The sequence below is a fragment of the Sipha flava genome, unplaced genomic scaffold, assembly GCF_003268045.1.
Source record: "Sipha flava isolate LNK unplaced genomic scaffold, YSA_version1 66_pilon_pilon, whole genome shotgun sequence".
NCBI classification, from domain to species: Eukaryota; Metazoa; Arthropoda; class Insecta; order Hemiptera; family Aphididae; genus Sipha; species Sipha flava.
Window position 1 is genome coordinate 668,508 of NW_020273606.1, and position 141,995 is coordinate 810,502.

Sequence of the window (141,995 nt, forward strand, 5' to 3'; positions counted from 1 at the left end):
GGACTAAAAAAATAAGAGTAGCCAAATTTTGCTGGTTTAATGCCTATTGGTTAAATATGATGAAAGATGAATGTAATGTATCAAATTTAAAACCTAAATATGAGCCCAGTAATGAAATTAATTTGTATAGTTATGTGCATCAAGCAATATTGATGCCTGAAGATGGTAAAAGTTTTAAATATATTTTAATCTTGATTTTATATTTATTTTTATTGTTATTTGTTTTATAGATTTTATGTTTGATAAAGATGATGATATTGAAATTTTATCAACAAAACCTCATATGACTAGTCCACCAGAAAGCAGAAATCTTGAAGATAGGTTTGTTTACATTCATTTTTTATACTTAATGAATTTCATTAATTTAATAAAAATCAATTAATTTTAATAGATTTGATCATGAACTGGATCCATACAATGAAGATCAATATAACATTGATAATTTTGATGAAGACATAACAAATATAGGAGGACAATTAATGCAAAAATTTACAAATAATATCATTCATTTTACAGATTAATATTTATTTTTTTCCTAATTTCTTTTTTTACATTCACATATTTACAATATAGTATAAACTCAGTGAACATCAACATATTTTAATATGATAAAAATAATTTCTTAAATATTTTTTCATTACTGTCTGTCATACAGTAGAAATTATTATTTTTCATAAAATATTATTTATAATAAATAAAATATATACTAAGTACTATGATAACAAGCCACAGTACATTACGGGGTATAATTTGAGACCATAATTTATACTTCAATGATTTATAAATTGTATAATTCATACATAATTCATAATTCATCTGGTCATACCAAACTGAATTAAAAAAATTTTTATTTTAATTTTCAAAAAACTTAAAAAGTATGGATATGACAAACATTATTATAATGGTAATTTTAAAAAGGAAGCTAATTCGTTTGGCAAACATTAATATTTTAATAAAAATTCTTAAAATAAAATTCTCTTTTTATTTTCTAAGTACAAATTCTATATTTGTCCTTTTAATTTATATTTTTATACAATTAATAAATATGCTTAATTATTATTCAAATACTAATTTGATCTGATAAAATATCACATGGTTGTGATTTAATTAACAAAATAGTTAATTCTTTAAATATTTTTGTAATTTATAATTTAAAATAATAAATATATTTCAATAAATATTATTCAAGATTTTACTATCAATTTGTGCTAATTTTTATTCAGTTGGTTAGTAAAATACACATTTTGTGTCACATTCTATTATTATTCTTTATTATTTCTTCAATATTGTGTCTCAAATAATATTTTATTAGTGAAATCCATTTTATCATTATGTTATCTTTATTATTTTTACATTTTTAAATGTATATTTTATATTTTTTAAATGTATAATTTCATGAGTCACAATTTAACATTATTTTAAGATTTTTTTCCGTTTTACTAATTCTATTATACTTACAATAATGACAAAAATTGCAAAAATAGTTTGATATGTTTTAAGATATTTTTTTATCAGATTTATTTTAGATTTTTTTATAAAATAAATTATTTTAAACTATATTTTATGTTCCAATTTAGAATATCAGTTAAGTATAATGTAAATGTTATGGTCTAAACTTAAATGATCTCTTTTTTTTTCTTTTTTTTTTTTTTTTTTGTAATAATTAACTATTTAAAATAATTGTCAGTATTTTGTAATATTCCAAAAAAGTTATTAAATTAGTAGTTTTTAAACAAAAAGTGATAGAACTAATTTTTATTTGTTATTTTTTTATGTTACCATTTTTCTCTAAGTGTTTTATTTAATTATTTAATTTTAAATACAACCTATGATTTTATTCCCAATTTATAAGTAATTTCAAAAAACCAAAGAAATTTTTTTTTTATTTATTATTATTTGTTTATGATTTATATTATATGTTTATGATTAAAGGTCGACTAATTTAAATATAAGTATTATTATTTTTTAATCATACTAGTTTTAAAATTAAAATGTTAACAGTATTATTTAAAATAATTAATATTATATATTTTATACTATTCACATTGTACAATTTTTCTTCTTATTTATTAATGTGTATAATTGTTGGAAATAATTTGTAACAAAATTTAATTTCAGAATTATTTTCTGTTCTTATAAATATTTGAAAAATAATTTTTTATTTAATATGAAATCTATATATGAGTATATCAAAAGGAATGACCATATATTTTTTTATTTTATTTAAAATATTTTTATCTAACTATTTTCAACCAAATTATTTTGTATTTCGGTTTAATCTATTTTCTTAATTATAAACCCATTAATGTTTATCATAACCTCATGAATTTATACAATTCAATAATGAGTTCAGTTTGATTAAATTATTTTTTATGTGAATCATTCCACAACTGACAATAATCCAGAGTGTTTGAATGATTAGGTAATTTATTAATTAGAAGTGTGATTTACACCGGTCTTAATTCTTATAATATTATAAATTTATTCTATGTTAAAGCTTTTGTTTACATTTATCTTTATTTTGATAGAAAATTACCTTTGAATTTCTGTGCACCAAAAATTAATATTCATAAAAAAAAAAAACTGTTAACACATATATTAAATTTTTAATTGAAGATTGTAAAAACTGACATTTTTTGAATATTTTATGAACTTATTGAACCATTCACAAAAAGAACACTTAATAGTTATTATACATTTAAAATATTCGATTAAATGATTTGAATGACGTAGGTGTTGTTTGAGTTCATGTAATTTAACGCTCCCAATGGCTGTAATTTGATAGTTAATAGATAATAATAATTTATGAACTTTTATTTTATCTTATGGTAATATTATTTATTTAAATATGGTTCAGTATTACTATTAATAAACTACATACATATATAAATATTAATACTATTAATCATTGTTATTATTGAATTTTTACAATTATGTATTAGTAATATAGTTAAAAATATTATAGTTATTATAGATGGTTTTTAATATATAAAAATATCACTCCTAACTAGGATATATCTTGCAATCTTTTATTAATCTTCGTTAATTATATTTTCCATAAATAAATAAAATGAATTATCTTTAAATATTCTCATAACAATAATTGTCACCCGAGTAAGGTTATTTATTGTTATTATTGACGAAAATCAAGACTACCAAAGACCATAAAGTGAATAAAATTATACGAAAATAAAGTAAATAAAATAAATGTATGTGTTACTCTGCAACAGAGTCGTATTTAGTAATTTTGCGCCTCGGCGCAAAAAAAAAAAAAAAAAATTGGCGTCCCTCTAAGGAGCCTATCCATGAAAAATATAGGAGATAGATCCTCATGAACCTTATAGATATTCTAAAATCAATGCTATATTTGTGTAGGAGGCACGCCACCGCACGCCGCATTTCCGACCACAAAATTTTGGTACCCTCAAAAAACTTGTGCTCAGGGCAGTTGTAGCCATTGCCACACCCCTTAAATGCGGCCCTACCCTGCAAAATTCTGTACCGGACTCTAAAATCCATCGTGACGGTATTGAATTTTTCGTTAACATAAATTGGCGTATTTAGGAATTTTAGGATAAGGGCAACACATATTTTGCCCCCCCCCCCCTCCCCCAAGTAAAAAAAAACTAAAGAACTTTTGTCGTTATTTTTTAATAAAATTTCAATAGAAACTGTTAAGTATACATTATAAATAAAAAGTATCAAAACTTTTTCTTCCTAGCTTCGGAAGTAGCAAAATCATTAATTATTTTTTCAAAATCTAATGAATTTGTTATTTCAGCTTCAATTGCTAATACCGTTAAAGCTGAGCTGTCTTGTGCCATTGTAGACCGTAAATAGTTTTTTATTCTTTTTAGTGTAGAAAAAGAACGATCTGCACTACAATTTGTAGATGGTGTACACAATAAAATACATAAAGCAACTTCAACATACGGATAAACACTAGTAATATCATGTTCTCTGATAAACTGTAACATCTGTATTGTTGAAAGCTTAACTTCAATGTTTTTATATGGCCTTGAAATTGTACACACTCATTTATAAAACTTATTGCTAAATCATTTGGGTAAGTTTTCTGCAATATTTTAGCATCTTCTCTTACTTTTTCTGGAGTAATTTCATGTAACTTAAAAAAAGAAAAGAAATTTTTTCACTTATTCATCTTCTTACTGGTTTTATTTACATGCTCTAAAATGTTTGTCTAAAAAATTGTCATAAATACTGTTTCAAGGCTGTTGATTTTTTTAAGTAAGCCAACAGCTTCCGACCTTGTTGAAGGTTTTTTATTAATATTATTTGAAATTTTATGTAGTGTTTGTACTATATTATTCCAATTTTTGGATAAAGAATGACAAGCATCATCACGACCTGACCAACGGGTTGCTGAAAGACTTTTCACGGTTCCTTCTAATTCAGACCATCTATGTATGGAAGCTGTAAAAAAGTTATATATATTTTGAATAATGTCAAAAAAATCGCAAGCTTAACGACATGCACTGGCTGCACATGTTCCAACTAAATTCAAGGAATGAGCAGCACAAGGAACAAAATTGGTTAATGAATTTATTTCTTTAATTCTAACTTGTAAGCCACAATATGCACCAGCCATATTACTTGCATTATCATAAGATTGTGCACGTAAAAATGCTGAATCAAGATCAAAAATTGATAACGTAGTTAAAATTTCATCAGTAAGTTCTTCCGATTTATGTCCACTATTAAGCAAAAAATACATAAACCGTTCAATAGGTGTTCCGTCATTTTTAACATACCGCACCACAAATGATAGTTGATCAACATGCGGTATGTCTGGCGTTAAATTCATTATTATTGAAAAGTATTTTGCTTTTTAAATTTCTTCCACTATAACTATAAGAACCTGATCAGTCATTACAGTTATAAACTGTTCAAATATATTAAATGATAAATAGGATGTAAAGCCTTTTCCTTTATTGCCAAATTGTTCTATATGTGTAGCTAGATATGGATCAAATAAGGCAATTAGCTCCAAGGACATTAAAATATTACCATTTTGATTACAACCAAATTTATTAGTTTTGCCTCTTAATGGTAATCCTCTAGAGGAAAGTTTCTTAACTACAGCAACAACTCTCCTTAACAAATTTATCCAGTAGTTATTTTCTCCTTCTATTTGTGATATTAAAATACTATTTCTTTACAATACAATTCTTTGAGCTATTTTTCCTCTGTCTTTCATAGTTAAGACATTAGTTTTTGTGAGTTTGAGAATTCTCATGTGAAGTAATTCTTTTCTCCGCATGCTTCCAATTAGAAAACCCAACTGTTAAAAACACTGATGTCGAACCAAATAATTTACACGGAGCATAGAATACTGACCCACTACTTTCAGAGTACACCAAGTAATTTTTCCTAACTTTTTCACCATTAAGAAGGACCATATAAAATAATTTTAATGAACAATATCGGTAATGTACTTTAAGAACTCCATGAATAACATTTTTACTTGTTCTTTTTGATTTAATAAAGTTAATAGTTTCAATATTTTGAGATATTCTATTAACTGATATATAATTTCTTGTTGCATCATCAACACACCAGTATACCAGGTCATCAAAAATGTATAATTTAAATAATTTAAATCAATTATAATGATAGAAATATTCAGTTAAAATATATATATATATATAGTATAACTATCTGGATGATATCAAATTGCTAGTGATATTGTCAACATGACTGTTATTGAAATCAACAAAACCAACAGAGCAATGTTTTTTCATTCAAACTAACAGTAACCATATCGTTAGTTTCAATAATTTTATTTCTTTCATTCAAATCAATAGAATCGACAAAGCAATGTTTTTCATTTAAATCAACAGTATCCATATCATTAGTTTCAATAATTTTATTTTTTTCATTCAATTCAACAGAGCAATGTTTTCCATTTAAATTTTAATTTGGTTTTAATTATGTTATAATTATAACAGATTATGTAATTTAAAATTTAAATAAAAGTAATGTTTGTGCCTAATATATTAATTATAAAAAATTTAAATTTATAGTTTCTAATAACACGTATTTATATATAAGAATTATATAGATTTAATGTATTTGATATTAATAGAATATATTAATATGATTATATTAAAACATTGTTTTATAATGTTTGTGCATCCTGAATAACTTTTGCAACTCCTGATTTATTTTCCGATTTACGCCACTGGTACTAATATTAGATAAATAATAATTCATTTAGATATTTGGATAGCCTAAAAACATTTTATTTTTTTAATATATATTCATATATAAAAGGGTAACTTTTGAAAATTAATACATTAATGTGTTGCATACTTGCATGCAAGAATATTAGACAAACAAAATTTCAAATTAATCAAAAATATTTGGCAGCCAATTTGGTATTAAAAAATATTTATAGTTATTAGTTACTAGTTTTACGAAAGTACTAAGTAGTAAGTTGTAGGTACTAACCTATGATAGTATTGGTTTGCGTCTTCTGCGAAGCTTGTAAAAAAAAAAGTATTAATTTTGGATGTTTTTCCATTAAAGAAGCATACTTTATAGCCTTTGCTGCGGCCTTCTTTTTGTATCCTGATCCGCTAAGTTTTGATCTAAAACCCATGACTAAAATATAAATTTTATATCTAATAATTAGTAGGAAATAGCCAATAGGTATATGATCTCAGATCTATAAAGGTAAAAAGCACTCGGAGACACTAGTCACGACTTATGAGACAATCCAGTACAGCTCTCAGTTGTCACCTGTCGGTAACAGTTAATAGCTAGAATGCTTGATATTATTAATAACTTCGCGATTAGCAACTATCGTTGTGTGCGTGATATGCCGATGTAGTATACGTATACACGTCTATTTTAATCGGTTTAATGCCTTATTGGGTTAATAATGGTTAATAATGCCTTATTATTATGAATATCTATTTTTAATATTTATAGTCGTATGTAATAATGAATGGGTTATCGGTGGGCGGCGACGCCGAGCAATGGAGAAACTGTTAATACTATAGAACACCATGTTATATAAATACTATAGTGTTCTATGCCTCTATTACCATAGAGGTTAGGTTAACCATATATGGTACACATTAACTGTGAAAAATATTAATGATTGACGTCAGTAATCAGTATGTGAGGTACGAAATAAAAATTTGCCGCCCCTCTAAATTTTTAAAAAATTGCCGCCCTGGACAACCATAGCCCCTACTTAAATACGCCCTTGCATAAATTATAAATCAAGATTTATTATTGTTACACTATAGTAAACAGAATGCTAATAAAAACTCTTTTAACATTATCAGAATAGAGTTGAAACTTCATACTTATGTACAAACAATTACACATTAAGCCAACATGCATGGATAGTGTCGACATTAGCCAAACGTTAAGTCGTAGAGCAGACATTATAGTGTATTTCACTGCGAAACGATATCGAGAATCTTCGTGACGGGCAGAGGTGATGCGCGTCGTATGCAAACATACGTTCTATAACGTCCTATTAAGTTAAACAAGAAAAATGAAGTAGAAAATATTCCAAACGTTTCTGCTTGCATTACATACACATGTACAGATTCACAAACTCGTTGGAATTATACGGGGGGGGGGGGGGGAGTAAAAGTATTCAATAATATCTATGAAAATAAAAATTATTTGTTGCGCTCGCATAGTACAAATTAAGTAATATAAATAAATTGATGTCGGTAGGTATGCTTATTGTTATGTCTGACAAATTGACCATCGAGTATCGATCAACTGTCCAAATTAAGAGTGGCAATTGCCCCTGCTGCTCCCTTAGATTTGCGCCTCCGCGTATGTACAACTAGTTTAACACTGACCTCGATGTCAAAAAGGTGTCTAAGGAAGCTGTAGCAATCCTCCCCTCTCCCATTCGCTCAAATAAAAACTCTGAAGAAGTACATTACCTCATATCATCCAGAAATATAAATATAAATATTACATTTTTCATTTTTGTTTAACTCGGAGCCATTAAATGTTGAATATTTTTGTTGCGTGGGTGTGAAGCGATTTTTTTGTTTTCGCGTAGTACACCATCACGTCTGGTGGAAATGTGTTTACGGATTGTTTTTTTCCTAACGGACATAAGCGTGCAGCGAATGCTGTTTTCGCTGCACCTGACAATTTGAATTGATTGAGTTGGTTTAATTTAAAAGGCATACCTACATAGAATAAATAGGCTTTAAAAATATTGAATTTAAATTTAAAATCAAGTATAAATATTCAACATTAATCAAATGAAAAATGATACTACTGTTTAAAGTGTTTTAAAATAGACGGGTTTTATATTGACGGATAAATTTAACGTACTAACTTGACATACGGATACAGAGTCATTACAGACCTTAGAGTTTATAAAATATTACAGACAGACACGGCACACACACACAACCGCTCAACTATTGATCAGGGCAACGATACGATTCCTATAACTCTTAGTTTAATATTATTATATGAATACGAGTATATGACAATATATTATACATAAATATGATTATATTTTATTTATCATATTTCCTTAACTCATAAAGAGGGAAATAAGTGGGCTATTTATAAATTATGTATTGTGTTTGGATTTATTATGTATTTATTATTCAGTGTATCATATATTTACTATCTCGTGCCGGGATGGACAATAATTCGTATTGAGGGCAAACGACCCTTTTTTTTCACGAATTTCAGAAGTATAATTATCATTGGGGCGAGTTGAAATCGCCGGATTAACACGGGTAAACGATTGTAACCAATTATTATTAACCAATCGTTTGGTCAGGAGAACGCGATTGCGTTGTATTGTAAAATAGCCATTAAACACTCGTGGAATTTATTCGTCGGGAACTGGGGAGTGTTATAAATAGGGCACCCAGGAACTTAATTCATTTCCGTATTTCTTTGGATATTACGTATTCTAAATCCGAATCGTCATGAATTCGTTTCATATTACATCCGATAAAAATAAATGTACTTCGCAATTTCACATATTTTTGCAAGTTTAATACAACTTATTATTGTTGTTGACAATGAAAAATTGTAAAACAACATCGAAATTACAATCGTTAAAAACATTTATATTAAACTATGATTATATCTCATTGTTGGTAAAAAAAAAATCCATAACTAGGTTTTAAAGACTTGTGGTTTTAATATTCAATATGCGAGTATTAAAATGTTTTTTAACAAAAAATATTTTAACCTACGAACATAGCTAAAATATACATTAAATAGGTATATATATTATGTATATTCTATTATTATATAGTATGTAAATTAATTGGAAAGTCAGTAGTTATTACTCCTAGTATAATGCAGATATGGAAGTTCTGTTATTTTTAACATAATATGTGACTTATAACCCATCTTTTACCACGGTTAAAAAAAAGCCAAAGTTCAAAACCGCTAAAAATTTCGAAAATAGCCACTTTGTAGAATTACTTATAAGTAACTCAGAGAAAAAAAAAATTGAATTTATTTTTAAACTTTTAAATAGATAATTAATAATATAATATTAGGTTATGAAATACACACAACTCATTAATATTTTTTGTAATATTTTTGTGTTTTGCTAATTGTATCTGAGCTCTCATTCATTTAAAATTCAACCAATTTAAATTTTTTTTTCTCTGAGTAACTTATAAGTAATTCTAAAAAGTGGCTATTTTTGAAATTCTTTAAAAAAAATTTTTTGGTGGTTTTGAATTTTAGATTTTTTTTAACTGTGGTAAAAGATGGACTATAAGTCACATATTATGTTAAAAATACGAAACTTCAATATCTATATTATATTAGGAACAATAACGAGTGACTTTCCAATTAATTTACATATTGTGTAATAAATAAAACCATGTAGATTTAACCTAGTTGAAGATTATAACTAATTGATTATTTTAAATCTTAATTTGCCAATTTTACTGATTAATTAAATGTAATAATATTATTTAATCACTAAAAAAATATATTTTTAACTATTATAGTATCTACTAATATAAAAAACAAACATATATTTTCCATAGCTACTTATTAGTCTATGTATTAAAACTGGGTTAAGCGCTTGAACGAAAATGGTCAAAAAAATAAATGTTAAATCAATCAGTTTGTGTCGGATTATAAGATCAAATATTTAATTTGAATATTGAATTTAAAAAAAAACCTTTTTCCATTTCGACGTATTTTTACACACCAGCTACGATTCATACAGTGAAGGGATTAATAACGGCCTATGAACTACAATAATTCGGTTTAGTCTATATCATTTTTATGGAAAGTTCAAAACAATAACAACAATTAGCTCTTATTTTTAAAAAAAATATATCTACGGCTAAACAGATTTGATGGAAAAAGTTTTAAATCATTTTCAAAAACCCAATCGCTTAAATACATTGGCTTAGGCCGATCGTACTATACGTGTAAATAGAATTATTAAAATAGCTAAGACAACTAAAATGAGTTGATAAGCAATTAGTTCTTAGTTAAAAAATATAATAACTTGTAAGTACTAGGTATACGTTCCTTACTATATATTTTCATGTTATTTCCAGTATATTAAAATTATTTGGATTAATTTTAGGAAATTAATTTTTTTAATTTTGAAAATCTGAAAAATAATTAAAAGCTTTTTTTTTGTGAGATATTAAAGTATTTGATTCAATGAAATTATTCTTCATAGACAATGACGATAATTTTAAGGCCAAAGTTTATATGTAATAGTTATTTTGGAGTAACGATGATTTTAAGTTTTAAAAAATATTATATATATATATATATATTTTCAGTGGTGTGAAATGGAGGAGAGCCCCAAGAAGTAGTATACTATAAGACCCTAATAATTAGTAAGCAAAAAAAGGTCATTAGAAAATAATAGATCTTAGGTACTAATAAGCTGCTAATGAGAAATTATTCTAGTATAATGTTGAAGTTGTGAAAATAATATGTATAATATATTTAATTGATAATGATATTAAAATAAAATGTTACACTTCTGGTTATATAAATATAAAAATAATTATACTCGAGTATGCATGTTATAATATTATATTGTATTACATTATATTATGTACAAAATAAAAATAAATTAATCTGATTTAAAGTTAAATTTTCTGATTTTAGATGATAACAAGTTTAAAACATTTTCAAGTGTAACTTTAATTTCCTGATGTATATAAGTGCCAGACCATTTAATATATTCTCCGATGTTATTTTCCTAAGATACATTTTTAAACGCTTTAATATAAAAAACGATATTGTCCCCGATGCTGTAATTACAAGAAGAGTAATGTATTTTATTAATTTATAAACAGTCAGAAAAATATTTTTATCGCACTGAAGAAATGTTTCAATTGCATTTTCAATTTTAAGTATTGTACAATATTTTCTCCATAGTTTCATGTTTCCTATAGCTCTAAGTTCAGTAGTTTCAGTATCAACAATATATGTTCTAACTAAGTTTATTATATCTTTTTCTCCATCATTTAAAACCGATAAACTTAGTTTCTGTAGTAGAAGACAACTAAAGTTTTTGTGTTGTAAGAATTTATCATTAAGTTGTGTTAAAAAACTATTTGAGAAAGGTATAAAAACTGTCAATCCACCCTAACTTTCTACGTCTATGTAATCTACCCATTGTCTTGGTTGAATCAGTTACCTATTATTCTTTTTGGATATCAGCAACTAGTAAACTACACTGTCATACTGCCATACTGATACAGACATACAATACGTTGACAGTAGTGTTGTGGCCAGAGCGGGAATGCAATTTAATAAATAATAACTATTTTGAATGAATGAATGAATGAAATTTTGAACATTAACAATATATAATATCAAATTATTAATGGTACTATAAATATAATAAAATTTTCTTAGTTTGATTGAGGAGGTTTTAACCTTTATTCTCCTCCCTATCTGGACACACCACTGTATATTTTATAGATACCATACCAAATAAAACATTGAAAATAAAAAAATATTATTTTCCTATACTGTTATTAAATGTATGATTTAGGTACGGAAAGATGATATATGGTACCTCTTTTTCATTTTTATTTTAAATCGGTGATAGACTTGCAACTTGGAAATACCGTGAGTTCTAGATGGTACTTATTCTCCAACTTCATTTAATTTCATAATCAAGTTAAGCGACTAAAATATTTTGCATCTAAATTATTATAAATTCATCTCAGATTGACACCCGTGACAATTTTGATATTGTAACGAATTACATTCGCACCGCTGTAATAGATTTAGACATTCAGGTAAAATATTTGTACTTCATTTAACAGTCATTATTTTCATATTTATGTATAGTTTTAACCAATTTAAGCTATACAAATAGGTTAATGTACCCACCAACTCTAATCACTCAGTATTCTTTGACATCTCACAAAATGTAAGTAACTTACCGAAAGTGAATACATACTGCATTACAGATTGTAATTTATAAATTGTATACATACATCAAAATAAATACTTAAAAACAATGAACAATTTACTATTACTAGTATTATTTTTTGAGTTCAGTGAATTCTTAAATCTTAAATATCAATTACTAAATATTAATTTTTTTTTTAATATATAATATAATAATATTTATTTTATATAATTAAAATTATTCCGTTCTATGATTGAAAATAATAGATTTTGGAAAAGTAGATTTTTCACCAGTCTTGCTTGACAAAAATATAACTGTCAAGGGCGTATTTTTGGAGGTGAGCGACGAGGAAATCGCACCCCCTAGGCCTCTATTTTAATTTCTATACTTGATTTTGAGTGAAATTAGAAATTTATTGATTTTAATATGAATGAATGTTTTTTTTTTTGTGCTGGTTTTAGATACCCTCTTAATATACATAATAATTAGGGCTCGGATTTCAATGCATTTCCACCTTTTTTTTTGAATATCTTACACGATGCTTTCCAAGCTATAAATGTGTTTCAAGTACTCCATGATGTAACTACAATTTTTTTTTTTGGTCATTCTTAACGTTTTTAATGCATTTTTTTTATTTTTAAGACATTTTTGATATATTTCTGAAAATATGACTAAAAAAATTGATTTCATTTAAATATAAATATAGTATTAACATTAATTAATTATGTAGTATTAACAGAGTCTATAAGTTTTGTAGATACGATTTGTCGAATTAAAATTTTTACAATTTTTTTTATATATTTACATATAATTTTATATACATTTTTATAATTTCACATGTTAAACAAACATTTTTTTTTTTTTGAATGTTTAAAATAATTAATACAAAAATAAAATGATTTAAGGCAAATTAATGTTTAAATTAATTTTTTGAAAGGGAATTTTATTAATATTTTTAAGGCATTTTTAGACTTTTTAGGTCGTAAATGTATTTTTTGATACGGTATTTATTTATTTTTTTAATCCGAGCCCTAATAATAATATTTTAGGTGTGAGTAGGTGCATTTTCCGGTAATTGAGTCAGCAAGTTATTAACTAAAAACAAAAACGGTTCATAACTAGTATATACTACCCGGTAGGTTAATTAAATATATATATCACAACAAATCGGAAAAGCGCTAGAATCTGACCCCTCAATCAACCACCAACGTCATACTATTCATAAAAGAATTTTAACCATACAACTTAATTTAAGCCATACAATAACATTAGATAAAGTTTTGTAAACTAATTTTAAGTTAATGTTAAACTAATGGTCCTAGAAGCTGATGTTTTATAAAAAGATCAATAAATAAAAAAAAGTTAAATATTTGATATGAATATTTACTCATGAATATTTTAGTTTTGACGCCACTGCTATGAAACATTACTAACCAGTGTCTGTTATTATCTTATTAATATCTGTGGTTCGTGCGGGGAAAGGCAAATTCAGTAATGACGAAATGCAGGCTTCACCTGTGGATTGCGCTGTACCCGTCACCAGCAACTGCTGTAAATAATTACTCGCTTCTCGCCATTGCCCCGCAACACACTATTATTATTCGTTAATCGGTGCATAATATACTCGTAAGGTAATGAATAAGAAGTCAATGAAATACTATTCACGCTCTATACACTTATGCATTTGCACAACGATTCGGTTGACGATGACAAGTGATATCCGACGTGACGTTTCGGACATAATTTTAGCGAATGATAAGAAATATCCATGTCAATAATATAAAACAGTTGTTTATCTATTTGAATATAAAGTTCTTTCATTTAACCTTTCTGAACATTTTTCCGGCCATTTTTGTTCGTTTCGTATATCATGAGTTCTCTATCACGTCTCCCTCCACAATACAGCCGTCTTTATTAAAACATCGCAAATAAATATACATTTTTTTTTTAAAGAGAACTTTTATCTCAAAGCAGTGGCGTAGCCAGAATTTTTAAATGAGGGGGGCTAACCACTTTTTTTGGATAAGTAAGGTAAGAGAGAATATGAGAATTCACCCTTGACCCCCCTCCCCTCACCATCTACCACCAAGTTTCTAAACGTAATTCAAGCATTTTAATATAGTTTTAAAAATATTTATTAATATATAATTTATAATAATAATAATAATTTTGGTTTCAGTGTTCAGCCACTTGTTCCACTCTGACAGCTGCATCCTCTTAGGCGAATTTCTGACAAATTCAGTTATTATTTCACTTTCATCGAATTGCTATTTTTTATTTATATTAGCCATAGCTAACCCATTCAGTCTGTTTTCCGACAGGGTGCTTCTTAAAAAAAATTTTAAGCGATTAAGTGCTGAAAACGTTCTTTCCGGAGTGAAATAGGTAACTGGTAACGTGGCGAATAATTGTAAAAATATTTTAATGTTAGATCGAAGATTGGTACGATGAGAGAGTGAATCAAGAGCAGAATTCGGGTTTGGAATAGTATTTTGACTCCATTGTTGCCTCCATATGAACAGGTCAGCTCTGATTGTAGATGAGGTATCATCATGGAGATCTTGGATATCTTATATATTGTATATATATCTTGTATATTTTAGCAGCTTTTATAATATTTTTATCGTCATACATATTTAAATTGACCGGAATAAGTCCTTCAAGTGGCATAACATCAATAAGCCTTTGATTAAAACGAGCATTGATTCTATTAAATAGCCAAGATACATTATACATATAAACACGGCCCATGGGGGAGGCTATAACCCCCTTAGCCCCTCCCTTTGGCTACGCCACTGTCTCAAAGTTTACTAACTCTACCCCAAATACAAGTAAACTGTATTGTTACATTTTTATTAATTGATAACACAACTCAAATCACAATACATTTCGGCTAGTATCAGCGGAACGAATAAAAATTAAAATCGTCGTATTAACGAACGACGATGAGGTGTTCAGTGGCAAAGCTCAGGTCAGAGTGTAATCTTGATACATCGTGATTACGATATAGCTCGATTATTGAACATAGTCTACATAAGTATATGGTATTATATATATGTATAGTATATGGTGTACTATGCAACGTTGGACCATTCAGTCGGTAATTTATTTTCTTGAGGTGGTCTTGGTGTCGTTAAACTACCGTTAACCAGTTTCGAACCAGTGTCTGCTACCTTATCCCGTTCGATTCCGACACTCCTTGTTAATATATATATATATGTAAATATAATTTATAAAATACAATAATAAAACGTAAATTATTTGATTATAGACGCTTTGGAGCTATAAGTATGAATTACAAAAGCCATTGATTGCATTTTATAGAAAAATGTATTTTTAGTTGGACAAAGTATACTTCTTGATCGATGGAAATTTAGCTCAGTTTACCGAAACTGCTATGAAACGAACTAATTCTGTTCTACTTAAAGTATATGTTAAGGTGTATGTCCGCAGTAGGCGAATGTTGACAGTCACCGGTGTATGTTGACATTTACCAAAAATCTTAGTGAATGTTGACAAATTGGTCTTAACGCGTTCATACACCGGTGATTGTTGACGTTTACAATCAATGTTTGGTAAATGTTGACCACACTTGAAGCACGATGTATGTAAAAGGTATTTTTGTATTATTTTGTAGGATCGATAATATTTTCGATTAGATTTGACGTTATCGCCCAGTTATGATTGTTGGCTGTTGTAATGGAAGTTGATAATGACTTCTACAAATTAGGAACAAAATAAGCGATTATCAGCTGTACACTCGAAATCAATTTGCAGTGTGCAAAGAAAAATTGATATCATTAAACAACGTTTTATCCGATAAGACAATGTCTTTGAGGCAGATATCGACAGTTGCTTCCAAAAGTGGCAGCCAAGGTACTATATACGATGCGATTGTAAAAAAAAAAATGTAATACTAAAAAATGTAATTGTAAGAATGGGGGAATACTTTGTAGCAGTAAATGCCACGATAGTTAACCGTGTTGTAATAAATAAAACTATATATTAAAAAATTAATTTGTTAAACTATATTTATTTATGAATTTGATATCTATTTGATTATATATATATATTGTTAGACATGTCAACATTCACTAAATAACTATTACGTATGTCAACAAATACTGGTAAATGTCCGCATTGTGAGATATTTGAAATAATTGATAACATTCACCAAAATGATCGGTAAACGTCAACATACACCGGTGACTGTCAACATTCACTGCCATGCGGTCATACACCTTAATATATATATATATATATATTTACCCTGTAATGTTACGTGATAATCAATAGTAATATTAATAATTGATATTATATACGAATCACAGTCTTGGACGATTGTTAAACAGAGAATACTACATTTATACAAAAAGATCGAAGTACTGTAAAATATTTGAATTCGTGCGAAGTGATTTTCAAGGAATTCTACTCGAAGTATATTGGACATTTGAAATTATCAATTAAAAATGTTTTCAATACTCTGTCGGTGTTCCAAACATTTTCTTACTACTCTTTCGATAAATCTCTTATAACGGAAATACTTTTCACGTGTTTAAATCAGATTGTCATAAGCAGCATAAATTATTTAACTAACAACAATACAGTGGTTTATTAGGAACAATCAAAACAATTAATGATTAAAAAACTTATCGAATGCATTTCACAAAAAAAACTATATATTCAATTACTACAATACAATGCAGAACATATTAATCATAAAAGATTGTGAGCCCTTTGAAGTATTTTTTGTCATTTCGTTTGATCACGTTACATTATTTTTCGATCTGTTCAAAAAAGTATGTTTTTATGTAAAATTAACTTAAATATACAGTTAATTACATAATTATTTATTTGAATTACCCATATAGTGTATAATTTAATATATTTTTATACTTTTATCATTTCTGATTATCTTAGTACATTTAACAATACATTATTGTTTTTAGATGAAAAATATGATAGAAACCTTTGAGTATTATGAACAAATAAAACTTCAACTATTCCTATGATACTCAAGTACGATGTAGAAAAGATATGTTAAAAGTTAAAAGATGTTAAAAGATATGTTCTTGACGTTTACAAAAAAAAAAGATGTTTTTAAAATAACTGATGATGAAATGTTTGAACGGAACAGTAGTACATTTGACACTGGAGTCAAGGATGGGAAAATCGTTTAAAAATTCATATTAAAACCGTAACAGATTATTTACCTGATTTCGAAAATAAAATTGATATCTTAAAGAAATGAGTTACTGAATTTGAATAATTTGGAATTGGATCCGGTGTGTGCTAAGATATTGATAGATGTAATCATAAATAAATTCAATTTTTATTAATAATTTTATATTAGACACGTAACATTTCACACTTTTCTACGTTTTTATTTTAGATTATAAAAATGTATATGTTAAAAATAAAAATAAAATACCAGTGTCGAATAATATGCCTTTGGTTTCCAATCAAACTATGTGGATATCAATTATAAAAGAAAATATTGAAACTCTTATAAAATACTTTTTGGTAAAATAAAAAAATATATAAGTACATTTTTTTTAAACATGAAATATAATAGACTTACTTATAACTTATGCAATAGATAATTTACAATGTAATCGATGTCAATTGTATACTTATACTTTTATACTTACTATGTATGAAGATAAAATACTACCACTCAATTTTTTCGTTTAATCAGTATAATTGATATCTGTAAGAACATACAAACATTAATATTTATATTATTTATGTATAAGTAATTACATTTAATTTTTGTTCCTTCAGATCTTATTTATACAAATGGTATAGTATAAAAATATGTACTTAAATGTATTTTATAGAGTAAGAACCCAAACGTATGGGGAATGGATTTAAGTACGTACGATTCATTACGAACCAAACTTAGAAGTCACGAACTATCATTAAATGCTAAGTGGCGCCAATGTATGGCCCAAATGGTAAGTAACTGTTTTTGTTTAAAGTATTGTTTTTTCATAATAAAATCAAACAGAAAAAAACTCAAAAGGCGCATTACTGTTAAGAGATCCAACTACAAGGATGTACAAAGAAGTAATTTTACAAAATTTATCGATTGATAACATTCAGTTTGTGATCTTTAAACGCCTTCCTTTACTTCGTAGAATGCAGGTTAAATTACAGCGTAAAGAAATTATATACGAACGTTATATGTACGTGGAATCAATTTTGAAACGATATAATCGAATATGGTATATACAAGATATAATAATTAATAAACGTTAATACAAATTTAATTGGGTCGTATTAACAGAAAAATTGTACCAAACGTATATGTTGAATTGACAAATATTGAAAAGATGAAAGTGGACAAATTAATGATTCCAATTTTAAACACCATAAAATGGTCATCAACTGGGGCCATGGAGACAATGAAATTAACAACGAAAGCTCTTGATTATTCTGAAAGATTTTTCTAAAATAGTATGATCAATACCAATATCTTTCATAATCATCAAACTTTTTGAATAAAACTCCTTAAATTAATTCGTTTTGCTTACACTGCATACATTTTTTAAATAACTGATGTGGATAGAAAAATACGAAAAGAAATAGAAATCATTAATCAATCTTTACTGATCAAATTACCGGAAATAGCCATAAGCCCTCAAGAATTTTTAGAACTAAATACAACACATATAAATTATAAGATGAAACAAATTACGGAAACTTCAATTCACATAGAAAAAGTGTTTCATTTTGTAATTAAGTTGATTCTTTATAGAATATACGATAAGTACCCATTAAAAAATAATAATCAAAAATTTGATTTCTTCGACGTGGTATTAGCTTTAGAAGTTATTAAAGATTCAGATGGCATGATTAAATGTAACAGTGAGTTGTACCAATTTTAGTGTACTTATTATTCAATTCAAATATTACGCCAATGTACTATTATATTTGTTACATGTAAAGATGAACTCATCTCCACTGTCAATAATCCTACAAGTAAACAAGTCGATGAACAATGTATGGTCGTATTTCGGTTTTATAATTTGTTTTACATGGATGCATTGATAAATATGATATGCAATACGTTAAATGTATTTTCAATGAACATGAGTTCTCAGGAGTGAGTACAAATGTTTTTCTTTTGTATGGTGTATTTTATAATTATATTTTATAATACACACGTCATGTACAAACACATTTTCCACAAATCATCGAAATCCGATTAGTTGTGAAAAACTTAAATATATCAATAGAACCGTTATGGAAAAAAATTAGCACAGCCATAAAGAGCATATCGAAATGCATATTAAATGTGTCAACAAATTTAACCCTTTGGGGTTTCCATCACATGAAAGTATTAAAAACAGTTTTGCATTACGTTAAACGATAGTAACTATGTTTTAACATTCTTTTTTTAATATACAGGACGATGATTATTTTTATATGAGGAGTTTAAATAGATCTAAAAGCATAAATTCAGCACTTTCAGAATTACATTATTCATCTAAGCCGATTAAAATGGAAATTACCAACATTTATCCGTAAATATTTGTTCTATATTTGTTTATTTCTGTAAGTAAAATGTATATTTAATGGAATATGATTTTTTAGCATTACAAATCTAAGTATCAAAACTTATTAATCGATGATTCTTACAAAATTGTAAGAATACAAGAACGATTAGGAAAACAATTTGATCTTGCTGATATTCAAAATTACTTTGATGGAATGAAATCAAGAGATAAAGACGTTTTCAACGTTTTCACTTTTATAGATTGGATTTCTTGAAATCCTTAGTTAAAAATAGGTTTAAACAGTGTGACATAATATATGAATTTGATTTTTCTTTCATAAGATGAACTCAAGGGATCATTATTCAATGAAATAAATCAATGGCGAACTATATTTGCCAACACTCTGTTAGAATTGTCTAAGCTTAAAAATCTTTATAGTTACATATCAGACAGATACAATTAACTTGCACTACCAATTAATTATTTGGTTGATGCTAAGAGAGTAATATTTTGTTCAGAAGATGTTGAAAATAGTCTGACAGAGTTGGATAATGATGTAGAAATTACTATAAAATTATATGATATATTAAATGAATATAAAACATAAATTCCACCTGATAGTGGGAGGCACCTGAATCTACTCACAGATACTTTTAAAAAGCTTAAAATAAAAGTAGGTAATACTTATAAAATAAAAATAAAAATCAACATAATAATTATTAATAATTATATGATATTGTACACTTTAGACATGTGAAGTGCCTCAAAGATTATTTATTATTTACAATTCACCAAGATTAGAATTAAATAATGGAGTACAACATCTTAAATACGATATTATGGTGTATGATAAATTGTTCTGAGAAAAAGGTCCTATGGTCGAAGGGTTATTGCCTTCTGAAGCTGCTGAAAGATATTAACTGAAGATTATATGATATTATTCATTTAGTTTGTATTTATTTTTTGTTTTGCTAAGGATTTTATTATTTCAAGATTATTTTGACGAATTAGTTTCCTTGATGGATCGTTTTCAAGATGGTGAACGTTTATTCAATACACCAGTGACCACATACTCTTCATTAACTAAAGATAAACGAATTTTCAGTTTATTGAAAAAACTATACGATTTAATACTATCTTAACTAAAGTTAGCTGATGAAATAAATCATTTTAAAATTTAAATTAAGCAATGTATTTTTTTACCGAAAATAATGATTTGAAGAAATGTTTAATCATATGTAAGTATTTTAATATAATAACAAGGACATTAATATGTTTGTATTGATTTATTTTCTAAAAGATTTCGTCGGCAAATATTTGTTACTCCAAAATTATTCCTCCTGTTTGTAAATGGTTATAAAGTTTTATACACAAAAAACAATGCAACAATTGAAGAAATGAAAATGCAACGCATATTAGGGCTAGAAAAACTTGCTGATGCCTCAGTACAAGTAAGAAAGTTAAAAGAATTAATAGAAAAAGAAAAATAATTAGTTGTTGCAACAGCAGATAGCACAGAAGTAGAGTTCCTAATTTATTTTTTATTTAAATAATTTTAAATTTGGATTTTAGGTTACGACCAAAGTAAATATAGTGGTAGAAGGTGCAGAAAAGAGTGGAGCCGAGGTTGCAGTTGGGAAAGATCGAGCTTTGGAAATATTGAAAATAATTTCAAAAGAAAAAAAAGTAGCTGAAATTAAACTTGTTAAGGCTCAACCTGTCTTAGATGCCGCTGAAACAGTTCTATTGGTACGTCTTATTATCATACTTAATTTGCGAAGCACAATTGTTTAAATTTAATGAAGCTATTTTATTTTGAATAGAAAAATCTGTTAATTTTTGTTGGTACATTCATAGAAAACAAACAATACAATATTATTTTTTACTGACATCTCTCATAGAGTATTCGCTGATATCATAATTTTCCTCTATACTTGACGGTTTTAGATTATTTCCTTCCATTCTTACACTCCTATTGTTAAGATTTCCCTCTTCTACATTTTATTGTTTTTTCAATAGTTTTTGCCTTAAGATCTCTTCCTTTTCAGTTTAAGTTATAAATCATGATATCATTTCCACGTTATCTCATTATATGCCCACTATATGACCACTATATCCTTATATCATTTTTTTATAACTAGTAACTGGTACGAATTTTTCCTTGCAATTTTTATTGAAGATTCTTCTGTATTAATTTGTTCTAGTATTACAAGTTAGTCCCCCTCCCATATTTTCACCTATATTTTGTAGACAATGGTTTATAGTCTTTTTTTAATTACTTTTGTCTTTGTCCATAGTCTACATCTGTACGTGATAATATACCTCATTTTATTGTAAATGTTCTTGATTTAGTTTTCTCAGAGATTTGAAGGAACTTTGGTAGTGCAAATATTCCACTTTTGCTATCATTACAATATTAAATATTATTCATCGACATTCTAAAATAATTTAATTTTTATTAATTCTGAAAAAAACGATCTTTTACATTTTTAGACTATTAATGCAGCTGATATAGGAACAATAAGAAAATTAGGTAATCTATCTTACCTGATTACATTGATTATGGATTGTCCAATCATATTTTTTCGACATAAAGTTGATAAAGTTATACCAGACTTCGATAAATAATTTTTAGAACCTAATTGGAAAGAATCGCTAAAAGTATACATCTCTAAAAAAATAACATGTTGTTCTATTTATTTATTATTTTAATTATATTCTAGTTGATGTCTGATTTAAAATTTTTCACCTATCATAAACATTTCTAAAAAGATAAGATTAATGGAGAAACAGTGGACTTATTAAAACCCTATTTCAATTATAAAGACTATAATTTTGACATAACTAAAAGTGCTTGCGAAAATTTTGCTCTTCTTCTTAGTTGGACATTAGTCATGATTGATTTCTTAATTTAAACTAAGAAGTACTCCCATTGAAGCTAATTTAGCTAAACAAAAAAAAAAATTCAGTAAGGCAAAAAATGAATTGACAAATGCAGAAGCAATCGCTTATGAAAAGAATAAGAAGCTATTTGAAGGGAAACAAAAGTTGAATACAGCTCTCAATTCACAAAAAACAATTCAAGACGAAGGTAATAAATGTAAATATAAAATTAAGTCAGCTACAACACTTATTGAGGGTTTAGAAGGAAAAAGAAAGAGATGGACGCAGCAACTAGCTGGATTTAATATGGAAATTAAAAACTCATTGGGAAACATTGTTCTCCTTACATGCTTTTTATCGTATTCTGGGCCATTTAACCAGGAATATAGAACATATTTAATGCAATCGTAGAATCAAAAGTTAATTGAGAAGAATTCCAAAATCCCCTAATTTAAACGTGACCGATAAACGTGCCCCTACGATAAGTGACTCCAGGGGCTGCCAAATTACGAACTATCAACTCAAAACGGTATAATTGTTACAAAATCGTCAACATTTTCTATTATGATTGATCCACAAAGCCAAGGGATATCTTGGATTAAAAATAAATAAGCAATAAACGATATAAAAATTACTTCTTTCAATGAAAAATACTTTGATGATAAATACCAAATAAATTTGGTATTCTAAAAATATTATATGTCTTGTACAATAATCATTGTTAAAACGATATAATAGGTACATGATAACCGAAGTAAATTTGGCGGCCATATAATCGATGACTATTGACTGACGATCATTAAACAATTTTACCGAACTTTGGTTTACTGATAGTATTTTTGACGGAGCATTTTGTTTCTATAAAGAATACAACATTGAATTACGAAGTATTGTTAAAATATTTATCAGCAATCGAAGAAATGCCATTTAAAGATCCACCTCAGTTGTGTGGACTTCATCCAAATACCGACATAATCAGGAGCGGCTGCAGGGGGGGGGGTCCTAGGGGCCGCCCCCAAGCCCGTATCGTATTTATAAAAAAAAGAATATTATTAACAAAAAATGCATATTATAATATGTTTTATCATACGACACGCACATATACTCGTATGTAGATAGAGCCATAGAGGTATGACGGCTAAAATGAGTTTTTCCACACTTTGGAAATTAAAAACCTGGCTTCGTTTAAGGATGACTGAAGATAGACTATCAGCATTATGTCTAATTAATGTATATCATAAAATAAATATTCTAAATCAAATAGATCATATTATTGATATGTTTGCTAATTTTAAAAATATTCGACTTGAATTTGTATTTTAAAAATTGTTGTTTTATTCTTGTTATAAGATTTTGTATAATTATAAATTTCCCCCTCCCCCCTAATTAAGACTCTGGAGTCGCCCCTGATCATTATAATAATATAATAGTTTTATTATTAATGATAAGGTTTATTGGGATTATAATTGAATACATTTACATTTATTACATATATATCAAACTAATATTGCTCAAGAAATGTTTGATATTATAACATTGATTCAACCAAAGGAATCTAATGGTGGAAGTGAAGTGACAAGGGAAGAAATGGTCAACAACATGTCTAAAGAATTGTTAGATAAACTTTCGCTTGTTTTTAATATGTTTGAAATCAAAGAAAAGTAATATTCATAATAATATTTTATATCTTTGGATCAAAGGTTGTATATTTGAATAAATTTTAGATTGAATATGATAGGTCCTACGCAACCCATGAACATATTCTTAGGCCAAGAAATCGACCGTATTCAAAAAGTCATTGAAATAGTTAAAAGTACCTTGGAAGACCTTTTATTGGCAATCGACGGAATAATCATAATGAATGAAGTTATCATTAAAATTAATTTATATTTATTTTAAATAATTAATAGTTATTTATTAATTACTTCAATAGTTTTTGTATTATTACTATAAAACAATCTCCGAATATCATATTTCAACCAGTGTAACTGAAAAGTTTAATACATAAGTTGCACATGTAACATAAAATACATATACATTTTACTGTACATTATTTATTATTATTATTATTATTATTATTATTTATTATTATTATTTGGTTTGAACCTGTTAATTTTAATATTTATTTATAATATAAATAAATACTTATGTATAAATTTTATATATAAGTAGAATTTAATTGTAACTTATGGTTGTGACTTGGGGTGGATACTCGAAACCAATAGCACACACAGGATTTTTTTCCGGGGAGAGGTGGTCAAGGTAAAAATATAACACATTTTACAATTAACAAAATTATGCAAATCCTTTATATATTTTGACTTAAATAATAACATTGATAATAGAATAGACTATTCTATAATCAATGATACTAGGTATTCAATACTAGCTCTTCGTATTGCAAACATGTAAAATTTGTAAATTTTAACCTAGACATCGGAGAAAATTTCGGGAGGGGGTTTACAACCCCTTAACCCTCTCCCCTTGCGTGCACCACTGCTCGATACACGTAACTGCTTCATTGAAAAATAAATTTCAAGCCGCCACTGATTTCAACCAACCAGATACATGATTAACGTGTTTTTAGGTTTTTACCGAGATGTTGGATTATTTATACGACGGCTGTATTCCAGAACATTGGTTAAAGGTATCTTGGACGTCGTCGACGATAGGTTTTTGATATATGGAGTTGCTAAACTGACACAGTCAAATATCTTTGTGGGGATTCAAAGAAAAGCCACGTTTATTTTGGATAACAGGTTTTTTCAACCCTCAAAGGTTTTTTAACTGCGATGAAACAAGAAATATCTAGAGCTCATAAAGGTTGGACTTTAGATAACATAGCACTCAAAAACAAAGTAATGGTTTATAATAAAACCAACATCAACAACCCCCTTTGGTAAGCAATTGTTTTTTTGTAATATTATATAACGTTTCCGAAAATATATTGTACATTGATCTAGAAAAAAATGACTTCATTGATTATAGTAATAATTAATGTTTTACTAAACGCATGACGTATACATAAGTATTATTATAATGTAGTGCCTATAATACGCTAAGAAGTTATTTATACAAGTAACCTATTAACCCTGTTATTGTAATACATATATTTATATGTGTATAACGTGATTTACCTATTTACAGAAAAACAACAATGTTTTTATTGTACAATATGACGTTACTTTTATACAATAATAAATTATATTCAACATACCTATTACTTTTTATGAGTAAACAATGTTAACAATCACTCATATTTTTTTTTACATCTATTACAGGAAAGCGTTTATGTACATGGAATGTTTTTGGACGGAGCGGGATGGAACCGAAAATATAGAGTACTTCAAGAATCACTGCACAAGATCATGTTTTCGGAAATGTGCCCATCGTGCACATGTATACGATAAATTTGCTCCAAAGCAAGCGGTCAGTAGGTTATCCGTGTTAAGTTTATAAAAAACCGAAAAGAACCGGATTGACATATGTATGTGAACTACGCTTGAGGACTCCACCAAACGCACCACCACCTGAATATCAAGAGGAATAGCTCTTCTTTGTGATATAAAATAATTTTAAAGGAATAAAAATCTTTATGGTTGGATATGCAGTGTGATCAAGACACAAGGTAACATTAAATATCTCAGGTAGATGTTCTTGTATTGAAGTGAATATTTTAGAGGGTCTAGAGGGTACTTAAATACACATTTATTTATGATTTTCAAATTTTTAACACTTATGGTGTGCACATGCGCAACACAACTTACATTTTTTTAAATAGGAACACAAATTTTTTTTTTACATAGTCTGATTATTTTTATTTAAAATACTTATAAGATAAAAATTGTTTAATAAATAATAATCTATAAATATATACCTATATAACATAAAATATTATGCGTTTGATCAAAATAAAAATTTTCAATATTTATTAACCATTCACTTTTACATATTTGACATTTAAAATCAATTTTAAGTTAGTTAATAATTCACATTGATAAAATTTTTAAATAATTTTTGTGAATAGCATTTAAAATTATTTATTTATTTGTAACAGATATTTATTAAATATAGTATAAAATGTTTATAAGTTAAACAGTAACATTTTGTAAATAAAAGTTACGTATAATCATAAAAAAAATAGTTATATGTATTTACTATCATAGATATATTATGGCATTTATACTATACATGTTATAAAATCTTGGAATGTTTACTCTTATATGGGCATTAAAAATTTGACAAATTACACAACCACTTTAGTAAACTGAGCTTTTGCAGTTTCAGAATAGTACGCCAATGATTTCCATTTCTTTTGAAATATATAATATATAATGATAGTTTGTATGCGGAGGTGAGCGTAGCGAGAGGTGTAATTCCCTTTAAATCTCTACATTCGCTGTCGGAATTTTTTTTTCATATTATTCATACAAAGAGGGAAAAATACAAATAAATAAAACACAGCAAATAAATTAGAACCAATTAATTTAATGAAATATCGTATGTCCCACATTCACCAAGCACATAAACACAAATTAATCTGAAAATACTTATAAATACTACTTACAGGACACTACACTATTAAATATTTTATTTTCAGAAAAATATTTTGTAATAAGTTGACCAATATTATAATAGTACTATATTAAAATAAACAGATTATGTACACAATTATTTTTATTGGTATACTATAATAAATTATTGATACCGCACCGATAAAAGTAATAAAAATGCGGTTTGGGTTTATATATTGTATCGAACGCTTTTTATTAGACAACTATTTTAAAAGTTACAACAATTTAAATTCCCTTTCCATAAATTAAAAACTAAATTAGTGTGCGTCAATTGATAGGCATTACTAGTTTTTTTTTTTTTTTTTTTTTTTTTTTTTTTTAATACCGGCTAGCTAACTTTTAATTGTTCATACAGAATAAATATGATATTAGACTTCGTTTTAAAATTGAAACATTTTAATGAAATAATAAAAATTATTTTTTTCAATAATAACGAATAAACATTGTTTTAATGTTCGTGAATGTAATTTGCACGCGTTTTCAAAATAATAAACTCTTTCAAATAATAAGTATCTTAATAATGAATTAAATAAATATCTAAAAAAACATTGCCAAAAGTTCAATAAAAAAATATGCTATTATAGAGGTACTCATTTTTTAATAAAAATTAATTTTTTATGTACAATTATACAAAAGAGTATCGAAAAATCACGAAGAAAATTATAAAATAATTATTTAACCGTTGTTCTTTTTTTTTAAACATAACAAGTAGGTACTTATTGAAAACTGTTATAAATAATATATTAGTGATTAGTATAATATTTTTTTTAATAATTTAAGAAAAATATATAAAATGAAAAAATTGTAATTCAAAGTTGTTATTAGTGCTGATAAATACAGTGTTATATATTTTAAAACATAATGTAATGGTACAGAAGGTAACTTTAACTAATGTAGTTTTGTTAGTGAAGATAATTTAAAGTTGTTTTGAAACTTTTAATGATTAAATTTTAAAAATAACTTTAAAATGTTTATGCAACAATATTTTTTAAAGAACTCCAAACGGTTCAAATGTGATGATGTGAAATGTTAATGAATATATTTATTAGTTATGATAATTATGAATTTAAATTTGAATACATGCTCTGTTAAACCGTAGCTTCGAACAGATGTTTTTTCTTTAATCTTTAATAATTAAGTTTATGAGTACTTAGAACAATGTCAAAAATATCTCGAAACTCTTAACTGCAATAATTTTTTTCATCAGCACTTAGCTTTTTTATGTAACATTTAATAATCTTAGCTTTAATCGTAATCGTTTTTAAAACTCGATGCTTTATCATTGTTTTCAAATTGAAAAACACTCACAGGCCCGTTCAACCATCCAGCTGTTATTCACTCAAAATCTTCACCCGTCGAGTTCTATATAAATATCGTTCGATAATTTTTGAAAATATAATTACAGTTTGTCGAGAAAAAAGTGTTTGATTTCAATTTAATGTACACAAAATGAAAAACACGGATCATCTATATTCTCCATCATCGTTAAACAATAACATTAATATAATTAGTTTCTAGATCACTAAGTATCCAATTAATAGAAGCATTTTCCAGCATTTTCCAATTAATAAAATTGCATTGTTGATTGCTAACTGCAAACTACATGTATACATTATAATATAATCATTTGTACAGGGTTTGGTACTCTAGACTGCAAATGTGTGATAACTATTGAATTATAATAGCTATTTAAACATTTTTGTCTATTTATATTTATACCTATATCTAAATTAAATTTGATCATTTTTCTTGTTTCTTCTTTGGAATTTACTATCGATAAATATCTAGCAAACACACATATGGTTTCTTTACAAACTCTATTCAAAATGAATAAACTATACCATTATGTAATCGTTAAAATATGCGGAAAACTATAATTAATTGTCGAAACACATTTACATCGATCTCGACAATCTTCATTCTTCACGACTGCTTTATAAAAATTATGCAGACTTTTAAACACGCGTTCTTCAAACACACAATAAATTAAACGAGATAAAATTTAACTGGTATAACTTCGTTCGAGAGATACAATTGTTATTTTTCTTTTTCAAACTAATATTGCTGTATTTTGATAAAAAAAAAATAAATACAATCAAAAAATAATATAAAATACATAAGCATTTTTATCACTATGGTAAGTTTCTTAATAAAGTATAGATAAATATATATGTTTAATAAATGTATACATGTTTATACAATAATAATGAGACTTTTGATCGAGCGACGGGTCTGGATTCCGAGGAAAATATTCCATTTATTCATATGGCTTATATGGTAATAATATGACACTGAGGTATTTATTGTTTAATATAATTTTTCGAATGAATAATCGTTGTGTGTATACTTGCCTAGCGAGCACACACTTTGAATGGTTGATTTCACGTTATTACTTACGATCTTATCTTTGTGGCATTTGAAAATGCTCATCTAAGTAAACTAGATAGCGGTAGGAAGTCGAATCATTGTGAAAATGACACAGAAAAACTACTGCGTTGTTGCCAAAACGTGCAATGCAGTGTTAAAACAGACGATTTTGTATTTTTGCGTGACGACTAAAGTTATACATATATGTAATATATTTTTCCATGACAATACCATATCATAGTATGTGAAACTCTACACACTGTAGAATAAAAATAAAATTATGAAATAAAACCACAATCTACTAATTATATTTTTCTTACTAATCTGAAAAAATTGTTTATACTTTATAATTAATAAACACTGTATTCATCCATCGCGATAAAAATTATAGCTGATTAATAGTTGATTAATTAGCTGATAAATTAAAACAAACATAAACTTTGAAAAATATAAAAATTATAGACGTGGAAATAAAACAAAAGTCTTTTACAAAAAAAATCTGCTTAACTTTATCTTATTTTTTGTTTGAACCTCAATAACAGGTACTTGTTATATTTTCATAAAACTTGTAATGTCACTTATCATAAAAATGTTTGCAATTTTTTCGCACACAGTAAATATTTTTTATTATTTTATCAAATCGTACGCATTTAAGGCCTCAAAATTATTTGAAACTATAACTATAATGAGAGTAGCTTTTTTTTATGGACCAAAATTAAAAAAATATATAGATAAGTAATTTAATATTCAAACCAAATTGTGGAAAATCGAGTCGAGTTTCAACGCTCCATTTTAATTTCTTTTATAGTTTGGTATTAAGTAGGTATTGAAATATATTTTATAAGTGGTGACTGCTAGAGTGGTTAGCAACTTGAAATTCTTATTTGTGTGTGTCATTTTTGAAAGAATTATGATTGATGTACATTTCCGTTTTTTTAGGAACGCCCTATACTAAGTATATCGTGTATATATATATATATATAAGTATGATAATAAGTTTGTATTAATTTTATCACTTAACTACACGAATTCAGATAGTAAAAAAATGTAATTACGCACCACATTTTCGAATAAATAAAAAAAAAAGAGTTAAAATTAAAATCATCAATATTAATGATTAAAAATGATTTATTATCTTGCTAAAATGTTATTACTAATTTATAATTTTAAATATATTTTTAAACATTGTTCAATTAATTTTGACACATCGTTTTATTAAACGGAATTCTAATTAGAACGTTTTACGGCCATTTTCTTTGAGTAAGACTTTAGGGAAATAAACAGTTGGATAAAAAGATTGTGTGAAACATGTATAATAGGTAAGTAAAAAATATTTCTATCGAAAACCAGTGCATAGAGTACCTAGTTACAACCGCGATATTTGAAAACAAAACGTTATATCGACTCAGGTGTCTGCAGTGTTTAAACGGCCGGCATTTAATTTATAGGAACATCGAACCGTTGCGAAGAGTGCATAAATCATCCGAAAGGCAACGCGGGCGGATTAATAAAGAGTGGGCAATAATTTTGAAATTGCAGCGAGACCATCAATCATCGGGCTGCACTGCTACTGCAGTTATATACAGCGCCAAATCGTCGGACTTTGGTACGTAAGTATCTACCTATCTGTTATATATATATAATTCTACATTTATACATTATTAAAGGGAAGTGCGCACCGTGCAGTAATCCACTCAACAATGACTATATAGATAGTAGGTGGTGTACGGGCACGTACACGTCTCGGTCGGTCGTTATAATGAACTTTCCGGAACAAAATATACGAAACGTAAAAAGCGAATAAAATTAAATCACCGCGGTGGTATTCACTGATCCGGCGCTCACGTAATATATTATAATACCTATTGTTACTCTAAATAATTTCATTTAAAAAACCACGTTTCGATGTCCGAGAGCTTTCTATTTCTCTCTCTCTCTTTCCCGATATATTATACATCAGTTTGGGCCATTTGGCAATATCGAAAGTACAAGTTTGTATAAAACCCATCCTGCTTTATTATTATTCCAAACGATATTCGCGTGAAATCGAAACGCAACCGTCGGATATATGTATATTGTGCGTGCGTAATGTAAAAACATTTTTTATTTGCGCATACACGTCGACGGTTATTAACGCTGGGATATGATGGGCACTCGATACGATTTTTCCGACACCCGCTCTTCTCCTGCCCGCGGACGTCTTAGTGATAGCGTGCGGCTTACCCGTACTGCACATCGATTTTTGCAGAGTAGCGCATCTATATCGCGGTCCGCGTCGGAACATAACTAAATTCTATACGCGTTTATTTACGTGTCGGTATCGCCGCCGCCGCCGCCGCCGTTTATCGGTTAGCCCACGCGTCGCGTTTCGAACGCATTACAATAATAATAATAATAACAGTACAATATAATACGCGCGACGGGCAAAACGAACGCCGCCGCCGCCGTCCGAACGCGAACGATGCTACGGAACCGCTAGGCACCGGTAGCGCCGTAGCGGGCCGGACCCACGGATTTGCGCGTGCGTGCGAGTCTGTTTTCGGTTGTCCCGAAACGAAACATTTTTTGCCTTTTTTTCCACCCTTCATCGTCATCCTTTCGCCACTGCCGCCACCACCACTACCATCACCACCATCATCGCCGTAATTTCTAAATTCCTGCACCAGTCTAGACATATATAACTATACGATATATACATACATATATATATATATATATATCGCAGCAGCGGTGGGGACTGTTTGACAATCATCATCGCGCGGGGACACGTGGAAGGGGGTTGCCATGGAGACCGGAGTGTGCAAAGGGCGTTAAAAAAAGGAAACTGTCAGTCGCACGCGGCTGGCTATACACACCAAGCGATACCGCAGGGTACTAAACTGTCTCACTCTCTTTCTCACTCGCTCTCACTCATTCTCACTCACTGTCCCTTTCTCTCGCAATCCGTCCCTATCCTACCCCCTCTCTCTCTCTCTCTCTCTCTCACTCTTCAACCCTATTTTGTTCACCCTCCCACCATCACTCGGCGGCGTGCGTGTGTGTGCGCGTTCTGAAAGTAGCTACTCCTCGCGCGCAACTCGGATTTGACACCGGACAACGCACACGCAAAAGTCGCTCGGTCCTATCCGTATTTTGTAACGAGGACGAAGACGCGCGCGCGTTGTTGTTATACGGTTTATTATTGCGCATTTGCGCCCGGACCACGATTCCGTTGTTTATTTCACAAATTTCTATCCCCGTCCCTCTCGCTCGCTCGTTATTTACCCTCTCTATCACACCGTCTTCATATTTTCCCTTGTTCTTTCGTCGTGGTCGCCGTCGTCGTCATCATCGCGCGGACCCTGCATTATTCTCGCATTTTCTTCATTTCTTCGTCCCTTTCACTTCTCGCATAACATCAGATACACCGCATATTCGCCGCAGCCGCGCAGTAATCCGCACCACCCCGTTCGGCGGGCATCGGATGAAAAAATAATATCAATACTGTTCGCGCGCGGAAGAGATAATATTTTGTTTTATTTTTTTCGAAAAAATAAATAAATAAATAAATAATAAAAAAATCAAACGTGAACCGCTGACCACTCTCGTGCTGCCGTCTCGTTGTCGACGACATGATCGCACTGGCCTACGCGTCCGAAACGACGGTGTCGGAGCCGCCGTTGCGATCGTCGTCGTCGTCGTCGTCGTCGTCGTCGTCGTCGTCGTCGTCTCCGCCGCCGCCGCTGCAGCAGCAGCCGACGTCGATTCGGCCGTGTGCGCCACTGCAATAATAATAGTAATAACAGCAGCAGCACTCCGTAACAGCCGATGGTGAGGAAAAGAACTCGGTCCCGCGGCATCAATGTGGTGTGATGACGCTCGCGGTGCTGACGTCGTCCACGGAACAATGTCGTAGACGCACCACTACGTTTGTGGTTTTCCGCGATCGGTCAAAGCTTCTCGTCGTCAAAGGTAAGCTCGGTGGTAACACGATTCGCTGTACTACTGCTATTGTAGCACTACCGTTATTGCTATCGCCACTTTTACGACTTTTACTATTATTATTTTTGTTATTATTATCACTATTCTAGTTATTGTATACGTGTAATGCGATCGTCGTCGATCGATAATTAAATAGTCAGTGTCGATGATGAACAGCCGAGTGCGAGTGTTTAGTTGCAGACCACAGTTTTAATAGCGTTTCGAATTTTCGATTATATCACCATGAAATCTATAGATTTTATAGTGAACAATAGACGACGTGTTCGAGTATCGCGTTCGTTGTCCAATGCGGTTCCGATTCATTTATTTTCTATCGGTCACTGCGCATTTCGGATACCGAACTTGTGCAATAAACAAATGTATTTATCCGGCCGGTGTACTTCATGCTGATGTACACAATAATGTTTTGGGATGGAAAAAATTAATAAAGATCACGGACTGCGGAAATGGAAAATTCGTATTCAAAATGTTTCGTAAACAAAATTATTTTTTCTAAACGTATACATTTACATTTCCTAAAAGTATTATGAGCTGATAACACGATTTTAAGTCGGCATTTCAATGAGATCAATAATGATTAGTCCTGATTAACCTGAAGTGAAAGTAATACGTTGTAGCTACGATTCTATACTTGTGTTGAACAATATTCTTCAATTTATTTTTATTATTGAATAATAAAAGATACATACATAAACATACATAAATTCTATGTACTCGAACAACTCATCTTTTATCGAAATACTCAAAATGCATTTTAAGTATGTACAGTGATATTTCTGCTATATCATTAAAATAATATGGAAAGTAACATTTTTTTCGATACCTGGTTGAAGTGCATATTTTGAACAGCTAAAATTTTAAAAATTCCTAAACTTCCATCAGTATATTAAGAGTTAAAGACATAAATAAATAAAATAGTAAATAATTTATCGAGCGCATAAATAAAAATAACTGTTAAACAATACAGTTATAACTATTTCTTTATGGTATCTTATTACTGTATTACTGTATAAATAATTATTAATAATTAAGTTTAAACATTTGTAAGTATTTATATATTCATCCATAAATGATAACTAAACATACCAACAGCTATTCGATTTAGGGTCCATCAAATAAATCTGTAATCTAATTTTAATACTTATATTGACTTCTAAATTAAACATTTTTCAACGAGTTAAACTGTACGTAATGTGATGTAAAATATAAGTATAAAATCAAATTATAATACTGCAAATTAAATAACCTTTTTCTGTTCAGGAAACTATCAAATAATATTCAATATATACTCAATTGCCAATGTACCTACTGTCAATCGATGATATTTCCAACACTTGTTAATAGCATTAGTGATACAATTATATAAATAGAATGACTTTCCGGTATAATTATTTGAATTGTGACATAATTTCACGATTGAAAACTTCTATTCATATTTATTTGCCTTAAATTATAAATTATATATTTAATCGGAATACTTTTCTTCATTTACCTATGTTTTTTTTATTTATACGGCTACGTATTTGTTTTAAACAACTCATTGGTATATTTTAATATAAAAAAACATTTTAATACTTAAAACATATTTGTATATATAATAGTATAAGAATTTATGTACTAACCAATTTAGATAAAGAGATTTGTAATAAACCTAAGAATAAACTATACTGCTATTTACTAACACTTATTTAAAATATTTATAATTATTTATAAATATTATTATTAAAATAAAATATAAATTTATTAAATACTATTTAAATATTTATAAATATTTATATTAAAATATATTGTCAATTTAGTTAAAGGCATTGTTCAATAATTTAAAGGAGTATAATAATTAGTATTTTAATTACAGTAAGTACTTAGTATAATACTTAGTTTAAGAAAATAAAAGCTACTTAAAAATGTTGAGTTGAACTAAGTTTCCATAAGCTTCCTTAGTTAGTTAATTATAACCTTATTGGAATTATTTTTTAAACTACGTTTAAAATTGACACAATGAATTGATAAACATAGATGGTATTGGATTTTCATTAAATATGGATTGGTAGATCTTCATTGATTTAATCAGCGTGTAATATCATTATCTGTATTATATTGTAATCGTGTTCATTTAGTTGTTAATTTGTAAGAATGCATCACTCTATTTTCATCCTAAAATAACTTCACATCTACATGTGAGCTCTATTGACTACAGCAATTGATAATATTATATGGTGTTATGAAAATAAAATGCGCTCATCAGATTTTGAAGATATTTCTACGAGTATATGATATGTTCTGTGATTAACTATGTAAAATTTGCAAATGCATATAGTAAGTATAGTATATATAGTTAAGTTCAAATTATTATAACTGCTTGTATTTTATTGTATATACATTTACATATGTCTACTAATTTAAATTTGTTATTTTTACGAGTGAATGAAAATGCATAATTATGTGCGTAAATGTACTCTGTACACGTAGATGTAATAATAAACCTCAGATCGAGTAAAAGTCATTCGTTTAAATAATCGTAATAAATGTATTCAATTTAATATTTACATATTTATGCACGAGTGTACAGGTATATCAAATATTAATTTATGAATAAATATTTTCTTTTATAAATAATTTATTAATAGGTTGTAAGTATGTGAAATGGTTTGAAACACAGCTAATTTTTCTTTATATAAAATATTTGTATGCAAATAAAAAGTTAAATAAAAATAATTATATTTGAATCTACACCTATCATATACAAAAATTGTTGTTTAAAATATTTTGCTATATTTCGGTACATCACGCAAAATTTTGTATAATTTTACGAAGTTTTAGCATAATAATGGTTCCAATTTAATCCTTTTTTATTCAGCTTTAAAAGGTCGTCGAAATACTGCAGATTCTGAATTGATGTACATTTTATGATTGTTGTATATATGATTAGATAAAACTAAATTATGAAAGCAATGAAAATCGTGGGGTTGAAATAAGGTCCTTGCCAAAATTCAAGATATTATATAACTATACATATCTCTCGGATAACTTAAAAATTAAAAATAAAAGAAATTAATTGTCAATATTCGAAAAAAAAAATCAATTTCACCGCTTTAGTTTACTCTTTAAAAGTTTTGTTAAAAATAATTCACCATGCCAAAACTTTCAATTTTTTTGGTCTCGGTAAATTAACGAAAGTTAGCCTTGTATGCCGTAAAGCAAAAAATAACTAATTTTATCTAATTAAAAATTATCAGTCACGAGAAAAAATTGAACTAAATTTTTGATTTAGATTTTTTAATTTCACCTTCTGCTTTATCACTATTTAGAAAAATATATATGTATGTTATGTATTCAATTTAAAATCTAAAAAGTATTCTGCATGGAACTTTTGGTGTAAATTTAATTCCTAAAAACTATTAACATAGAAAATAAAACTTTTTAAAACCGATACGGTCTTAGTTTCGTGCGGAATCTAAAATATTACGCTTACCCAAACTTTTTTATGTAATAAAATATTAGAAAAATTGTTTAACCAATTAATTTTATGGAGGTACATTTTTAGCACTTTTAATTCTGAACATGGATTTAGAATAATGTAAATATAAAATGTTTAAAAATATTTCAAATTATATCAGAAAGAATGAACATATTTTGAACTATTAAAAGAAGAAAAAAATATAATTTTGTAATTAAATAAACTAAAACATTGGATCTCGTGTTGTTATACTATTATTTGTTTTTATTTAATTATATAATTTATCCGACAAAATGGATTTCATGTATTTTAAGTACAACTAATTATATTTGTCATACAGTATGTTAAATAAGTTCATAAAATAGTTTATCACGCCAAAATAAATTACTTTAATTTTAAAACGATTAATAACAAACTATAAGATTAAATTAATGTTAATGAAAATTTAATAATACAAAGAACGTTATATGATAAATAACATGATTTATGAATGCAAATTAATATTTAATTGATGAATATACTTGGATATAATACACAATTTCGTAACGTTCAACTTTATTCAAAGAAGTGATGTTTGAAAACGGAAGTACTATTCAGAGAATGATAATAATAGATATATGATTATAAGTTAGCATCTTTTGTGTGCGAAAATCATAATTTATATATAGTATCATTGGTGTACATTTGAAGTAAAGAAATTTTACGTGGAATCAAAATTGTTTGTACTTTGTAACACAGCTTCCTACCTACCCACCAACATCAAAACCGTGGTCGTCAACTGAAATGGTTGATATTATTGAACGCGAACAATAGTTTTCGACAACATTATGTAACATATTTATTATCTGCGCACCGTAAAAATACTTATAACGATTTAAAATAAATACAACAAATGTATCATAAGTAATGATAGTTTTGATTTTTTGTAAATAACATAAAAGATTTTGAATTTTGAACGGATCAAAGATGCGCTGTTGATTCAGTTATAGTATGGTTTTTCGGGGAAAAAACTTTTTTGTTGAGTAAAGACAAAACTGTGGAAAAAGTTTTACGTAACATTAGTTTTTGATTTATAAGCATGCATATATTACGTATACCATTTCCATATTAACATATGTTATAATTTTCATAAATACCTAGTTTTGTAAGTAAAAAACAAATTCACATAGTTATTTTATTACAATAATATTATAGATTTTATGTCCAAGTAACACGCCCAAAACCGTATTTTATGTAACGCGTTAATAAATCTGATTTTATGTACGCTATCAGACACCCACTAAAATATTATCAAAATCAGATAACAAATTTAATGAGTACCTAGATATTTAACATAATACTGACATTACATTTAGCTTTGAATATCTTATAATACATTTATGCTCCATGGGCATTATTTTAATTTATCGATAAAATTAAGCTTATGCATAGGAATTTACGTATAAAAAATTATCGATGAATAATATAATAACATAACAAATAGGTAATGATAAAATATGATAACTTTTATGTTTTAACGTATGTATTTATAAACCATACACGTACTTACCCATATAACAACTGTCATTTATCAAGAACATTTAAGTTTAACGTAACCTACACTACATGTAATACCAGTATATTTTCAGCATAAACTTTGAATGGTACTATACCCAGTATCCAATTTATATACATAATCAAATAACAAGTAATGCTTTTTATTCGAGGAGACTATAACACATTCTAATGTCATCTGTGTCTAATATTACTATATAATAAGGAAAACACAAAAGAAATAATATTATCGTCATAAAAAAACCTCTTCTCTCGATGGGTCCCAAAGTCTTTTACCGGGGAAAAAAAAAAATGTATAAAAAATAAACCTTTGTTTTATGAACCTTTAAAAATCAGAACCTGAGGCAAAGTATTCCCGTTCTTATTTCCTTCTCCGTCCATGTGGATCAACCTATTGTTTTCAACCAAGCCATTGTGTTATGTTACACACTTCAAACCTAAATTCTTTATATTTGGGGCAAAGTTATAGCTTATCGACTAGATAATAATTTTAGTAATATCAAAATATATAACATTTTATTTTGTATCTTGTTTGTTCTGTACAATTTATTGGAGTTGAATTTGAATGTACCTATAATAATAGAAGTCGCTGGCATAAGGTAATTTTAATTAAAAAACACAATGTATTATACTTGATGCTTCGTCCGTTATCCTTACTCCTATTATCCTATTATATTAAAGTTCAATCTGTATTTTACAGTTTATACCTATCCATGGAAAATACTTTATCATATAGTAGTACAATGGTAGTATATTATAATATGTATGATAATAATTTTTTGCATGTAAATACCTGTGGATTACGTTACTGTCACTCAAACATCACAGATCAAATATATATCAAGAATACAATTTAAAATTTTCGATGATAAATAAATATACCAAATATAATATTGAAGGTGTTTAACATTTTGTTTTAGAAGTATATTTCGCACCATAACTAGCGATATGATATAAAATATGTTCTCCTAACCTAACTCTATGTGCCTTCTATGTGAATTATATAACCAAATTCACATCATTAAATTATTTTATTATTAATAGGCCTGGGATTTTAACGCTTTTAATAATGTAAAAATGCTTTAAAAATCATAAAATATTCACTATAAAAATGTGTAAAAAAATGTATTTATTATAGTTGAAAAATAATATTTCAAAAATCATGTTACCAAACATATTTAATTATATTTATTTAACATATTAATGAAAAAATAGGTACTTACTTATTTGTTTAATAATTACATTTTTTTTAACTTTATTTAATTTGTTTCATAACTTGCTGTTATGACCAAGACTTGTAAATAGAAAATTTCTTTCGACTATATTAATTTTGTTCTATTTTTGATAAAATAAGTACATGGGTCGATATGCTCGTATTTATTAGTTTATCGATTTAGTAGATAATATACTAACCATACAAATTTTAAGCGAACAAATGTTAAAACACATAATCAAATATCCAAATATTTAAGAATTAATTTGATAAATTCTAAAAAATGCTCTAAAAACTTGAAAAACTCCTTATAAACAGGAACAAATGCCCTAAAAATGTAAATGAAGTTAAATTTGTCATTAAGTGAAAAAAAATGCAAAATAGAAACTACATTAAATTAATTAGTACTAATTGAAACACATTTTCTTCTTCTATGTGTTGGTATATCATAAAAAAAATGTATTTGCATCAAAAGGCCAGCCCCAATTATTAATATAAAATGAAATCTTATTTGTTATTATTTTTCTATTCACTTAGCATTATTGTTCGATATTTGAATTAAACTGTCAACCCTGTGTGTGGGCTTCAATGTATGGGTCTAAACATAGAGCCCTCATTTAACGCAGCTGGTGGTTATAAATAAATCCAGACAAATATTAAATTTTCAATTTAATTTCTCTTTTATTTCATTAAAAGTATATTAGTGTGGGCTGTTATTTTGAGTGTTTTTTAAATGACAATTATATATTTCTAAAAAAAAAATATTAGTAATTAAAATTGTGTTAAATTTGCATGTTTGAAAATAAAACACATACATTTAGATTAATTTTAATACTTTAAAATTAAATCATCTAGTTCCAAGTTATTCATAAGTAATTGCATAAGATAAATTAGAAAATATTTATACAGTGATTTTTAAAAGAGATAACAGTTCATGATTTTTAATGACAAACAATAATAATCATAACTGTGATTAAAAATTATACTTTTCAATATGCAACATATACTATATTCATTATTATTATAGTTTATAGTTCATTTAATTTTAGATGTGAACAGAATGTGGGATTCAATGAATTGACAATTATTTATTCTTATTTTATTTTCAGAACTTTTTTCCGTTCAATATAAAAGCTCAAAAAGTTGTAATCGAAACAGTATGTAAATATTGTATTCTTGAAGGTAATTTGGAATTTCTCAAAAGCTCTTATGATAAGACAGTATAAAATATAGAAAAAATGTAAGTGATAATTTGTTTTTGAAAACATCTTGACCACCGTTAGCTAAACCAAAAACCTCTCTTAAGAATTGTTTTTCAAATGCCATAATTTTCTTTGTGTTAATTTTCACCTTCATATTTAATATATAATAATATTCTTCATTTATACATCATGGTTAGCGAAATAAGATAAATTACTAATATATTTATAAACCGGTAACTGTCTATTATAAAAAACTATTCGTTTCTTTATTATAAGTAAATGATAGTTAAAAATACGTATTCATGTTTTATTTTTAAGCTTTTGATTATTTATAAGCAATATAATGTATATATGCTAAGTTATTTTCGAAAGAATATATTTTTATTTTATTACTGAATTATAATAATGTAAATAATAATAATCTGATTTATATTTTACGTCTCTCGATATAAAAAATTACTTATTTTCAAAGAATCATTCACGCATTCTTGTAAATTTTTCAAGTAGTACCTACTTGGTTTTTTTTTTTATAATTTTTTTATTCTTACATTTATTATTTTACAATAATGTAAAGTATATTCGTCACTTTTAAATTTTATAAATTAACTACCTACTGAATGCTTATACTATTGTAATGGATAGTATATCTACTACTGTTTTTTGCCTATTATATATCATAACCATAAATATCTTTACAAAGTTTAATGGTTCTTTTTCCCGTAAATATATACAATATAATCACAAATATTATTAACTTATATATTTCTTAAAAACTTTCGTTCTTCGATATCTACAAGAAAAACTTCAAAGTGTAGATAATTTGTATTTGTTTTTAGCGAACCTGGCATATTTTTATTTTTCAAAATATTCTTGAATATTTTAAAAAAAATATTACTAGTTTTCTAGATTTTATGATATTTCATGGTTTTTAAAATATCTATTATAATTCTATTATAAAATTGATATCTAATATAATTACTATGCAAATTTATATAATGTTATGTAATTTATATTAAAGGTTACGTTAGTTTTCGTCACCCAATCAATAATTCAAAAGCCCATCCATTTACTTCCAAATAATTTAAATTACGAATTAAATAACTACAGTAGATGAATAAAAAAAAATGTATACTAGATTGGCATGTATTTGATATTTCCCAACAATCTTTTTTAAGGTAATTCGATTGATTTTTAGGTTATTGTAAGACATTTATGGAGACAAAAAAAATAATGAAAACATATACATACTCGTAGTATAATGTAAAATGTAAATTATCACAAAAATCGGTGTTGTAATTTATTATAATAGTCAAATACATTTCATATTTCATTTGTTATATTGATTTTGTATTTGCAAACATTAATAATTAATTTTTTTTATTTACCCATTAGTAATAACTTGTGAAATATTTATGGTGAGTTTATTGTTCAAGCTGTATAACTACTAAGAAAATAGTCCTGGAAGTATTAAATTGAAAAAAATAACTTTGATAAGTATTATTGGATTTTTCTCATAAGATTCAGAATTTTTCATTTGGAGTTTCGGATTGTATTAAAACCTTGTATACCTATAAGTGACCTTAACTATGTAATTTTAAAATATTAACTTTTGAAAATAATAATAATGAACTAATTTTAAATAATTAACCTACAGTAGAAAATTGATTAACCGTCACTCTCTGTTATCCGTCATCGCAATTGACGATAAATTACCTTATAATTGCGATAAACTCGTTGCTGCGACTATCAAGCGTATAAAAAGGTTTTCTAATATCCAACATATGCAATTAATGTGACGTGAACGAATAAATTTAATTATTTTTAATTTAATTTAATTAGTGAATGACGAGTAAGCCAGTCTAACGGCTACGTGAAATACGAAATATTGCTGCTAAAAAAGCTCGAAAGTTAAAAAACAAAAGAAAATAAAAGATTATTTTCTTTAAAATTGTTAGTTTTAATTTATTAGTGTTTAGTATGGTATGTAATATGCATTATTTAGTTATACTATTTTTATCTTATAATACAGTACACATGTTTTAAAATATATACGTTTATTGCAAAATTTCTGTTAACCGCCAATTCGATTAACCGTCATAGTCCCGGTCCAATCAGTGATGGTTAATCTAGTTTCTACTGTATTTCACTGTTTATCATTATTTTGATTTAGTGCTTTACTGTCTTATGATTTTTAGGGTTTGAAATGAAATATGCAAATTATAAAATTGATAAAATAACTCAAAATGTATAAAAAATATTAAATACCTATATATTTTCAATATCTGATAATAATATTCAATATCGATAACCTACACAAAGTGATAATTTTATTGGAAGAAGAAACCACCATTAATATTTAGACTCTAATAAAATTATTCATTATAATTGTTCTAATAAAAAATCTATAGTTTATTTATTTTTCTATCAATTTTTATGGTCATTCATAATAATATGATGGGATTGTTGCGGTGATAATTTGTAGCGTAGAAGTGCTAAGAAGCAGGCATTGCATATTTTTTTTGTCTCAGTGAAAACTCTTTAAAAAACATAACACATATTTTTTGCATATATATATATATATATATATGATTATAAATATAGAATACTAATTGAGTAACTACCAATTCAATATAATAAATCAAAAAATAGAAAGCATCAGCTTATATATTATTATTATATTTTGCACACGAAACGCATAATTGAATCTTTAATATATACTGACAAACAAAATTATTTATGAATTTTAATATTATGACCTATAATGGTATTATCATTTATTATAATTAGTTCTTGGAATTTTTGTCTTAACAAGATTAAGTAAAATAATTTGCTAACTATTAAATTAATTTTGACACAATATTGACTTTGTTTTTATAAACTTTAAAACATTTTACCATTTATTTTATGGGTTATAATTAAGCTTCTTTTTGAATTTTTGTTGTGTTTCGAAATCTTATTCTCAACGAGCTGTTACCGTTGAAAGTTCAACGAAAAGGATAAAAATATAGAAATGAACCAAGAAAAAAAAATTTTTTTGTCTTACCAACAGTATTTCCTTTATATCTGAACAACAGCTGATAAAATGCAGTGAAGAACACTTTCAAGAAAAGTATAAATATTACTTCTACGAACATTATAATGGCTCAATTCAGACTCTAGATAGCCATAAAAAAATATTGCATATTACGTAAAGATGCTAGCATACTTTTTATATAGAAAAGTATATATAATATTACAAATTGTATTTGTAACGTAATTCATGAGGAATATAAAATAAATGTATAATAATCAACAACGTTGTCAATATTTTAAAATTAAAAATATATTTATAGCATTTATTTTTGTTTGAATTCGGATGAACAAATTGTTATTGGGGAAATAAATAAATTAATAATATATTAATACCGTACAACGAAGAATTCATTGTACAATATATATTTATTTTTACTGCAAAGACGCATGGGAAATTGCTTTTCAGTATAAACATAAATATATATTAATATTTACGTTATTTTAGGTATTATGTAGGTTTATTATAATACACACACATATATATATATACAATGTGATAACCATTTTAACTATAACGTTTATAATTATGATTATTAATTTTGAATCGGTCTAAAGTACGTAGGTACCTTTAAGGCTATAGTAAATATAAATAATACATATTTAATAAATTATTTTCTAACACTTAAAAACATTTTAAAAATAAATATTAATTATATACAATATACTATTGTATAATCATCTATAAAATACAGTTAAATTTTTAGTTTATTTTACAAATTATATAAATTCTAACCTACAACTAAGGTAAATAAATATTATTTTTTTAATTTAAATGATGACGGAATTTCTAGTACAATAAATCCAATATAAAATGCAGATGTATCCAATATCGTCTTCAACAAAAACAAACTGAATGATATGACTTTTCTTTTGATCCCAGTCATTCCTTCGGAGAAAATTACTTTCGTAATATCATTATTTTTTTTTTACGATCTTATTCGTTTTTATTTATTATTTTTTTTACGAACTCAAACATATAATTGAATTAAAATTATTGATAGCGTTATATAGTTATAACATAGTTATAATATTAAGGGAATTCAACTATTTTTTTATTAGATTTTGAGCGAAACTAGAAATGTATTGATTTTACAATAATGAGTCCTTTTTTTTCGGTTAATACTTTTTTCGTATAGTGCTTTAAAAATATCATATAGCCCTATCGATCGGATGAAAATTGAATACAGATGGTACTTCAAGGTGGTCTTTTCGATAGTTTTCAAGAAAAAAACCAAAATGATATAGAATTATAAAAATGTTTGGCATACCCGTTAAAAAAAAAAAGTTTGTTTTAGTATAATTTAATTAAAAAAAAAAACAATATTAAACAAATAACTTGAAATTTACTTTAAATATTTATTACTATACATATTATATTATGAAAACTGTTTTTAACGGACTGTTGGCAAATTCAATAGTTATTTTCTTTTGCTTTTGATTAAATGTGTCATTTAAATTTTAATATTAATGTAATTATTCTTCCGGAACTTAACAAAAATTAACATAAAATCAATATGCAGAAATTATATATTCGGTATTGTGTATAGTATTATGGCTGAACTCGGAATGGTTTGTTGCTTACAATACTTTATAATTGCTCATAATTGCTCTCGAAATGATCTCGGATATTTCTTCATATATCTCCCGTGCCAACACTTTTTCATATACACCTTGTATTAATGACCACTTTATTTTAAATAGTATCCTATTGATTTTTAGGTAAAAACTAGATATGATAAATATTTTCAATAGCAATTAGTTGTGGCTTTCTGAGAACAATAGTAATTTTATTACTTACATTTTCCAACTATTATTTTATTATATAAATTAAGTAATTTTATTACAGATAAAAAATACTAATTTAAGTATAGACTTATAAATAAGTTACTAAAAATACATATAATTTAGTCATTGTTTAATTTTTTGCAAATAAACATTGACTCAAATTGGAAACGATATTTCATAGTAGGTAAATCAATGAATATATATTATGTATATATGTATATATATACATACATATAATCTTAGAAATAATTAAGTACCAATTTAGAAATTTGATTCAAATCTAATAAACCATATATATGCATAATAAATTGAATGTATTTAGTTTTACATTAAGGTTAATCATTCTTTTTAACTATTAAACTTGTAAATAAATAAAATAAAGATATTTTGATATATTTATCTTCGGCATACTGTACTTTTCATCATGCACTTTATAATTTTAATAAGAAAATAATAAATTTCACTAGTATAAGTATAGATAAACCGTTATATTTCTAATTGTTAAGTATTTACGAGTATTATTCGTATATCATTATTATTTAATTTATTTATTATGATAAAATAATAATTGTATTTTTATTTTATTATTATATTAAGTTTATCATTCAAAAAATCATAACTTTTAAATAAATAATCATATTAATGTATACACTTGGTTATTTATTATCAAATGTTTTATTCGTAAAAAACTCTCAAATAAAATTTTCACCAAAAACTCAATTTACTTTTTTTTAACGATTTTCAGTAACTGGAAAAAATATAATCTATTTACATTAAAATAAAAATTGTATTTTTGTTATTAGGAAGTGAGGAGATATATGTGTTCTATTGAATTGTTCAAATACTTCAAATTCTGACAAAATGAAGTTAAATTCTTTCAACCAACTTTTACCGTACGCTTCTGGATCAAAAACTAAGGATTTTATAACCTGCACTATACTTCTTCTCTTATTTATTGGTGGTAAGTACAAAACGAGTTGTTTAATTTATTCATATATTTAAATTCAATCAAAATACTTTTGTTAAAATAATTTTGATTTTTAACAGAATTTAAAGTCATTGAAAAATAACACTTGTGTATTTTAATTATCATGAACTGAGTATGTATAAATGTTCACAATAAACGTTCACATTATTTTAAAAATCCAACTACTTACTCGTATTATTGTTTATGAATAGTTTCTATCAAGTTAGTTTTAATATTTTTCGCTTTGTTTCACTTCATACATTTACTTAATGATTTCATTTTTTGTTTACTCGTATTATTTTCAATTTCTTTTATTTATTTACTATTGTTTGTGTTTGTGTTTTAGTTATTTATTTATTTTATTTACTCACTATTTGCAATTATATTTTTTCATTTATACTTTGTCAAATACTTAAGGGTCTCTTATTTTAACAAGAATAATGTTTCTATCATTCTTAAGTCAATATTAATCGTTTTATAAATTGATCAATTTATAAGATTTTTTTTTAATTTCTAATACATTTCACTTTAACTCGAACTTTTTTAATTACTTTTATATTATAAGAAACAAGAAATAAATTTACAATTAGTTTACAATGGTATATAAATATTTTACAAGTAATTATTTTTCAAACTGTTGGAAATTAAATGCATGTAATTTATTATGAAAAATAAATAAATACTATTTTATCTGCTTATTTTTTTAAATGACATAGCTTTACCAAAATGTAAAATATCATTTGTAATCTATTAAAATATAAAAATTGGAAAGCTCATTTCAAGAATTTTATCATTACATTTTTAAATATTAACACAAAATGTAATCATTTTATGTACTCTTAATTTTCTGTTTAAATTTTTCGTTATAAAATTATTATTCTTTACAGACACTAAAATAATCAACTTAAATTTGGATGGGATAATGATCAATTTTATGTCTATTTGATTCACTTCTAAATCAATTTAATGATACAACCCACCAAAAATATTTACTTATAGTAATAATAAACTTATAATAAGTATATTATTTTTAAGACTTATACTTACCTCATTTGAAAAGAATGTTCACTTTTTTTCTTGATTTTATCTAATACAAATATTTCTTCTGACACATTTAATAGAGTTTCTTTTTATCACATTATATTTAGTTTGCCGATATAAATGTTCGAAGTCATATTATTCAGTATGATTTTTGGTTTACATCATTTTTCGGTAGTTGCTAGTCTTTGCACAACAATGATCCACATATAATTTAAAATCAGTAGATATAAAATTCCAACATTTAAAGATATGTTAAATGTAGCAAAAAGTATTTTTCTAAAGAAAATAAAAAAATATTTTTTTCTTAAAAATATTAAGAAATAACTTCATAGTTACCATTCAAGAATAAAATAAAATAAAAATGTTAATTCAAATCAATAGGTTGTCCCGAATGGTGTACACTCCTACGGTTTCAGTGAAAATAATTAATAAACGAATCTTAGTGTTGAATAACGCCTGTTTTCGAAGTTATGATCGAGATTCCTTTGAAATGTTTCTTCCATTCTGCACATAGGTATACAAAATGATTGTCGAAATCAATATGAGTTAATAACAATAACAATTTAATTATTATTCTAACTATAGCTTCATAAGCATACATATGTTTTAAATAAGCATTATATAACATCGCTGATCCAATTAATTTCGAACTGTTTTATACATAATAGGATAGGTATAATCATGTTTATTGTAATCGACTTGGAGTTATATTGCGCACAATATATTAATATCAACAGCTGCAAAAGATCGAGGTATAAAAGTCACGCGCTTAGTAGTCGTCTAAAGTTTTTAATCTACTTTACACAACTTTATCCTAAACTTTAATTGTATGGCTCATTAACCTAATTTTTCTACAACTTTCTCATTCTTTTGCATTACCTTTATGTTTCAAAACTATAAAAATTTTTTTGTTACTTATTTAGCACTCTTCTTTCAAGGCTCTGTTGAAAACATTTTTCCAACTACTACTACCCATCATACTTAAAAGTTATTGTACTTATCATTCTACTATACACTCATACGCATATAAATCAAGAGTCTGATTTTTTATGGTTTATAATTTATGTGCTATCAACGGCTAAATGCGTACATATAAATGTGTTTTTATTCCAATGTGTAATTATTAATTTAGAATATTTAGATACAAAGTAATTGTTTCATTTGGTATCACAAATGTTATACATGTACGTACGCTAACCCGTGGAAGGTTTTTTTTCTTTATAAAATTCGGGTATACGACTTAATTAATCGCATATTACTATAATTACATGATACCAACATTATACAATTCTTGCTCTATTTTTTATTTTAAATATCTTATTACTTTAGTTTAAATGTTTTTGTAAGCTGTTAACTAAGGCACCCTCGTACTATTCAAGTATGAAAGCTGACGGTGTTGAATAACCAACTTTCTCAGTTTCGTATCTCTTATATTCCGGTATTTCAATAATTTGAAACCATGCACATTGTAGAATTAAATTTATTAATTTCCATGAAGTCTGATCGGCGTCTTTTTCGTTTCAAATGTCTATAAATGCCTACGGTGCGTATTGTACGCGTTCACTTTCGTTATAATATACAACACCATGTTTTACAGTGACTACAATATTTTATGTTTATTTGAAAATCAGAAGTCAGCATTAACGGCTACCACGTTTCCCATTGACTACACGCGTATTTATATAAAGACCAAAATGCCCCTCTATCGGCAGATGATTAAGAGCTGTAACATACATAATATAAAGTACTGGCAATAAAACAGCCCATTGGGGTCTCCGCCCAGAAGAGGGATCCCTGTGATAGTCATAATGTCAATACGAATAATCTAAACATCCATTTTCTATATGTGACTAACATTTTATGCCAAGCTTGCTACGTAGTATATGCACTGTGATCATTTTCGAGTAACATTGTACGATATTGTCTAGGTTTTTTTAATGGGTTCCGGTGCCATAAAACCGATAGTATGAGTCATGTCTGAAATAAATTTACGCTTGAACGTTTTTAAAATTATAAATTTGTTTGATTAAAAATCATTCAACCGGAATCTATACAGGTACAGATGAAAAAATGTGTTAAATTCCCTTAAAAGATAATTATTAATCTTTTGAGATTTTCGACTGAGACGACTTTATGTGTAATAATATAATATTATAAAAAAATCTTGTACATTATATATTATTATTATATTCATTTTCAAATTTCAGCTTCAAATTATTAAACATACATCAATGATATCTCTAGACCCTTTTATAGGGAAGGCGCGAACTTCATAAACGTATTCACATTTATGTATTTTCCTAGTAAATAATAAATAACAACAATATGAAGGGAAAAAAGGAGGAGGTGAATACCCGATTTGTCTCCTGATGAAGCCCCATGAATAATGTAAATTATTCAATTTATATCAATACATTGAATAATTTTTACTTTAATATCTATGATACCTATTATTAATTACTTTACTATTTATTTTTAATTACTTATAATTCACATTTAGTCTAAACACGAATTACGCAATGTCTTTTAATAAAAGAATTCTCATAAAGATTTTTACAGAGAAATTAACTCAAATTAAGTAACGGAGAATCACGTTCTATTATTTGTGTCATAATAATTTTTACAATTTTCAGTTTTCGGGTCGCTATCAATAGAGTCAGATAATATTTAGCTAGCTGTACAAAGTTTAGCGTTCAACATTTTCAATAGTTGAGTGTTGACTTTATCTTTACTTTTGCATTTTGAATTTAAAATTATTTTAAAAATTTATAAAACATTAAAATAAATTATACTTAACACTCCAATCTTAAGCTTGTATCGACAACTGTATATCGGTGCGTATTTTATTATCAAACAGAAAGACATATATATTTTTGTAATATACTTGATAAAGTAATAAATTATATGGTGTTTTAAAACTTTTAATGTATAGTGCAAAAATACTATCCGTAGAAAATTTAATAATAGGAGCTTTAACTTGAAAACCAAAAACTTCTATATCGTCTCCTATATAAGAAACTTCTTCAGAATAAAACGCGTGTTATTTCTTCGAGCTATTTTAAACATGTGATTTTGATGGATTTATTTCATCTAGATTTAATTGTTTATTACTTTATAAAAATATACACGTTGGTAACATATAAGAATATAATGTTCGAGCATCATGTTTATTAAGAAATTAAAATAAGGGTAACAAACGTAGAGTAAACCGCTTACTCTTGAATTTAAATTTATTCAACTAACAAGAATGTTGAAAAATACATTTATTATGTAGTATAGATAATCTACAGATTACATTTTATTGCTCAAATATTCTACATTAGTTTTATAGTTTATTTGATCTAGTGATGAATTTTAGTACGCCCGTAACACATTTTTCAGTAGAACGAGTGCTCTAAAAGTTTCATGTAATCCCAAAGGTTACAATAGGTTTTTACATTGATCTCAAATAATACCATGTGAAAAAGTAATTTATTACATTTTAAAATAGATTTTTAAAAAGTTTTAAAAAAGAAAACTAACTGGTTCTAACTATTATATGTGAAAGGGAATCTCTAGGACTAATAAGATTTTAAATTTGTTTACAAATTTTTTTTGTAAACAAACAAGATACTTTGATTTAAGAATAGCCATTTTACAAAATTATAAAAAACTAAAACTTACTATATTAGTTATTTTTCAAAAATGTACGTTCATTATTATATTGCATCTAATTAAAAATTATTAATCCCAGATCTGCATTTTTATTTCATTTGATTTTAACGTTTTAAAAATAAAAATTTATTTTTAAAATATAATATATACTCGCAATAATGTTTTTTTATTTAATTTCAATTTTAAACGTATTATCAATTGCAATAGTATAAATCTTAGTATTAAATATAAGATTATGTTATACTAAGTATATACTTAATCACTGCAGAAGAATAAGTTTTACAAAAACATTTTCCGAAACCGTTGAAAATCAGTTGAATTAGTTTAAGCTTTTTAAGAATCAAAAAGTATTATCAAATAATTTTTATATTTTTTTTTTTAATGAAATACTGATTTTTTTGGATTTCAAGCTTTGTAGATTTGAATACAAAATTAATAAATTCATTCATCTATATGAAAAATATTTTTTATGAATAGCATACAAAATTAGAAAACCGTCAATATGAATTTTCCTTGCTTTTAATTTTGAAATATACCTTTCGATCGAGCCAAAATGAGTGCCAAAAACCCATTTCCCGTGTTCTAGTTTTTTTTCATCTATTGAAAGTAATGATCCAAAAATGGCTTAATGTAATTTGTGTAGTTAATAATTTTAGTTTTATAGTTGAATTTTCATAAATAATATATATATATATTTTTTTTTTACTTAGAACTTAAAATAAAATCATTTTAATTTTAATAATAAGTAGGTTTAGAATGTTTCTATTGTATTTCAATCATCTTAATAGTACGGTTGAACTATAATACATAGACTGTTATCCTTTTATGTTTAAATCATTTTAATATCTCTACACGAATTCTAATAGCTATCAAATAAACATGCTGGTATATAAGAAACCATACACTCTATTAGTTTTAATTTATTATGAAGTCTTAAATGTCTCCAACACATTAAATCTTTTATAACAGTGGGATGTTAATGTATACTTACTCCGGGGTATCCGTTCCAGTTAATGTTCTTAAAGCTGAATTTCTTTTTTTGTTAAAACTAAAATTTATTTTGTATTAGATATTTCAATACTTCACTTCGGCATTAAACGGTTTTAAACCTTATTTTAACTAGACAATACCTATTTATACAGTTAATCGTCAATACTGACAAACACAGGAATATGATTCAACCTTTTATTCACTGATATATTTAGGAAATAATTCGTGTTTATTAAACATTATAAACAACATAGATAAATAATTGAAGACGTTAATGTTAAAAATAAAAATGATTGCAAATGCGAATCATAATTATTTCCTTGTTATAGTGTATTTTATTTAACTTTCTAAAGGTCAATATTTTTTCTTCACTTCTCCAAAAATATTTGAATCCGGTATTGTAATTACGAATATTTTATGTTGACTTATCGTTCTACTTGAATAAAGATAGATTTTTTTAATAAATTATTATTATTATTCATAAATGTATAAATAATTGCATTAATTGTATTCTACCTCATATTTATATTTACGTATTATCACTGTTATGCAAATACAATTTAGGTTGTATTTTATAATATCACATCATCAAAAACTTTTTCTCTTTTAATTTGACACTTGTAAATTTTTTTTTTTTTAAAAATACTTACTTTTAGTGTCTATGTTTTTACAGATGTCAAAACTATGACCCACATCTTGAGACATCACCAACAAAGAGACAACACCGGGCTGAGTACTTTGAGCCCTTTAGAGCAATTAACTTGGCCTCTTTCAGATGTTAAGTTAGCATGCGGAATTTCACCCGCTTTAAATGTTACGTCCAATTGGTTACAAATGAAACTAAAGTGAGTATATTCTTACAATACGCTAAGTAAATTCACAACTCAATAATAACATAAATATTTACAAAAGCGCTTTGGGTTTAAGGGAACGTATTTAATTTTAATTAGAATTCTCTAATTCCTAAATGTTTTTGCATATATACTAATGTGCTATATCATATATTATATTAATAGGGTATAATCTTATTATAAATTATTATTACATAAATCATTAATAGATTTAAATCAGAAATAATAATTTACATACTGTAACTTCAATATTAATATTATAAACTATAATCATATTACGGATAACTATAAAGCTTTTGCCGCTTTATATCGATTGTATTATAATTTATTATTAATAAGGGTTCTATATAATTCAATACTTATTTAATTATAAAAAAATAGTTCTATTTAATACTCATTATACGCAGTAAAATTATTACCTACTTAAATGTAACCATAGTTTCTTATTATAATAAGCCGAGAAAATCTATAAGTGATTGTACAACTTACTATTATTATTAATCAATGAAATAGAATAGTTGATAATAAAAATCAATAAATAGTAATACGTAAATACATTATTTTAAACAAGTAGTTATAATATAAAAACATATAATAAATAATACAAATTTAATGAAATTAAAATAGATGGCTGCACAATGGGAAGAGTGTGGATCTCGGACATCGTTATAGCTTAAACCATAACACAGGAGTTTTAGTAATCACTAATGTAAGACTCGATGATAATGGAATATGGCAATGTGTAAACGATAAACAATTGGCCAGAGCAATTAATTTAATAGTCTTAGGTATAATGTTTTAATTTATTTATTTTTTATTTTAAAATAATAATAGTTTTATAGTTTAGATATTATAGTAAAAGTTTTTTATTTTTCTAGAAACCCCGAAGGAACCTTACTTATTAATAGACGGCCATCGTTTAGATCCAGGAAATTTGTTTGTACCGGTAAAAGAAAATATGGATTTGAGTATAGAGTGTGTGGTTGACGGTGGAAACCCAATTCCGTCCTTACATTGGTTACTGTTTCCAAGTAATTCCAATTTAGAAAATGAAGCAATGTCTTCCGGATTATTGCAGTCTAACGATTCTTACCAAGAAAAAGATGTTAGTCGAAGTTCAGCGAAAATTCAAAGAGTTCTTAGAGCTCATCATAATGCCACTGTGGCATGTATAGTTACACATGTTACTCTTGTTAACCCCTTGAATACTTCTATTCTTCTTGATGTTCAATGTAAGTTATTTTTTCTTTCAATCAATACGTACATAAATACATACTAATATAAATCGGTTTTAGATTTTGTAGACACAAGTGTATAATAATATATAATATAACATAAAATAAATATTAATTTTAGTTTCCAACTTTAAGCAAAACTAGTTATTTAAACAGTTCCAATAACTCAATATTTCTGCATATGACATAATTTTAAAATGTTCTTTTTTTACTTATAGATACTCCTTCTTTTGGAATTAGTAGAATTCCTGGATTTGGAATACCTATTAGAGAAGGTATTTCAGTGTCTCTAAAATGCGATGTAGATTCCAATCCACCGTCGTCTCCTGTCTGGCAAAAAGGTATTCCGAATACAAATCCTGAAATAAAATTGGAACTAAATATATTCTCTTTAATTAGATGATAGCGTGCCACCTGTTCTTCAAACTGATGATGGTTTTTTAAATTTTTCATCAATACGAAGAAACCATAGTGGCTGGTATAAATGCACAAGCAGGCACTTGCTATCGGAATACTCGTCAATTGGTTATTTTTTAAATGTTAGATGTAAGTAATACAGCAAATGCATGATTCTTTTTCTATCATTTATAATATTAATATATTATTTGGTACTATCTATAGTTATCAACTATTATTAATCAATTTAAAAGAATCGTTTCGCTTTTTAGACAATTCGAACGAACTCGAATCGGTCCGAAAAGAATTAATCGAAGAAGATAATGCTGGTTCCCATGAATCTGTTGAGGTAACCGTCGGTGGTGAGGTGCAATTGGAATGTCCGTCGGGACCTAGTACTGCAATACCATGTTGGGCAAAGACTGGCAACGAAAACGAACTACAACCAATTGGCCCAAGTAGCAGTCTTCACATTGATCAAGTGTTATATCAAGAGGCTGGTGAATACAAATGTATTGTTGGTAGTAAAAATCAAAATCTAGAAAAGCTCCGCGTGTATACTCTTCATTTGAACGTTGTTGGTCAGTATTTATTTTATTTATTATACCTAGTTATAAAATATTTTTAAATTTTAAATATAAATGTACTTTTTACATTTAAAATAATTTTATATATAATAAAATTTGTTGCACACAAAAATATAATGATCACGTTAATAAGTTGTGTATTGTATTACGTACAAGTTTGAATATATATATATATATATACCTACTCAATATTTTTCCAAGTCTTGAGAGTTAGGATTAATTAGGATCGCATAGTATTTATGTTAAGATAAGTACATTGTCAGGTTTGAAATACAATAAAAATCAGTTTAACTAGCAATCAAAAGGCGATTAGTGAAAATCCATTGATACTATTATAAGATTTATAAAACCTTAAAGTGTTGTACTTGCTCAGTTATATATGTTTTTTACACTTTCTACCATTTTAATAGTTCTTTTTAATTAAAATTTGCATATAGAATCCCTTAAAATATTCAAAAATATGTAAATGAAATATATATATATAACTTAATATGTATCATTAATTCGTTGACATAATAATTTAATGAAATGCATTCATGTAATAATACTTACAACACGCATTGTGTGTTCACGTTTCCAATTAAATCATTCAAAATTTACATACTATTCAATAAGAGAATAATGAAAATAAAAGCAATGGTTCTAAGATTCTATTAAATATTTTAAATCTATTCAATTTATACGTATTGCTTTCGATGTTTGTTGGACGATTCAAAAGTAAGTGAAGAGATAGAAAAGTATAACATGTTTATTTTGCTGCTACTTTTCCACTCAACTCACTGCTCTAAAATAAAATGTTTGATCTAAAAAAGTGTATTGGTACTTTCAAAACATTAAACGCAAACAACATTTCTTAAGTATTATTAAGTAGTATTTTTTTAAGACCATATAATTGCTCAAGTAGGACCAAATATCCAGTGTTTAAATATTTAATATAAAAATATGTAACTAGGTATTGTCGTGTATTTTTTTTAAAATAACTAAATTAAAATTATTATTTAATAATTAAAATTAAAATTAAAATAACCAAATTAAATAACCAAGCGTTTTCACGTTTATATTTTTCCGTAAAATACGAATAAAATCAATCGTTTTTTAATGTTTTATAAATATTTGTATATGAACAAGTTATCATTAGCTACAGCAAGGGCTAATGGACCATCTTTCAAGTTCATTGTATTTTTACACTTTTTACTATATATATTTTTCTACTGATAACTGCACTCTAAGGAAAAACTCCTTAAAATCAATATCATATTATTATTATATATAGTAAAAAAAAATGTTAAATGAAAAAAATCAAGTTGATTACGATTATTTTTCCAAAATAATTAACACAACTGTATAAAAATGTTATAAGCGATTGCAAAACAGTATCGATCGTTTCTAAAATTAATTTTTATTGATAATATTGGTTTTTGAAAAAAAAAATAAAACGTATATATTTATAAACGTCAGCCATTTGTATACTGATTAAATTTTATACCAGATTTGAGTTCCTAATAATAATATATATATATATATATTATAAATATATATTATAGTATATTTCGGTCTACTTGAGTAATATTATTGGGCAGATATTGAACATACATATTAGGTTTATTCACCTTACACTTATTCTTACATTTTCAAAATTTAACTATTAAATATATTATTGACACAAAACTCAACTCAATGTCAACACGAAAATAACTAAAAAAAAAAAATGATTAAAAAGTTTAATATTTTTAATCTACATAAGTTGAAAGTGAATGGACGTGATAAGCTATATTACTCTTCATCTAATTCAAATATGATATATTTTATATTATACACTATAAACTTTCAATAATCTGTATTTATCAATAACCAAGTACATATAATATCACTATATACGTATATATATGTACGTATATTATTCTATAATGAACACGATACACTAACAATAAAAGTTTTGATTAACATTTTCAGGAGGTCCAGTTATTTACACTGAAAATAGAACTGTTGTTGCACACGAAGGAAACGACACCAGATTATCAGCCGAGTTTTGTTCTAATCCGATGGTAAACAAAGTATTTTGGATAGCAAGTGATAAAGTCATTAGACCAGGAACAGCTGTAGGACCAATTACAGCCCATAGCATAACTGTGAGTATAAAAAAAATTAAATTGTAATTTAAAAAAATATGATTAGCAAGTCACACTAACTGATATGATATTCTTATATATTGGATAGATTTACTAATATAATTTGTAACTTACATATTTGGTACGTACAAATTAACTGTATTAATGTTATAAGTATTGAGTTATAATTTAAACACGTTTTAAAAGCAAATACATATAATAATATATAGGTATACAATATTTATATAATAAATAAATTGTATAAATCGTATATAATATATACAATAATTTTTATTATTTGGGAATTTCTAAATATATTGATCAAAAGTTTTGAATTCTTTTATTAATAATTATAAACGTTTGTTGGCAAATATTTAACTCTACTTAAAAACTATAAAGAAAAACAAAAAACAATTTTTTATCCGTGACCACCTTTCAATTATTTTTAGTGCAGTTACCACCCAAATAAATGTTCAGAAAAAAAAAAACATTTTTATAAACACTTTTCCCTTTGTTCGGAAACTAAAATCATTACAAATATAACCTACGATATACTTGATAATCAATTTTGATGTTAGTTATCACTACCATTAGGGATTTAATAACCTTAACACAACAAAAATATGTTTTTATAATGGCCACAAATAATAAATGTCCTTCTAACATGCCCATTAGAAATAGCCAATAGGTTATTTGTATTTTTAAGGAAAAATAAATAGTAATAAATGAAATTCAGTTGTATTTAATGGACAGTCACAACATCTGTCTCTCTATAAAGTTTTCCTTTTAAGAAGACTGCAGATGATACAAATAATCATGTATAACAAGCCATCTGCTAGAAAAAACTGTGGAACTTAGGTTTGATGGATTTTAATTTTGAAAATAAATTGAAAATGTTCAACAACTTTACTAAAGCACGGTTGAAGAAATTTTCATTATTAGAAAAATTAATGACATATCTACTTAAATACATCTTAGACGATGACTAAATTAAATGTTTTTTTTTAAATTTAATTTCATCAATTCCAAGTTACCAATAATTTGAAGCTTTTCGGTGTTTTCGACATTTTATTAGCGTGGCGTAAATTTGATCAAATCTTTTTCTTAACATTTGCCTGCGCGTGTTTAAGTATGTAATTACCCGTTCAAAGAAACTATTAGGTCGTTTTCACACACTCCGAATTAGATTTAATCAATAATAAAGATTTTTTTATTATAGCTAATTGTTGTGACTCAGTAAAATACATTAAATCGGTCAAAAACAAATTAATTTGTAATCCTTGGTAAATTATATATGACACAATATATTTTTAGTCTTAGTATATGTTATAATGCAATTGATTTGTATATTATTTACCTATATTTTCGATCCAAATATGTAAGAATTAAAAGAAATTAATATAAAAAGTGTTCAGTCTAAGTTGTAGAATACAGAATTTAAAAACTGAACAGTAAAAATATTTTTGTTGTTGGTAATGATCAACTTCCGTGACTTTTGTATTATACAACAAAATAATGAATAATTATTACCTATTTAGTTATTACGTAATTATTTATAAACTGTATTATTACCCTGCACGTGTGTACAGTGTTAGTAAATATAATATAATATACCGTAAGACTATATAATTTAAACTATAAAATGTATCAAACATTACAAGATGTTATGCATGCAAAAACAATAATGTGCATCCTTTAACGACCGAATGCAATTTATCGGCCATTATAACCTGTTCACGATCATAATATTATCAATATTTGAATATCATAGTATTTAATATTAACTCTATTATAATACAGTATTCGACTGTGCCACATACAATTAGATGCTAAAATCAATAATTCGATTACTTCTTCTAATAATTCTAGTCAATAATCCATACTGATTTATAGAATTTTAAATAAATGTATATAAATGACTGGTACGAAATTCGATCGTACGGCATTTATGACGATGCAGTAACATAAATAATTGTGTATTGGTCAGTGTGCCGCGTAAATAATTGATTTAATTGTAAACTACGATCACGTGGACTGCTATTCCGCAGCGTACCAACTGATCGATATTATTATGTTTTAGTCATCTACATCTTCCTACTGCCAAGTAGCCACACTCACGATACAATCGGTGACGCCAACGCACAGTGGAGAGTATAATCTGATCGTCGGTTCCGGTAAAACGTTAGTAGAAGCTACAGTCATATTGAGTGTGACAAAAAGTACACGAAACAGAGAGCCCGTCCAAACATCTAGTTCACATTCAGTTTGCTCAAAAATGTTTGATAATTACTTAATTATGTGTTTAGTTACGTCAATTTTTACGCATTTAAAAAATTAAAAAAAAATATTTATATGTTACATTATATTATATAAAAAAAAGAAAAAGAGAACAAATTGTATAGCAGTTCTTATTGTTGTTTGATTGTTGATTAATGCATGTCATGGATATGTTTAGGTAATATGTATAAATATATATACATGTGTGTGTGTGTATATATATATATATACACTAAAATAAAAATATTTTGAAAACGAAAATCTTTGATATCAAGGATATCAAGTGTTATAATATACATAATGATCCGTCTATTAGCAACTGTAGAAATATAAATTGGATATCAAATTATTTTATATTCCTAAAATAAATGTGATTAGAAAAATATTTAAGAACTATATTGTCTATAAACCTATATAATAAACATAATATTTTGTTTTAGTACCTATATGCATATATAATTAATACCTCGTTATTCTTATCTCCTTGATATAATTGATATTATTTTTTGATGTGTACATACAATTTTTAAATACTATTATCCCACATAGCATAGATATATTTATTAAATATTTAATAAATATTTTTAAAAAAATTGAAATATTTGATATATTTTCATTAAAATTTTAATTTTAATTTTTAAATATTTGTTTTCAAATGTTAATAAATTCTTCTAACATGTTTCAGATTCAACATGAAAAATTAAATATATATATATATATATATATTTAATGTTGCATAAAGTTTTTATTTTAAATATTTAAATTCCAATCATATATAATATATTATATATTAATATTGTTTCATTCGTTATTATTGACAAATGCTGTGTGAGATATTACATGCATATTCAGTAGTTTAGAAACCGTGTATAATAAAAAAATAACGTTTAAATATTTCAACCCTATTGGCCCCTGTAATTAGTACATGTTTGTTTTTAACGTAGAATTGCATTAATGACCGGGTTTGGTAAAATTGGCTGACAAAATAATGGTGAAATCTCTATGGAAGCATAATAAGTCTTTCTTGAGCACATACATTTTATCTCGTCGTTTCTAGCGGCACCACGTGGTGGTATCTACCTTTAAGTATGTTAAAACCTAAAAAAGCAGCTGGTGTCGATGAATAAATAAAAGAATTTGGACCTAGGAAAAAAAATGGCTTCTGGAGATGTTCAATAAAGTGGTAAGATCAAAAGTAATACTCGGAGAAAGGAGAAAAATACATGAATATGCCCTATTGAAGTCTAAGAAGGAGCCAGACGAGGTTATGAATTTCAGACCGGTTTCACTACTATGCCACTTATTTAAACTACTTGAAAGGTTAGTATTAAATTGCATATCACAAACAATAGAAACAATGTTGATTAATCAACTGGCAGGATTTTAAGAAGGTAAATCATGTACTGGACAGGTTTTAAACGTAACACAGTATGTAGAAGATGGTTTTGAAAAGAGCTAGATTACGGGGGCAGCTTTTTGGGATCTAAACGCAATGTACGATATCGTAAACCATCGTATACTATAGAAAAGCGGTTCCCAAACTTTTTTTTTTCAATGGTGCCTTTTTTTGAACCCAATTTACCCATGGTGACCTGCTGTGAACTACATTACAGAACAAAAAAAAAACCTATTGATAACCAATTTTATTAATTTTATTAAAATTTAACTTAATTATAAATTAATGCATTTTTAAATTTAAAAAATAAATAAATAAAATTATTATTATTATGATTATAATTATTATATAAAATTATTATAAGGTTAAAATGAGAATATCCGAATAAACAATAAAAAATATTACAATATTTGTTATACAGTTTTTACGAAAACCATAAGGAAAAACAATTTTATACATTTTAAACTATTTGTTATGAACCGTACGTAGACCGCGGTGCCCTTAAAAAATGGTCGTGGTGCCCCTAAGGCACCGCGGTGCACAGTTTGGAAATCGCTGCTATAAAAGAAAGTTTATGACTCAACTAAAGACTTTGGATTTGTAGAGCTATTAAGATCAATTCTGAAGAATCGTAGATTTTATGTAACGTTTCAAAGTAGAAAGAGTAGATAGTGGATTAAAAAAAAAAAAAATTCTCCAAGGTATTGTCTTGGCACCAATACTTTTTAATATATATATAAATGATCAGCCGATCGGAGAAGAAACTCAGCATTTTGCATACGTCGATGATCTGGCCGTAATGACACAAGGGGAAACGATAGATTTGAGATGGTTGAAAGTAAGCTAAAAATAATGTTGAAAACACAAGGAAAATATTACCATAAAAATCATCTGAAGCCAAATATAATACCAACACCAAATATCATTAATTTTATAAATATAATAATTAAAATAATACAATTCCGATAAAATTTATACTGGAATTTTATGAACTCATCGTGAAAATTGTGTTAGAAAATGACTCCTATTGCAATTGTCTTTCATATGTCAAACATCATGTTGCCACTTAAAAAAGAGCCATAGTCGTTCTTAATTCTAAATTACTCTAACAGTATAAATCATTACATTAGCAACTACAATGACAATGAATTGGTGAATACCATAAAAACTATTCAGTGAATATATATTCGTTTTACCGTTTAGAGAACTAAACGTAATATTCTCAGTGTACTTATTTATTTATTATCTATTAAAAAAATTTAATTATTATTTTTTTTCCAGTCGTCATCTATTTTTCTTTATTGTCGTTATCATTATTAATTAATTATTATTAATTAAATATTTATCAATATTGTTATTTGGATTTTTTCTTATGTTGTCCACCTGTTAAATTCTGTTAAAATATATGAATCGAAAATTCAATATTAATCTCACGGTGCGTAACTGCAACGTTCAAATTAAAACTTTTAATATTAACCCAGCAATAACTTTTGATCTGCGGAAATACCATGCCGGATTATCGACATCTAATACTGATGTTCGACCTAGTTAAAAAAGTAGTAAAAAAAAAAAAGAAAAAATCGGTGACACATATTTCAATAAAGCAACGCAGCCAGGTGGCTTCTTATGTGAATTGTTGTCGTTCCCCCTATGAAAGACAGACTTGGAGAACTGGATAATCCAATGATATTTGGTTTCTTTCAAACCAAAGGTTTAAAAAAAAAATTGATCAAAAAATTGGTCTTGTTCAAAAATAATTTTGTAAAGTATTATAAACCGAAATATTAGGAAAGAATTATTGCTTGGAATTTCATAAAACGAGTGAAGTATCCATTTTTTTCTATTCATACTACATCTAAAACTAAGTCAAAACACATTTGTTTATCTATTAAGCATTTATAATATAGTATCACTATCAAATTGTTGACATAATTTTAATGAAATTCTAATGATGAGGTCATTATATTTTATTTATTACTCAATATTATAGTAACTCGAGTTGTATTTTCGTCAAAACTGCATTTTTTATATGCACTGAAATAATTATTGGTAATTCGCATCTGATTTGAAATCATTTTCAAGACCTTGGTTCGTAAATTAATTTTTTTGTTCCATTTCAATCGTAGTTAATGATATAATACTGAAAACTTTATAAGGTCTCGTCAGTATTATTATTAATGTATAATATTTATTTTTCAAATTATCAAAATAATAACGGTCAGTTACGGTAAAACATTTTAATTTCGTTAATATCATAATTAGGGCTCGGAACTTAATGCACTTAAAAAATACTATATATGCATGCACTTATGAGCTTAAAAAAGTACAAATATGCTCTAAAAATATGCACTTATATTTTATTTTTGTACACAAAATTTTCATTTGCACAAATATTTTATAAAATTATAAATATAGAAAAAGCAAAGTAATAAAAATAATTTTGATTTAAAAAAAAAATAATAATAATAAAATAGCATTAAAATGTTTCTTGAATAAAATAAAATGCACTAGTAGAATGTTCAATAATCATTATTTCCTAGAAAAATAGTTATAGAAAATCATTGTATTTCGATAGCAGCTGCTCCTATTTGATATTTTTATAATATTTTATTTTAGATGAAGCTAGCAGTAATTATAATTTATAAATATATGTATATTATATAAACCAATAGGAGAAAAACATTGTTTTTAATGTCAAATGGAAATTTGAAAAATACAATACAAGAATATTAAGAAAGTTCTCTCAATATGAATTAATTAATTTTTTATTTTTTTGAATTTTCATTTTGAATCTTCAAAAATCATAAAATATGCTCTAAGAAATTGTAAAGTTAAGAAATATGCTATAAAATCTAAAAATCACTAAATATGCAAAAATATGCACTATAAATTTTTGATATGGTTTTCGTAGTGTCTTGGAACGAATTTCTAGCTCACTTAGCAATAAATCCAATCGTGCAAAAAAAACATGCAAATGCAACAACTTCCGAGCCCTAATCATAATATATAAATTCTTGGTTAAGACACTTTCCATAAATGTGTCTGAGGTTGTCAAAATATTAGTTTTTGTGACCCTCATTTCGAATGCAAGTCGGGTTCTAATAATAATAATAATTTGTGGTGGCCCCAAAAAGGGTTATTTTAGATTATGGCAGTGACTAAATGAAGCAAATGAGTTGAGGTAGTGTTTTGTAATTATTTTTAAAAGTCCACCGGTATGACGTGACCGGAGAGAAAATCTTTGGTCGAGATTTACATGTGTATGGAGGTCTGAAAAACACACTAATTTTATATTTATTTTTAATCAAAAACGTTTTTGTTCATAAAACATATTAGATTTAAATTTGAATATAATTTATCTACAATTGAAAAATAAAAAATAATTACCATAAATTAACCGGTTTCATTTTGATTCTCAAGAATCGATGGCTCCATTCAAAAGCAAAACGAAAAAAAAAATTTTTTTATTGAAAACAAACACAAAATTTATGCGCACTCCAACCAAAGCCACTAACACTACTCTCTACGGTGAGAATACCTCAAGTCTTGCGTTTATGGGTCAAAACTTTGCACCTTGGATGATAAACTGGCACTTTTAATTTAAGGATCTATAGAGCGAAAATTCTAAAAATGTATTAAAATTATGTGTTATAGACCCTGAGTATGATGATAATATTAACAACAACAAATAATAATAATATTATTGTATAAAAACTATTGCTTATTAAATTCTACTTTCATAATTAAATTTTTCAAAATTTTATAAAAGAATTAAAAACTTACTTCAGCTAATTGTTCATCCATTATTCAACTTTCATTCCATGGGATTTGTTTAAAAGTATCCACACATTTTTCATAACCACGTTTTATATCACCTCGATAACTATCTTCATATGTGTACAAATACTTAATTTTACACTATTTTTCTTATACTTAGTTACTTTTAGTAACGCATTTTCTACTGCATAATGTATGCTTATAAGAAAATTTAACTTTTTATAGAATCTTATCTACACGACGTTCATTAAATTATCTTCAAAACTTATTTTTAAATTTTTATATTTTTAAATTTTTCAAAATATGGACTTCCTTGTATTTTTTACCATAAGATAAGAAAAATGTTTTGACTTTATAAATAAATTTAATTAAGTACATAAAAAAAAAAAAAGAAGCTAAAAGTTTATAAATATATTAAAGAGACCGTTATTATTATATTATAGATTACTTATATAAAACACTTGTAATTATAAACATAAATGTATGGTCATATCTCATAATTTTATCTAAAAATAAAATAACTTAACAAATTTTATACTATACTAAATATTTATTTAAACCATAACAATAAAAACAATACAATTAGGCATGTCAATATGTTTATTTGAATATAAATTACCAGTATGCTTTAAATTTTATGTATGTTTGATGTATTATTTTCTTGAGTTATAAAATATTAATTTTTAAAAAACTTAATAAACCAATCATAAATTACAAAATATTGCAAACAACAATCTTAGTTAATTGAAATAAAAATGTATCATAATTATTAAACTTCTTCATATAAATATAAACATAACAATAATACATAATTTGTACTAAAATATAATATGTTTCTATCACAACGAATATTCACAGTTTTTGCACAGAAGTCGAGAAACAAGACAAGTTAACAAGAGTAAGAATATAGGATAAGAGTTTAATAAGACAATTAAACAAAATTGGTATGATATATGTTAAGTATGCGTTAAATTATCTTTCAAATGATATAACATCATACGGACGTGAATTCTGATTATTATAAAAGGGGATGATGATATCGAAAAACTTAGAACTTGTACCAAAAGTGTTCAAAATGTTTACGATATTTTGTTTTATGTTAAAAATTAACATTTTAAAATATCATGAGAAAATCGATCTCCTTTTATGCGGATTGACACTAGTCGACACGCCATACAGCTCTATTGCCACAGTATACCTACTGAATGTACAATAAGTTGAATCAGGTAAGATTTTCCATAAGAAACTGTCTATTTCGACAGTTGTGTACTAAGGCTCGCTAGCGCCCCTCGCAAATTTAGGAAAAAATGCTTTTTAACCAATTAAAATTTGATATAATGATATTTTTTTAACCTTTAATTTTACTAATTTTTTTAAGTATGTAGTATATTTTTAATTTATTATTTCGGTGTTAATTTTAAACTTTGAAAATTTGGTTTTCTCGCTTTAAAACAGGCAAATTCAACGATAATTTCTTCATATGAAATTTTTTATTTTAATTCCCTTATGATATTTCATAATTTTATCATTAAATTTACACGTAATGTGTACAAGTAGACAACATCTACGTATTTCAAAAAGTATAATGGAAACATTTCTATTTAATTGTAGGATAAAAATATGATTTCTGCACAATTTGCACCTCTTTGAAATTCGCGTCCCTGGCGTAGGCACAGTTCACCATACATACCCTTACTACACCACTGGCTGTTGTACCCGTATGCTACCAAATACACCATGAAGTCCATTAACATCAAATACAGATTTAAATCACCATAAATGATCGTCGTCTCCGCTTTGACTTCAATTAAATTATAATTCCATATATTATTGTATAAATAAATTGTTATAATTATTGAAATTGATGTACTTAAATCATAAATTAATTCATTTTAACATTGAATACTGTACTATAATATTATTATTGTTAATTCTTGTTTTACTGAAATTAGTACGAAAGTTAGAAAAAATGGGAACTTAGCAGGAAGGAACAGCATTAGTACTACTGCTGTAATGACTGTTTTTTTTTTTTTTTTAATTTTACGAAGCTAGGAGTACCATAATGTTCTGACTTAACTTGATACGTAAAATTGCAACTGATAACGCTTGATATTAATTGTAAAACGATAATTTTTTTTTCTGTAGTTCGCCATTTAATCGTAAAAGTAATAACACGCATTTGTAACGATCATTATTATACATTATAGATAAGCACCTAGTAAAACTTTCTGATATTATTTGTGTGTATTTGTAGAGCAATTGATTCTAAAAGACACACTATACGCAAGTTAATAAAATCATAATTTATTTTTTTTCCGAAGAAATAACTATTATAATTTTACGATCTGATGCGTAGTGCCACAGGTAATATAAAGTAACTAATTACATGGTGTGTTTTAATGGATTCGGTTTGCATTTAAAGTTGTTAATCGATAATTTTAAGTCACCAATTTAGTATAAATAGATCATTCAATCGGTCTCACAATTGTGTGGATAATTCCTGTTGTTTCGTTACGTGTTTAATTCCTCTTCAACTATTTAACATTAGAATATACCTAGTAAATTTCAACATGCGTTTGATTCCCATGCTATTTCTTTTTATGTTATTTTTTTATTTGTGTCATGAGTCTTCGTCGGGTATGTACATAGCTTACATTTTACAAATTATTTAATTGAATGTGTGCTTTTAGTGGGTTTTGCCATTTTAAACACGACCTATGAGTAAATTATGTATTCAGGTTTTACATAGTTAGCTGATTAATTAAAATTTTGCATACATTATGGAGCTAGTAAAACTTTAAATACTATACATTTGTATGTATATATATATATATATATATATAAATAAAATTATTTTGCATTTCATATTATTAAAATAATTATAATAAAAACGAAAAAATAAATATACAAATAACTTATTAAGTATTGTAAATAATATTAATAAAAATAAATACAATATGTAAAAATTAAAATTCTTATCTGGAGTATTGTAATATTTACGACCAGTTCATCAGGTACCTATAAAAAATACACTGATTATAAATAATTTAATGAAATTACATAACTGAGAATTATGGCACGATTTTACACACAAAAAAATTAATTTAGTGTATGAGTTAAAGCTATAATAAAATACATTGTTTTTTCAAAAAAAATGAGTTAATATATAATTAACATAATATAATAAGTTTCCTGGTTATTTATTATCAAACAAAAAATAATGAAAGTAATTATTATTTTTAAAATATATTTGTAATTTATGATATTATTATATTAAGTATACTTAACTTATTTGCACAAAACTTTTATTTATATTATTTATAATATTTAATAATTTTTAGTAGGTAAATTCATTTTATATTTAATAATAATTTATATCATATAATATAATACATTGATAAAAGTGGATACGTTAATTTTAGAGATCAAAATATCGTTTAGTTAAAAGTTAATAGTTAACAAATCATAAATTTAACTTGTATTAAAAAAGTTAATAGACTTTCTTTTAATTGGTACGATTATTAAATATTAAAACTATAAATATCTCAATTGACAAATATTCATTTTTATATCAAATCGCAATTTAAGCTTATATAATATTAAAACAATATAATGTGTAACTAAATATTTTTATGAATACAATTTATAATTAAAATTTGCATAGTTTACAAATATTCTTAATTGTAATAGTAATAATTGTAATTTTTGTATTATTATAACGTAGGATTATTTTAAAGAAGTTAACTAAGATAAGCAAAAGTTATTTCAACAGTCAATTAAACTAGTTTAATTCTAAGGTCGATTAGAAAATTAACTAGTTAGTAAAGTTAAATAGTTAACATAAAAATGAAACTTTTAGCTTAAATTTAACTTATTAACTAATTATTTCCCTATTTATACTCGTATTTAAGAACGTACTTTATACTCTAGATAGATACTATTATTAATTATGATTTAATTAACATTTATATAATGCTTTGTTCTTTAATTGAGTTTTTATTTTGAATAAATTATCTTTATCTATTAGCTAATTTGGTTTTCAGCAGTGTGAGTCAATTGGTCAAAAGCCATTTGGTTGATGGTTTAGTGATTCATAAAATATGATCGAAATATTATATGATCAAATCGTTTTATAATACAAATGGTTGAATATTTTATTAATATGATCGAAATGTTTTGGGGCCGAATAGGTTTTTTGGTGAAAGTAAAGATAATCATTAGAATTTCGATTACTTTATCTAATATTTTTTATAAATGCAACTCGTATGTAGATTTATCGTAGTAGATCTACTATCGTAGGACTATAAAAATGTATCAACATATTAGAATCTACTCAAACAAAACTGAAGCAATAACTGATATGTCACTTTTTGGACGTAAAAACTCAAGTATAATCCCACAATATACGCATAAAATAAGTGCAATAAAAAATCTTAACTGATCCAAGTTATGATTTATTAGAGTACTTAAGAGAAGTAGCCCAATATTTAAAATATTAATTACTTATTAATTATTATACTATAATAATTTTACTAATACTTTTACTAATTATTTTAATATTTTATTAAATTACTTAATAATAACTTAATATATTTATTTTTCGATAGTTATGTATTTCGATTACATAACATTTCAATTTCTTGAATTTTCGATATTATATTTTTCCATCAAAAATGTGTTCGAACGGATGAAATCACTTTTTTCGATCATTAACTATCAGCCATTTTATTTTCGACCAGATTACCCCCACCGGTTAAAAGTCATATATTTTTTCTTAATTAATATTTATGATTAATTTTGTTATTCAATGTATTTTGTTATAAAATGTTTGTATTCAGGGCCATATTTAGGGGAGAGCTACAGAGTGCTGTTGCCCCGAGTGGCTAAATATGAGAAGGCGGATAATTTTTTATATTTTCAATATTTAATGATCTAATATTTTTGAAATGAAATTTCATTACAAAATAAAAAGTGTATCTCAAAAAAATATATATATCACCAATCACGGCGTCACGACACACACACACACAACAGGTGCGGATCCAGGGGGTGGGTCATGAGGGTCATGATCCCCCTCTCTAGAAAAGCATCAAGATTAAATCCTTTGTGTTTATTTGAAAATTAAAATATGCATAAAATGTGTTTTTAATTTTTTTTCAATTAGATTTTTTCTTGCAAGAAAAATGTTATACAACATATTATATTTATATACATTTAAACTAAATCACCATTTGTTCATAAAATCATAATTTCCATACAACTTCTAAGAATATTAATAGTGATTATAAACTTACTGATGGACTATAATATTGTTGGCAAAAAAAATATAAATATAATAGTAAATTTGCGGAAATTGTTGAGTGTTCAACCTTCGACGGAAAGATAACTTATCTTGATAAGATTACTGTCAATTCGTTGGCTAGTTCCGAATTGGTTTCCGAGCTCCAACCCCACGTGCCGAATTGGTTCTCGTCTGAAAAAGGTATTTTATTAGGTATAGCCGAATTGTTTTCTGTTTAACTACGCACATTTTCCTTCTCAATTTTACAGGCTTAAAACTGTCAACTTTAAAGTAGGCTTAGTCAATATGCGTTAATGTATGTTAAAAAAAAAAAAAATGATAAAAATATACAATTTTAAATCGTTGATTTGGAAGTCAACTAGTCATCACTTGGATGTACAAAATAGAAATAATAAAATATAATAAATACATTTTAAAACGACTGATTTGCAAAATTGAAGCTAACTTTCTTTAAATATTCAATTCTCGTAATCTTCTTATTAATGTACTCAGTCATAAAATTTTCCAAGTATTTGTTATTTCTTATCAATATTATAATTGTGTCTATATGTCGTACATATAGCTTTTAAAATTTTGTTTTTTTGCTCTCAATGCACTGGCTCGCCTAACCTGTACACAAACGGGAACCCATTCGGTTACTCCCAATCCGTTACACGTATGTTTATATAGTATTATACCATATACTTGCTATGCTACCGCTAATCGCTAATTTAGGTTCTAATAACTTGATAAAAAAAATTATATATGCGATCATTCTCTACTCTCAGGCATTTTAAGGCTTAAGCTTTCATGGCTTCGTTTAAACATGGGAAAAGAACGCTTTGTTCAATATTCACAAAAATATACACATAAATGTTGATAATATTATTTCTAAATTTGGAAAAATAAAACAATGAAGATTAAACTTTGTTATTTAATTTTAAAAATGAACAGTTTCATATAATCATAATGTTCTAATTTGAATTAATAATTTAATTTTATTATTTTGTAATTGTGTATTATCTTTTTGTACTTTCGAAAAAATTACCCCCTCCCTCAATTTGAGTTCTAGATCCACGCCTGACACACACACACATACTTGGAAACGGTTGAGTACTGTTGATAGATTCAAAGATTTACAAATAATCTATCCTTATGTTGACATTGCACTCAGAATGTTTTTGTGTACACCAGCAATGAATCGTCTTCAGAAAGATCTTTTTCAACTCACAGAAATTTGTATATGGTATAATAAAGCGTTTTTTATTGTTGGACCCAGTGTAAAATTTCTAAATACGGCCCTGTATGTATTCTTAATACTATTACATTTTTAACATTTTCTGAATTTGAATTTTCGAGAATTTATAAATATGAAATTCTTTATATGTATACATTTTTTACCAAAATCTCTTCCAAAAACAATATTCATTTCAAAAAACATTCCAGAAATTATAATTAAATTAAATTATTTTTTTAATTATAATTATTATTAATATTATTTAATTTAGTATTAAATATAGTACTAAATATATAAATATTAATATTAAAACTTAGAACTTTAAATATAAATTTGGTATATAGCATCTAACAATTTCACATAATAAAACGTATTAATTACTACATCAGAACTTTGATTTTAGCGGCGGAACAAAACCAATCCAACGTGAATACTACTATCGCGAATACTACATCCACGAATTCTACTACCGCATTCCAAAGGAATCTATCAAAGGACAGTTTTATTTACAAATATTATAAAAAATTTATCAATTATCTACATAATCTAACAGGTAATATTCATTTTACGAAAATAATTAAATAAAATATTATTAAAAGCCGGGTCTCTATTGAAAATTTTTTGACAGGTTGGACTAGTTTGATTTAATAATTCTGAAAGCTAAAGCTTATATCGTATAATCGAAATTCGTTATTTTGTTGTAATTTTTCGTCAGTTTTTTGCAATTAATAAGAACATTTTTAGTAAATTCATAAAATTACCGCAATTACTTAATTAAGTTCCAAATAAACAACGATTCCTGTATTTTACTTACATGATTGTAATGATTGGAACACTCTTTATTGTAAAAACCACACAGACACAAAAAAAATAAATACTTATAATGGTGATACCAATACATTTCTAGTTTCATTTAGAAACTAAAATGTGATGAATACCATTAAAAATTATATATAGTCAAATGTATTGATTGACTTTTAACTGAAATATTTTTTTAGCAGAGGAAAAAACATCAACTGTCGATACTACCAACTCTACTGTCGACACTACCAACTCTACTGTCGACACTACCACTGAAGAATTTCTGGACATGCCAAGTAAGACATGCTAAACTTATCAAAGTAATTTGATAAAATATATTAAAGATTATGTTTAAAAATCAATTTCCTAATCTGTGATTAAATTTCTTTAAAAATACATATATCATAAATAATAATTTTCGAAAAAACCATAACTTACTTCACTAAAAATCTAAAAATACATTTATTTTTCTATGAATTTAACATGTAATGTTATGTTTAATATGTTGTATTATTTACTATCAAAATATGTCAATGATAATATTGAAAACTAAAGTATCTTTGGCAGTGCCGTAACTAGACCACCGAGGCACGTGTGCGATCAAAACCTTGAGGCCTCTAATCATTAAACGTTTTTAAGCATTTGGCATTTTGAGGCTCCGTAATAAATAGTTTGAAGCTCGAGGCCCGTGTGCATTGCACCTTCTGCACACCCGATTTTTACGGCACTGCTCTTTGGCTCACATAATAAAAGATTGCCTACCGTTAAGACTTAAGACATAAAATAATTGATATTCAAATTAAAAGTTCTCATAGTAATAAAAAAATAATAAAATATCATAGATATACATTCACCATCAAAATAATATTAATATTAATAATAGATGCCCAATAATGTATTATTGCGATTCTGTATTTTAAGTGTAATTATATTTCCAAAATGAAATTAACTTACACCAAATAAAAATATAAACAAAAATGTTTTAACAAATTTTGTAAAATCCTTGTAAATAAAATAAATTTTTAAATTTAGGAAACATTTATCCACTACCGTATGAAAAAACTAACCGTATATTACAATTAAAACCTAATTTTCTTATGACCGACGGCGCAGAAGTGTGCCACAAATCAAATACGACGGAGAAAATAAATCTGCTGATCTTGGTGGATTCGTTGGCCGATAATTTCCAACAGAGGAAAAGAATACGGGACACGTGGTGCAAGTATTGGGTAAGCCGAGTAACAAGTGTGCGAGTCGTGTTCTTCTTAGGAAAACCACAAAGCACCGTTATGAAGAATGAAGTGACCGCGGAGAATAGTATCCACAATGATATTGTGTGGTCAAACATAAAAGATTTACCTGCTCTCTATGGGTCAATAAAAGCGTTATCGTGGATGCAGTGGTTGATGACAAAATGCAAAAATGCCAATATGGTGTTAAAAGTCGACGAGAACGTGATCCTCAACGTACCAGCAATGTTGAAATTCGTAAAAACAAACCACAAAGCAGTCAATACCATATGGGGATTCGAGGAACAAAACGAATCACCGTAATTATCAAAATTTTATTATGAAATATTTCGAGTACAAAAACATTATTAGAGAAACTTAAAAAAATATCGTTGGGGCGTAGGTCGTCTCTTATCGGTCCGCGTATATTATGATGTGTCGTGAAAGTTGAGATTTAAGAATATGTAAAACTATATACAGTGCTCGAATTGGAGGGGATACGGAGGGATGGCATCCTACTTGTTTTGTCTAGAATAACGCATTCTTCCTAAGACATGTATTTTAAAATTATATACTTATCATTTTTATATTTATATATAAGACATTTTTTTTTTTAGTGAAAATAATTGTTTTTAACATTCAGGACCGGGTGCCCGGCTTATCGTATTGTTTAGTATAAGCCGTTTCGCAACTCGTATTATATCCGTATTTAGAGCCACGAACTAAGATAATATACTTTATGTGAATTATAAAAAAAAAAAAAAAAATTATAGGTACACAATGTGTGAAGAATGGCCATTTCGACCATTGACTATACATTTAAATGAAAAACAATTCCATTTATACTTAATCTTATGGGCAATGTTTAACTATTGATTTTTATGACTTTTTCACTAATGTGATTGTAATTGGTCATTTGGCACAGGCAATGTACAGCTACTGAACGTAGTATTCCATTTATAGTTACTTTCAAATGTATTTTGTATTTGTAAATTACTTTTTTCATAGAATACCAATGTAGTTATGAAGTTAAGAGAATATATCTTATTACTTTTATACGATAGAATATTGTTATATTCTAGAACAAGCTGGGGAAAAATATTAATTTAAAATATTTGCTTGTATAAATGCAGTGGCGAAACTAAGGAAAGGGTTCGGGGATTGTGACCTCCCCACCCCGAAAATTTTCTAAGGTTTTTACAAATTTTACGTAAGAAAAAAAATGGTTTATCTTGAAGACACGAAATGACTGATTGATATAAAATATGAATATTATTCGTATTATAATTGATAACAATAATAGCATGACAGTAAGGAACTTTTTGTAACGTTCCGTTCAACTTTAAAACATCAATAACCTTACTACTACGATTTCTTGATAGTCGATACTTACAATATGAAATATAAGTTAAACAGTTTAATTTATAATTTAAATATTTTACTAATTTTCATAAATATTTACTCATAAACCTAATTTAATCTTACTTTCTTATTCCTATCAAAAACCTGCAGAAAATTTATATTTTTTCCAAATTCACAAACCCCCTCCCTCCATCCCGAAAACCAATCCTGGTTGCGCCACTATAAAAATGTGTCATTATTGATATTTTTATTTCATTAACAACAAATTTAAATAAACTTTTTTCCGATTTATCTATATTAATTACACAATATGAGTATCTAATGGTGCCCTTGGATGTTACAGAGATTCTTGACTTATAGTCAGCTAAAAGATATCTGAGTAGAAATACTATTCGGGCGATTTATGAACCCAATCCTGTAACAAATAACAAATTTAATTCGTATTTATGTTTTTAAGTATAGTTAGTCAGGCTACGAATTTTAATGACCAAGGATATTAAATAACTTTCAACGCATTATTAATATATATATATATATATATATATTTAACCAATCATTTTTTCTGAAATTATGGGAATCTGAAACCCTCAGTAATGTCTTGTGAATACACTTTTTAACTTTTCGATAAACTTAGATTAGATATTTGAATTTATTATTTATATCGATGTACAATATACAGGTACAACTAATTTTCAATTAAATAATAGATAGCACATGCAATTTCTGTAAGACTTTTACGATTCTAAATAGATAACATTTATTGTTCACAGATATTCGTTCAAATATCTTTTAAAACATGGGTACTTAATGTCTTATGATGTGATACCGAAATTGTTTCGCGGTGGATTTAAGAGAATAGACTATATACCTCAAGAAAACATCTACTTCACGGGTAAGCACTACCTGGTATTATTATTTTCACAAGATTTGATTGTAATATTTTTGTTTACAGGAAAAGTAGCGCAGTTAGAAAAAATCAATTTAATTCATACACCTGAGTTTAAAGGGATTGATGTGAAAACAAATAATTTTAACGGTGATCCAAGTGATATAAAATTCACTACCGCAAATTGTCATTATTACAAGAATCATATTATTTTCTTACACTCCAAGAAAGAATACGAGTGGTTATACTTATTGTTGACATTCTCATCTTGCCCAAAATATAAATTATAAATATTTATATATAAATTAACAAATTAATTTATATTCATTGATTAGAAAAAAATATACATTTAATATACTTGGGGAAATTTTGTTTTATTTATTTATATTTGTGTTTGCAAAAATATTTTTTCTACAAAAAAAGAAACTAAACTATCCACGATATTCAAATCTACCTTTCTAGTCTATAATATCCATGTATGTTTAAAAAATGAAAATTAAATGACAATTATTAAATTCACTCCTTAAAATATTTCTACAGGCAACTTATTATACAATCTAGTATCTACAGCATTGATTATAGAATAGGGATCTATTATTATATCTATTCTATAGTCAATGTCTACAGTAAAGAAATAAAATTGATTTAAAGGGATTCGATCCGGGTAGTTTTTAAGAAGTTGAATATAGGCAATTTGTCATACGCGTGCGTGAACGCCATGAGAGTATGTGCGAAGTAAATGATCACTAGTGTGTGTAATTACCCCGCTCTATACCCTCTTGCAATATGCAATTCCGAGCCATATTAATCTGGTGCTGTTAATCACCAATGCACCGGCGCGATGGCAGAACCAGTTTTCCAATAATAGATCACAGAATCATAGAATTGCTTATTTTACAATATATTAAAAATTTATTAAAATAGTAGCTTCTTTGTATTTTAGTAATACTATAAACCACATACGAATGAACTATTACTGCCGATTTCTAAAATTTTCATTTTCGTTTACAAAATTACCTAAGTCTTATCTTTGAGAGTTTATTTATAGGCTTTTAAATTGTGACAATATTTAGCCCAGTGCCATTTAGGTGAAATATAATATAAAATAAACAGATTGATAACGATGCGGGCACTATAATTAGCGGCAACGATTAGCGGAAGAGGGTTACTTCCACACGCGCATGCACAAGTCAAGCCACACTGTTGCGAGGAATATGGTTTAATTTTATTTTTTTTTAAAAGAATCAATTTTTTGCCAATCATACTGGTTTCCTTGGTCATCGGATAAAACTTCTAAAAAAATATTTGAATTAGTCTTTACTTTAAATTGACTTTTACATTTTCAAATTATTTTATCAATTTAATATTATTTACATTATAAATTTATTATTATTTTAGATTTTAAAATCAATTTTTTAAGGTTATAAAAATAATAATTCAAAAAAGTAAAAAAGTCGTTTTCACGTCAACTTCATGACGAATTCAATTATGTTTTTATGAGTCTTATCCGATCATTAGACAGGTCAGTACAATTGACAGAATATAGGTATATTTTAATAGAAAACTTAACCAGGATCGAATCCTCTTAATGCATTTAATCTTTACTATAATAATACTAATAACATAAAAATATATAACTGACAGTACGTTTTTTATTTTATTTGTAATTTAAAAAAATTTGTCTAGTGGTGTAGAGAAAAAATTTGGAAAACGTAGAGAAACGAAACCAAGTATACACTGCAAAATGTATGAAGTTAATGAGTTAATTAACATAAGTTAATTATGTGCTAAAATATATATTTTCAATTATCAGTTATCACGGGATGCAGTGGCGGATCTACACACGGGGCAACACGGGGCAGCTGCCCCAGGGCGCCAGGTCTAAAAGGGCGCCTTATGAACCAATGAGTTGACTGTATTTTCGTTTATTTTAAGTTACTAAAAATAATTTTTTGAAAACATTTTTAAGAAAAAGTATCCATATAGGTCACAACTGCAGTCAAAAGTTTGTCGAGCTGTCGAGTTAAAGTTAAAATATTTTATGTTGTCTAGTGGAGTAGTGGGGGAGGGGGGGCGCCAAAAAAACTGCCCCATGGCGAAAAAATGCGTAATCCGCCACTGACGGGATGAATATCTCAAATAGCTCTAAATCTCACAAAAAATAATAATAGGGATCAAATATTATATCTGAACCATGGTTATGTCGAAAGCTCATATTACATATGTAGTAGTGACAAGAAAGTAGTGGATAATGGCATTACCAGAAAACGACGCACGGGTAGCACCACAAATATAATATAAAAATACACGTATAGTACTTTTAGGGATCTACGGGTCAGCCGGTCTCATTCTACCTAACAATGTCCATAATAGTTTATTAGGAATTCATTTCAACTATAATTGGGTGTATATTATTATAAAACGTTCATAGCGAATTACACGGAAGCGACGGACAACAAAATTCACGCTGTCTGACGGATAATACGACTTGTTAATTATTATCAGGGCTAGGTTATGTATGCAATAAAAAAATTATAAATTTTGTATTTTATTGATCAATACATGCAAAAATATGCATTTAAATGTTTGTAAGATAAACACAAAATATAGTTACAAAAAAAATATTTATTTATTGCAAAACATCAGTGGTTGGCTATTTGTCATAATATAATTGAGAAATAAAATAAAATAAAATGTATGTTTTACAAAAAAACCAAGTTTTATATTTTAATCAGCAGGGCTAGAATTAAATACGAAATATGCAATAATATTCATTTAATTCCAGTATATGCAATAATATACATTTTATCCAAAATATTCAAAAACACGCAAAATAAAAACACCACCATGTATCTCATCATAAGGTGATTCGTGGACATTACTGACAAAATCAATAATCAGAAGTCGCAACAAAAACATGCTGTTGCATACAAATCCTAGCCCTGATTATTATTATCAATGACAAATTCAGCGTTTCTTATAACAATGAATTGCAAACGTTTTGGTCGCGGTTGCGGATTAAACGGACAAAACGATTAATTTCGGTGCCCGTGATAAATGAAAATCTAATACAGCGGAAATGTGTCGTCGAACCGTCTCGATCATCAATTTTCTTACCGTATTATTATTTTATGCGGTGTTGCGTTTGTTTTTGCGAAACTATCACACAGAAGAAACTGTTCTTTGCCCAATTTAACCGTACGATTTATTACGTCCGCGATAAAGTACAACGTTGACATTTCATATTTCGATAAAAATTGAATTTTATTTATTTTCTCCGGGATGCACGTTTATTGCGCTCCGGGGCGCCAACGACGTTTAAGCGCGCGCACAGATCAATAGGGAAGACCCTTCGCCGTTTGTCCGAGCTTTACTCCGGTACATTAACCGGGAAGTTTCTCGGCCGGCATTATTGCCTCGGGTTAACACAATGTACATTAATTTAATGAAGTAGTATACACGAGAACCGAACGCGGTACTATATGTTTATATATTATTTTACCGTCGAATTATTTGTGGAACAATATCGACGGGTCCAGCGTTTCGACGATAATAAAAATAGACACGTATAACATTTCCCCGTATTCAAGCGCAAAACGACAGTAATAACCGGCGTGTTTACGGACGGAACGGCGTTGCCGTACGACCGCCGTTATTAAACGGCGCCGCGTTTCGGTCGTGTATTTCCGTACGCGATACCCCGAGGGATGTTTGATAATTATTTTTGAAATCAACATTAATTATTTGTTGGGTTTCGTTTTTTTTTTCCTCTCTTATCGTCAATTATTATTAGAATTTACGACTCGTAAAACGAGGTCGCGGCATTCTTTTGAAAAACCACGAGTCGTCGGAGCAATAAATAATTCTCCCATTGTACAAAAATCCAATAATGACTTTTATGTTCAACAGTCAATCGGCAGAGAAGAACACCTATATTTTTTCGCAGACCGCAATTGTTCGAGAAACTGGAGAGACAGCTTTAACAACCTGTACGAAACGAACGGTTTTCGTTGAAAATGTAATATTTTTCGTGTCGTCTTGTTTGCAAATCACAAAAAAAAAAATAGAATAAAAATATCGTATGTTATGATTTATATATGTCGATGTTTTATAATACGTTTTACTATGGTGGTGCTATTGTGCCTTCAGCGAATAAATGTACGAAATGTACAATTCAAATTGATTTGGGCCATTTTTTAACGTTAAAACCAATCATTCCCTGAGATTAAAATTATTATTGTTTTCACGCACTTGGTACAGGAAATATATAGATAACATTTGGTATGGAAGTTGAAAATGTTAGAATGGATCAGATTGCTAACGCGAATTAATAAACCGTCGTACACTGTCATTGATTTCTATCGGAATGTGGAATATGCAACGCGATTAATTTATGTCCACCCGCTTGTTAATGGCCGGTATGTTGTTATTTTTAATTAACCAACCGTTCGAGTCTTAATTGTTACGATTGAACAACGAAATACCGAACGCACGCGCGTCACAAACAACGCTAAACCATTGCTCATTTTGTTCAAGTGTTTTAATTATAACGCGAATGCCGTTTCCCTAAACGGTTTCATCAACATTCGATCAAAATTACCTGGTTAATGTTTATTTTGTCTAAAAATAACAGCGTCGAAAGTTTTAGTTTACATAGGTCACGCGCAACTGTGCCCGGACCGAAACGTATTCTAGTATAAACAATTATAAATCTTGATCAAGCGCAATGAGACCGGATAATAGGATTCTAAGAACACTACCGATTGTGTATTTTTAAATTGCATTTGTGTGTCGTTTTCCGGTAATGATCTTTTCCACCATCACTCTCTTGCCCTGCAGCTCACGCAACGATGACGTGGCCCTCCGCCGTGACCGGTGTTCGGAAATTACGATATTTGCGTACACTTATTCGTTCGCTGCGAACACATAACCGCCCGGTGGAATCTGTCTCTATCTGTACCACCCTGTACGCTCGTCTGAATCACCGTTCGACACCGAGAAACCGAAAATTTCCTACCCGAAACGACGGCAATAATTGTCCGAACCGAAGGCGAGTGCAATGGCACGGGGAGAAATACGCGGACAAATCCAATCGGACGGTTTAAGGCCGGGACACACATAACCGCACCGTGCCCGATCCGTGTGTCAGCCGTAACTTGGCCGTGTCATGGCTCGTCCGTATAGGCACCACATTTGTCCGTACCTTGACCGTAGCTCGTCCATGCCTGGTTAGATTCGTTGTTTTCCTACTAGCGTCAGCTGTTTCAATTTGTTTTAGCATTTTAACCTGGACGGACGCGAGAACTATGTTTAAAAGTTTTAAAAATGTGAATTAGCAATTATAGCGCTTGCGTTAGAAGAAGAAGACGAGAAATGGAGAAGTCAACATGCAAGAAAAGAAAAAATGTGGATACACAATGCATGGAAATCAAGAACCATTGAGGGGGAATTTTTCACGTTGTTTCCTCATCTAATAGATGATGAAACTAAGTTTTATGATATGCATATGCATATTTTACAATGGCTCAATCAACATTTTACGATCAAAAGATCGTAAATTCTCCATTAAAATCCATTAAAAAATGGAGCTAAAAAAGAGGTTGAAAAAACAAGACACTGGAAACTGAAACTATAAAATTTGACTACCGAATGTTGAGACTCCGAGCCTGTACAGTCAACGTCATTTATTAAAATATTTTAATCGTGCTCGGTCCGGTCTCGGTGCGGTGACAGCGCTCGTCCGTGATACGGTTATGTGTGAACTATTGTTATTTATATCACTGCACTATTCATTCACCGAGTGACGGTCAACACTCGGCCGATACACGGATCGGGCACGATGCGGTTATGTGTGTCCATGCCTTTAAGCTGATCACACGCCATGCGTTTCAGACGCTAGTGTACGCGTTTTAAAAACGCGGCATTCAAAACGCTCGCGTCAGATTAAGTTGTACACTACGCGTTTAAACAATTTGTTTTCGATACTAATATTATCGGGACGGTACACGCGGGAAATGGTGTAACCTAACCTCGCTGTTCAAAATACCGTCGTTTGGTATTCAAACGCACCCATATACACATCGTACGTTTTTGTTACTTTTTTAATTTGTTTTTAAATGGCGTTAAACGGATTAGATATAAATGCATTAGCTGATATGGAAGCAGCTTGCTTAGTTTATGCGTTGTATAAAAGATTGCGAAAACGTAAGGAGAGAAAAAAAATAGTAACGAAGCAAAGTAATAGCACGGCAAGTCGACGTTTGGTGACCAAATAAACCGATTATAAACCGAAACGCTACAAAACGCGACGTCGCAAACGCCCAGTGCGAATACAACATGGAAAACACATTGTTGACTTTTAAGCTGCGTCCACACTAGTAAAAATGTACACTGTGCATCAAATATAGAAATTCGTCGTAAATAATTACGCCGAAAATATTTGTGCACGCTCTTATGCGACGAACACGTCCACGCACGAACAAATTTTCGTCGAATACGACGTACAACGTAAATTTTTACTAGTGTCGACGCGGCTTTAGATGTTGCAGCGTCCAAAACGCTCAAAATTAAACCGGCACGTTTCGAAGCGTTCGGACGCTCGGTTTTCTCCCTGGTGTGAACATGATCATATGTTGATGCGCGTTTGATTTTTGGCGTTCGAACGCCGCGTCTAAAACGCGTAGCGTGTAACCAGCTTTAATATGTACGAAAAATGAAGAACCATCGTGTGATGCGTGAACTAACGCTGTAAAAATTATACGCGTATGCACCGCGAACGTCGGCGAAATCCGAAAAAAGATTCAATCGTTATCAGGCGCTTGGACGCCGCGAACAGTAATGCCAGCGAACCTGGTGTGTCCGCACGACGTTATCAAACCGCCCGTCGCCGTCGCACCAAAGACGTTTCTACATTTTACTCCGGCGTCCGCCACTGACGTCTCGTTCCCGACCGACTGCCGTTCACCATTACGACCTATTTGTCCAACCAGTCGTTTTATTGCAACGCGTCCGCGTACGATCGTTCGACGTACGCCTCTGACGGTTTGCCTGTACGGTTGTGCGGGAAGCGAAGTGGAAGTAGAAGCAAATAAACAGTGTCCGGTCAACCTTTCTGTTCCCCGATACATCGGCTCTCGTGACGACGGCCATTAAAGGCTGCATCGTGCAAACCTCCTGTTCTCGTATCTCCGTAGATCGCCAGCGTACGCATCGAATTTTTCTGTTTCGTTTTTTCATCGTCTTCCTTCGGGAACCCTATTGTTCACGTGTTTCAACCAGTCGATGAAAATGGAAATTAATCCGGACAGAGAAGTTTTGTAAGTATCAAGTCTTAAAATATATCTGTAGACGTGAGGATGTACTTGACAGCGAATCTATTTACTTGTCAACGAGTTCGTCCAGTACACATTACCGATTCTTTGCACTATCTATGTTTAATCAAACTCGTTCAGAAATTTCTCACCTGATTACCGACAAATTTTGAATATTTTATGTTTTATATTAGTTAGTGTGTGTATATTACTTATGTGTGCCTAGTCGGTTACACAACAATGTTAGAAACATGTACTTTGTGTTCAAATTAGCTCATAAGATTATCATTTTTCAAAGTATATTTTACCACTAAATGCTATAATAGAATCATTTAGTGCTAAAATATATTTAAATAATACATTATTACTGGAGTAATGAACGGCATTAAAATTTAATCTTATAATTAAATTACCATATTTGCTTGGAGTACCTTTGAATGTATAGTTTTTCATTAATTTTAACAGTTTTATCTTACATTTAATTTTATAATTAAACATAAACATTACATAATTTTTAAATCAAAGTAGTTAATCTATTTAAAGTAAATGTAAAGTCTTTACCATTATTATTGTTCATAGTCTCCTTATTTTTTATTGTACTAAAAACTTGATTTAGTTTATTAGTTAATTTCATATTCAGGTACATATTATATTTTGTAGTAATAGTCAAAGAGTTTTGTTTATTAAAGTGGTCTCTTATGAATTATAAACGTAACATAATATTAATTTAAGTTATTAAGTACCTGTTTAAATAAAATAAATCAGGAACTGAAAGGGTTATTTAAATAATCATTATAAATCTTATTTTGCCTTTATATTATATACTGTTCTTAAATTGAAGATTACAATAAAACTCCTATGCTGTGTATACTAATTTATATCAATTATTATGACGTTTGTATAATACATTTACAGTTGTTATGACAGTTATTTTTGGTTATTTTTAAACTATAATGACTATTAAATATATTGAAGATAGTATATAGCCATAAATATTAATTGCATCATTGCTATAAATTTTCATAGTTAATTTTAGGGTTCTTATAACAAATTTTAAAAAGCTAGAAAAAATAAATAATTGTTTGATTTTTACAGCGCATACTAGTTGGATCTCAGATTATAATTGTATATCAATTGGGTTCCGTGTTAAAAAGAATATTGTACTAGTTAAGTCCCTGAAAAAAAGATATTCCTTACTGAAGTTTAAAATCATCAATAACACGCTTGCCTTTTTCACTAAACATAATATTACCAGTATTATAATTTTAAAATACATGCATATCTTTATTATTTTTTATATATATATAGATACTATGTATAAAACATGTTTATATAAAAATATATTCAAGTTTTAATTTTTTTTTTTTTAACATTTTAGTCATAATAAATATTGGTTATTATGAACAATTTTGGTGGGTATTTTGAATGCCATAAACAGCTTCTATTGGCTATATAAAGCAATTATAGTTTAATAATTGTTGGATTGTTGTTAACATTTAGCATATGTTTATCAACTTATATTTGAGGTACAATAATTTTATAATAATAATATTAAAATTTTATCTATATATAATTACAAAAATAAATACTTAGAATAGTATTTTTATAAAATATTTGACCTTTTCAACAAGCATAGCTTGTGATGGAGGATTATGAGTTCAAAATTAGTTTGTATAAATAATTTAAATGTTGGTTGAATTATCAAAGAGAAAACAGTAATAACAACACAATAATATTTATTTGATCTCTATACCTATGCAATTAATAATTTAATATTATTTATTTCCAAAGAAATAATCTGTTTGAAATAAGGTTAATCATTTTGATTAGGGAAATGGTTTTCTATTAATTAGGTTTAGTTGAAATTAAATATATATTTTATAAATTAAAATGCCAATAACTAAAGAGTTAATAAGTTTATTTAATATAGTAATTTACCATATGATTGCTACTTTATATTAATTATTAAAAACAATGTATTTTATTAATGTCTTTGGTTTTCATTTTAGGAGGTTCGATGGGAATGATGAAGATTGTACCCACTTATTAAAAGAAAATATGACTACAATTTTTGCCAGTTCAGGATCGCACAAAAAAGGAAGTTCAAAATTAACACTTAAAAATTTTGTTGATTTTAATTGGGAACATAGTTATTATCATGGACAGTTGATAGCTTTGCATATAAGTGAAGATTACATAGCTTATGGTTTTTCAAAACGTAAGTATTCCATAATAAACATTTATATAATAAAATGTTTAATCTATTTTAATTTTATGTGGTAAAATTTAATTTTTATTATAGCTAGTACATCTGAAGGTCTAGTTCGCGTAGTTAAAAGAGAGACAAATGAAAGAGTTTTAATCAAAGGGTTTAGCAATATAATTACAGACATCAAATTTGCTCATCTTTATGGAATTATAATGTTAGCTTGTATTGATCAATCTGGAGTTGTATATGTCTATATTGTGAAAGAAGAAAAGTATTCAACAAAACAACTATCAGTTATTCCCATATTTCAAATAAATGAGGTTTGTTATTACAGTTTCTTATTTACAACAATTATTTGGGTTAGACTAATGAAGTCTTTTTTTCAATTTCTATCTTAATGAAGTTATACTATACTTATTATGAATATGAACATGTTATAGGATGCATCTAAAAGAGTTACTATTTCTTTAGTTTATGAAATATTTTAAAATATTGCTGGTTCAACATAATAGAAAAGTATTTGAATACTAATTTTTTATTTAGGTAATTAAGTATGTTATAGTAAATGTATGAGTATTGAATAATAAAAGCAATGAACATATTTAAAGAATCATTAATTTAATGGAAATAATTGTGTATTTTGATTCCAGTTTTTTAAGTTGAATTAATATAAATAAATTATAAAAATAAAACAAATAGCTTATTTTATAAACTGAAAATTAATGATGTAATGATACCAGTAAATGCGAATAACTACAACTGCTAATGCACTAAGATGTTTGTTAAAAGTTTTTTTATTATTATTTATAATTATATTTATATTTATTATTATATTACTTATTTAATTAATTAATATTATATTATCAAAGTTATTTAACAAATCTACGGCTTGAAAAAAAAAAGTTAACTAGGATGAACTTTTAAAACAATTAGGTAATCTTTACTTACAAACTAAAATCTGAAGAAACGATAACAATTTTCAGATCAGATTAGTGTAACTCTTTTTAATACGGATTAAATATTTATCCAAACATAAAATATTTAACCTAATTAAAAAAAAAAAAATGTAATAGTATGTAAAAATAGATATTGAAATTAAATAAAATATAATAAAATTTCAAATAAAAAAAATATATTTTACTTTTAACATATTGTTTTATTTAATAGGTGTAGTTCTAAACAATATTATTTTATACTTAAAACAATTGATAAATTTATATTTTCAGTAGGTTATTAATCTAAAAATTTTAATTTCAGGAATAGCATAAAATGATCTGGCATTGATAAAATTAGGAAATATTGCACTTTAAATTATATATTCTCTTTTTTTTACTAACATATATCTTCTTTTTCAGGGAATTCTAAATAATATATGAACTGTTAAACATTATTTACTATTAAATGTATTTCCTCAATTACTAATACGATAATAAGATTTACACTCAATCGATAGGCTAAATAATATTTTTAGATAACATTTACTAAAAACATTACAATCCATTATCATTAGTATCTTTGTAAAAACAAACTATTATTATTATTTTTTTTATCAAAATCTAAAATTATTTTAATGTATGTAATTTATAATATAATTGTTGTAATAGTATTTTGTCTTTAAAAGTATAAATAGTAATCTATATTTCAACGATTTAATTTAATTCATTTTTTGATTTTATTATTATTAAATAATAAAAGTTAAAACTCTTTTGTAAGTTAAATGTATTTATTTTTTTAATTGTTAATTTGTAAAATTAAAAAAAAATTGTGTAAATTATATAATTATAAGTGATTAATATATAGTTTTAATCTTTTAGGATCCAACAGAATTTTTTAATGAAGGCTTTCTTATATCTTGGTGTCAATATATTCCGGAACAAGTAAATTATTTAAAAGAACTTGAATTTGAACCGTCTTATAATGGGAAAATGTTGGCTGTAGTTCGAGGTTTAGATGTAAGTGATATCATCTTCATGTTTATTTCATAATTTTTAAAATATTAAATTGCAATAATAATATTATCGTAAATAATATTTATTGTTTTCATAGGTTGAAATATGGCATATTGGTATTGCAAGTAATTTTACTGCTGGTCCAGTTTATGCGAAACCTGAATTGAATAAATTAATGGATTCAAATATGTTAAATAATATCAAACATTCAGTAATCAAAATCCGTATGGATGAATCTATCATAATCAATGTAGCATTTTCTCCAGACGCTTCAAAGATATCAATAGCTTTAAGTAATGGATCCTTCTATTTTTACCAGGTATTTGATATTATTTACTTCATTTCATAATATATATTGTGTTATTAATAAAAATGAGTTCTATTAAATATTATTATTCCATAATGTTTTAGATTTCTTTTATTAACTCAAAAGAACCTCTGAAACGTATCTTCATTTGGAAACCTGAAGAATTATTTTTAAATTTAAGATCAATGGTGTTTTTAGACAACCATAAAAATGTTGTTGGAGAGTATGTGATTTTAATAGTTTTGTTTAACATTTATAGTATATATATAACTTATAAAATAAATTATAAAATAAATTTTGTTTTCAGTATTGAACTTTGGAAGTACATAGTAACTTATTCTAATAACAATGAAATTATTTTGTGGTCTTGTGAGACTTGGAAACGTCTTCAAAAATTGGAATTTATCCGACCATATATTTCTGATAATCCTATGAAACTAACAGTTGATGAAACTGGAAGATATATATTTTTGTCTGACATTGACCATAATGTATGTTAAAAAAAAAAAATATTTTTAATATATAATAAAAACTGGTTTTCATATATTTTTCAGTTATTATATGTCATGGAAGTATCGGTCGATCCTGAAAGTCCTAAAAAATACATAAAAATAGTTAGTGTTACTGAAATTTTGTTGCCAAGTCCTATGTTGAATATGATAATTGTTAATACTAAAATTGATCATAACAAAACGCATTTTACTGAAAATTGTAATTCTGGTAAGTATTCATATTTAATAATTTATGGTATGCATTATAATAATGCAATTATGATAAATGTATAAAAATATTAAAAAAAAAAAAAAAAAGGTAAGTTAAATTAATAAATTAATAACAATAATATAGGTACTGAGTATTAAATAATTATTTAATTTATGCAAAATAGTATTTATTCCCCAAGAATATAATATTCTAATACAGTAGTGCACTTTTATGTGTTATTTACTCTTAATAATTAAAATGTACATTTGATCTACTCAATCAGTATTTTATCATCAATGACGTGAAGTGACAATTTTTTCAACATTTTGAATTGATAGTATCAACTGTACAGTTATTACTTAAATTGTTCATAATATGTATGAAGTTAAATGTTTGAAATTCATGTGTGTTTTATTTATTTTTAAATAATAATAAAAAACCATATTCAAAATTAATTATTTTCCATTGTTTTAATGTATGGTTAATATATAATTATTTTAATTTTATAGGTGATTTTAATGGATTGAATAAATGTACATCAATTATTAATTTGTTTGCAATACAACCAAAGTCCATACAAGAAGGTCTGTTATGTGTTTCATCTCCAGACATGTCTATTTTAGAACAATTAATAGAAAGACGTTTGATCGAACCAATAAATAATTTGTATCCAAAACCACTCACTGTAGATGTTCTTATGGGTTCGCTTGATATTCCTCAGAATGATCCAAACGGTAATTATAATAAGATTGATATAGACCCATTTAAAAAATCTAGTATTTGATAATGCTACGGTAAAATATATGTATCTTATTAATTCTATCAACAGTTTTTTTGACTTAATTTTTTCTTTAATGAATTTTGTATTAGAACATTATTATTAAGTTATGTTATAACCAATATGTGAATATATCAATATTGTTAATCACTGGATGATTAATAATTTATGTTTTTTTGTTAACCTATTCAATAGCATTTAATAAATGCCAGTAAAATAACCATAAATAAAAAAAGTTAACTTTTTTTTAAATTTAATAATTTGCAATAAATATGTCATGATCGTTCTTTAGAAATATATATGTATATATATTTCCATATTAAGTGTAGTTCATAATTTTATATATCAGAGATAAGTAACTGGGAGCCGCATATCCCATCAAGTCCACATACTTTTTTTATCTAATCTACATTTTCATAGTACATTTTCAAATACTTCATACAATTTTTGAGTTAATCAAAAATCTTGATATTATATTATTATTTAGTATCAAACTAGTTAAATTATTAAATATCTGAGTATAATATGTATCCATATCGTATTAGTATAAAATAAATGCTGATTATCAATTTGAATTACTTTTTTTTTGCTTCCTTTAGTTATTTTGAGTTTCACGTCTCTTATTTATTAAATTTAATTATAATTTTTTTTTTCAATATAGTTTTAAATAAATATACTTTTGAGTTTTTGTATACTATATTTTGATTTTATGTTTTATATTTTCTTGAATATTGTTTTATAATAAAATAATTTTTAATGAGCCTATGACCAACTGTACATGCTTAATTTGACTTAGTATAAATTGTAATATTAAATTATAAACATTATAAAATATACAAAATTATGTTGTATGACTATATAATACATTTTCATAAATACAAGTAATAAGTTTTTATTAATTTTCAAGAATTTCAACCACATGATGGAAAAAATCATATTCTGACTGATCTTAGTCCAATGGCGGTTCATAATATGGTAAAAGAAAAATTAAGATTAAAAGGAATAACCATGAATTCAAATATGGTTCTGAATAATACAAATCCAATTCAGGTACAATTTATTATGTTTTTCTAAACTTTACTTTTCTTCTTCCAGATCATTTTTTCTTATAGATTCAAAATAAGAAAACATTTAGTAACCCAGTTATAATTCCCTTTCAGTCACTAATTAATTTTACTTACCCACAAGTATTTATATTTATATTTAGTTAGAATGTTCACCTACAAAAAAATACTGTAATTTTGATAGAATAAATATATAAATTATTATAACATTAAGTTTGTGGATAAAAAAAAATGGTATATATTGCATAACAATAAGTTATATGGTACAAATTTTTAAATGAATGTATTTGTGACCTTTTCCATATATTATTGAATCGCCCTACTTTGCGGGCTAAATGTCTAATTTTAATTAAATCTCTTAATGGTTTCAATATTATCTTTAATCTCTACTTCATAATCAATATAAGATTCTCTATTGTTATTAAAATTATTATTTTAATATTGGATGCTAACTTTATTATATAATATAATGTATAATATTTATATATATATATAATGTAATTAATTATCTTATTTGACCTTTTGTAATTGTTGAGCTATCATAATCTAATACTAGTAGCTATGAAAAAAAAAAAAAGGTATTTAATAATTTTTAATTTTTATTTTATTATTAAATATTCTTTGATCTTTTTTGTTAGTTTTTGAATAGTGGTTACCTCAAGTTTTTTGGTTGTTTCTTAAGAAAATTATAGAAAAAAAAGTATTTTTTGTAATATGATAATTGTATAATAGTATATAATAAATAAATATTACTAAATATTTTTATTATTTTAGAACACGTATAATATGAATGAAATTAGAGAATGCAGTCCAAGTAATAATGAAGTACAAACAATTTTTGAACGTCCTGAAGAGTAATATATATTTCTTTTTTTTTTTTTTTTTTATAACAACTTGTGTTTCAAATTACTGGATTTATAGGTACACTTTTCAACATGCAGGAGCACACGATGAAAATTTTGAAACTTCAAGTAATTACTCTAATGATAATGAAAAAGAAGAAATTGATTGTTATTCAGGTGATTCTGTATTTAATGGTTCAAGCATTTCAACAATAACAAAACCACCAAATAGATCTAAGACAATTGTAGATATTGGATTTGTTGAACAAATAAATAATATTCGCTTATGTTTACAAGACATTAACTCTCAGTTGAAATGTTTAAGTAAAAAACAAGACCAGATTGAAAATAAAATATCTTCTTCTTTGTTTACAAATAAAACTGACATATGTAGAAATCTAGAACCATTCTTAATAGGTACATCAACATTTAATTGAATTTAAGTTGAAAATATTTGCTAAAATAATTATATTTTATTAATTTATAGATCTAGTGAGGAATGCGAATGATCAATCACAAAGAAAACTTCAACTTGTTCTAGATCACCACTTTAATCTATCACATAAGAAAACATCAGATATGGTCAAAACCTCTAACTCAAATATGGTAATGATATATTTAAATAATAAAGTGACAAATTATTAACTTTTTGTAATTTTTACTAAAATATTGAAAATTGCTATACTTAATTTTAGATTCATAGTTATATATTGTGATTAAAATTTGATATATATTATTTTATTTTCTTATTTTTAAAATGTTTAAGATTTTTTTACGGGATTCTCAATTTAAATATACATTTTTTTTCCTATTTATTTTAATGTTATATCGAATAAATATTTTTACAGACCAAAGTTTTATTATAAATGTGTATTCTATTGACTACTATTATAATTTACTTTAGATATCCAAATATAACATATTCTGCTAGGATCTGTATATATATATATATTTTAATCTGTATCAATCTTAATTTTTTCACAATAATTGATTAAATTACATTTTTTGTTAAGGCTTTTTAATTACTTATTAATTAAAATAATAATATCAAACTTTATTTTTTAGATTGATACCGAATTATTTACAAGATCTTTAGTTGCATCATTAAGTCCAACTCTGGATACAATTTTAAAAGACCTCTTCATGAGTACAGTTATACCCAAGTTTGAACACGCATGTTGTTCTATGTTTAAACAAATTGATGCATCATTTACTGAAAGATCACTGGAATGTAAGTATTTAATAAATAAATAATTATAAATAATATAATTATATTATATATTTATAATAATCAATTTTCATTGTATTATTTGGATTAAAATTTTTTAGATCAAAACGAATTAAAACTATTATTAAACGAAGAAGGCAATATAAATTACAAATTGGAGTTCGCTTTTGAAAGATTCAAAACTGATATGAGTAACATTATAAAACACACTGAAAAAAAAATTCTCAGGTATAGTTCAAAAAACCAATTAACATGTTACTTGTGAATTTCACTAAACATAATTATTTAATGAAATATATTTATTGAATAGTTCTCAAAATGAAATTAAAAATCAATTTTCGGGTCTACTTCAAGAATCATCAATATCGAATAATATTGAAGCAAATGTAGATACAGAGCCTACTAACCAATATTTATTGTTGAGTGAATTAATAGAACGTCGTGATTTTGTCACAGCCTTTGAAAAAGTAATATGTATATACTAATAAGCTTTTAAATTAAATAGTATGATTATGGTCTATTTAAATTAAAAGAACAATTAAAAGTTCTTTTGCAAAAAGACATGTATACATTTTGGTAATCAACATTTAAAAAATTGCATAATGTACTTTATTTAAACTTTCTGTTCGAAAATAATTTTGTACTCCTACTTTTCAGTTTATATAAAAGTACCAATATATCTATTTATAAATATATATTAATCAAATGAGCACTCCGCTCTAATGGCCATCACTTGTATGATTGTCAATGATCTGCAAAACTAAATAAATGGTCTAAACCCTTTATCAATTATTTTTGATGAATTGTTATTCTGAATAATGTTGTGTCTGTTGAATTAACATTGAATAATCTTAAACTGTACATGTTACTTTATCTTTGAGATTGTAACATAGTAAGAAGAATCAAACAATCTAAACAAAATGTTATCAATTTTTTTTATTAGATTATGAACATTTTTTCTCTATAAGGCTTCTTCAACTGATGCGTTTATTCTTTTCTTATGTGTGTTTGGTATGATAGGCTTTTAGTTGTTTAAATTTTTTAAATTAGATGTAGGTATAGTAGTGGTTTATTTTTCCGGGATAGTAATTCCACCTGGAAACTAAACTGTTTGAAGTTGGGTAGAACGCAACCACATTATTAATAATAATTGGCCATGAAAATGTTGTCTGATTAAAGTTGAAATAAATTTTTTTTAATAACTATTTTTCAGGCCTTGAATGCATCTAATTTGGATCTAGTAATTTTTGTATGCGAAAAAGTATTACCTGAAGAACTTTTCCAAACTCCATTATTGAAAACGCCTGTTATTTTGTCATTGATTCAACAACTATCTAGTGATCTAAAAAATAACACAGAACTGAAACAAAAGTAATTATACTATTTTCCATTAACTATATAAAATCTTTTTATTAATTTTATTTTCATGTGTATAGATATTTAGATGCTGCTGTGAGTAATTTAGATTATATAAATGAACATTACAAGGAAAAAGTCCATCTAATTTTGATAAAATTAGATCAAAGTATTGAAAACTTCATCCAACGTTATCCTACCAATAACTTTTGCCGCAAGTTAAAGATGTTGCAGTTGGCTGTGAAAACTATAATAAGTATCTCTCATTAAGTTACAATTATTTTATCGTATTAAAAAAATAAGATAAATTGACTGACATTTATGTATGTTACTCATTAAAATTTAATCATTTTGCTTGTACACTGTAATTTTAAGATTATGTCATTGTAATATTTTTTCTTAATATTTCAGTTTAGTTATCTGCATTTTACTCTTAATTTGTTCTTTTAGTAATCAATAAGTTTATAATTTTATCTATTTTTTTATTTATTTTTATTTATCAGTAACATATATTTCAAATAATTATGTATCTATTACAATAGTGTGTTTTAATAATAAATATTTTGTCAAATCATCATTATTATTTTTACTATAAGTTATAAAAATTTTTTTCAAGTTTCAAAATAAATGCATTGAGTTAATAGTTATTTCTGTGTCTTAAAATTATTTTTCTTGAATCGATATTGATAAAAATAAAAACTAACTTCAAATTATTTATATAAAAATATATTGAAGAACTATACGACTTTTTTTTTTTTTAATAATTAAAGTATATCATGTTAAAATGCATTACAAATGTACATAAAGTCTCAATATATATTTGAATGTTAAAATATCACATTTCTATAAAATTATTCTTAATGAAATTTTAACTAATCTAATCCCCTTGTGCATAAATAATGATTATTGTAGAATTTTTCTTGAACACCATGTTTCCTTATTTAGTAATTTAAAGTACTAATTTATGGGAATTTTGTTTTATATATATATTCTAAAGTATTTAATTTATATCTGGAAATGATAATACATTTTAAATCTAAATAATTCTCTGTATAGTGAAAATAACAAAAATAGCATTACATTTAAATTTACAAACATAATATATTTTGAGTTAAGAAGTCTGATTAAAAATTACAATACAAATGACTAATAATTACCATCACAATTTTTATTATTAATTAATATAATAAAAATCGTTATAATTTACAAATTTAATAATTACTGTTTGCTATAAATCAGTGTAGTTAAATTAAAAATGTTAATTCATCATTATTGTTTTTTATGTGGCTCTAACCATAAACAAATTAACAAAGTTACGAGTCAATTTCCTGGTGAAATGTATAATTTGTAAATTAAATTTAAAATAACTTAATCAAATATGAGAAGACAGAATAATCGTGCATTAAATATTGTTTATTAATTATCAAACGTAATACAATATATTTTATTTTTTAGTTAAATTATTATTATTTTATTTTCTAAAAATAAAATAAAAATATTTTTCATTTTAACTATAAATTTCAATCATTGTATATATAGTTAATATCTGGGAAATTTTTACAATGTACTATACAACTCGGTCAACCATTATTATTCATTAATGAAAGTTTTGATTTCCAATATGGATGTTACCATGTATACTTTTAATTTTATACTTTAAATCTGAATACTTTTTTTTTGAAAACTTACACACATTATTATCCCATATTGAATTGAATTAAATTAATCATTTAGCATTCAGACTTCTTTTTAGTAATTATCCTTTTATTCATCCATGTAAACTTTTCAACAAATCTTTTGATTTTATTTTGATTTTAGGTTCAGCACTTATAAAGCAGTTTAATTGTTAAGTATATCTATAAATATAAGATCAAAAGTTTCTGAGAAAAATTGAAAATTAGCTATTATATCCTATTTGTAATTATTTATTCCTGTAATTACTATTAATTTTTAATTTATTTGTTGTAGTTTGAGCATTTTACCCTTCATACTTTGAAAATTATTTTAAATGACTTATTCTTTTTTAATTATTAATATTTATATATATATATATATATAACTACCATGTAGTTTATTTAATTGTTTTTGTTATTTTAAAAGATCCCAACAACTGGCTCATCAATTTATTGAATAATATTTTCATTATTTGCTTATAATTTTTCAAATTAATCTCCTTTGTAAATAATGTATTTTGTTTATATTATTTATATTATATAGAAGTCATTTTTTGCCACACTTATAAATTGAGATAGAAAAAAAAAAAATTAAATTTTGTTGATTCATTTTTTATATTATAAGACATTGATCAATGCTTGTTATTGTGTCTCGTCCCTCGTTGTTAACTAATGATAATGATGCATGAGTGCATACTCACATAAAAATACAGAGATGAATCAATAAATGATTTCTTATGAATATTAAAACCACACCCGTGGATAAATTAAATTAACATATTACATAATAACTTATTGAATCACAACTAGATCACATAATGATTTTATACAGGAAATTAAATAAGAAATAGATAATCGAAATAACAGTTGACCACATCCGGGAGATAACACACACACAAAATCAATAAAGATTATCATATTTTACTCTCGTTTTTCACATACACATACACACATTTACAATTAACACACACTTGCATCCATCGGGTATATAAGGGACCTGAAAACAAGGGCAAACCAGACGAGTTCTTGCTATGCGGCACTGAGCACCTTCACGCTAATGTATGTTATGGTCTGGACTTACAATCTCAACAGTTATTAAATATTAGAACTTAGAATTTCAACAGTTTATTTAATTATTTGTACTTAGAATAATTTTGAACAGTTTAAATAAAATAAATAATTTAAAACAATAAGGTTAAATAATTTACGAGTTAGTACATTTTTACAGCACATGAAAAATAGTTTGTGGAGAAAATTGGTCACTAATAACACCTCATAATACATATATATACCTATTTATAACTAATAACCTAGTAATCGTATTGGACTACCTTTATGGACAGCTAAGAATGATATATGTATCGGAGTCCCCTGCAATTTTTCGCTGTTTTAAACCCTGTTGACACTACGCATTCAAAAATTATTTTATTTTTTTATGCCGTGATACAAGAAAATCATTGACGATTGTAAAAACTAATATACGTTATTTTTCAAGTAGCAGTTCCGTTCAGATAACCGCAGGGCCGTATTTAGGGGGGAGCTACAGGGTGCTGTTGCACCGAGCAGCTGAATATGAGAGGGTGGCTTATTTTTTTATATTTTCAATATTTAATGAACTAATATTTTTGAAGTGAAACTTCTTTACAAAATAAAAAGTGTATCTCAAAAAAAATATATATCACCAATTACGGCGTCACGGCACACACACACACATATTCGGTAACGGTCGAGTTCTGTCGATAGATCCAAAGATTTACAAACAATCCATCCTTATGTGGACATTGCACTTGGAATGTTTTTGGGTACACCAGTAATGAATTTTTCTTTAGAAAGATTTTTTTCAACCGAAATTTGTATTTGGTATAATGAAGCGTTTTTTATTATTGCCCCCTGGTGTCAAATTCTTAAATGCGATCCTGGATAACCACTCGTTATTTCAATGGGGAAACGCATTATGTACTATTAGTGCAGCTGTATTAGCTCTGAACGAGCAGTCGGTCAGTACATATTAAAGACCTGCAAGGGCCATACATTTACGGCCCAACCGGGTCTGACCGGTCCAAAAATGTTTGTGAAAAAAGCTCAAGCCCGGCCCGAAAATCATCAAAAGCTCTTAAAAAGTCAGTTCTGGTCCAAAGATATTTTTTATAGCCCGGTCCGAAGAGGTGCAAAATATTTTTTAATAAAAAAAGCCTGGTCTGGTCCAGTCCAAAATATTTTGTAAAAAAAGCCTAGGCCCGGACCGAAAATCATCATAAGCTCTCAAAAAGCCAGGTCCGGTCCAGTCCAAAATATATTGTAAAAAAAGACCAAACCCAGCCCAAAAATAATTCCAAGCTATTAAAAAAATTTGGTTTTGTCTGAGGTATATTTTTAGCCCTAGAATATCATATTTAACTAATAATTATATAATACAAATGTTTGCGAGTAATAATTGTTCATGTACAAAAATGTGATCCACCCCTCCCTAAACATTATCAAATTATGCCACTGGAATTTGATAAAAACAAACTAAATCAAACAGAAAGTACTTAAAATTTCTTATTAAAAACCAAACGCTCAATATGAAAAATAACCAGTAACCACACAAAGTACACCTAAAGATGATCAAAAATGTTTAAAAATTAAAATAAAAAAGTTGGTACCTAACACATTTAAATTGGAAATAATATGTCGACTTTTGTCCTGAATGGATGAATTACAATTTTTAATACTTATTAAAACCTATATTTCTTATAAACCATAAATATTAGACTAAGTAGTAGCATTGATTAAATATTTAATCAATGGTAGTAGGTAGTAAGTACTAGGTAAGAGTTAAATTCAATGTTTGGATTTAAAAACGTTGACTTTTGTGGACACTGGGCGCTGTGCAATAAAGTGTTAAATAGATATTAAGTATACAAGTGTCAAGTAGGTACCTATAATTTAAAATGATTAATATATATAATATAATATTTCTAAAAAATTATAATATAGGTAATCAAATAAAAAAATAATATTTAAAAGTAGTCACTGTTTATTATTCAACAATATTATTTGATTACCCATTCATTATAATCTTAAAAACAAATAGTTGTGATACCTACTACCTAAGTAATTTTTTTAACAAATAATTAAAACAATAAATTGATTATTATTGTACTTTTAGAAAAGTGAAATAAATCTGCATTTATATTATATATTTTAAAAATCAATAGGTGCCTCAACAGTTTTTTCTTTGATGTTATTACTTTTTACAATAAATACTGATAAATTAGTTAAGTGAAAAAAAATACAAATATATATTAAATACGTAGGTAACATTAACAAACTTACCTTATAATACTGATTTAAACAAATAAATGTAGGTAGATACGCAAAATATGTTCAGTGGTACACTAACGTGGAACATTAAAACTAGGTAACTGAAACCGGCTATAGTATAGTATCCTATATTAGTGTTAACAATCTCCATAGTCAAACACAATGGATTTTCTTTAAATACTTCAAATTACCGTTTCTATTTTATATTGGTACTTGGTACTATGATACTATAGAAATAATAACCTCGTTTATAGGCAAGTATCTCTATCCCGCTAATAGTATGCCATATATGTTGGTAGTGTTGTTACTTATTAATGACATATTTATGAATTATATATAAATAACTTTATTATACCCATTACTCGGTACCCACTAGAGATCTGCACGGGCCGTTTTTTTTCGGCCCGAAACTTAAACTTATAAAATGCTCCCCCCTAAGTCCAGTCCTTAATTTTTTTTTTAAGTCCAACCCGACCGGGCCCGTACGCAATATTTATTATCTGTTTTCATCAGTGATCTATTATTATAAATATTACATACACTAATAATATAGACATATTTTTATTATGATTTGTAACAAGCCTACTCCATCAGTTTGGAAACATTTCCTTATCCAACGTCAATAATCGGCATTAGTATTGTACTCTTATGTTATATTTAGATAGTTTTATTATTGATCGGCCTATTCCAAAGAAAAAAATACTACGATTCCATCCATAACCAACCCGCAATATTAATATTATAGCACGGCCCGATCCAAGCTTGCTATCCGAATCGGGTTGGGTACGAGTTGGGTCGGGCTAGTCCGGCTCGTGCAGATCTCTAGTACCTACGTTCCACGAATTATATAATATTCGTGGTTATTCCTACGTCGTCAGGGCCCCCACATACAATTTCGGGCCCCTACACTAAATAGTTGCCGGACCCTTTATAAAACTTTTAAAAATACAATTTACTATTTATATATATAGGTATATAACAATTTTTTTAATAATATTTGTTTTTCATTATACCAATTCAAATTCAAGATTCATAAGCATTTCAACATTAATAATGTCTATTTTATTTTTTTATTACAATATTATTTAAATATTAGAAAAAAGTAAGTATATTTTAATTTATATTTAATATATTTTTTTTTAAATTAAAATTTTATTTTGCAGGCTTTGAGCTCAGCGAACTTAGTAATGATATCGTCAAAATTGATTTTCGAAGTCAATCCATTCATTTCTAGGTAATCATTGGTTAATCCTCATTTTGAACTATCAAAATAACTAAACATATATATATATTTATAAAATATTATTTTACAATATTATTTAATGTAAAATAAGTATTTCTACAAAAATTTCAAAAATTACAAATAAATTTCAACGAGCCCACAAGCCCTTAAAATAGCCGGGCTCCTGTACTCAAGGTCCATCAGTCCCCCCTTGTGGGAGCCCTGTACGTCGTAATGAGGATTTATCATTTTTATTTTAAATAACAATTATTTGTCATACAAAAAAAAATCCATAAAATATCCAAGCGCGGCTAGATGTAAAAATCTTTAAGCCCGACCCGGCCCAAAAAGTTTTACAAAAAAAAAAAAGCTCGATTCATCCTTGGTTTTATTCATAAGCGAAACTACGGGTCAGGTGAATCAGGCCATAGCCTAACCTAATACTAATTAAAAATATGTATATATTATATATTTTAATAATTATTTAGGCATTATAAATAATATATTTATACATGTGTACGTTTACAAATGCATACATTTGTACGTTTCATATAATACTATAATATAGTATAGCATATAGGTACAATTGGTACAAATAAGTATTATAATAGAATATAATAAGTCTATTATATGTATTCGAATAATTGGTTTTATTAGTTATTGTTTAATTTAGACATTTGACGTTTATTTCCTATAATTATATTATAGGAAATAATAGTTAATTTTACGTAATATTTTTTATACTTTTCATCTGGCCTGACCTAATAAAAGTGTCTAGTTTCGCCTATGGTTTTATTATTTTGAGAGTCCGGCCCGACTCGGCCCCAAAAATTCTACCAAAAAAGCCCAGCCAGAAAATTTTTACGAAAACGAAAGTCCGATCTAGCCCTCATTATTTTTTTTAAAGCCCGGTCCGGTCCAGTCACAGTACGGGCCGGGCTTTTTGAGGCCCGGGTTGGGCCGGCCCGGCCCTTGCAGGTCTTTAGTACATATGCGCGTGCGCCGTCGGGTCGTTCGGCGTAGAGATGGGTCGGTCGCAATTGAACGAATCTGCCGAGTGCCCTAGTCGAGAAACTTTTCCTCCGGTACTGATAGGACGGATAGTGCATTGTGACTGACTGAAACCAAATTAAAATGTTGTTCACTCGTACGTATGGAAAAAATATATGTGTTTGCCGTACGGTCATAGGCGCAATTAGACCTGCAATTTAAGGGGTGCTAAAATTTAGTATACCTTGGTAACCCGTGGTGGGCTTTGCCCCACCCCCCAACACAATTTCAGTCATCAACAACATGTTTTTATAACTGAACTTCATATTTATATTAATTTTTATGATAAAACATTTGATATTGATTAATATTAATGAACAATCACTAAAAACATTATAATTAATAATTAATTACAATAAATTATAACAACTATTTAGATAACATATTATAATCTATTATTTTAAAACAATTTTTCTAGTTTTTGTGTTAAATCTATCTAACACTGTTTCCGTTTGTATTCTATTTGATAAATCCCTCTCAATATTTAAAATTGACAAGTCACTAAAACGCTGCTGCAACATACTTGTTTTTAGCCAATTTTTGACACGTCTCATACTAGAAAAACTACGTTCACAAGTTACAGAACTTATTGGAATTGTAATTACAATTTGAAGTAGCTTATACAGGTTGGGAAAAGTTTCTTTATGTATTTTTCATCAAAATTGAAATCTAGTGGCAAACAGTTTTTGAAAACCATCATTTCAGCTTTTAATAAACCGATTGAAACTTTTGTCACATTCTGAAATTGAACAGTAAAAACAATAAAAATATTAAAGTTATAGTAACTTCAACTATTGAAAAAAAAAATTGAATTCAATATCGAAATTGTATTTAATATTATATCAATTTTACTTTATAGTTATTTATGAACTCTAAGCTTCCTTCATAGTTCATATTCATAAAGTTATCAATGGAGCCATAGATAAACTTCCTTCAGAGAACCTATATTCTAAATTAACTATTATAGAATCAATTATTGGATAATATAAATTTTGTTTCCAATAGTCTTCAACAGATTGTGTAATATTTAGTTCATTTCTTCTCCAGTTGTTAATTGTAAGTAAAAATTGTTCAAATATTTCGGTTGAGTTCTTAAGCGTTTTCTTCCTGATCATCAAATACATTTTTTTATTAGTAACTTAAAATTAAATTATTGTTATATGTATTTAAATTTTGAGTTTTGTGAACATGAATTTTGTTTTGATGATATTGTTGATTAATAATTATTACATATGAATGTCTAAGAAATGTATTTCACACATATAGTTAAAACTTATTAAAAAAAACATTTAGATTTCACTTAGGTAAACACTTAATCAAATATTTACCTATGTATGGTATTTCAAGGGTTATATCATTCTCTTCAGCTAAAGATGTAATTTTTTGCCAAAATGTAGAAAATTCAATGTCAGAACGTAATTTTTCAATACTTTGTATACTTCTATTGATAATACTTTTTGTTTTTCCTAAAGTAGCATTTTTAGATTGTAATGTCACAATTATTATATTAATAATACTAATTATTGTTTGATTAATCTTAAACTAATTAACACCATTATTCCTTTACACAAATCCACAACAATCAAATTTAATCTGTGTGCCATACAGTGTGTGTATATGGCACATGGAAATTGTTGTTTAATTTTTGACTGGACACCTCCAAGGTACGCTTGCACCATCATAAGATTGAGCAACGATATTTAATGTATTGATATTAATACTTAAATTTTGAAAACAATTAAAAACAACAGAAATAATATGGTTAGCAGTTTGTCCATTAGAAAAATCTATGAATTGCAAAAATCTTTCACGTGCCTCAAGACCAACAGCATACCGTACACATACAGATAACTGTTCTTCTTTATGAGACCTGTGGACAGTATATATTTACATTTAAAAAATATTAATTTGATCAAAATATAGGTAAATATGACTATTATAAATATTACAATGGTGAAATATATTGTACCTGGCTTCATCAACTATTAGAGCAAAATTCCCAGGAACAACAATTTCCTCAACAATAATTTTTTTAATTATGTCAGCACTTATTTTAATAATTTTGTCCTACACTTTCCAACTGGTATGGTTAATTTTATTCTCATATACATTTTTCAAATCTGGCATGAACTTTGAAAATACCATATGGCACATTTCCTTATAATTACCTAAAATTGTATTTATATTATTACAAGAAAACATTAATTTTATTAATAATAATTTAAATGTACCTTGATTTAAAGAATCTAAATTTTCATTATGTCCTCTAAATGCTATGCCTTGTTTAGCAAGGTATAACACAACATCAATTAAACTAGACATGTATTTGCGATTAATTTCAACTTGTTTTTTATGGAAGCTAGATAGTTGTGTCACAACAGATCCTGTCTTTAAACTACTTTTATATGCACACATTTTCGATAAATTAGTCAAATGAGTATTGGTGGAAGAATTTTTTTTTTTGATTTTACAAGAAACTGAAATTAATCATAATACAAATTTAATATTCAATACTAACGCACTAAGTTATTCTAGCGAAGTATAAGTTTTTGAATAATTTTTATTTTTTAACTATTTTATTTGTGAAAATACATATGCTATTTCACTTCAAAATAAACAACTTACCTTATGCCAATTATTGAATCCAGATTTAATCTATATATTTCACCTGAATTTAGTGAATTTTCTGAACCGAAAGTTCGGCAAACAAAGCAGAATGCAGTGTTACGCTGAACACCGTATTCTAGCCAATCACATTTATTGTACCATTGGCTTCGAAATGCTCTTTGTTGTGTTCCAAATTTAATTTTTTTACACTCCTAATTAATAATAAAATTAATCAGAAAAATATCAAACACCATATTACAGTTTTATATTTATAGGTACCTACTTGAATATTTTTTTTGGCGATAGCTTGAAATTTATAAAAATTATACAAGGTAGGTAATAAAAGTTAAAAAATATTATTTTATTTACAATAAGTTAGAAATATTAAAAAATTAGTGACTAATGTGAATGAATAATATTAATTGACAAACAAATATATTATTGTTAAACACAAATTGTTTTATCCGTGGTTAAAAATTAATGAAAATTATTAAGAAAATGCAATTAATGTATTAAATAATTATTTCCTTAATAAATAAGGTAGGTATGTAGAGGTCTGAGATACTAGATACTATAATAGGTAGGTACGTACTCGAAAATATAATTTATTTATTTAAATAATTTAGATTTAACAATTTTTAACTTGAAATAGTATTTTAATTAAATGTAGGTATTTAAAATAACTCAAAAAATGAATTATTAAGTTTTTATATGTAAACAGAATAAATCTTACTGTAAGTATAAGACGACATGGGCCGGAATCTTTATTTCCCAAATCAAGAGTTTGATTTGTAATACTACTTGTATGAGTAGTATTAGTTGTAGAAATGTCAATATCAGCTTCGATTTCGTTTTCCTCATCATTTAAATTAGGTTTTCGTTTATTAAAAATACTAAACATTTTAAATATCAATTCAAATGTACGGAGACGGAATACTGTTGCCTGTTCGCAGTTCACGTCTTGGGTATTGTCTGTATAACGAGTGTCGTGTAATGTTATAAATATACTTATAACTTTTAACGATAACGCATATAATGGAAAACATGCGGGTAGCGGATTACGTAGATAACTGTTTAAAAATAACTATTAACACAACCAAATTCCCTATGCAATATACCTTACCTATCATAATATTATATTGTTGACCTCATAACAAAATATTTTGTCATCTAATATTACTATCTTCGAAACATTAAATATAAATAAATTATTCTAAAATAAAAATTTGAACAGAATAGGTAGGTACATTAATGAAATCAAGGATTTGAGTTTGAATTTTTGGGGGTGCTAATTTTTAGTATGAGGGTGCTTAAAGTCCTCCTTAGAACCCCCTAGTTGCGCCTATGCGTACGGTAGGGACGGGTATTATCACGGTGGCTTGTTTTCTGTTTGTGCTCTACACCGGAGTATATTTTATCTCGATGGTTTTATTACAACATTCAAGCTTATATTGTAATCGATCTCTGTGACTGATTCGTAAGAAAATCGATTCACCCCACGATACGAACAGTGCTAGACGACTGACCGAAACGACCGAATCACTGGACTGACCCGATTCAAATGGTTCGAATCGTTCAAACGACGGCGTAAAATAACCATCTGCAGTTCGGCACGGAGGACGCACGCGCTACACGACGATATAATTGCTTTGTTGATCGACGTAGCATTTTGACTCCTCTCTCCCCCCCACACACACCCATCGGCTGTGACGACAACATCCGTTGCGACGTTGTCGTTTACAAGGAACACCTCCGATCAGCGATCCGCTGTTATCACGACCCAGTGCCGTCGGCGTCGACAGATCGTCCGAACAACCATTATCATGAAAAAACATTTCGTCGTGCATATTGTTCGTAAAGCTGATTGCGTTTAATAATCGCACACGGACGTTGTTGGTTTCCAGTAAACCGAGCTGGCATCGGTCGTCCGAAGTTCAAACGATTCCGTTGTCCAAACGTTATTGTACGTCGTTTCGGCGTCGACGGAACGGAGATAAAAACGATTAGTTTAGAGACCAGTGTTTCCCAACCTTTATGCTAAGACATACATGTCCTTTGGGTAGAAGACCATCCAAAATTAAAAAAAAAAAAAAAATTAAACCAACGTCATAAATATATAGCATATTATATGCTTTAATACAGGGGTCTTCAACCTTTTTATGCAGAGGGCTTCATATTATTTTTTTTAAATCTTGCATTCATTGTAAAAACATATATTATATATAAAAATTCAGTTTTATTCTTACAATTTTTAAAATTAGGTAGGTACATTTAAAATTACAAATTAGTAAATTTAATAATTTAAAAAAATTGCTATTGGACCATTTTTATTGAAAAACGTGTTTTTCATCCGAGATTTTACGTTTTTTACTCACCGACATATTGTATAAATATTACGAAGAAAAAGAATGAAATTGAAATTTTTACACATAAAGGAGAATATTGTACTCGTTCCACAATCGATTACGAACCAACAGACAATAATAATTATATATCGGTAGGTAATTAAATTTATATTATTACATATTTCTGATTGCGATAGCTTAACTGTTATAATTTTATTGAACTAGAAAATGTAAATGCTAAATTTAAAATGTGATCGCGGACCACATATTATGACAGGGCGGGCCGGGGGTTGAAGACCCCTGCTTTAATATAACATCTAATAATTTTATTATAATGTATTTTATGTTATACCTTAACGCAATTTTGCAAAGCTAAATTCTAATGTATAATTATATTTTGAAAACTAAGATATTTTTCTTAACATTAATACGAATTTATAAAATCTTTATTATTATGTTCAACGTGTCCGTACCAATTGTACGCTAAGCGTTAATGTGTACGTGACATTTCCGCGGTCCTTAACGTTACGGTAACCGTTTCGTGGAGCACGGTCGATCCGAATCCGATTACGTCGGAACTAATTGATAAAAAATACAACCAATTGTTCATGTTTTATCGTTAAGCTTCGTATCTAAAACATGAACGCGGATTCGTTACGAAATAAGTGTATTTCGTAGATATCATCAACGAACAGTATTTATCGAAGACTAAGTTGGCCGATTGATTTTCACGACAACGGTTCCCTTTACCGGAAATCGAATATTCGGCGATTGTCTGCCAGTGGCGTGTTTAGGATAATTTTTCAGGAGGGTGGGGGACAAAACACAAAAATCTCTTTCTGTACAAGAAATTTGGTTTATTTTATTTTTTTTTTATTCGATTTTAGATTTTAGACACTGGTTCAAATTTGTTCAGTTATAATCCAAAAAATATTGTCATAAAATAAGTATAATATAAAGTCTATATTCGTTTTTTTCGTGGCAGCAAACAAATCAATCTCCTTATACATTTGAGTGTCCCTGTGCCTATAAATGTTTAGCAAAGCCAATTAAATTAAAAATTACAGTTTTCGCGAAAGAGTAAGAAAAATAAGTCTTGGAGGAGGGCAAATGCCTCTATTGCTCCCCCCCAACTACCACAAATATGCCACTTTTGTCTGTAGATGGGAACGGTCTCTAACCGAGAACAATCGCGCGTTAAACGGAATTTTTTTATCCACAAAAACCAAGTCGCTTTCGTTATATTATATCATATTAGGAGCATGAACGTATGTTGGAAAAAATATTTATTAATTTCAAGAGACCGGACAATGGGCCGGGGATCCGTTCGTGCACAAACATCTGCCACCAGTTAGCGATAACGAAACAAAAAGGGACGAGCAGCAGTTGTCGGCTCTCGGCGTTATGGACGGGGCGGGGCGACGGTGATCGATAATCGTTCACACGCGTAGGGTCGTAGTCGAATCCGGAGTTTTAAATGTACGGCAATAAATAACGGCAACTGCGCAGCATACGGTCTCGACTCGAAAATAATATAACACCGGTGTTATTTCGTTCGAGCACGGCCGCGTAGGAAGGGCCGTAGCAACCAAATATGAGCACGGGGCGAACTTCAAAATACGCCCTTAAGTATTTTAATTTATAAAAAAAAAAAGAACTGAATATTTTTTATAGATTTAATATAAATAATTATTTTCCTTATAATTATGTAAGTGTTATTTAATTTTATTTAAATCAATAACTTATTAAAATATAAATATACATAATTAATTATAAGTAGGTTCGTAGGTATAACATAATAATATTTATAAGTTATACAAATAATTACATAAATACATAATATTGCTTTTACTTATAAGTAACAATTAAATTGCAAATTTTTCATTTTTGCGCCCGGAGCGTAGGCATCTTTAGTCCTACCTCATTGCAAAGGCCCTGCTTGTAGACAGAAAAATTACCAGATTTGACTTTCTAGAACGCGGCGCTAGTGAAAAAATTTAATTCTTAGCTCCATGATAACGATTATTTTCTTACATGATAAATATCGAGTAAAAATCCATTGATAAAAACCTAACAGTTGACGTTGTAATTGCGTTAGAATAAACGGTCAAATTAACGATAGATGAATAATTATGTAACTCATAATTATAATATTTGTTTATTCCACTTTCGTATTCAATTTAATCACCCAATCGCGAATAGTGCTAATGTTTGCTCATTTGAAATGTATCGAAATACTGTTATGCTGTAATTTGCGATATCGGCTCGTAGTAAATGTTCCGAGGAGACTTAAATTATTTAATTTAATTCCATGCAACAACGACATGAAAAACCTTTTTATTGAAAAATTAATTGTACTCAATGCTTTATTTAATATTTTTAATTTAATGGTATATTTTTTTATAAACTAATTCACTCCTGCAATTTCTTTTTTATTTGCGAATTCTTAGATGACGATGTGCAGCGACTAACAACGGCATGACAAGAACACAAACCATTAGTTACGTGTTACTGTCGGTCGTTAGTTTCACTGGAACGGTGACCGTCGTAAAAATGACTAAAATAATGTGTTTCCATCGAAATAACTATTTATAGGTTTTACATTTTGTGGCCTTAAATTTGTAACAATAAATATAAAAAACGCTATAATATACGAGTATTTTCAATAAAAATAAAAATATTTCTATACATTTTTAAATATCTATTACATAATTATATATTTATATATATAATCTATAATATAATATATATAATAATAAATATATAAATATATAAATATATAAATAATAATATATATAATCTATAATTTATAGATAATATAATTATTTATTAGCGCTAAGAGGCTATTGGTGCTTCCTCGCTGTTCGGTGTTTAGTCAGTGTTCGACTTGTGGGTGGACGCAGGGTGATGGAGCACCCCTTCTAATTTTTAGAAATTTTAGCATCCCCCTACTATTATTACGTTATAATTATAACGCTTATCGAGTTTTTTAAGCAAACGGAGTCCCCGTTCTTTAATCTTGCCAAGTCGAGCACTGTGTTCAGATCAATAGAATTCCACCTGCGTACGCGTTGAACCGGTTATTCGGGCAAGTCGCTTATCTTCGCGTTTTACCGTGTAAAGTTAGCAAGCGGGTATTGGTGATGTTGTGATTTAGTTCGACGAGTGTCCGCTATGACGGCGCTAGTAGCTATAAAAATAACCGTCATACGTGCATCGGCCGTTCCGCAACGTTTCACACCCTCCAGCCCTGACGCGTCCGGTCCATTGTACGTGGTGTGATTCGCGCGCTCGGCCGGTGGGGTTAACTCGAACGCGGTCGGATCGGTACGGTGATCGTGCGGTGCGCAAGGGAAACGTTGCCGCGACTTGCTTTGCGACGAGTTGATAAAGGCTGACGAACGTGATAACGCGGGCCCGACATCTTACCCGGACGGTTCCGAGTGCCGAACGTTCGACGCCAGTATGCAGCCCAGCAACAAGGTCGAGCGCGTGCTCCGCCAGGCCATGGACACGTTCTACGGGCCCGCGGACGGTTTCCAAGACCGGTTGACCGCGCTGACGACCGTCCTCAACGGGCTGGTTGCGAGCGACGTCGGTCTGGACGCGAGGCTGTTGCACAGCGACATGTACCAGCTGGACGCCGAGGACGCCGAGAACTTTGCGGGTCCGTCGGTGGCCGCGGCCGTGCGCCGTCGCCAAACGCCTGTCACCTACATCAACGTGTACGAGGATCGGTTGATGGCCGCCAGCGTGTTCGTGCTCAGGGACCGGGCCCGGATACCGTTGCACGACCATCCGCATATGCACGGACTGATGAAGGTGTTGGCCGGCCGTATCAGGGTGCAAAGCTTCAACACCCAGCAATTGGACTGCAACCGGACCAGGTGAGTGTGACAACAGCGGACAGCACTGTTTTCCAGTGCCCCTCTCTGTCCCCTCCCCAAACCGTATCGCGCACCGGTAACCGGAAATATTGTTTTGCCGTCCGCAGGGTGACCCACGTCGGTGCTGAAAAACTCGCTCCGGTAATCATGGGGCCCGATGACTACACGAACGTGTTGCGCCCGCAGCACGGCAACATTCATCAGGTGGAAACCGTCGACGGTCCGGCCGCGATCTTCGACTTGTTGGTACCGCCGTACGACACTTGCGCCCCGGAAACAGGCCCACGCCGTTGCAGGTTTTTCAAGGAAATGCACACCAGCAAAGGCTTACAACTGACCGTCGTTTCCCAGCACAAAGGTTATTGGAACGACGTGGCTCCGTATAAGGGCCCGTCTATTTCATTGTACTCTAATCAACAAAACGCTATTTAATTACCATTCCATATAAGGGATTACATTTAATCAATCTAACTCTTTTTATTGTAATTGATCACAAGACTGGAGGTTTTTCATTTTCACTCCACCCACATATTGCAGCCAACTACACTAAATATTTTTTTCTACGAAGAAGAGTGTTAGTTATTTTTAAAAAAAGGCATATTTACTCGAATGTATGATTTTTTTTTATATTTTGTCAACACACTCAGAACTTTATTTATAATTTATCAGTTGAAATATTTTCATTAATTAATTGTAAAAATATATTTTCTCACTATATTTAACTATGTTTATAAGTATAAATTACAGCCAGAAAAAAAGTTTCATCTATTATAGTTTTTATAACCTCCTCAGAAATTGTCAAAGGATTTGTAGTTCACTTTTTTCAGGTTTTCATTTATGTTTATCCAAGTTATATATTGTAATAAAAATAATTTTTCCAAGTTAACGTGTAATTGTATTATTTTAGCACCCATTTATACTACAAATTTGTAAAGAATTTTTTTTTTAATATATCACTTTAGATAAAAATATTGTTTTTTCAAAAGTTCTGTTTTAACTTTTTTAATTTATATTTTAGTAGTAACAAAAACCACTTGTAATAAATAAATAATCCGAACATTAATAACTAGGACTGTAAATATAATTTCCTAAAAATACTGGTGATGTTTTATATCCCAATTTTCATTATTGAATCAAACTTAAAATATTGTTTTAACTGATCAAATTTTGTTTAATAATTATAAGCAAATATTTATTGGTAATTAAGCTCTACATTAAAACCTGAACAAGATTTCAAGAAAAAAAAATGAACTGAATGCTGAACAACCATGGTTGCATATTTATAAATTAATATATGAATATTTTTGTTTTCTTTAATTCCTGCTTAAATTTCAGTTTATACATTAGTAATTAAAATCTACATTTACAGACAAAAATTAAATAAATATTAATTTTGATATACCTACTTTATTAGTTTATTAGTGTAGTAATAACTTAAATAATATTAAATTACAGAGCACAATAACAAATCTTTATATAATACAGTTAAGTTATAAAATAAATTATACAATTATAAATAAAATTAAATAGTTTAAAACATTGTAGAGATGGATTTGTTGGAGTCTGCATATGTAAAGACAGGCATTAGACAATACTTTGTGATTCCAATTTTAATTTATATTTTTTTTTTTGTTAAAATAATTGAAAAAAAAAATGACTATGAGTTAAGCCTATAGTTATTATATTACAGGTAAAGAAAATTTCTTAACAATTTTACCAAATTTCATATCTGTTATAAAAGTTAGCATTGACAGCAAGTTAGAACTTAACTATAAGCGAAAAAAAAAAATATGATTTTGGATTGAGAAAATCTTTGTATAGGATAAAGCTTTATTCAGCAGTAGAAATAAAACATTTTAGAATCTAAAATTACCCATAATAGGAATTCACTGATAATTTAAAGCAATCAAATGTAATCCATTTTGTTATAACTTACAACCTTTAGCAGAATTATCACCAAAAAAGGTAATATTTTGTCATTGTAGAGATTTTTGTTTAAGTTATAATTTATCTTTTTATTCTTGTTTTTTTATTTTTGTTCACGGATTTTTGATTTAATATACTTGCTTAGTTAGAATATTAAAAATGACACCTTATCATTGCTGTATAGAGTGCTTTTTATAATAATGATACTTAGAAGAAGAGCTGACAGACTTGGTTTTTTTTTTTTTTTCAATCTTTAGATTGGTTAAATGACTTTGATGGCTCTCCACTTATCCCTATCCATTACAGCTACTTTTAGTTCCTTATAGTTGGTTTGACAGACTTGGTATAAAATAAATAAATAATGCTATTATATACTACTAAGTAAAGTAAATTAATCACAACTGTATCAGGTTCTGTTTTAAATTTTAATGTTATTGATATTTCATTATAAAAATGTCATTAATAATAGGTATTGTTCTGAGGTGGACTGAGAGTAGGTACTTCGGCCAGGGTGGAGAAGGTTTGAGCGACCCACATTTTTTTTTTTTTTTTGTATGATCAAAAAATTTGCAGCTCGCTGTGCTCGCTTATCATAGGCTAAAATCTCCTAAAAGGATGTTTAGCACCGCCAATATATTCTAGAAATAAATAATACTTATCATCATTCATAATATTATATTACACCCTTTTTAATACTTAAAATATTTTATGTCTATATTTAAATATTACCAGGCCCGTATTTCAAAATTTGGTGCCTTCGGGCATATAATTTATGCTCTCCCCTCCCAAATAAATAATATTAATATAACACTTATTATTTCGTCTATAATCGAGATTCTTTAATACTAAAATATAACTTATAAATGAAACTCGTTTAATACTTTTTTTTTAATTAACAAATTATAATATAATAAAAATAAATTTTCTTTTTTTTCATTAGGTACATAATTTTTAATATTAGAAACTTATTTTTCAGATAACTAATGATGTAGTATATAAGTATATAAGTAATGATATAGAACAGTGATAACAGTTACTGTATACTTGCTTTCTCTGGGCTAATTTTGTTTTTGAAATTTAACTTTGCTTTACGTTAGCTCGTTTTAATTCGGACCATTTGCTTTACGAATTTCGTGTTCCAATGGTCATCGAATCAGTTTTTTATCTTCAAAGAATTAAGAAAAATCAGAACTTTACTGCTAGTGCTGTTGCAACTTTTCGATGAATATTATTTTTCTTATCACATCAAGTTTTCTCCTATAACACAGTTGGCCGTCGAAATTTGCACGCACCAATTTCTGAAGACAGTTTTTCAACTTTACAACCGAAGAACGTTACTATGTAGCTGCACTTTCAATTGCATACTCTATGTTTATTGGGGAGCTTTTTACCTATTATCTCTCTGTTACTGTTCATCTCATTATAAGTCAAAATACTCAGAAGGTTTCGTCTTCCAAATCATCACAAGATCTAAATAAACTCAATGCAAAAACTTGTGTAAATTCTAAATTTAATGAGCTGTAATCTAGTTTTGATTTATTGATTTCTCGACTGACTGTATTAAGGTCTAAAAATACCGATATTTGAGCTGAATTAGTGATAGGCATAATCGAAATATTAGTAATCGAGAGATTCTTGTAAATAATTATTCGAAATGTTCAATTGAAATATTAATAATCGAGATACGAGTTACTGTCATAATTGGGAGGTCACTCGATCTAAATAATGGAAATGTTTTGAACGAAATATTGAATAATATCTAGTGATGGGAACTGTCGAATTATTAAAAATAGTTTTCAAGGTAAATATATAACACATTTTACAATTAACAAAATTATGCAAATACTTAATATATTTTGACTTAAATAATAGCATTGATAATAAAGACTATTCTATAATTAATGATACTAGGTATTCAATACTAGCTCTTCATATTTCAAATTTGTAAAATTTGTAAATTTTAACCTAGACATCAAAAAAAATTTCGGGGGGGGTTACCCCTTTACTCCCCCCCCACGTGTGTGTGCGCCACTGTTCGAAACAATTAATGACAAATTGAATAGCAATACTATATTTTCCATATTAGATAATAATGTATTTGATAAATATCAAGATGATTTAATCCGCATTGACAACAATGATGATCTTGAAAAAATGGAAGATAAACTTGCCAATGACAAACAATATAAAGCTTATGTGGTAATTTAAATCTACGTTATAATATACTGTAAGTTATATTTATTTTATTAATAAGTCTATCTTCTAGATTGTTCTATTAACATGGTTCATGGGAGACAATTTATCAGAGACGGTGAGAAAAATTATGCAAAAATTATTTACAGATAATTTTTTGGCATACTACTCCTTCGTAGGTTTTAAAGGTAAACTAACATTTTCAAATCTTCAACATTATGCAGTTATAATAGGCAAGTATTTCAAGTATATTTTTTTTTTATGTATTTAAGATGTGTATATAGGTACTAATATATAATTAATATCTTTTAGTACCTAATTTTTGTTTTTAGTAAGTATAATAAAATTTTTAATGTTAATCTTTACAAATGTACAATCTTTAGATTGTAAATTACATAAATTTATAGTAATATACATAAGTTTAAACAGTTTTCATAAAAATTCATTTTTGTATAAAAATAATAAAAAAAAAAACTATTTTATTTATTCAAAAAAATGTATGGGAATAATATATTATGCATTTATTCTATATTATACTCTCATATTTTTCTTTTAGAAGCGATTTTAAAAATGAAAATATTTAAAGAAGTAACAATCAAAGAAATTAAAAAACCAATTAAAAGTTGGATGGCACAAGCTCCTTCACCAATAAAAAAAAATTCAGAAAAAATGTTAAATTAAAAAATTGTATACTTTAAAAAGTTTTTTTATTATTTCTAGTATGATTATTCTATTATCATGTAATTATTATTTTATCATTCTAATATAGGTATTTAAACACCTGAAAAAAGAAGAACTCAATAAGATGTTTTTGTTATTTTTCTTATTATATTGTTTTAAATTATTTAATTATAATAAGTAAATTTGTATAATTTTTTCTTAACCCACATGACAATTTAAACATATTAAATATTTAACATATATGTTCCTTAAAATATTAATAAATTACACATTGGGGCAATATGTGTTTTACATTTATGAGGAATATATTGTTTAACAAATATTCATATCACATTTCAAAAATATTTTGGCAACATGTTGGTTTAATTATTATTAGTACAATGTATTTTTAATATGCAATGGAAATATTTTTATAAAATACATAATTAAAACATTTTGTCAATATTTTCTTAGAATGATTGTTCCAATATTATAGTTTATTCTAATTTTCAATTTTTATTCTAGATAGTTGTATAAATGTTGTATAAGAAATATTTACACAACATGTTTAAAATAAGATACATTAAAATAAGCTATAATAATAATTATTATATACTATAATAATCTTGCATAATATGTAATTTTTAAATTTAAAATAAGTGGATGGTATGGATTATTTAGCATACCCCACGTATAGAAAGCATATAGTTAATCATTCTTCGGTCAGTTATTTTTAAGAAAATTATTCATTTCTGCAGTATACGATTATAAATAATATTTTATTTATAATTTTGATTATTTTAGATTTTACAGAAAATGATATTTTTTCAATAAGTGGATTAGAAGTTGCTGGTACAGATTTGTGTTTAAAAAAAATGTCTCATCTTGCTTATGAGTTTAAACGTAAGTCATATTTTAATATTATACTTTAATTTATAATATCAAATGTTATTTTTAATAGTCAATAATATTATTGATACTTAATTTTACAGAATTTTATGATAATACAAAGACTTCTTTGACTAATATTAAATTTGATATTAAAAATTTAGTATATACTGTCAATGAAATCAAAAGTATGATGGAACATGTTGTCATTGTTTTGAATACCTCTGGATCACTAAGTAATGAAAATAGTCACAGTATTTTAAATATATTAAATACTTAAAATGTTCCTATCAGAAACGAGCAAACTTTTGAAAATGTTGAAACTGAACTTGAAAATAATACAATATGGTCCCAAGTAGTAAGTGTTGTTTTGGTGTCGAAAATAATTTTTCTATTTATTTAAAATATTATATCATGTTGTATGTATATATTATATATTCATATAGAAATATTAATTATTCTTTTGTATTAAGGTTAACAATTTATCCAGATTAATTGGTAAATCAATATCAGAATCTGTTCGCCGTATGATGCAAAAATTATATGATGATACATGGCTCAAGAATTATTCTTATATTGGACATAAAGGTAAAAATAAATTGTCATCTCTCGGTTATTGTAAGATTATTTTTGGTAAGAATCATATGCTTAGCATACATTATACAATATGTGTATTTTAAGTTTTAAATGTACAATTTCTATAGAAGCAATTCATCTACGCTCTAAGTTTGAAAAAGTACCAGAAATGGAAATTGCATTGGTTATTAGCAAATGGATGGCACAAGCAAGCAATCGTTTAAAAAGAAAGTGTATTATCGATGTAGATAACATTAATTACACAGTTAAAATTTTTTTTTTTATTTATTCTATTTATTTTTCATTTAATTTGGACTAATTAAACTTAAATAAAGAATTCTCAAAGTCAAAATTCTTTTTTTCATTATTTACCCTTTAATGCGTTGCAGTTTGTTTCCTGGTTACAATATTTTGTTATTTTTTGTTAAATAAATGTGCTTTAGTGTATTAAATATGAGTTATTTTTATATTTCAATATCTTTTGGTTATTAATTTTGTTCATTATTCATGGTTATTGTTGATACCATTGTGATAATCAATTTTGTGGATACTGGTGAAGTTTATCAGTTTATTTTGATTGTTTTTTCAACATTAAGTTCTAACTAATTGCATTGATGGTAAATTACTATGTAGTTTATTACTTTAATATTTTTATTAACTTGACTATAAAATTTTATAGATATTTTGATTGATATTAAATGTTTGCATATTTGCAACATTGTGCATAAAAGTTTATATTTATTATAGTATTTTAAAATAAACGATAAAGGCATCGGCATTTTATTGGGCCAAAAGTGAAGACAAAATATAAAACTTATATGTTTATTTTGATAAGAATTAATTTGTGAAACTATATACATATGTACAGTAGTATTACACCTATATGTGTAAAATGTATTTGATGAAGTCCTGCCCATACTATATAACAAATCATGTTTATATATATGTCGTAGGCAATATGAAAAATGAGTTTTTTTTGCAAAAAGACAAGGCTCTTTGCAATGGGGTAGCCCATTTGTGAACTACTTATTATTTTTCCAAACAGCCTGCTGTTTTTTAGGCTCATTGCATACAGACTAACAGCTGATAAGCCTTTTAAGAATTACTTATTGTTTTTTCAAACAGTTTGCTATTTTTTAGGCTCATTGCATACATACTAATTTCAGTTAGGCCTTTTAAGAACTACAATCATTTTATGGTAAAAACCATTTTAATTATTTTATTTTAAGGATTATTGATAATAACGCAGTACAAATATGTAACATAAATGTATAACATGTAACATTATTATTTATTACTTATTACTTATTAATTTTGTACAGTTGTTGACCATTGAATTATTAGTTTTATTATATATTACTAATAAAAAAAAAAATGTAAAATAATAAATTAAATTAAATTAAATTGAAATATTACATTACAATATTAAATATTATATAAAGTATATAAGTATAGTATATTTTTTTGTCCACAACTTTGCCAATATTATATTATAAATATCTACTTTTGGAATATTGACTAAAATATAAAAAATATTACATTACAATATTATTAAATATAATATAAAGGTATTTATTTATTGTTACCTACATGTGGTTTTTTCGTGACATCTTGAGCTACACAGTACATTGTTTTTCCGACAAGCGCATCTATTTGTTTTGCACGATGTTTAGCAAAAACATTTTTGATAACCCTGCCTTCCAAATTGATAATGTTTCTTCGCTATTTCTCTTAGTGTCATCATTGTATTTGGTACTTCGTCAAGAAATTCTGCATCGGTTGTCTGTAATACATAGGTTCCCAAAGTGTGCGCCGTGACGTCCCGGTGCGCCGTGATGTCTGTATAAGGGCGCCGCGCCGTCATGAAATACTATTGGATCTAACATTTTCCTTATGATTATTCATGCTATGACTTAGAGAAGGGCGCCCTGAAAAAACCTTAAATCAAAAAGGGCGCCATGAGTCGAAAAACTTTGGGAAGCACTGCTGTAATACATTTCTGCTTAGCCATGTATTTATAATTCCAAATCGTGTACCGATTTGATAAACGTTATTTTTTTTTTATCGACAACTTTGCCAATTATATTTTGTGTGTCTAATGGTCCACGATCTACCTTTGGAATATTAACTAAAACATAACTCCCAACTTCAATTATAACTAATTTCTTATCACTAGCTTGTATCATTTTTTCTGCAGCTTTTTTTTGTCCTTCAAAAGCTTCTACTCTTTCTTTCTGAATTTGTTTTTCTTTTACACACGTGTCGCACAAAGATCCTTTGTTTATGATAGACACTTTAGAAATGCAATTTTTAAAATCATATATATTATTATCCTTTTCGTTAGTTTTTTCGTTATCTATTTCGATATCTTCTTCTTCGTGACTATCTACTTCATCACTTACTTCAGTATTAATTAACTCATTTAAATCTTCTTCTGTTGTAATTGACTATAAGATATCATTAGGTAAATTTTTGCTTGAAAGTCCTATTTTTGGTACACTTCCAAATAATGCTTTATAAGGACTTCTGTTAATTATTCAATGTTATGAGCAATTTTTTTGCCATTGTACAAAATAACACCCCATTCCCCAATCTGTGCTTTGATTGTCTATCATCCATGCCCTCAACATGTTTTCTACGTCTTGATTACAGCGCTTTACACTTTCTTGAGATTGCGAATAACGAGGCCTTCCATGAATAATTTTACACTCAGGCCACAAGTTTGTCATTTCCTCTATTACAGTTGCAGTAAATTCTCGACCGTTATCACTATGTAATATATAAGGCGCTCCAAATTGTAAAAATATCTTAAGAAGCTCTTATGCTACTTCTGAAGCTCTTTTTGATTGTGATGGACTTAAATGACAATATTTTGTAGCGTGATCAAAAGCAATTCAATTCAAAAGCAATTTAAAACTACCACTTAGTGTCGATTGAAAATCAATCAAATCAACTTGTCCACGAACATTAAAATCTTTGGATAATATAGGTTTTACAACAATGTTTTTATGCTGTTGAGATTTTTTTAAATTACAAACATTGCACAACTTACAAAATATCAGAACAACAGGTTTTGGAATATAATATTTATCTTTTAGAGCATACATCATTTTATCACGACCTCCGTGTCCAATATTTTTATGAATCGTATTTAAGATTTAAAAAAAAATTCTCACGTTGTACTAATCGAACAACCTTATCATGTTTTTTCTTTTTTTTATCAAATATTTTGAATCACCCACTTCCATAATATCATATTTTTAAATAAGTCTATATTGCTTACTATTTTTTTTTTGGTTCCTGGTATTTTAAAAGCTGCTATTTCAGAAACAGCATCAGATATTGTAGCAATTGTGTATGGTTGTTTAACTGCGTTCGTTTTATTTTTATAATAATTAGTAACTTCATTGTTAAATTTGTTCATTACTGTTATATTTTCCATATTACGCACTCGTAAGTATTAACGAATACGTTGAAATACACACGGTTTACTAACGTATAGTATCCACCTACCTACAGTATGCCGACAAAAATATGTACGGTGAAAAGTTGTAATCTAATCTACAGATTAGTTATTATCTTGTAGATTCTATCAATTATTAAGTATACGTCGTCAATCCGTATCTAAATCCTTAAAATAGCCGGTTGTAATGTACTAATTTAATCTACTAATGTAGGTAAATACCAAAAATTTGAAATGTACACGATTGATATGATCTTATAAATACGGTATTAATACAGTTTATGAGTTGGAAGTTATGTTTTAGTCAATATTCCAAAAGTAGATATTTATAATATAATATTGGCAAAGTTGTGGACAAAAAAATATACTATACTTATATACTTTATATAATATTTAATATTGTAATGTAATATTTTTTGTAATATTTCAATTTAATTTAATTTAATTTAATATTTTATATTTTTTTTTTTTTTTGTTTTTTTGTTAGTAATATATAATAAAACTAGCAATTCAATGGTCAACAATTGTACAAAATTAATAAGTAATAAGTAATAAATAATAATGTTACATGTTATACATTTATGTTACATATTTTTACTGTGTTATTATCAATAACCCTTAAAATAAAATAATAAAAAGGTTTTTACCATTAAATGTTCTCTAAATAGTTCTTAAAAGGTCTAACTGAAATTAGTATGTATGCAAAGAGCCTAGTATTTTTGCAAAAAACTAATTTTCCACATGGCCTACGACATATACATATATTATATTTATTTTGGAAAAAAATAAGTTATATTCGATACTTTAAAAAAACATCTAGCAAATATTCTAAAGGAATCTTTTAAAAATATTGATAAACCTAATTAAAACAATATTGCAAAAAGTCATTGTTGAAATATAGAATTATCTGCCATAGACCGTTGTCACAATGTTGTGACAATATTTTAAATACCTAAATTACATTGAAAAAAAACATTGTAGCAACGTTTTCATGTTTTTAGTAAATTTTGTAAGAATATGTGCAATACATTCAATTGCTGTGTGGGAATGTTATAATAAATAAATGTAAAAGAAGTAAATTAAAAAATTGTATACTTAAAAAAGTTTTTTTTTATTATTTTTAGTATGATTATTCTTTTATCATATAATTTTTATTTTTTAATTTTAATATATTTATACACCTGAAAAAAGAAGGACTCAATAAGATGTTTTTGTTATTTTTTTTACTATATTGTTTTAAATTGTTAAATTATAATAAGTAAATTTTTATATTTTTTTCAAGATGTTATAATAAATAAATAAATTTATGAAGCATCATAAAAAATAATTGTTTTTATGATTTTATTATACAAATATTTTAAAAATATTTTAAAATTATTATTTGATCTATGCTGTTGGAAAATAATTTTCAAAATATTATTTATAATATTTGATTAATATGGTAGTAAAATATTTCCAAAATAATATCATCAATATATATGGTAAATATTGTCGTTAGATATGTTCATAATATTTATTCATTGGACAAATGATGATCTTAAAATATTGTGATAATATTTTAAAACTTTTTGACAACCATGAATGAATATTTTTAAAACATTTTAATAATATTTCAAAAATACAATATTGCTATGTGGGATATTTTAATATTGTTTTAGATTATAATAATAACTTAACTATACTCTTGCCCCTCGCGGGTGTTAACTCTTAATAAATAAATAAATAACAATTGAATATTTGAATGGATTCTTTTTCTCTTTTTTAGTAAAAACGGAAAAAATGTTATATGATTAAAATTGCATAATAGATTCATATTATATCAAATAATAATGTAAATATAAGGTATTAATTAATAATACTTAATATACAATTAAAAAATAGAGGCAATACACCATATTATTTGTAGAATATATTTTTTAAATTATAAAAAAAAAAACCCATGTTTTACTTTATAATTCGTTAAAACATAAGGAAAATTATTTAAATATAGGACTCAAATTGAGCCAAAATGTTGTATTAAATGTTTATATATATATAGGTTAAAACTCAAAATTAGAAAAATATTAAAAAAAAGCACAATGTATGAATCGAAGAACACTATTAAATATAAACACATCTATATAAATTTATTTTGTCAACATTATATAGTTATGGAAATCCACTAATTATTATAATATATCAAATTATTAAAATTATACCTTAAAATAATATTTAGATGTAAATATTATAACTGTCAGTCACCTTATAAATGAAATAATATATATTGATAATAATTAATTAATTTGTTTTGATATTATATTTAAATTAGTTCATAGCTACAAATTTATTCAAACAAATACATATATATTATAATCTATTACATAAATTGTAATTTTCATGTTTTACAATTTTATCATAAAATATTTTATATTTATTTAAAAGCTCATCTCCAATTTGTAATTGATGATGTTTTAGATTTGATATTACACATTCTATGATATCTACAGGTATTGCATCACCAAATGAATCTACACTATATTCACCACTACTCATTTCTTTTTCTATAAGTTTAAATATTATATCGGCACAGTTAATCAACTCCCCATAGTTCAAGTACAGTTGTAATAATTCACCAACATTTCTTTCATTTAATGTTTTGACAAGCCAGCAAGGTAAAAATGCATTATGTTTCAGTAGCTCATCAGCTACATGTAAATGTATCAATGTTTTTCCTTCTTCTTCATATCTCTCAACTAATGTTTCTAAAAAGCGCCAAGCAATTTTCTCGCAATCAACACCACTATCACTAACTCCGTTGTCAGCTAGCCAACGCCATGATTTGTCACATTTATCAGAATTAGTGAGATTCAAACATGTTTTTACTAACTCTCTCATTGGATAATAAATAGGTAAATTCCACACTTTAGATAAAATCAATACTTCTCTGTATTTATGTTTCATTATTAATACCGAAACTACACTTTTCACATCCATATTGATTGCAGATTCATCAATTTGCTGACGAGCGCGAACTAAGCAACATATCTTTTTCAAATGTTCAATTTTTATTAATTCATTATGAATCGCATCAGTCTTCGAATCGATAGGTAATAACACGGTAACAAACCAAGCATCATTCGGTTTAAGCATTTCTAAATGTAAGAGTGACAATCTTATAAACTGTTCTTGAGTTACACATGTATCTGCACGTAAATATAATTCATAAAATGTCATAGCGAGTTTTTTGTACTTTCCATATTTTTCAAGCATTGAACATAAAAACATATAGAAAGGAGCAGCATCAGCGTTCGATAAAGATCGTGCTTTTTTTATAATTATATCTTCTATTGAACTTTGTAAACCAGAAAATTTAAAACTCAAAAGTTTATCTTTTTCACCATTTTCTAATAAAGTCAACACAAATGTATGTAAACAATTCAACTTTCGATCGTGATCCTTCAAACATATAATATTATTGTATGCGTTTTGATATGCTTTCAGCTTTAAATTATTAAGAAAAATATGAGAGTGAAACATTGATATCATGTTTTTTCCTCTATCATGTATAGACATTTCTAATACATGGTTTCCAAGTTGTACAGCATGATCATGGTAACCGTGTTTTCCAAACAGCGTGATTGCTTTAAGAAAATGTTCCGTTTCGTTTTTAATGTTATTCTTAAGTACTTGGAGTGCTTTATCTGGTTCATTATTTAATATATATGAAATAATCAATATTTCTTCCCAATTTTTAAAGTCCAATAACTGAGCCATTTGATGTATGAAATTGTATTGCTTTTCTTGAAGTAAGAATTTTACCAGATTAGATCCATTTACAAGTGGCCATATATAGTAAAACAAACCATTAATATAATCCATAAATGGTCCTTTGGCCAACAATTTATTAGTTATAATCATTTTTTTATATAGCTTTACATCATGTAAAAAAAATGCCAGAATCCTATAACTAGCAAAAAGGTTACAAATATCAGTAACAAATTCTTTAGTTTGTCCGTAACTTTTAGAGCTTAACTCCATTAATGTGAATAGTCTACAACATAAGTCAAAACGTGTTATGATAATTTGATGAAAACTATGAAAAACAACACTGATACCCAATTTACTTCTGAAATAATTAGAATATTGATTATTTTTTATGTTTTTGATTGCTCCTGGATTAGCATGTAGCATCTCAATTAATATACGAACACTTTTAGTTATATTACATCCATTTAAAAATAATTCTACATTTGGATCATTGGTGTCATAACCATAATATTTTCTAACTAAATCCAAAAAACAATTAGAAGATAAATTTAAATCTAAAAACAAGTTAAAATTGTTTTTTGGTTCAGACATCAGTGTATTAAGTAACTTATTGAATTCGGTTTTTTGTTCAAGATTATAAATTGAATATATATTTTCTTCAACATTATCTGATGGCCGTAAAAAGCAAAAACTTGAATTTGTTACAACAAGCATTAAAAAAGATGGTGGGCCCAGCCATATTAGTCCAATAGGAGCTAATCTTTTACGGCGGTAATCCAAACAGCTTTTATAAAAACTAGCACTGCATTGTTCAACAAGTAGCATTTGTGTCTCTGTATCAGTTGAGTCATATTTGTCCATTTCCCGATATACTTTTGTATCAATTGCATTACTTATCTTTGTACGATAATCAATAATAATGTCACAGTTATCAGATGTATCATAAACAGCAATAGCGTTTTTCAAATCATCTTCTGTGAAATAAGATGTGGATGAAAATATTTGATCCAAATAAGTTTCTTTTGAATTAATTGAAAATTGAGTAGGTTGTTCAAAATCAATTGTATCCAAAATACAGTTTTTCCATCTACCATTTCTTATACTTATGGATTTGATACAGGCAATATCCTTTCCAGTTCTCCAATTACACCAAATTTCATCACCGTATAATGCCATATCAGTTAGTCTACTTTTCATAGGTGAGTACACATAAAAATGTTGTTGAAGTTTAAACATACCATGGTCAATGCATGGTTCAAGAACCACAAATCTGGAACTTTCCGATAAACTAAGGTAAATAGTTAATAAAAGTTTATCTTCAAAACATTTATGAATAATATGTGGTCTTGAACCATTTTCTGTTGATGTTGCATATATTTTTTTCATATCCATTATATGAATATAAATAGATTTATTAACAGACCAAACTTTTAAATCACAAGCATCATCCAGAGAGTATACATAAATGTCTTGTTCAAATGGATGAACAGCTAAACTGTTAATAACGGGATAGTCAATATGCGCAGAAAATATTTTAGTTATATTTGAAAACATTCGAGGTACAGCAGATTCTTGACAAATTTTTTTTAAGGTAGGTAGCCCAGAGATGTATTTTAAACGTATGTAAAGCATGGCATTGTTCTGTAGAGCTATTATAAAAATAGCATCATAATTTTGATGTAAACATGATGCGGCTGAATATGGATGACTAAGTTCTGCGTTATATGAACAAAATGTAGTAGGATTATCGATGGATGATAAGTGAAAGTTTGAGAAAATTGATGCCTCTGTCAATACATTTTTATTATAAGATTTATTTTCTTGACGAATTGGTTTTGGAAATGTTAATCGATGACAACTACATACTGTAGGTACTAATAAAACGATTGATTCTGAAGTTTCATAAACTGAGATTCCACTGTCCAAAACAGGAGAATTGCGGAAAAGTATACGCACCTGATTTTCGGTAAGATTTATATCCAAACTGTGTTCAATTAATTCAAGTTTATCATATAAAACTCGCCAGAATATAAAACGGTTAGGAATGTCTTTAAAACAGTGACCACCTGATCGGGGTAATGTGCTTTCATCACGCAAAGTAGTTGGAGCACCTTCAGGATTAATTAAAATTTCTTTCCATTCGTTTGACTGAAAATGTTCAGTAACAATTTGCCGATAAATAGATTGCACGTATGGATTGTCATCGGCCATATGACCTTAACAAAACAATATAAAAATATGAATTTATTAAAAATACTAATTTTAATGAATATTAAAATAATAAATAACAGTATAACAGTACAAACATAAAATACAATTGTTCGTAATAATTCCATAAAAAAAGGAGTTAGGCTTTGGCTAATATGATTATTAATTAAATAACATTGAACCATATGGTTTTAAATAATTCATACACCTATTTTGAGCAGTTATTCTAACAATGTAAAATAATCCTAAATTAAAAAAAAAACACATTTTTAAATATATAAATACCTATGAATATAATTAAAAATGTATTAATTTTAACCATTAATTGAAAACTATGCATAGGTAAATAATGAAATAATTGTTGTATACAGTACCGTTTACAGAATTATGTGGACACTAAAAAAAAAAAATTAAAAAATCAATAATAAAGATAAAAATTATAAATATAAATATACATCACTAAATATAATATACTGTGATACGTATACAGTCATGTACGAGTTATATGATATTGGTAAGATCAATTGGAAATATTTAATGCAAAAAAAAAAAAAATTACCGATTGGAAAAACAATATAAAATCGTTTTGATTTAAGTGTCAATGAAAACATTAATATTTATTTTTTCAAATGCATATTTAACTGAAACTTTTCATACGACAGTAGAAGAATAATTAAAATTAACATAATGTCCTATATGAAATATCACAAGAAAACGTTTACCGATAAAACGTTAATATACCAGAGGGCAGGACCGGCGTGAAGCTAAATGACGCCCGAGGCTAAAATGCCAACCGGCATCTTTTTCATACAAAAATCTGTAGTATCATTATACTTAGAAAAAATGATATATTATGCTCAACTTGTACATAATTTGTTATCGTCTAATTTTTTAGTCACAAGTCACAACGGCTTGACGTGATCCCGATTGAACGATAACAAATATTTAGGAATTATAGCAACATATACAATAAAACATTCTACGCTTAACCATAGTAAATATACTTAAAATATATTTAAATTATTTTAATATATGGTTAAACGAAATAACCATAATTATTATCAATATTTCAATATAAAGTTATAGGGATTTTACATTAAAAAAAAAAAGAAAAAAAATAATATTACTGACATATAACCATAACCATATAAAACATAACCATGTAAAAAAAATTGTTGGCACCCTCCTGAAAATGGCACCCTAGGCGACTACCTGAGTCGCCTTATCCTCACGCCTTGCCTGAGGGTCAACGCACCATAAGCGATTCACTAGAATTAAACGCTAATGTGTAATATTCTAAAAAATAACTCACCTTTTTTGTAAAGACTAATTCAAAAATGTTTTGTTAAAACATAAAACAGACGGAATTTATGTTCGGACCGGCAGTTGCTGTAAATACATGGTGTGGTGAATAACTCAACGAGGAAGTCTCGTTGTTAACGGTTGGCACTGATAAAGTAATCAGTTACCACTGTTAGTATGTTTTAGGTACATTAAACAAGGGTATCCGTCCATTTGCTCCAACGTTGTGCCATAGAGTAGGTAGGTAATATTTATTTGTTACTTTATGCACACCTAATCGCATGTTCCTTTTCTTTTCGTCGAAATCTCATTCGATGTATACATGGACATATAATAAGTACCAGTGTTGTAAAAAATACTTTTAAAATTGTATTTAAATACAGATACAAATACATCCATTCAGAATGTATTTAAAATAAATTTCAAATACTTTCAGAAAAAAATATTTAAGAACAAATACAAATACTTATCGTGTATTTAAATAGTTTTCAAATACTTTTTTATCTTTCTTTTCTACTAGTCGGTAAACCAAATTAATTTTGTAATAACTAATTTTAAAATACTATTATGTTACATTCAAGTATTACTTAAAGTTTTTGTACCACCTTCTTAATTATATTATACTGAAAAATGAAAATAAATAAAAATTGTTTTATAACTACTATAGCCATTCTTTAATATAAAGTAATAAAATAATTGTTGAAGAGGATATACAGAGCATTTAAAACAAATCATTTTCAAAAATTTTTGTTGCTCTTTAGTAACATAGTTTTTTCAAAGTGTTCATCATTCATTTTTCCTCTTTTTTTTGATAAAATAGCTCCCTTAACACTAAATATTCGTTCAACTGGAGTACTAGACGGCAGTGGAGTATTATACTTGATAAGAACTTTCTTCAATATGGGAGTCGAATGAAGAGTTTCAGCTATAGGGGTTCTCAACATTAATAAGTGAAAAAATATAAAATATAAAATAGTATAATATTTAAAAAAATAAATAAATGTGATGACTGACGATTGAATTTTCAAAAGTATTTGATTTTCAAATACAAATACGTCCAAAACAATATTTAAAATACTTCCCAAATACTCAAATCAAAAAGTAGGTATTTTAAAAGTATTCTAAATACTACAAAATTATTTAAATACATTTACTCAAATACTTTACAAGACTGATAAGTACTTATATGAAGTCTACGGATTTCTATACTACTGTAGCATTATACTATATAACTATTATATTATAATATATATATATTTGTTACGTGGTACCCAATAAAAACAGGTACCTATCGTAATGATGTTGTTGGAGTAGGATAAATTGATTTAATAATTAATTGAAACACTTTTAAACACTTTAATAAATACAAATAAATTATTTACAGATACAAATTATAAATTTGCGCGCTAACAATATCAAAGACAAAACTCAGAAGGGCTTGTACTGATAGCTAGACACTTCTGCCGTTGGTGGTGAAACGGAGCCTTTATATACTCTGTTTGATTCTGTTTTAATTGTGTTGTTTTCGCCACTTGGTTCCTCTTGGCCTTGATTGTCCTATTCGAATGATGATGTTGTTTGCTGTTATTCGTGATTTGTAATTCGCACGTGGCAATCATTACAGTTTATGTGTGCAATAGTTATTCCTTTCCTTGATTAATGAATACTGTGAATAAAATCATTGATGTATTTTCATCAACATTTTGGTAGAATGTGCATTTTTGTTGCAGGACTTAAATGTTAACATTCATTTTTTGAATAGAATTAATTAAAATTTTTTTAATAAAAATGACTAGTTAGTTACAAAATTAAATTGATAGAGGTGTAAACAATTATTTTCATAATCACCTGTTTATTTTGGAGCTGCTTCTACAATAATTTGAAATTCAATAGGTACTATTGGTACCAATTGAGAAATATTTATTATCATATTAGCATTAACCCTAGAGATATGTTACTACTTTATATTATAGCATTTGTTTTTTATTATTATTTATTTACACTAAATTAATTTACATATACCTCAATTGCCAATTATTAATCGTTAAATCTAAATGAAATAACTCTTAGGTAATTGAAAACAAAAACTGTAATAAAAACAAAAATAATATTTTAAGTAATTATTGATTCAGTATGTTTTTTCTTCAAGTAGACTTTATCACTGTTAGATGAAACAAAATATTTTCTTCACCTATTTGTTTATCTTAATAAAATAATAAAATAAAAATTAAAAATTATTAAATGGTTAATATATAAATAAATAAATAAAAGTTTAGCCTGGATTATTATTATATTTGTAAAGTAGGATCAGTTTCTAATTAAAAATTCACCATAAGGCATATACAAAGTATAATAGTAAAATTCCAAGTTTGTAACCGAGTTCTGACAGTATGAATGTCAGTAGGTACCATTGAAATACAATTTTACCATCTCATAAAATTAAATTTGGTGTTATTAATGATTAGCGTGATTGATTAGTCTTATAATTATAAAAATTAATAAATAATATAATTAATTTGTTGTATTTTAAAATAAGTATGAAAAAACTTAATATTTCTAAACATTTTTTAAATCTGTTAGCCAGGTTTACTATAAGTACACAGGAATTATGATCACCAATTTCTCAATTTTTTTAAAAAAAAAACCACACATACTTTATAAAGACCACACTGTTTTAATTTCTGAATATGTTAACCACTTGTATAATTTGTAACCAACGATATTGCAATCTAAGATTTCTTGTTTTATTATTTTTAACTAATGCACGTTTATGTGTACCTGTCGAAACCCATAAATTAGTTAAAATATGCACGAGCTAATTAACAAAATAGCGACCGAAAATAATTATAATACTTTTTCAACAATAAAAAATGTATGAAAACTAAATAAATGTAATAATTTACTTACAAGATTTTTATCAGTATATCTTAAATTACTTTTTAGGAACAGACTAATATCGATTATGCGTTGTATAACAATATCTAAACAATCCAAACGTCTTGTTTTAGGTGATGTAGTAATAATGGAATTATTATCAGAATTTTCTTTAATATTGGAGTAATTGTATTAGACAACACTGTATTAGTCGAAGATGGTTTAAAGAGATTGTTTGATGTTTCCTTATTATTACATCTATTAAAATGTTAAGCGCACAATAACCAACTTGACATACGATGTCTGGGTACTGACGGCCGGCGGGAAGACGAAACTCGTAATCTCGTATACAATTGATTTTGGTTTTTAGATAGTATTTGGAATTTATTACACACTTTTAGCATTCAATGTTCAACGAACAAAAGTCGCCAATATGCTGAAGGCGTATAATATAAATACCATCCCCAGTAAACATGTCAAGGCTGCGAGACGTCAAACTTGGGTATATATGTCTATATGGAAGTCTGGAATGTCTATGAATTAGGTAGCATATTTTTGTATAATAGACGTATTATATTAATACTAGCTGCCGTTCCGATTCCTTACCATTTTATATTATAGGATTTTATAGCCGCTTGCCGTTATAGCAGCACTGGTGCTGGACCTGGTTTGCGGCAACCGTATTCTGTAGCAGACTGTAGTACGTAATTTTTAGTGGAGGGGTGCTGTATCTCACTATCAATTTTTTATCAATAAATAACAATTTTTAATTATAACGGCAGATAATAATTATCATGTCTTATGTGGTTTTCTTACAGTGACAATAACTCTACACTCTACTCTATAGTAAATAGTTAATACTTAATATTATTATGTTATTATTTATTAATTTATTATTAGTTCAATGTAGGTATTTTGTTATTTAACTTATCGTTTGTCAGAATGTCTGATAACCATCGTTGTCACTCACGGTTGTCGCACTACTTTGTACTTTGTGTCTACGTACTATGGTTTATTTTATTCTGTGAGTGCGTCCTGGTCTTTATACCAGTTGTTTTGCAAAACGTAGGAATGTCTTTAACTCAAGACATATTTTTACATTTTATGATGTTGCATGTATCTATGAGAATCTTAGTTTCTTCTTTATACATGCCATTTATGATTATGCTGAAGATTTATTGAAATCATTTGTGGAACAAATCAGTGATTTATACGGAGAGGAACATGTTTCCTACAATGTCCATAGTTTAAAACTCTTAAAAGATGATTGTCATGTTTATGGTGTATTAGATAACTTCAGTGCTTTTACTTTTGAAAACCGCTTTCAATCATTTTAAACGTGAATTAAAAAAAAAAAAAAATGTTGTTCTTACTCAACTACATAATCGTAAATTTGAAAATTGTTTAGCAAATGTTGTGGATATTAATTTAAACAATAAACATTATCCTAAGGTTAGCAAGAAAACTAGTGGAATTTTATTGAATAGCATAATATGTGGGCAACAGTTTGAAAAAGTAGAAACTGAAAAATTTGTTTTAAAAATAGACCTAGCCAATAGTTGCTGCATAAGCTTTGATGGCTCAGTTTTAGTAATCAAATCAGTTTAATTTGTTATAAATTTAAAAAAGTAACTGATTTGTATTCAAGTCTCATACCATCTAATAGTATTGGAACTTATTTGTATAGAAATTTATCATTTGAACTTAAGGTTATTTCACTTAACTCAATTTTATACAAGGCAATAAAGTTTCCTCTAAATAGTTTAGGTGAATTTGGAGCAACTTAAATTTTACATTGGTAAAACTTCATTTTATATTATGAATTATTAATATTATTTATTGTTTTTATGTTTTAGTCATTATGTCAAACGCAAAAGAAAATGTTTTTTTATATTTGTAAGATACAGTTTAATAAAAAAAAAAAATGCTCTCATGGTTGCTATTGTGCCTAACATATGGGTACAAAACTGCAGCAATATGTACTTTTATTTTTGGCCACCACAAAAATGTTAAGTGATAAAAATGATAAAGTTGGCTGTTTTACCAAACGAAAAAACATGGTTATAATATCCTTGTGAGATATTAAAAACATTTGGTTTGTTAATATAAATTATATTTTATTTATCAATACCTAATATATTTTAATTATAGGAACATATGAGGAAGCTAGAAGTAAATTACCAAAATATGACAATAATGATGATGTTGAAAGCTCGAATATTGAAAACCGGGTTCGTTGAAAGTGTAAGAAGAAACCAAATACTCGGAAAATGAATTCAGATTCAGAATCAGATAGTTATTCACCATCAATGATAAATATGTCAGAACCTCCTACTTGGATAATATCCCTTGGTATGAATTTAATACAGATTTTTATTAGATGATTCTTATAATAGAACAAACAAATTAAAATAGTCTATTAACATCACAACTTCAGTTTCAGAAAATTAAATTAAGGGGTCTACAAAATCTACAACTAGTCTTACGACTCCAGTGTTCAAAAAAGTCACATCGATTTTCACCACTCCAGTTCCACAGAAATATAATAACGATGATAATTCAATTTCAAAAAATAATTTGACACAAATGAATTTACTTGTTCAAGGTAATTAAAATTAAATAATTTATGCTATACAGTTATTGCTTATTGACTTGTTAATTATGAATATCAAATGTATTGTAGATCAGCTGCCAATAGAAACAAATTCTGACAATTGTTTATCACCACCAATGTTTGAAAATGATAATGAATCTCATAATGAAGGTAAATATTTACTTCTGCATAAGTATAAATGTCATACTTATTATAGGTAGGTATGTGTTACATATTTATATTTTATTTTATAGAAAATGAACAGTATCAGCTTTCATCATCCCGAGCTGTGGACTTGTTTCATGCTACAATACATTTATTACAACAGCAAATTTTGTTAGTTCAACAAATTGTAAGAGGTCAACAGATAATCAATAAATTATTAACAAAATTAATCATGAGTAATGGAGAATCTAAACCCCTATCAGCAATCGGACAAAAATATTCTAAGCATTTCATTCTACCTGCTAAATCTGTAGCTGAAGTGTGTGATATTGAAGAAAAATTACAATTGTCTGCTTCACGACAACTAATGGTATTAATTAATTTACTCACCCAATTATTAAAAATTACCATAATAAAACAGGAATTCAAATTTAATTTTAAATTTAGATCAGTAGATTACAGCAATGTGGGGAAGATCGCAGAATGACACTGCCATATTCATATTAAGAACATTATTAACAAACCGTTATGCATCTAACTACAACTTTGAAGGTTGAAACTCTGGAAAACATGCTTTCAAAGATTTGATAATGTTTAGTATTGTACTTGGTAAGACTATTTTTAACTAAAAAGTGTTGCTTATTCAAATTAATGTTATCAAATTAATTTTACTATTATTTAATCTTTAGATGTAACTATGATAAAACATCCAAAAAGATCTGAAGATGTGGTTAGACGCACTTTTCAATTATTAATTATTATTTATTTATACTTATTAAAATGAATTTATTTTGTGTAGGTATTAATTTTTGTTTTTAAATATATTAATTAAATTTAATGCTTATCCAACTGTAAATATGTACATTTACCTCTAAATATATAATAGTAAATAAGTGGACTTATTAGTTAATAATGGTAAACATAAAGATTATAGTTTAAGACTAAAGACTATATTAAATTAAATTATATTAATTAGTCATATATCATATCCTATGCAAATAATAGATATTTTATATACATCTAAAATGCTAGTTTGTATACCAATAAGAGATAGTGTTAAATATGTATATTAACAATATTTACTTAGACTTTAAATAGTTATCTCATTTAGACTTATTTTGAAACATAAAAAGGACATCTATTATACATCAAAAATAGATATTTTGATTTAATAAATAGTATATAATAGACATCTAATAGACATAGAAATGTTTATTGGGTCCATGTTACTGTAATACTGATAGAGATTTCGTGTAAGGCTTGGATCACACTATGCGTTTTTCGGTTACCGAATTATTCAATTCCGATCGATTGCAACCCGGTAGACCGATCATACTGCGCGTTTTATTGGTAACCCATTGAACGTTGGTATCGGTGAAACAAGATTACAAAGCGCGCGCTTTCTTTTTGATTAAAAAAATTATAACTATACAAATGATTATCGATTTCGGTGAATAGTATTGAAATAGGTAAGAAAGTAAGTAAAAAAAATAAAGAAAAGAAAAAAAAAGTAAGGTAAGTAAGTAAGAAATATAGTTATATTGAATCGTTCCTGTACGGACAATCATTCTGTTACCTTACGCCAACACGGTTTTTTAAGTATTTAAGAAGTTTTCCAAACGCAGTTTTGAACTTCCAAAATTGATTTTTCAGAACATCATACATAATTAACTAGTTATTTTACAGTTAGAAAAAATTAATTTTTAATTCAACTAAAATAATTTTCCTTGCAATTAATACATAAAAAAAAAAGATTGATTGATATATTTTTAAAATATTTCTTTTTCTTTTTCAAAACGGTGTTCGACATTCTACGCACAGTGATCGGTTATATTGAATCTTTACGACGTAGATCCCAATCGATATCGGGAAGTAACAACCGCAACTTGTTATAGTCGCATAGACCGACTGTTATGAAAAATCGGTCTAATTTGGTCGCGATAATGCGTTTTCTATATATTTTTTTATATATATTATTTACGATGTTCCAGTTTACTTACCGATTGATTCCCAAGAATCGATAACTGAAGGGTGAGTGAGAATAACGTGCTATGTAGCAATTCGTAGATTACACAGGAACTAGTAAAAACGAAAAATGTATTATAAACGTATTTAAATGTTACCTATAATGCACGTATCACGTACATATTAGACATATTAGACTATTTTTTTTTAACTTTACCATTATTTTATTATTTTGTGAACCGTGTTCATTTATGAATCAAAATTATTTCAATGTTGCACAACAGTCGTAATTAAGTACCGCACGTCGCGCGTCGTGCCAACTTACTGCGAACAACGATGATTGTAAATGATAAAAATATTTTAGGAATTTTACGATTTTTAAAATTGATCGATATTGCTTCAAAGCACGTTATTCCGCAAAAACATGAAATCCGAAATGTTTTACATAGTACGTTATTCCCGCCCACCCTTTAACTGATAAAACGCTTTAGTGTGATCCAAATGTGTAAAAACCATCGTGCATTATGCCATTATAATCTAAAATTTTTTATAATGAAGAAGAGTTTATTATTTTCCGTACGGACACGCCAGGCGTTGTCGTTACAGCGTTTGTAGGGCTGACGGTATTTTCAGTATACCTATGTCATCGGTTAAACAATGAAAAAATTAAATAAAAAAGGTACCTATAAGCTATAATCTATAGCTAAGGACTGTTAAAAAAAATCCACTTGTTTTACTAGTAATTTGTGAAATTAGTTATTTATTTGTGAAAAAATATTAAAGTTAAATATATGGATACTTGGTAGATTTTATTTATAGTTTTATTTTTTTAGTACCCCGAATCAATACGGTTTTTTGGTATACCAAATAATTTTGGTTTTCGGTATATCGAGTTCTTTCGATTTTTTTGGTATACCGCTACACACCGGCGTTGAAATTAAAACCGTAATACCAAAAATTATTTTCAAATACCGTCAGCCCTAGTTATTGGTGGTGCCGACGGCCAGTCTGTCAAACTTTATTCTTGCAATAATTATAATTATACATTATAATCATATTATTATTTGAAATTAATGTTTGATTACCAACTGATAAGTCATTAGTGTGCTATCTGCTGAATGTAATGAAATAAAAATTAACAAAAATTGTAGCCATTTTTCTTTTCATTATTTATGCCCTTTCACTAAGAACACTATTCTATAAAATTTTAAAAGGTCAAGTAGGGATCTAACTCTCAAATCCTCTCTCGTATACGCCCTCGGCTGGTATAATAAAAGTTTGGTAAATGTTGGGTCAATACATGTATTTTTTTTAGTAAAAAAATTAATGATCGTGATCAAGATAGCTTGATATCATTAATTTCAGATTATGTATGATTACAAATCAGTAATCAGACAAGCAGTCTCGTTTTACTCAAAGATTTCCTGAAGACAAGAGCTGGATAACAACTGACTAATGCTAGGGAGGCAAGGAGAAATATAGTGAAAGGGGCCTTCAAGGCTTTAAATAAGCAAAATACAATAGAAAATAATATATATGTTTTCAATTTTATGCCAGTAAAGTTTTCTTTGATATGAGAATCTAGAAAGTAGAGTAAAAGGCATACACATAAAATGTACCTATATGCAATCTGAGTATAATTGCACTTATTTTAAACAAAATCATAGGTACAAACATTAATAACAGCATTCTAATAAATATATATTAATTCATCATACAACCACATTAAGTTAATCAATTATATCTAGCATTATAAAATCAATAAATTTAATTTACCAATTATATCTAGCAATCGATCAAAATGTTCATGTCAATCGTTATTCATTTAGATTCATTCATATTCATCCCAAGGAGGGAGAAGCAAATGGGGCAAATACCCTAAGGTATCCAAAGTATTATGAATTTAGTGGCGTCATAAAAATTAACGATAATAAGAAAAATTCAGTGTTCTATTTTAGATAAATGTTGCGTCTAATGTTGTTACCCTAAGACGTTATTGATAGTAGGATGACATTGGACTCATTGTTCAACATTTTACAACCACTTTTGTCTCATAATGCAGTTATATTATATACATAATTATTATGGTCCTAAGATACCTAAGATAACCGTTTAATTTTCTAGTCAAAACGAGGGAAAAAAAACCATCACAATTTTGATTATTATTTTATTTATCCAATATACACATTATTTTTAAATTATTCACAAAATTACGTACTATTATGATTTAAAGGTTAAACAATCAAATTAATTAATTACAATTATTATTAAGAAACTCATTTTTATAATAAACAACTTTTTCTTTTATTTAAGAAAAAGCGTCTACGTAAAAAAATTTCACTATTATACTAAAATAAAGAAATATAAAAAATAATTTGGTAATTTTGTGTTATCACTGGTATTGCGGTATTTGTATATTACAGTGCATTAGGTTAATATATGTTAATACATTAATTTATATATATCTATATATTAATACATCGTTTGACGCAATGTTCGAAATGATTCCTTATTTGAGAGTCTCGAACATTTCATCAAATGTGTAAATAAAATATAGCTGCTTAATATTAATACGTATAGTTAAAAACGGTTAATTGGTGGTTATAATATTATGAGACTAATATTATAAAAGACTATTTGAATTTAGATTTAGTAGGAACTAAATATTATTAATAAAAGGAAATATATAAATATTTTCATATTTTTAATTTGCTATTGTTTTTGTGATAAATAACAATAAATTATACAAAACTGAGGTTCGTACATCATTTAGAATTTAAACATTTTAATCTTCAAAATAATTACAAAAAATAATTGACTTTCATGTATTTATTAAGATTATTTTGAGTCAATATTAATCTATAAGTAACTTGGAGTTGAATTGACATGAAAAAGATGATTATTTTTCATCTTGTTTAAAATGATACGCAATTATTTTCTCAGACATTTAGTATTAGCGATAATACACATTTAATAAACGTCGATTTTAACTTGATATTTTCGAAATGTTTTGTAAAAATTAAATCACATATAATATATTTACGAAATAATGGAATATACAATATCAGTGGGTTTTAATACAATAAGTTCCGCCTAATGTGATCACATTGATGCAGGTTGTTTTGATTCTTCTCATATTAACTGGTTGATTTAATAAAACCATTTTTCTAACGATCCTTTATTTGTATGTATGCTTAAAATTAAATCTAAATTATATATACTACATTATAGTGATCTCAGAGATCAGAAGGAATAGAGGCAGATTTATCTTTCTTACGGCTATTGACACTAAAAGTATGCCGCTCCTATCACAAGATAACAAATTATAATACATCTCAAAAGTATTAGATACATAAATCATCTTAAATTTTTGGACAGTTTTATCTCTCGGTTTTTAGTTATTTTGCCTTCTCGGTACTTAAAGCAAATTTCAATAGATATCTATCAAATTTTATTGAATACCTATACAAATAATTTTTTGAAACATAATTAATAAAACAAAATTGAAATCATAGTTTAAAAAATAAAAAAAAAACAATATATTTTTTTTATAACCCATCCTTTATTATAATAATATGATTATAATAAATATTTTTACATAATAATTCTAACTTCACTATTTTAATTTCAGAAGTTATAGTTATAAATTAAATAATGTAATATTTAAATTTATCATTATCAAAAATTGTTTTCTATACAATTTACGAGTATACATAAGTATATAGGTATACCAGACTTGGGTAGTATTCCAAATACAATATTCGGAATACTGTATTTCAAATACCGTCAAATTATTTCTTTTTTAAATGATTTTATTACTTCTCCGTCGTATCTTGTATATGCTAATATTAGGTCTTTATTATTATTGTAAACCATAAACTATAACAATTATGTAATATAAAAATACAATAAAATAACATATATTTAGTCGACAATTTCAAATATTTCTGTTGAGTGGACATCTATTATCTTTATAGTATGAAAACTTAAAGTATTTTAAAAGTATTCGGAATACTTTTGAAGTATTCTAAATAATGTAGGTATTCGGAATACTATTTTTCGTAAGTATTCGAGTATTTATTCTAAATACTTTTAAAAAGTATTTTATCCAATTCTGATATATACAAACGACTTATGGATTATTTTTCTGTATAATGAATATAAATAGCAATTAATACAAAATAGATATATTCTATGTAAAATGTTTTAAAAATGGAAAAAAGTTATAATTATTCTTTTTTAAATATATAAATTAAAAAATAATTTTTTTTTAGTTTTATTTTTTGATACGAATGAAATATTTTAAAAAAGACTGTAAAATGTGTCACCCTAGGTAGCTCTGCTTATTGGGATATACGTCTCTGTGAAACTCACTGTATATTAAAATGCAGATGCCTAACAATAATGTCTTATATATCTACATACATGCGACACATATTTTCAAACCTATTAAATTATGTTGCTTTTCGTTTTCTAAAAACTGCTTCTGTGTATACAAGAAATTGCATAATAATAACCATTAATAGAATTGTAAATATTAAAATACGAAAATGGAATTATGTATGAATCACGATTCGATTTTTTTTCAAAATAAATATAAAGTGTACTATTAAACTAGATAATTTAAATACCATGTATTAATAGATTGTACATATATATGGTATGGTAGGTATAGAAAGTTAGCGAAAATAGTAAAAGAGGCAAAAAAATATACGTCTTCATTAAGACACATAATTTATACGGATATTATAACTTGAGTTTACTAGGAAAATGATCCAAAAAATAAGGGTATATTTTGGTACGATAAATCTTAAAATATTTAAATGAAGTAATTTATTATATTATTTTAATTGAAAATATATATTATTCACAATATTTATGAGTGTTATAGACTATGACAAAATATTTTTATTTTAATATAACTATTGTTTAATGATATTATTAATCAAATTTTCAATGCAAAATATTGTCTGCGAAGTTATTCAATTCAAATATGTATCAGAATGCTTTTAAAAATAATCCTGATAGTAATTGCGTGTCGGTAAATTTATAATTTATTAGCGAACGACGCGTTGAAAAATCACTACCATTTAACGGGTGAAATGGATTGAAATATCACGGGATTTTATGAACCGACACGTTTCGTCTTTATAAATAGCCTACGTTTATGCTGATTATGGTGTTAATATATAAGATAAAATATAAAATACATCAGTACAAGTAAAGATGATTAAAACAATTTGCTAAGAAAAAAAAAAAAAAATCGAACACTATATTTGCGAATTACTTTTTAAGTGTAATCACTATTGGGTTGGTTATGCGGTGTGGTGACCAATTATTTTCGACGAGTTTTTGTTTTCAAATAATTGTGAAAGTAAAATTAAATTTGAAGGATAATATACTTAATTGACATATTTAATATTATAATATGCAACATCAACGTAATGATTATGGATTAACATTAATTTTTCCCATTTTGATAATGAAAGTATTAATAGTGAGGTATTATTTAAATAAATAATTCATTTGAAAATAATCTGTAATATACACATATTATGTTATCTGTTTTAATACAATAATAATAAATAATAATATAAGTCTGGACATTTTCACATGGGCTCCTTATCGTCAAGTTGCGCAACTGTTCTCTTCTCTGCACACTCCATTTAGAAAAAAAAAATCTATATTCTATCATATATTCTCTTTGACTTTGAAGGAAGGGCTCCTTACCAGCTTCATTTCGCTAGCATGTACTTTTGCGATTTTTTTATTTTTGCAATATATGTTATTTTGCGGACGTATTTCTGATTTTTGCGGACAATTAGATTTTTTGCCATTCAAAATAAAATAAATTATATAAGTAATTGACTTGATATGGTTTTTAAAAACTTTGACGTTCTAAAACAAGAACCATTATCGAGAAAAACAAATGTTGATGCAGATAATTTGATAAGATCACGTTAACGTTTTTATTTAATTTGAATACTTACTGTTTGGGAAAAATTCTCAATGCAATCGATAGGATCAATATAATTTTACAAAAATCAAAATTAACAATTTAATGTAGCTGTCAAAAAATTTGCGAAGTCTCCTTAAAATTTTAATAAACTTTCAAGAGCAATGTATACATGAGACTTTATCCGATTCAAAGAATAAAGCTGAAACATTAGGCATTTAGACAGAATTTCCAAAAATCAGGTTACGAAAATAGAAAGAGTTATCCGGAGAAATTGGAGAAGATAAGTTTTGTAACGTAAGTGAAGAAAATACATTTTTAATAACGATTTTTAATGTTAATATTTAAACAAACTGAAAAAAATATTATGCAGGTTAGATGTCATGATAAATGATAATAATATGTTAAAAAAATAAAAATAAAGCAGGTACTTAATTAGTTTTATAAATTATTTTATTTTGAATTGCAAAAATAGTGATTTTTTTAAATTTTTGCAAAATTTCAGCAGCATATCAACCGTTTTTTTGAATTTACTAAAAAACTAATTGTCCGCAAAAATCACGCAAATTATTCGCAAAATAAAATATATTGCAAAGATAAAAAAATTTCAAAAGTACATGCTAGTGAAATGAAGCTCTCCTTACCTACCAAATGCAATATCCTAATTAGTTTCTTAATAACCCATTCAATACTTTCAGCATTCTAAATTTTAAAATATGTTCTCATTCTAATTATTTTCTTCATTCACGAGACTGATTTCTGTATACAATCTTTTATTATTTTAATAATTTTATAAATGGTATATTATTGAAAATTTGTCATCTCGTCGATTTCGGGGTAAAAATAAATACCAATACTAAAAATAAATTAGCAACACCGCCGATCAAGACAATGTCGACTACGCACGAGACCATAGCGTTAAACGTGTTAAATATTTTGAATTAAATAATGTGGTTAACTTTCAGTAATTTTACTATTATGTAAAAGCTTTTGGTGTCCCAGTGTTAATGGCACCCAGTGCACACGCACCTCTTGCACCCCCCTAGGCACGACCCTGTCACGTACTATACAGACTTATGTAGACTACAACTAGTATACAGTTTTACGTAGCTGTGTAAATTAACGATTTAAAAAGTATTAAAAGTGAATGAGGCCATGGCTTAATTGTGTACAAAAAGTTTACATTTTACAAAGAAAAACATGTTCATAAATGGTAGTGTTAATGACGTTATACCATCGCGGTTGTTTTTCCAAACAAAACTCAAATGAATACTGCACAGTTATTTTTCGATTTGAGTTATTACTTAACCATGAAAAACCACTTAATTTATAACGAAAAATTATTTATTTTTCTTTTGTATTATATAATATATTTTTGTATAATTTTTTTCTATACGTGGGTAGGGAAATACGAGTTTTCTAACGTTCTAATACTCATAATTGTATATACATACATAATTTGTATTACTATTATTTAATATTTAAATTTGTATAATATATGTGGTAATTAAAAAAAAATAGATTTTAAATAATATTATTACTATTCTTGAACTTTCATGAACTGCGTATTTATCAGTACGTCTTT

General features: G+C 27.0%; 7 protein-coding genes and 2 pseudogenes across 8 annotated transcripts in view; 7 read left to right on the forward strand and 2 right to left on the reverse strand.

Moving 5' to 3' along the window:
• The window catches only part of LOC112691754 (kinesin-associated protein 3), an 11,150-nt gene extending 10,596 nt beyond the window's left edge, over positions 1-554 (forward strand). The window contains exons 16-18 of one of the 2 annotated variants that reach the window (XM_025566144.1): positions 1-165; positions 231-321; positions 392-554. The exon at positions 1-165 is cut by the window's left edge and continues 16 nt beyond it. In XM_025566144.1, coding sequence (XP_025421929.1) covers positions 1-165; positions 231-321; positions 392-521 — 386 coding nt within the window. In that variant the 3' untranslated portion in view covers positions 522-554. Of the gene's footprint in view, positions 166-230; positions 322-391 lie in introns of those variants that run through there. The other variant, XM_025566145.1, reaches the window with a different exon arrangement.
• A 31,996-nt stretch (positions 555-32,550) lies between these two features.
• LOC112691749 (CD166 antigen homolog A) lies at positions 32,551-60,445 on the forward strand. The gene is made up of 10 exons (XM_025566138.1): positions 32,551-33,671; positions 46,788-46,945; positions 53,310-53,481; positions 54,115-54,275; positions 54,366-54,719; positions 54,941-55,063; positions 55,122-55,268; positions 55,391-55,699; positions 57,659-57,834; positions 59,894-60,445. Exons 2-10 carry the CDS (start codon positions 46,846-46,848, stop codon positions 60,149-60,151), a joined length of 1,800 nt encoding a protein of 599 aa, XP_025421923.1. The 5' UTR covers positions 32,551-33,671; positions 46,788-46,845; the 3' UTR covers positions 60,152-60,445.
• A 7,114-nt stretch (positions 60,446-67,559) lies between these two features.
• On the forward strand, positions 67,560-76,349 carry LOC112691714. Its single transcript, XM_025566087.1, has 6 exons — positions 67,560-67,627; positions 72,185-72,334; positions 72,780-72,878; positions 73,615-74,131; positions 75,944-76,065; positions 76,126-76,349. Exons 1-6 carry the CDS (start codon positions 67,612-67,614, stop codon positions 76,347-76,349), a joined length of 1,128 nt encoding a protein of 375 aa, XP_025421872.1. The 5' UTR covers positions 67,560-67,611.
• A 6,943-nt stretch (positions 76,350-83,292) lies between these two features.
• On the forward strand, positions 83,293-94,266 carry LOC112691762 (enhancer of mRNA-decapping protein 4). Its single transcript, XM_025566154.1, has 18 exons — positions 83,293-83,375; positions 85,379-85,587; positions 85,672-85,898; positions 87,393-87,530; positions 87,625-87,846; positions 87,939-88,057; positions 88,142-88,325; positions 88,389-88,554; positions 89,046-89,270; positions 90,222-90,364; positions 91,153-91,232; positions 91,300-91,637; positions 91,708-91,826; positions 92,286-92,451; positions 92,550-92,676; positions 92,759-92,915; positions 93,662-93,819; positions 93,885-94,266. Exons 1-18 carry the CDS (start codon positions 83,341-83,343, stop codon positions 94,072-94,074), a joined length of 3,003 nt encoding a protein of 1,000 aa, XP_025421939.1. The 5' UTR covers positions 83,293-83,340; the 3' UTR covers positions 94,075-94,266.
• An 8,116-nt stretch (positions 94,267-102,382) lies between these two features.
• On the reverse strand, positions 102,383-104,620 carry LOC112691765. The gene is made up of 5 exons (XM_025566156.1): positions 104,396-104,620; positions 103,681-103,874; positions 103,287-103,532; positions 103,025-103,223; positions 102,383-102,925 (listed from the first exon to the last, which is right to left on the reverse strand). Exons 1-3 carry the CDS (start codon positions 104,561-104,563, stop codon positions 103,523-103,525), a joined length of 372 nt encoding a protein of 123 aa, XP_025421941.1. The 5' UTR covers positions 104,564-104,620; the 3' UTR covers positions 102,383-102,925; positions 103,025-103,223; positions 103,287-103,522.
• Positions 104,621-109,231: 4,611 nt separating this feature from the next.
• On the forward strand, positions 109,232-110,513 carry LOC112691753 (2-aminoethanethiol dioxygenase-like). Its single transcript, XM_025566143.1, has 2 exons — positions 109,232-109,894; positions 110,002-110,513. Exons 1-2 carry the CDS (start codon positions 109,473-109,475, stop codon positions 110,324-110,326), a joined length of 747 nt encoding a protein of 248 aa, XP_025421928.1. The 5' UTR covers positions 109,232-109,472; the 3' UTR covers positions 110,327-110,513.
• A 3,261-nt stretch (positions 110,514-113,774) lies between these two features.
• LOC112691764 lies at positions 113,775-116,474 on the forward strand (annotated as a pseudogene).
• Positions 116,475-117,637: 1,163 nt separating this feature from the next.
• On the reverse strand, positions 117,638-126,952 carry LOC112691715 (nuclear pore complex protein Nup160 homolog). Its single transcript, XM_025566088.1, has 5 exons — positions 126,868-126,952; positions 121,981-125,563; positions 118,708-118,906; positions 118,252-118,584; positions 117,638-117,655 (listed from the first exon to the last, which is right to left on the reverse strand). The coding sequence occupies exons 2-5, from the start codon at positions 125,556-125,558 to the stop codon at positions 117,638-117,640; spliced, it is 4,128 nt and encodes a 1,375-aa protein (XP_025421873.1). The 5' UTR covers positions 125,559-125,563; positions 126,868-126,952.
• A 3,568-nt stretch (positions 126,953-130,520) lies between these two features.
• Positions 130,521-133,283, forward strand: LOC112691761 (annotated as a pseudogene).
• Positions 133,284-141,995: the final 8,712 nt, after the last annotated feature.

Bases quoted from the DNA above. Each gene is read 5' to 3' on its own strand.
- LOC112691749 (XM_025566138.1), top strand. From the start codon at position 46,846: ATGAAGTTAAATTCTTTCAACCAACTTTTACCGTACGCTTCTGGATCA. The intron at 55,064-55,121 runs GTATTCCGAATA...CTCTTTAATTAG, and splicing joins GTCTCCTGTCTGGCAAAAAG to ATGATAGCGTGCCACCTGTT. The intron at 55,700-57,658 runs GTCAGTATTTAT...TAACATTTTCAG, and splicing joins TCTTCATTTGAACGTTGTTG to GAGGTCCAGTTATTTACACT.
- LOC112691714 (XM_025566087.1), top strand. The intron at 72,335-72,779 runs GTAATATTCATT...ATATTTTTTTAG, and splicing joins TTATCTACATAATCTAACAG to CAGAGGAAAAAACATCAACT. The intron at 76,066-76,125 runs GTAAGCACTACC...TTTTGTTTACAG, and splicing joins AGAAAACATCTACTTCACGG to GAAAAGTAGCGCAGTTAGAA.
- LOC112691762 (XM_025566154.1), top strand. From the start codon at position 83,341: ATGAAAATGGAAATTAATCCGGACAGAGAAGTTTT. The intron at 92,452-92,549 runs GTAAGTATTTAA...AAAATTTTTTAG, and splicing joins TACTGAAAGATCACTGGAAT to ATCAAAACGAATTAAAACTA. The intron at 92,916-93,661 runs GTAATATGTATA...ACTATTTTTCAG, and splicing joins TTGTCACAGCCTTTGAAAAA to GCCTTGAATGCATCTAATTT.
- LOC112691765 (XM_025566156.1), bottom strand. From the start codon at position 104,563: ATGTTTAGTATTTTTAATAAACGAAAACCTAATTTAAATGATGAGGAA. The intron at 103,875-104,395 runs GTAAGATTTATT...ATTATTAATTAG, and splicing joins CATGTCGTCTTATACTTACA to GAGTGTAAAAAAATTAAATT.
- LOC112691753 (XM_025566143.1), top strand. From the start codon at position 109,473: ATGCAGCCCAGCAACAAGGTCGAGCGCGTGCTCCGCCAGGCCATGGAC. The intron at 109,895-110,001 runs GTGAGTGTGACA...TGCCGTCCGCAG, and splicing joins TTGGACTGCAACCGGACCAG to GGTGACCCACGTCGGTGCTG.
- LOC112691715 (XM_025566088.1), bottom strand. From the start codon at position 125,558: ATGGCCGATGACAATCCATACGTGCAATCTATTTATCGGCAAATTGTT. The intron at 118,907-121,980 runs ACATGAAAATTA...TATATTACATAG, and splicing joins TTTTATGATAAAATTGTAAA to TGATAACGGTCGAGAATTTA. The intron at 118,585-118,707 runs GTACAATGGCAA...GATATCTTATAG, and splicing joins GGGGAATGGGGTGTTATTTT to TCAATTACAACAGAAGAAGA.